At 44.4% G+C, this 123,606-nt stretch overlaps 5 protein-coding genes across 13 annotated transcripts; 2 read left to right on the top strand and 3 right to left on the bottom strand.

Moving 5' to 3' along the window:
* Positions 1–9,143: 9,143 nt before the first annotated feature.
* Positions 9,144–15,702, bottom strand: AK6 (adenylate kinase 6). Its single transcript, XM_078885986.1, has 5 exons — positions 15,514–15,702; positions 14,056–14,148; positions 12,450–12,508; positions 11,821–11,966; positions 9,144–10,864 (listed from the first exon to the last, which is right to left on the bottom strand). The coding sequence occupies exons 1-5, from the start codon at positions 15,542–15,544 to the stop codon at positions 10,675–10,677; spliced, it is 519 nt and encodes a 172-aa protein (XP_078742112.1). The 5' UTR covers positions 15,545–15,702; the 3' UTR covers positions 9,144–10,674.
* Positions 15,703–18,852: 3,150 nt separating this feature from the next.
* PARP16 (poly(ADP-ribose) polymerase family member 16) lies at positions 18,853–25,993 on the top strand. The gene is given in 7 exon segments (XM_078885984.1): positions 18,853–19,307; positions 20,444–20,581; positions 22,838–23,044; positions 23,714–23,885; positions 24,177–24,277; positions 24,601–24,789; positions 24,791–25,993. Coding segments are annotated over 7 exon segments (1,236 nt in total). The 5' UTR covers positions 18,853–19,007; the 3' UTR covers positions 24,920–25,993.
* An 85-nt stretch (positions 25,994–26,078) lies between these two features.
* On the bottom strand, positions 26,079–34,191 carry ARMC6 (armadillo repeat containing 6). The gene is made up of 9 exons (XM_078885983.1): positions 34,005–34,191; positions 31,682–31,811; positions 30,676–30,758; positions 30,283–30,581; positions 29,221–29,495; positions 28,586–28,731; positions 28,171–28,302; positions 27,705–27,842; positions 26,079–27,096 (listed from the first exon to the last, which is right to left on the bottom strand). The coding sequence occupies exons 2-9, from the start codon at positions 31,800–31,802 to the stop codon at positions 26,884–26,886; spliced, it is 1,407 nt and encodes a 468-aa protein (XP_078742109.1). The 5' UTR covers positions 31,803–31,811; positions 34,005–34,191; the 3' UTR covers positions 26,079–26,883.
* A 1,348-nt stretch (positions 34,192–35,539) lies between these two features.
* LOC144955798 (transcriptional repressor p66-alpha-like) lies at positions 35,540–57,827 on the bottom strand. 8 transcript variants are annotated; one of them, XM_078885974.1, is made up of 12 exons: positions 57,432–57,822; positions 52,466–53,267; positions 52,030–52,153; positions 51,255–51,386; positions 48,792–48,893; positions 47,530–47,664; positions 45,280–45,441; positions 42,821–43,064; positions 41,772–41,974; positions 40,928–41,014; positions 40,409–40,616; positions 35,540–39,449 (listed from the first exon to the last, which is right to left on the bottom strand). In XM_078885974.1, the coding sequence occupies exons 2-12, from the start codon at positions 53,254–53,256 to the stop codon at positions 39,001–39,003; spliced, it is 2,637 nt and encodes an 878-aa protein (XP_078742100.1). In that variant the 5' UTR covers positions 53,257–53,267; positions 57,432–57,822; the 3' UTR covers positions 35,540–39,000. The 8 variants fall into 8 exon arrangements, with proteins under 8 accessions (XP_078742100.1, XP_078742105.1, XP_078742101.1 ...); XM_078885979.1 differs by having other exon boundaries at positions 40,490–40,616; XM_078885975.1 differs by having other exon boundaries at positions 57,440–57,822.
* A 13,367-nt stretch (positions 57,828–71,194) lies between these two features.
* Positions 71,195–115,363, top strand: LOC144955797 (myosin-IIIb-like). 2 transcript variants are annotated; one of them, XM_078885973.1, is made up of 30 exons: positions 71,195–71,597; positions 76,307–76,372; positions 79,153–79,283; positions 81,166–81,268; positions 82,557–82,659; positions 87,468–87,624; positions 88,112–88,214; positions 88,786–88,911; positions 89,614–89,722; positions 90,458–90,580; positions 91,091–91,191; positions 92,343–92,429; positions 92,658–92,723; positions 93,783–93,896; positions 94,248–94,359; positions 95,292–95,338; positions 95,924–95,980; positions 96,668–96,787; positions 97,305–97,390; positions 98,480–98,527; positions 98,769–98,816; positions 99,531–99,622; positions 101,297–101,464; positions 103,290–103,423; positions 108,532–108,794; positions 109,278–109,367; positions 110,025–110,190; positions 111,192–111,569; positions 112,005–112,058; positions 113,620–113,758. In XM_078885973.1, the coding sequence occupies exons 1-29, from the start codon at positions 71,496–71,498 to the stop codon at positions 112,017–112,019; spliced, it is 3,315 nt and encodes a 1,104-aa protein (XP_078742099.1). In that variant the 5' UTR covers positions 71,195–71,495; the 3' UTR covers positions 112,020–112,058; positions 113,620–113,758. The 2 variants fall into 2 exon arrangements, with proteins under 2 accessions (XP_078742099.1, XP_078742098.1); XM_078885972.1 differs by lacking the exon at positions 112,005–112,058 and having other exon boundaries at positions 113,620–115,363.
* Positions 115,364–123,606: the final 8,243 nt, after the last annotated feature.

The following is a 123,606-nucleotide window of genomic DNA, read 5'->3' as shown; positions in this document are numbered from 1 at the left end:
GGACAAGTACTATTAGCGGGCCAGCACCACGCCCGGCCGCATTTGCCTCCCCGGTGGCGATGTTTAACACGCCGCACCAGGTACTCATTTGAGGCTGAGTCGACCTAGGGAAGGCCCACAACCGGTTCTGATAATCGTCACCGGTGTTGGCCGCGAGCGTAAATTGAACTCGGACCGCCGGCTTCGTAGCGCAGCGTAGCGCTAACCACGACACTAACGCTCCCCGCTCACACACACAGACATACACAGACGCGCGCACACACACACACCTCCGCACGCCCGTGTGCCATCACGCCACTGCTATATATGTGGGTGGTCGCATGCAAAGGTGTCACGTGGCCTCATTTTCAATTACTCTGGCCGGCCCGACCTCCGCAGGGAGCGATATCGCCAAATGAGATTCGTCCACCGGCGAGCTCTTCATTACAGGTACGCCTGAGAGGTCTCCATTCATCAGGGTCGGCCCGCCACGTGGCCATCCGTCAACGGTGGCCGTCCGCACTGACGTGTACACGGAATGGTACAGCATGACAGAGACAAAGATCCCCCGTACAGCCTTAGCATACTTTTGGGGCAAGTGCTGATAGCGAGGAGCGCCTATGAATGCCGGCACGGCACACGAAGTTCAAGTGGGCGTGTGGCCAGAACCACGCCCGTCCGCCTTCGTCTCCCTAGTGGCGATGTTTACACACCGCATCAGGTACTCATTTGAGGCTGAGTCGACCGGTGCAGATAATTGTCACTGGTGTTGGCCGTGAACGGGAATCGAGTTTGGATCGCCGGGTTCATCGCGCGGCGCGCTAACGACAACACTACCGCTCCCCACACTACAGCATGAGCGCATGTGAACACAGAATTTGATCATGCGCATGAGTAGTTGTTTAACCTGGCCTGGCATTGCAGATGAAACCCATGCTTCGAGAAAATTCATGTTCGAATAAAAAGAAAAGTGAATTGCAAAGCCAGTAAGAATATAGAGTTTACGCGTTATGACAATAAAACAGTAGTTAAGATGTCCAAAAACCAAATAGATATCTTTTTTCAAATAATAAAGCGGGTGAATGATACAAACTGTACATTAATGACAGTCCGTTATGTAAACTCACGACTGTACGAAGTCGTGTTTGGTGCTCACGTGAGGTTGTTTGACCATACTTCACCACGCTGGCCAGGTCTGGTTGGTGGAGTGGGATGGTGTGAAAGGACCGGCACAGATACAACTCGCCGCTGATGCGTAGCCGTGACCGGCGATCGAACTCAGGTGGCCGAGCTCACGGTGCAGTGCACTGCACCGCCGATCCATCGCAAACAAAATTGCGTGCATACAGCTGTAGTGTCAGCGATTCGGAGAACAAGGTGTGTAGGAGGCACCTTCTTTATTATCAACATTCACGGTCTCGTCCACACACAATCTCCGCAGTCGCTTAGCCGAGCCTGTACACAGCACGAGCCGTCTAACACCGACGGCGCCGAATGAGATAAACCAGCAACTCTCCTGCAACGCAATATCTAGCGGAGAGGGCAGCGACGAGACGATCCAATCTCAAAACCGACGGCCCCGAGCTCCCCGCTCTCGGCTCCTTTTATACCCCCAGCGCGGCCTGGCTCCGCCCTGACCGCGCCTCGCTTCTCCATCCCCGCCAGCAGGTTCCAGGGGCCTCCAGACGGGGTCCTCCGTGACCCTCGCCCGAGTTCCTCCGCTCTGCCAACACACCCGTGGCTCACCGGCGTGCGCACTCTGTCCACCACAGTTGCCGCTGCTGCCCAGCAGCCGGCGCTATTACACTACATTGGTATTGTATACAATACATTGGTATTGTATTGTATACAATACCAATGTATATAATAACAATGTATTGTATACAATACATTGTTATTGTATACAATACCAATGTATACAATACATTAACAATACATTAACAATGTATTGTATACAATACCAATACATTGTTATTATATACATTAGTATTATATACAATACAATAACAATGTATTGTATACAATACCAATACATTGTTATTATATACATTGGTATTGTATACAATACAATACCAATGTATTGTATACAATAACAATCGATAATTTTCAAGGCTTACAAACACGATCCATCAACGCCTCGCTGAACGATGTTCTGCCGTCGTGCAATCGTAGCTTTCTATGTTCTTTGGGTATTTTGGTAAAGTCACGTAGATAGGTTCAAAGAAAATCACCTATCTACGTGACTTTACCGAAAGACCCAAAGAATATGAATTCCTGCAGTCACGAAAGCTTTAAGTCAATACGTAGCTATCTAGCTTGTCACATATACCGCACCTCCGATTAGCACGGTTGGCTACGTGCGGTGTGAAAGAAGTTCAACATACATACCGAATATATGACACCAGCCCCCTCTTCCTACAATCACACAAACAACAACTGCCGCCGTTCGTCACTCAGCAGCGGTGACGACACTACGGCGCCTGTGCCAGGCTAGGTGCGCTCCGAGGCCACGTGAAGTGTCTAAGGCCATCTGCTGGCAGGAGATCACGGGACAGAACCCAAGTGCCATGGGTTGACTGACTGAGATGACTGGCAGATGCACCAGCGGTGCCCCCGAATGTGCCAACTTGCTGCGCTTTAGCCGCACGGCGTTCTGCTCATCCATCACTCTCACCATCCTCACCACCGCCACCCCCACCACCGCCTCCATCCACCATGCACCTCGTTCACCATCCCTTCGCAACGCTTCTCTCCCTCCCTCCCTCTCTCCCTCCCATCCTCCGTCCCCCAATCGCTCGTAAACTGAGCGCCCGGCCAAGGGCTTTTGCGCCAATTTACGATGCCAGTCGATTTGCAGGCGAGCTGTTAATTTCACACGCTCTCTCGCTTTATACCTCACGAGTGTGTGGGGTGTGGGGGGGCGGGGTTGAGTGCTCATGGGGTGAGTAGGCAGGTAGCTGGATGTGCAAGAAAATAGGCGGTGCTGTGATCAGGACGGTCAAATGACTCCCCACGCGCGAGCCGCACGGCGGTGAGAGGTCCTCATCCAGCAGTGGATTGACAAGATGCCTGCTGTCCTTGATGATGACGATACGGTCGGCTACGTACGGCGCGAAAGAAGTTCAACATGCATACATACACGCACATGGTGCATCGTGTGCAGTCAAGATACATGTGGTAAGAGGTGTAGCTCCAGCCCTGCGAATGCTTGCTCGCGTCTGTGCTGGTATAGCCTCCTGCTACCAGCTGCGTGGGACATTTGGCCTACTCTTCCACGGAGGACAAACGTCTTGGAAGGTGGGAGGGGTGGGGGGCGCTACCCACAATTTACCCCACCGGACGCGACCTGCTGCTCGGCCAACACGTGTGTGTGTACCCGTTGATACCACTGGTGCAATATCGACCCAATGTGTATACCCCCCGAGTGATATATCTGCATGGACATTAATCGTGCAATCGACGGCAATAATTATATTTCCAATGACTGCCCAGCAGAAATACCAAAATGGGAATTAATTACGCGCAGACGCCACGGGAGCCGTGGCGCGCCTGGTTGGGGGGGGGGGCGCATAAAGAACTTGGATGTCATTGCGATCAACGTACTTTTTGGATCCTTGTCAATCCACTGCTGGATGGAATATTCCCCCCACGCCGTATCGCTATGAAGGTCGTTTGGCGATGTTCCACCGGGCAGGTCAGTGCGGGTTGGCCAAAGGGCTGCGTGGTATGAACAGCAGCGGTCGAACATCACTCGCCGCTGATTTTAATCCGTGGCTGAGAGTCGAACTCGGGCGGGCGCGTGTCGCGACGCGGTTCGTGCACCGCCCAGCGCCACTCATCCCGTCCACCCTGCGCATTGTACACCCACCCACACCGTCCCCAGCGAACACGTCTCTCCAACGTGATACACGGTTTTCTTCACTACATATGCACCCTGTCTGCGCGACATCTTTATTAACAGATGTATAATTTATACCTTGTCCCTGACCGCCTCTGATTGATGGTGTTTTGATCACCGCTACCCCCAACTCCTCGCCCCCTTCAACCCCAACCTCCACCTCCCTCTCTTCCCTTCCAACCACAACTCACGGGGGGGGAGTGGGGGGGGGGTTCCTCCGTCCGTACGGGCGGCCTCTCGTTGCCACCAACCCCGCCTCGCAGGCACGGGGACCTCCGAGTGAGATAAACGACGTCACCTCTGGTGATGGGATGGGGAGGGAGGCGAGAGGGAGCAGTGTTCTCCATGAACTGCTCGGTGTTCTAAATCCGCCACCGTCGCCACCACCACCACCACCACCACAATCACCCATCCCGCTAACAATGGCCTATCGTGATGACTCAAGTGGCCGAGGAGGGCTTTTGTTGTGTGCGTGCGTGTCGATGTGCCGCTACTTGAAAGTGCTATTCTGCCCCTATCCCTGATCAATCATCGCCATAGGCGGAGTTTGACTTCTATATTTGGGGGGGGGAGGGCAGTGGTTCGCTTTGTCGCTCACATTAGGAATCGCGGGTGCATACAATTAATTAAATCGTAATTGTAAACTACTAAAATAAATTAATGGAGGTGTCCAGTTTGGGCGGGGTCCCCCCCCCCCCCCCTCCGTGCCCCCTCCCCTGCAAACTCCACCCATGACCACCGCGTGGACTTGCGGTGGTGGTGGTGTACAGATTCTTCACCTCCAAAACAGCAACAACAACTCAGCTCAGCTCAGGGATGGTGCGGGTCGGTGCCTGGGCTGGTTTGGGGCAGGGCTCAAATTCAGCCGAAGCTGTCCGGGGCTGGGCTCCGGAAAATAAGCCCTCCATTGGGGATGGGGGTGTGGGTTTGGGTATAGCCCAGCAAATTATTCTACGTTTGAGAAATGAATCCCTGGGTGTGGGGGAAACAGGGGTGGGCGGGCCGGTGTGGTAGGTTGTGTCTGGTATGGACCCGTGAGATGCCTCGGGTCACGCCGAGATTTACGACCCAATTCGATTTGTGCCGCGGGCCGTAGCGGCCAAGCGGCGCCCGCGGGATTCGGCCCTTTGGGGGTTGGTGGCTCACCAAGAGAACCCAGGCCGCTCGTCTGCGGCTCTGGTTGAGGGGTGAAGGCGAGACTAGTGGACATTCCACGTTCCGATCGCAGAGGACACGTCGTCAGCAGATGGCAGTGGAGCAATGGCTTACGGTTCCACTTGCACAATGCCCCGGCGCCTACGCTCCCACGCCTTTTATACCGACTGGCAAGAACTGGCTAGCGTGGTGAAGTATGGTCAAATCGGCTTCACGACGGCGCATGCAGCGGGGTGAGCCTTCACGTAGCAGTTGGGTAACAGAACGGATGCACGTGTACACGGGGATTAATCGAGACCAAACTGTGTCTTTTTCAGTAGAGAAGTTCACGGGGCCGGATTAAATTTGATGGGGGGCCCTGAACTGTTTTAGTATTTTGGGGACCTTCTTTGTATATTCATATCCTTGTGAGGGATTAAGGTAATACAGCCTCTATACAGGCACGTTATGGCATTAAATACCCGATGACCTACAGCATGTATAGTCGAGCGACGCGATTGCATTTGCACCATTGTAAAAACAAAATATTATTATGTGACCACGGTGACTCATGCAAATTAGACTATCCGGGGTCTCTTTGGAGTTCTCACCTGGTTACACACAAAATAAACGTGAAGCATAAAATTGTATCATTTATTTTATGAAACTATAAACTATCTTTAATTTTAACGAAGTGGCTTTCCACGTGTAAATGTACAGCAACCGAATGCTCCAAACGCGTGATGTTGATTATAAATGTGGAGGGGAAAACCCGGAGGAGCCGGAGTAAAATCAACGCGACCACGGGGCGAGAGACGCGCAAACTCCAAATATCCAGCAGGCGTCAGGGTCGGAAATCGAACCCACGATCTCCTGCATGCCAAACGATGCAGTTAACATCTCGCCACCGTTAATCGGGCCCTGTCTGTCCGTGAATGCACCTGAACGATCGATTCTCGGCTCCTCCTGAATACTCTCGGCGTTCGTACTCCGCGCACGTTCCCCGCAAAGAGCAGACAACATCGCGATTGAGCGCCCTGCACCGTTCACATTCATCCCGCTTTAATGATCTGCGCGTGCCTTTAATTATCGAGCAGGTCAAGCGGCTTGATCGTTAAGATGATTATTGCCCCCCGCCACGATTAAACTATCGGTGGGGATCGAAGCGGCGCGCACGCGTATACGCGCGCTCGCTTCTTCTGCAAGATTATTTGCCTTTAGCTTGCACAATGTTTGAATGCCAAGTGGGTATTGCCAGCACACACACGCACACACAAGGTTCCAATTGCCCTATTGGAATGCCAAGTGAATATTGGAACTTTGCTGCGCCCTCGAAATTCAGTCTCCCCGATGCCACGGACCATCCGCTTCGACAACCAAGGTTTTCTGTCAAAGCACCCTGTCAGCCAATCGCTAAGTGGGGGAGGCTGCTCAGTCGACTACTACCAGGCTCAATACACTCGTCTGAAACCCTCATCTCCCAATCTTCTTCTTCTTCTTACACGCGTTTGTCCCACTCATGTTGGGTCCGTTGTCCTTGCCAACCTTCTCCACACTGCCCTGCCCTGCGCCATCTCTCTTATCGCTCCTCGGGCCACCGTCTCCGATCGCACCACATCGCCCCACCTCTTCTTCTGCCTTCCACTTGCATCGTCTGACCCACATCATTTTCCTGCTGCCTCTCCACATGACCGAACCACACCAGAGCCGTTTCTCTCACCTCTGTGATTTCTACCACCTTGAGTCTTCCTCTCACTTCTTCATTTCTCACCCTGTCCTTCCTTGTTAAACCCACCATGTACAGCAACATCATCTCTGTGACTGACATAGCTTGATCCTCCCTCTCTCTTGTGCCCCAGCACAAACTCTCTTCTCCCAGTCATCCGTGCTATTGAATCCCTTGTCCTTGTTCAAGCCAGCCTGGAAGCGTTCGGGCTCAAGGCATTCCTCTTCCGCTCTGCATATGACTGCCTCATCTCTTGTAAAACGAAAATTATACAGGTGTATACAGGACAGTAGATATACGGAAGCCACCTTTTTACTTGCGATGAACCTGACCCAACGTTTTGTTTAGCCACTTGAGATACAGCTGCATGTATAAGACGACACATAATACGAAATTGTGTGGTTTGATGGTCTATCACCAGCAACGCCACACAGCCACCTCCACAGCACCCCCCCCAAAGGTCATCGGCAATGATGTAGTAGCAGTAGTAGGGCCATGACATTTTGGATGTGTCGGTCAGCGGGCGAGGGAAACCGACACAAAGCAACCCGTCTGGGTGAGGAAGGTGCAGGCAGAGTTGCCCGGGGGGTGCCTCCATTAATTTGCAAACGCGAACATTTAATCGGACTCAAATGGCCTCATTACGAGCGCGTGGCAGAAGCCAAGAGATCTCTCAGCTGCGATGAAGCGAGCCGCGATGCTGTGTACCCCAGCACCGTTCTCCATCTGTCGGGAGCCCTGCGAGATTTCCGAGATCACCGTCGAGAAATTAAACGTGCGTGTGTGTGCATCTGTTTGGTGACTCAAAACACGTTGCCCACCCGTACTAACAACTGGGAAAACAACATTTATTTTGAGAACAAAATATTTTTTAAATGTAGCTGTTGACAAATGCATGCACATGCAAATATTGTCTAATTGGCTTTACTGCAAAGGCGTGAGCTGATCAATTATATTAAGATCAATTATGTCTTTGGGCAAAGAATGTATTATTCACAGGGACAGTTTTAGTTGGGTAATATTAAAAGCTGGAATTGGGGTCTTGATACCAGCAGTAACTTCCAATTACTCGTAAACTGCCCCTTAACCAGGCAGCTTTGTGATGAGCAAATCACTAGAAATGGGAATTTAGTTTACAACTAAAAATATAATTCCACGTGTAAAATTGTCACTTTAGAATGTAAACCGAGATGTAAATATCGACCTGAAAATAGATAATTAAACAGAATCTCCCTTTTTGCACTTACAAATGAGACTAAATGTGCAGTGTCAAGGCACCGCATTGTACGATATCATGCAAAGGCAAGGATACTCTGTAATTGCACAAAAACTCGCATAAATAAGTTATACCGTGCGAGAAGTGGTCAAGCCCGGAACGACTTCATTTAAATGATGCAGGACACAGCAGTTTACGCCCTATAAAGTGCAGCTGTTAAACGGTGCAGAAAGTTGCATATAACTGTAAATGCGCTGCTCGCAGCATGAGTGTTAGCATCCATGCAGCAATCTGTGGCATGAGTAACCAAGTCACTCCCCCCCCCCCCCCCATATCGTTACATGTTGGGCAGGTAGGCAAGTTGAGCCAGACCCCTATGAAGCCGATGCGAGTTCCATTGTGAAAACGCCCCACGAAAGCGACAGCAATCACAATTCCGCCGACGCAGGACGTTACCGAGCCACATCACACCCCGTGGCTTTGCATGCGCACACTTGTCGACTTAAAATTCATGTCGACGTCGCTCAGCCGACGCAAAAAAGCCACTCCCACGTGTTTCGCATTCAGTGCAGCGGAAGTTCTCCCCACCTCCCCTTCCCATTGGCTGCTGCCCCATCCACTCGCCACGCTCATCCCGCGTGGACATGAAATTGGCCAGAACGAAGACACAATGCCACCAACGAACTTTCGCATGGGGTTAGACCTGCTTTCAGGGTCACGTGGCAGACTGCGCACACGAGCCTCGCACACAAAGCACTTGAGTGAATGCCTGCACACACACATTCTTCCAATCCTGGATCCAACTACTGTATTTTGTTTACATGTCAGTAGCATAATATATGTAGATTATGCAGTACATATGCTTATATATGTATATCATTCTGCACGTCTTCTATGGTTACATGAACGACATTGGCCGAGTTGGACTATTTGTTCCACCTATCCCAGCAGAAAACCGTTATCTTGTCACAAAATGCTTTTCACATCGCAGTTGTGGTCACATAAACCTGAAGTTACAATGTAGGTTTTCATAGCCAACATATTTCTTTATTGATGTGACCATCCTATCAGGTGATGGAAGGTTAATAAGAATTTTAGTGAAACATTGCGTACATGTATTGAATGTTACCCAATAACGAAGCAGGAAAATAGTTGTGACATCACATTTACAGAGCACCAGTCATCAAAAATCCAGTTCAGGAAGCTTTAATGTGACACATCCTTTATACATATTACAATCCATACACATGTCAGTTAAGCACACGTATCCATGTACTGTATTCAACGAGTGACCATGCACATTCTTTCCAAAACCGTGACCAGAAGCGGGAAACAAAAATCCTGATTTCTAGTAAGTTATCCTCAACCTTAAGAACTTGTCATGCATGACCGATGTTGTAATGGAAGATACTTCTGGAATATTCTATCAGATTTGACGAGGATTCTGTCACCAGTGCCACCCAGGTGGGTTGGCGGGACTGCCAGGATCTGAATGTCCCTTATCGTACAAGATGTGAAAGTCTCAATATAATTCACGTCGTGTAATACACAGTCTACATCCGCATATTACCTTCTGTACCTCTGAAATATAGTGTACATATAAAAATATACATGTTCAAATTTCATGTTATGGGTTGAAGAGGATAGTGCAGTAACAGATTGTTGTACTGTACTTCCAAGCTTCAATCCACAGACCAGAATGGGGAAGTATGGCCAAAATCCCAATGCAAAGAACATCATCCAGCAGTAAATTAATAATGGGCTGTACATGTATATTGCATTGTAAACACAAATGATTCACGTAGAAATACAAAGCACTATATAACTATACATGTACAAATCGTCATATTTATCCTGTGCTATATGAATAGCATAATGACTTTATCACGATTGAAAAATAAAACAAGTTTTAAGAAATGGCAAATTTTAACAAATGGTGGTGGCAATTCAAGTCTGCTCGTACAAGACTGCCAGGGGTCATAAAAGTATAAGCCTTATTTCTGTTTGTTCAGCGTTCAAAGCTGATTGTGCCTTGAATATTAATCGCACCGACGAAGTCTTATGTATGTACAACTTGTACGAATGGCTGCATTCAAACGCAGCAATCTTTAGGACTTTATCGGCAGGGTCTCGCAACTCAACAAGGCACATGCCACATAATTAAATTAGAACAAAGTCAATGATAATCGTAAGCCACGACAACCCAAAGATAAAACTAAAATAAACTCATGAACTGCACTATTTACAAATGCCTAATGCAAGGCCCATCATTCCAGTGCCTTTGTCAATCTTACCTCGAAATGTGCGTTTCAAAGCATTCCAGACCATATGCTGCACACCTCAAGTGTGTGGTCTCTGCTGCACACACACACAGCATATCCCGCAATGTCAATGGCAAAGACTCGCAAGCACCCAAGCGCAAAGAAACTAAACACAGGCAGCAATAACCTCCGTCTTGCCAATCAATGTAAGTGGTGCAGGCTTCAAATAGGTGGCGATGAATCATCCGACTGATTTCTTTATTCCTACACAGTGAAAGGAAAGGCGGTGAATTTATGACCGCAAAGAGAAAAGGCACGATCCAAGCGTTGTCATCGATTCCGAACGTTGCAGCGGGGCTCCTGCGTGCCACCCAATCAGTTGACGTTCTGATTCTCAACACTTTCTGTAAATAATGAGTAACTGATCAGATCGCAAAACGCTCATCAGACAACAATCGCCTCAGTTATTGTCGAGCATCCACTTCTGCAGCCAGGCCTGGATCTGCAGCAGGTTGCGCTCCAGGTCATCGGGGTTGTTGCTGGGCAGCTGGTGAACTATTTCGGCACGGTACGACTCCATGGCCTCCTCATAGATGGTCTGAAAGATCTCGCATTGCACGTTCTCCTCCAGCTTGCGGCCGCTGTAACCCCTGCGAGCATGCGCACACACATATGCAATTGCTGGCGACCGAAATGTTACGGCGTCTGCAAGATGTGGTGGTATTCAGTTTACTCGTAATTCAAAGGATTACACTGGTCAACACACTTTTTCTGGCATAAGGTATTCCAACGGTTTAAGGTAATTTTGGGGTGCTGATTCCAAATATTGCATTTTCAATACAAACTGCAGAAGAAAAATATTAAATAAATGTGGATATCTACATAAAATGATATTATAAACACACTATCCTAAAAATACAGCACCATATATTAACACTAAAGCAGTCACTGACTCGCAACAACTTGCAATCATAAGTGACAGTTAATTTCGGGTAAAATCAATAAAAATGGGGTATGCCGATAGCATAAAATGAGATGTGATAGAGCAAATCTGAGATCAGATTTTGAATCAGCACCCTGAAATTAGTCTAAAACAGCTGCAAAAGTCCAGGCCAGAAAAAAATGTTTTTTTTTTGTTGACCAGTGTTATTTTACTGCTACGACAGTCAGATTTAGCAGTGATTTGGGCAAGGAAGCATGGATACAATTAAAAGGCTTGGGCAATAAGATTAATTCAGACTGTTACACTTCAATAAAATTCCCACACATCCCAGGATTCTTAAAATAACATCAATGTCCTTGATGGATGTTTGCCCCCTTTAATCACGGAATATTTTACACGTTGAAGGAAAGCAGAGAGCCAAGAGAAAACCCACTTGCTGTAGGGAGATAACCTATCTTCTTAACTCATGCATTGCTGCCATCGACTTTATCCATGGCATTTGAACAATGTTTTGATGCACAAGACTTGCGCAAACGAGCAACATTAGCTAGGCCTGCCGTCTTGATAGATTTGTGTAATTAACACAGGGTGGTAGGCAGGCAGAGAGAGAAAGGTCTACGAGAGCTGAGACAGGTCACCGAAGGAATGAAGCAACACACACACCTGTGTTCAAGTCGGTTAAAGAGCAGCGTGTTGTCTGTCCTCAGCACAAAGATGATTTGGAACCATCGTTCCGGAAAGAAGTCACAGCCATGATAGTCCGCGATTACTCCTCCGTCGGCCATCTTTTCCTCCATCTCGTCCACCACCTGGCAACAGCGAGGGGCCCATTCGAGCGTCAGCTGATGGGACCGCTATTGTGAAGGCGTTCTTGTACATGAGCGGCAGGGGGACTTCTGTTTTTAAATCCTTTATATTAAGTTCGCTTGCTTGCTTACGACCGTGCAAATCTTTCGGTCGTTTTTTAACCCACTTCCCGTGATCCAATCGAGCTGACATTTTCCACACAGACTCGTTGTGCGTGACAATTAATGTTCGTGAAAATTTTTCCCCAAAATTTTACACTTATTAGGACAAAAATATTATATTTAATTGCCAATTGCTTAATGGTGCAATGCAATCATCTGACCCATAGGTGGCAGCCATCTCAAGCCAGAGGACGAGAGGACTCTAGCCGCCACGCATATAAAGGATTTATAGTGAAAAACTTTGTTTTTACGGGTTATACTTGTTATTTTAATAATTTCGTGAAGCGGTTTGTGAATGTGTCGCAGTGGCCAAAAGATAAGTACCTGGTCTTCGTCCAATATGGGACAGTCGAGTTCTGCATCAAAGCCATCGTACAGCTGCTCTGTACGCGTTAACAAAAAGATCGCGTAAAAACGTTACACCTCGGCAACACGAGAGATTTTATCAAACTAACAATGCCTTTTGCTATAAAGCCTTTGTAAACTATTACAATTTGAATCGCTAGGCCAGGGGTCGGCAACCAAAACAACAAGAAGAGCCATTTCCTTCCAATTCGGTACAAAATTCAGTATTTCAAGAGCCGCAATGCATCTATGTACATACTGTACTCACGTACATATCGTCAAGAAGCAGCCCGTAAAGAGCCGCATGCGGCTCCGGAGCCGTAGGTTGCCGACCCCTGCGCTAGGCAGATGCAAGCAGAGGTGTGGACTCGAGTCATGTGACTTGGACTCGAGTCAGACTCGAGTCATGAATTTGATGACTTGCGACTCGACTTGGACTTGCATAACAATGACTTTGTCCCACCTATGAGATGTGGACTCGAGTCATGTGACTTGGACTCGAGTCAGACTCGAGTCATGAATTTGATGACTTGCGACTCGACTTGGACTTGCATAACAATGACTTTGTCCCACCTCTGGATGCAAGCATGGCGTTCTGGATTGGGCAGCATCTTGAACATTTATTTACTGCAGAAAACCACGCTTGGATTACAAGCAGCTGCGCAAAATTTACGGGTTAAACTAACCAGCCAATCGAATTTGAGGAGTCAAAATATCCAACTGCCCAACAATATTACGTGGAATTTCTGTTTCTATAGTAGCATTTCACATTCATTCTTTAAGAGTTGAATACGATTTTTAATGAATAGATAAAGGTCACTGAATATGAAGCTGCAGCACCCACCTGCTCCAAGTTATTGTTGGTGAGATATTAACTAGCTCGCCTAGTAGACAGGTCAGGAGTTTGCTCCCGACTCAGACGCCTGTATATTTGAAGAAAGCATGTTCTCTCTCTCCCCGTGGTCGTGTGGATTTTTCTCCAAGTTCCCTGGTTTTTCCCTTCACATTTACACAAATCCGTTTAGGAGTATTGGGCTGCTATAAATATCCACACGATAAGCCACTTCGTTGAGCTATCATTTCTCATACTCTTAGGTTTTTTCGGTAAAGTCACGTAGGTAAAAAATAAAATTTATAGAAGTAATAATAGAAATAAAATAATAATTATTACTTCTATTAATTTTATTTTTTACCTACGTGACTTTACCGAAAAAACCTAAGAGTATGAATCCTTCCAGTCACGAAAGCTTCAAATCTAGAACTATCATTTCTCACTCATGGCCAGTTATTTCCTGGATTTTTCTGTTTGCGCATAATCACTTTAAGATGTTTTCTTATTCAAGTTTTTGTTTATTGTTTGTTGCGGTTGCACCCGATTCAAGAGCCGAATGCCTCACAGGGCTATACCAAATAAATGAAAACTGAAACTTGTGGCCAGGTTGCTTCTGAAAAAAGAGCCGTATAGCTCAGTAGGGACTCACCTAGCAAAATTAAATAATCGAGTTTAGTTTTTTTTATCATCACCAGTTCACGTCAACCTCGCACCGTTCAACTTTCAGTCGCTACCGAGCGCATCGCCACTCACCTTCCTTGGCGAGGTCGCCCACACACAGGTAGGTGAACCCCGTGATGGAGGCGAGCTCTTTCGCCAGGGTGCTCTTTCCCACGCCGGGGGTACCTAGTGACACACACACACATAGTATAGATACAAAGCGGGGCTAAACATCGGATACACAGCATAGATGCACGAAGGGCAGTTACACACACACAGGGCAGAGTTACTACTCCCATAGTATAGATACAAAGCGGGGTTAAACATCGGATACACACAGAATAGATGCACGAAAGTCATAGTTCAGCTGCATAGCTCCAATTGTTAAGTAGTGCACACTGTAGATTCCACACAAATATAAATAGGTACACGCTAACAGCAGCTGCAGTTTCCTGCACAAGCTCATAGATGACAAATGAGTTATTATAGACTGAACTTTATAAAAAACTACCAAGATATCTGTTGTTTACAAGGTACTTTAGGAACATAAAATATATGAATTTATCAACAACGTACCTTCCACAGAACTCTCTTACGTTTCAACAGCCATTGATCAATCTACTGCTGGATGAAGGTCTCTCCCATGCACTGTCCGCTGTGGGTTGTTGTTTGACCATACTTCACCACGCTGGTCAGTGCATGTTGGTGAAGTGGGAGAGGGACATAGGGCAGGTTCACTCGCCACTGATGATAGCCGTGGCTGGGAATCGAACTCTTATCGCCGGGTTCATTGCGCAGTGCGCTAACCACTGTGCCACCGCTCTTCCCCAAACATCAATTAATTAATATTTAACCGATTATCGAAAATGATAAAGTCAGTGTGCGTCGACTGTTGGCGACACTAAATTGGTGATGCACATTGCACATTCCAATGGAAGATGCAGTCTGTGACGCTACAAAGTACGACCTCTATTACCTGTACCGTACATAATTTATCGACCCCGAAAGCATGATGGGCCGAGCCCAACCCCGATCACGATTTGCGTTGGCAAACCTCGTGGCTGTAAATCGAGCGCTCTGACCAGAAGGACGATAAAGCGACACGAGTCAACTCACTACTTTGTGGCGAGTAAAACGGAGGAAGTTCTAGAGACCGGTCCCGGCCATACTAATGTGGAATTTTCGCAGACTTGCTTGATAGCACGTCGAAGATGATCCTTGATCAACGCTCAAGTTGAGCAGAAACAACAAGTTTAATGAGTCAGTGTACCAATACTGCAATCATACGCAGCACAATACTCTTACGGTGTCCCGCGCACGCAAAGGCCTTCGGAATCCCGCATTGACCAGCGCGGTGAAGTATGGATGGTTACAAAACTCCCACGGATTTGCACGAAGTTTCGAGGCCTTCATCCCAGCAGCGGATTAACATCAGCAAGTACGTGCGGGTTGTACGAAGTGCAAATGGGTATCGCGTTAGAAGTAGACCGAAGATTACTCGCCACGCGGCCACGAAACATTTGTCGTAGGCCGCGCGTCTGTGGGACTTACCCGTGATCAAAATGTTCGGCCGCTTCACCATTTTCAGGCCAACGCACAGAGTTAACACCGAATTATATCACAAAGTACTCGCGAGAACGTCAAGGGAGTTGTGAGTAAGATGGTGCAAAACTAACAAGGGATGATAAAGTCGGGAGCGCACAGCGAGACGATGCCAATTATTGTGAAGAGATTGCCGCTTTCTCGGGGTCCTACCACGTGTCCTCCCGCTGGGGTGTCCGCGTGGCTCAGGCCACTGCCTGCTGCCAGCAACTTTATTTCGATTTATTTTAATAAAATGTTTTTATATACCTACAAATAAATATCATAAAATTAGTAATTAAGGAGAACAGTATTAAGGTTGTATTTACAGCCGAGCCAGTTGTTTGGAATTCGAGATTCTAGGGTGGGCCTGTCAGTTCCATAGGGAAAACCGAGGGAAGACCACAGTTGACTCTCCACAGAGCGGTACTTGATTTATCGACCCCATCAATAAAGATGATATGCTGAGTTGGATCCCAGACATGGATGTGAACGTGCAAATTCAGATTGTGAATCAGGCCATCACAACGGCAGCACAACCACTGGATGTATTACTTGAAACAGGTGGACTTCTCCACAAATCTGGCTGTCGCCTGATGAAGCTAGTTGTAATTTCTGGCGAAACGTCGTATTCAGATTGTAAATGTTGTGGCTTGGCTCTCCAATACACGGGTGTGCTGTACTAGTGACGAATTGGCCACGTTCTGTTTACGTGACAGCCCTTACTAGTTGGCTGTGTCGGGTGGTGGCGGGTTTAACGACACATTGATATATTTACGCGCTCTAACCCAAAAGGAACTCCATTATGGATGATATTGGTCGGGAAAGCCTACTACGTGTTAAATAGCACTTTTGTCCAATTTTGGTAACAAAAATGTTTATCCAAACTTTTACCACGCTTTTGAAGGCAGTGGGTGGGGGAGGCACCATGGGAGCACACCACGTTAGCATCGTATTAAATGTTTCCAATTTAGATTGTTAACGTTGCAATGAAAAATACAGCAGCGAATATCCTACATTACATTGTAAACCGATTGGCAAGCGGGTAATTTGAACGTGTATTTATGATGCCATTTAAAAAATAATGTCTGCCTCGAGTTTCCTGGCTGGATCGCAGGCTGGGCTCCTGTCCACCCCAGCATTAACGACAGTATTTCTCGTGGTTGCCATGAAGCTAGCTGGGTAACTGGCTAAAAGGGATTTCCGTGTTATTGATTAAACTTTGAATTGAAATTTGTAAGAAACAGAAATGTTCTGTACCTCCGGTGAGCGCGGTTGGCCACGTACGGTGCAGAAGGATTTCAACATACATGCACGATAGATAGCGACACCAAAGTAGTGGAAGTAACGAATGTGGAAGATTGACACGGTTAATTAAAAACAGTTCAAACGTTTCAATTTGTCCTCCAAATCAACGTAATTCTTTCGCCAGAATATTCTTTCAATTCCTCGAGAACACTTCAAAAACACATTATCTTGCTTTTTAACTTTTAGTTACAGGAGGAGTGACAACCTGTGTCGGGTGAAAATAAAAACAAATTCGCCGGCATTATCCAGGGCGACCCGCGGGTTCGAGCGACGTCCCTGACGTGACGTCATGTCCCCCTCCTCTCTACATCCCCCCCACCCCCTTCTCCCCCTTTAGGGTCAAAGGTTACGTGCGGCGCCGCCATCTTACGTAGGGGAATCCTAAAGTCCCCCTTTGTTCAGAGCGGTCAGAGAGAATTTACAAAAGGCACGGGGAGAATTGGAAATAAAAAGAGATTGGAATGAGCCCCCCCCCCCCCATTGTCTTTTTGTGTGTGCCAGATATCGAGTTCAAGAGCATTGATTCAGACCATGAGCGGAGGATTTCTAGGATTGTTAAACCCGCCACAGCCAATTAGTAAGGTTTGTCACGTAAACAGAACATGCCAATTCGTTACTATTACAGCAATTCACAACATTTACAATGTTGTGGATTTGCTCTCGTAACGAATTGGCCACGTTCTTTTTACGTGACAAACCTTACTAATGTCTGTGTTGGGTGGTGGCGGGTTTAACAACACATTTATATATTTACGCGATATAACCCAAAAAAAAAACAATATTATGGATGATATTGGTCGCGAAAGCCTACGTGTTAGATTAATGTATAAAGACGCAATTCCTGATCGGCAAATACGAAGGAGACATCGCAGCGATGATACACTCCGCTGCTAACTGCAGATGTGGATATCTGAGCTTGACCACCTGAATGTGAAATTGTAGTAGTTGCTCTGCCTCTACATCAGCCGTACTAAAAAAAGAAGCATTGATTCAAACATGCCTTGACTGCTGATGAGACACTGTATGTCGAAACCGGTCTGGCGTTTTGCTTGTCTTGAATCAATGCTGCTGGAAATTACGCACTCCCAGAAAGCCACTGGTGCAGTTAATGAGAGACAGGATAAATGAAGGAGATACATTTTTTATTTGTTCTATTCTCCAGAACGAATGATGATTTGAGTCAAGGCCGTAATTATAATAAATATGCTCAAAATATCCCCTCCAATATATTGCTATAAAATAGATTTATTTTTTATATGATTGTGGTTCTGGTTGTACTTTATTAATCCCAAATCTCTGCCATTACATACAATGAAACAAGAAAAGAAAAAAAACAGAGCAATGTAGTACAATACACCAGAGGTGTGGACTCGAGTCATGCGACTTGGACTCGAGTCAGACTCGAGTCATGATTTTGATGACTTCAGACTCGACTTGGACTTGCCTCATCTTTGACTCGACTTGACTCGGGACTCGAGAGCAAAGACTTGAGACTTACTTGTGACTTGCACAACAATGACTTTGTCCCACCTCAGAGGTGTGGACTCGAGTCATGCGACTTGGACTCGAGTCAGACTCGAGTCATGATTTTGATGACTTCAGACTCGACTTGGACTTGCCTCATCTTTGACTCGACTTGACTTGGTCCCCCCCAATGTTGACTCCATGGCTACGGCCTTCATTTGAGTTATACAGTTATTGGCAGAGTACTGTACGTGTTTTGAGTATAACAAACACGCATATATGGGTTACGCATGGTTTAGGGACATTCAGCCTATCTAGTAGCATATTGATTCTAGAATCTCGAGGCGTTTCCTGAAGAGTCAGCCCTTGTGAGAACATCATTAGGTGCGCCCAACATCTACGAATAATGTTTCCATTAACACAACTTTACTTGCTCCCTGCTGAAGAGGAAAGGGTTTCTCAATAATTTGGCCAGCAAATTTGGCTATCCCTACCCAAGATGGTGGCGGTGGCATCACCCCCCACCCCATCGTTGTTCCTCCCCGACTCTGCCTGACTCGTCACAGCTAACACCGCCTCCTCCTTCTCGACAAACATCGCGGCGGACTCGTGGCTTTTAAACATCATCATCACCACCACTAAACCACAACCACCATCAACAACATTCATTAAATCGAGACGGCCACACGAGCATGTTGGCGGAGGAGGCGCGTGGTTGGGAGCCGGCAAATCAAGCAGCAGAAGAAGAAGGTGGAGGAGGAGGTGGGGGAGGAGGTGGGGGAGGAGGTGATCACGAAGACGTGGATCGAGTGGGACCGAGAGGCCCTGGAGATGCCGTGCGGGAGGCTTTGCGCGGGGACCCGGCAGCCGCCGACCTCCGCCTGAGCCTCGTTGCGGCCGCGCTGCTCGGCTACAGACGCCACTCGCTCCTGCGGCCATTCCCATCGGGCTACGGCGACGGTGGCGAGGATGGCAAAGACTTCACAGCCCTGGTAGGCAGGGGTTCCCTTCGCCGAACCGACGGTGTTCACTTTTACGAGGCTCTCTGCTCCTGCGTGTGGTAGCGAGTTACGTCCGGGAGCGAAGTGTCTAAAACGTCCGGCGCGCCTGGGCGAGAGAGGGCTTCTCGGGGTCGTGCGAGTTTTGGGTTTTTTCACATCCTTCTCCGTTGAAGGAGGCCAAGATTGCAGAGTTGTTTACGGTCTGTAGTTTGTGTTTCTTTGGTCACGGTCGCGTACTCTAGTTTGCCTTGCATTGTCAATTTCGGAAGGAGATGTGCGCGGTTTAACTACCACTTTTGCACGTTTTGTTTTTCCCAAGGCCAAAGGAATGTGTGAATATTATTGGCTTGAGAATGTTCGCCGGTGCGGGTTAAACGTTGCCACGACGTGGTTGGTGACAGCAGAGGGCAGTGCAGCAGCAGAAGCAGCAACATTGCACGACTGTGCACCCACTTCTTCAAATTCCCCACGTGGACCTTAACAGTTGCTTGCAAACATTCATTCGACGACTCTGTCGTCTACCTATGTCAGATGGGCAAACATCGCCTTGCCACATCAGAACCCTCAACCACCGCAATAGGAAAGACAACAGCCCTTCTTGCTCCAGTGTTGCTGTAGAATACGGAATTGCAATGAATTCTTCAATTTGACTTGACTTAAAGTGCACGAGGTTTGCCATTCAGTCTAGATTTTAAGAGTGCATAGCTCCAGTGGGTTTATAATATTAGAAGAAAGAGCCATCCAAGCACAAAGTAGGACAGGTGGCATTGATCGGATAATTTAAAAAAATTGCACTCAAGCCCACTTAGAGCAGCGGGTCCTTAAATGCCGGGCACATTCGGTGACCCCGGTATTTCAGTTTCCTTAACAAAACCCGTGTTTTTGTCCGCGAAGGTCAAAGGTAATGTTTGAGGTGGTAGGAGTTAATTTGTACCAAGGTCTGGTGGATTTGTGTTGACCTTTGTGACGACATATCTCACAGTTTTTGGTCTCCAGTGAATATTAAAAAGGTGGCCACCATAAGCTGCACCGACGACGGCTGTTATATACAACCACCTGTGGGGTTTTTCTGAACTATTTCACAAATGTGTTCACGATCCACGTTCCTTCCCGATGGGTGGGTGCAGCTGGCGGACATGAGCACCGTGCCGAGTGTTCAGCAGCTCCTCCGCGAGGATGTGGACGTTGCTCCCCGCATCCTGGAACTCCTGCACTGGGCACTCACGTCCAAGAACTTCACCATCTCTAGCCAGAGGAAGGACGAGGTGAGGTGGTGTGGTGTGGTCGCCAACGCCAGGCTTCATGGTTATAGCCAGTGTGGTGAATGTGGTGGTGGTGGGGGGGGGGTGTATGTTTATGGTAAAGCACATGATTTGAACGCAACAGAAGTCTCCCCCCCACCACTTCTCTGACATAGACTTTGGCCTCAAAAACAGTAGCTTTCACCTGGGTGAAATTTAGATTGTCGATTTTGTACTGTATATCTTGATAGTTGTTGAGATATAGCCTTGTCTGTTAACATACTGGTGCAATTATAATCCAAATTCCACTTGAATGTTTATTTCTTTCACCTTTTCTCCACACGTCCGATTATCACGGTTGGTTACCTATGGTGTGCACGAAGTTCAACATACGTAACTCAATTGTACAGTGAACAATTATTAAAAGTAATTTGTCTGCACCAATTTAAAATGTATGTTTGCGTGGTATTTTTTATTCTGTAATGCGGTTATTACATTTTCTTGATTGAATTTTCTATGATTTCTCTTTGGTTGTTTTTTATTTATATTTGCTTTGCACACTTTGGTGGCCCAGGTGACTCTTGCAAAATGGACAATTCTGGTCCTTTGACTTATTACTTAGTTAATGTAATCTAATACAAAATAATAAACCTACCTCTGTTCAGGTCCTGTCTAAACTCTTCCCATATGTCTATGTCTGTATAAAGTGTCTTAATTGTCAACCTTACCATCCATTCCTGTCTCTTCCCTTTAGCATTTAATTAATTTGCTCCCTTTCACAACATATCAGAGGAAAACCCCCTCTTCAGTTTCTCTCAATGTTCACCTTTGAATTTACCAAAAGAGAATGCGGGAGAGTGTTGAACTTAAGATTCGTATATCCTGGCAAATATGTGTCTGGGACAATGATGGAAAATTATACAAGCTATTTAAGTACCGGTAGTAGAAATAGAGCTGCGGAGACTAATATTCAATATGTGCTGTGGATATGATGTATGTGTGGCAATCCTTACGTGTGTCTCCCCAGTTTTTAAAGCGTATTTATAGTGTGGTTACATTCACACACTCTAAATCCAGATTGCATTTTTACGAGTCACTGTTTTGATCAACACTTTTTTTCTGATCTCTGCTCATGTTGTAATACATCACAAGCCAAGCTGAACTTACATCATCTCCATCTTAAAACCCAGTTCATCACTCAAGCTTTTAATTGCCAAGGGTTGCCATTGATTAGTGGGATTGCTTTTTAGGAATGCATATGGTCACTGTATAAGCTTTCCTCATGCTTGCTTCACCTGCTCGAACATGCCATTGATTGTCTTGATAACAGTATGTTCTTTAGATCATTACCAATGTCACCTGCTTTGCCTTTCGTGATGTTTGTGTAATAGCTGTTTAAGGCAAGCAAACTGAATTCTCCACAAGTCAGTCTTACGTGAATGCAATGCTAGTTTTACAGTGGAGCGATTTAATTGACATTCCGTGCAAATTTTGTAACGTCGCCTTAGTACTATAACAGTTTATGCTATGTTATGACTGATGATGATAAAATGTAATGTCAGATGGTCATTCCAACGGTTACTGGTCATTGCAGAATGTTTGTTTTGGAATTATTGTTTTCAACTAATAAATAAAATCCCTTCAGAAATTCAAGGTCTCCCCATGTCTTTCGGTCATGGGGATTGTTTGACCTTGTTGAAGGTACCCAGTTCAGATATCACACTACTGACGTTAGCTGTGGCCAGGAACTTGCCGTTGCTGCGTTCATGGCACCACGTGCTTACTAAAGCACGCCTGCTTCATTTTATTTATTTTAATTACTGTACTGTAAAACGTTGCTGCCTATGACCAAATTATCTGCAATGTGCCCAATCTCATTACATCTCAAAAGCTAAGCAGGTTGAGGTTGAACGCTCGGATGAGTGACCACCTTGCATAAAACAGGTTATATCGGTTGCTGCATCGGGCAGTGTAGCAAAAGCCATCGATCCACTGTACTATGCTGCCATATCTATGTTCCCCACCTTCACCAACCCATGCTGACCAGGGTGGTGAAGTATGATTAAAAAAAAACCTCCCACAACCCACATGGTGAGGGGAACCCCGCAGCCAGCAGTGGATTGACAAGAGAGTGTACATGTAATAGTTTAACCATTTAATTGTTCTGGACTCTTGTTAACCAATAAGACCTAAATGCTTTAATTGATTAAATTCATTTCATGTAAATAAGTAGTTGGTGTACTCCATGCAAATCAACCCTTGTGTGTTCTCTGATCCTAGTTTTCCAAGATTGAGGCCCTGACGGGTTCCCCAGGCGTGCCGGTCCCCGCGCCAGACTTCGTTTTCTCGGTGACGTACAGCGACACGGCCGAGCGCCGGTTTCGGGAAATGCGTGGGGAGCTGGACATATTGTACGCCTACCACGGCAGTCGGCTTGAGAACTTCCATTCGATCCTCCACAACGGCCTGCATTGCCACCTCAACAAGGTGCGTGCCCTCTTCTCACCCCATGGCCCCTCCAATGTTTCAAATAGCACGATGACAGTGGGCCGAGCTGAAGAATGTTTAGGTTGCAACGCATTACGGGGAAAATGAATTACTTCATGCCATTTTTCCCATTCATGTGGGGGTCTACCTTTCTGATCCTCTTTCTCCAATCATTCCTATCCTGGGTCAACTTAACAGTCCATCATATACACTTCGAAATGGCTGGGAAAAAATACTTCTCTTTTAGTAACTCAGCTCATTACAGGGTTCTATGTCATAATTGTAAAGTGCTTTGAAATAGTTATCCTCAAAAGGCAGTATACTACATCTTCTTGGTTCTTTTGGTAAAGTCACGTAGAAGGGAGATAATAAAATACTAAAAATTAAACATAATAAAATAATACAATTCTCACGACGTTTCGGCCACAACGCAAGCAGCCGTCAGGTGAAGAACAGGTCTGTCGGAAAGACAGCGTCTGAAATGTTATTATTTTATTATCTCCCTTCTACGTGACTTTACCAAAAGAACCAAGAAGATGAATCCCTGCAGTCACGAAAGCTTTAAATCAGTATACTACAGTTTAAATGTTATGCCATTGTAATCGTTACCTGCATGTGACCGGAGACGATTGGCCACTTTACAGAACTGTTTGTCGCACGTGCTGGCAGACGGCGCTGTTTGGCGAGGGCACTTACCTAACAAGCGACTTGAGCCTGGCGCTGCTCTACAGTCCGCACTCGCAGGCGTGGAGGCTGAGCGCTCTCGGTGCCGCACTCAGCTGCGTCGCAGTGTGCGAGGTCATCGACCACCCCGACGTCAAGTGCCAGGTCAAGCGGAAAGGTCCGACAATGCCCGGCTTAATTTGCACGCTTACGTATTTGGGGCTCAATTTCATCTCAATTAGGAGCACACAGTCAGCCAGAATACTGATAAATTCACCAATCCCATGGTTATTTTTAATATTTATTATTATTATTATATATTTTTTAACACAAGCATTTGTTTGAACAATGGCTTTATGAATGGTTGTGATGTTCATGACACCAGAAAGCAGATGCTATGGTTTATATGCTGGAATGAAACATGCTTACATAGTCTAAAGCTACAAACTACAAATACATATCTGCTCAGATGCCGACGGCTTGGACCGGAGGAGGGCACGTGCACGGCACAGCGAGGGTGGAGACGTCCCACAGAAATACTACGTCGTCACCAACAATCAGCTCCTGCGGGTGCGCTACCTTCTGCTCTACGCTCGGAAGTCTCAGCATCACAGGTCAGAATATATGTACAGCCCGTTTGTTAAACCACTGCTGGATGAGGCCCTCTCATCTGATACAGGTTGCGGGGTTTATTGGACCATACATCAGCATGTTGGCCAGTGCGGGTTGGAAAAGGTGGGGAATATAGATGTGGGAACATTACAATATAACAATGTATATTTTTTGTACTTCCTGATTTTTTTCCCCAAATGAAATGTACTTTTAAACACACAACACGCAGTGCAGTGCATTGATACAATGGGTGCTGATTTTTATCTTGAATCTAATTCCAGCATTCCGTGGCAGCGATCATGGCTGGGACGGCACCGGTTTGCGGTGGGGATGGCGGTCTACGGCCTCATTCTCCTTCTCCTAGGAGCACTCAACTCCCCAACGGTGCTGCACTACTGGAGACGCTACCTCTCGGGCGACTGATGGCAGTGGTGATTGTCCCCCTCCTGCCTGCCTGCATCCTAAAGCAACAATCTTTCGCTGTTTGACAGCCTGAGCACGATGTGCTTCTTTCGAACTCTTGGGACACCTGGCGCATCTTTGTTAATTGAACCTTATGGCGGTACCCCGGGGTATCATCGTACCCCGGCTCTCGCATAATGTCTGTGATGCAGTCATTTTTAGTCTGTTGATGGTCGGCGATGCGGCAATCGACTCGTCTCGACGAGCTGTACACGATGCACCACTACGGTGCGTACGAGCGTTCGGGGTTTCAGCGCAATCGTCCTCGCTGCGTTTCGACCTCGCGGAGTGGCACTGATTTCGGATTGATTGGTACCCCAGATGCGGAGTTAAGTAAACCCCTGGAAAAAATAGTGTCCCAGAAATAAAATATTGGATTGCCTCGGCCATTTTGTATTATTTGGTATCCCGGGGTACCGCCATAAGGATCAATTGTTAATGTAGTGAAATCGTTTACAACTATTGTCCTGATGCGCTTTTGTTTACGTCACTGGTGAATGTCATGGTGCGTTTCTTTGGTGTAATTTTCTCAAAAATTTACATTGTGTTTCGTGAAAGAATAATATAGGAATGCACTTATCTCAATCTAAAAAAACTATTAACTTGACAATTGGTAACCAAAGTACCTTAAATACCTTTGCTGCAAGTTGTATGTGTCTGTACTTTTAAAATTCACACTATAAACAGCCTGAGCTGCTTTTTAGTTTTGCTTTAAATCATGCATTGAATTGTCAAGAATTATTCACAACTTAATTGTGCATTTCACCATGCTAGTTAATGCACTTAACTTGTGCTAGATTGTTTGTTCAATTCGCAAAACTTGCGGTTAAACTTTGTACGTCCTATGCTTTCAGCAAATATTTGCTTTTATCTTGAGGTGAAAATTCAGACTCGTTGTGCCTCAGCATCATCTTACGTGGGATTGCCTAAGTTGTAACATTCATAAAATGCAGCATGATCGTGTTTTATAATTGATGTGTGAAACTTATTCCAGCCGCTGGCTATTCAAGTCACCATATGTATATTGGCCTTTTTCACTTGTTTCAGATCAAATGAGTGCGTTTGCATGTGAACTTAATTTATTCTGTAAGGAATTGCAGATTCATGTGCTAAGTGCCTTTTTTGAAAAATATTGGTCTTCATATGCATGCTCCACCCTCTTAATTTACAACGTTATTTCAAAACGGCTGGTTATTAAAATATGTTTGGGGTGGAGTACTTGAGTAGAAGCCTTATTTTCCAGAGGGTGAATTATCCACGTGTAAATGATAAAAAATAATGTTCGATCACAACAATATCGCATATTCAATATTTAATTATATCGACATCATACATGTTCATTATACCATTTTGCACACAACCAGTGAAAAACACTTCCCAAACATTAATAGTAAAGTATATCAATGTCTTAGAAAAAGGAACTGCTCATTATGTGTTGCCTTAAGCTGTTAGGCATACGATTACACAACACAGATTGTGAAAGGCCAATCTTCTGTTTAAAGCAATTATATTGTAGGACGAATCAAATATGATTTATGATTGCCTTACGAATAACACTACAATGTCTGACCATATTAAGGGCATGACAATAAAACCACACAAATTTACAATAGGTCTTTGATAACATAAATATGAATGTGAGAACTGCCCAAATAAACTGGTAAATCTATCTCGTTTTATTATTTGTTTTATATTTGAAATGGATTGTAACTTTATTTGCTCAACAATACTGTTCAAACTATCCTTTTCCAACCAAACCAGGGTTCACCCACTCTATTGGTCTGGCTAGCCGGGGTTTTACTGCAGAACTTTGAGAGTACACACACACACTGTAAACATAACCACTTAATTTGGATAAATAATTTAACAATGAACATTCCCAAGAAACCGTGGACCTTCAGATAAATCATAACATTAATGATTTACACTCGACTGCCACAACAGTGTAAAGTAGTGCCATCACAAGCAAGCATTCCATGAGCTCAGGTGACAGAAGGCTTCTTATGACGAGTTGGCTCATTGTTCCGCAACAGTTTGAGCAGCCCCTATGCTGCCACGGTGTGGAGAAAAGCTTGGCCACCCTAGATGTCCGTGGGTTCATGTCACTTGCCGATGCTGCCTTTCTCGCCCGTCCATAGCTCGGTAAGTTTGACGCTGCAGCCAAGGTCGCGCAGGGCGGCCTTGGCGGCGTCGTGGCAGCTGCTGTGGTTGGCGCGCGCCTGCAGGATGAGTGGCTCTGCTCCCAGTTCGAGCAGTGGCTTACACAGCTCCTGTGTGCGTGACACCAAGTTCCGCAGAACCATGCATGCCTGCCTCTGTGGGAATGACGTGTGAACACAATAGACATCAGTCACTTGTCACTGCAACAGGCCCTGGCAGAAGTGATTTGAGCATGCTAAAAATTATAAAGAGCATTGCAAGGTCAAAAACATTCCCCTCTTCTCCCCATTTTGTGTCGCCAAGATGTTTGCATTGCCGGATATTGTTTGCGGGCCGTTTAAAAGTGGTAGGCCACTAGATTTGTATGAAATGAAGACTGGACTCTAGGTTCCCTTCCCCTGCACCAAAACTGTATTGTTTAATCACAGGACCATAGAGAGATGGTGATGACTAATGGGAGTTATTCATGTAACAGTTGACTATGGCTCAGATGTCGCAATCGGGTACCCGATACCTGTACCCTACCCGATACCCGGCTACCCGTACCCGGCCGGGTACGGGTACCCATTTGCGACCCTGGTACGGCCGGGTACGGGTAAGGAATCAACCCATTTGCGACCTCTGCTATGGCTGATGATGAATAACACAATCTGATTTTTTTTGTTAAGGCACAGCTGAACACACGATTTAAGTGTGGTCTCTTCCTTGCAGGATTGAGTCAAGAAGCACAGATGGGTTGTACAGCGATGCGAGCAGGGCTTACCTGTACGTTTGCCTCCTTAGGGTGATTTTTCATTGCCTGCAGAATGGCCAATGCACCGCCACATTCTATGATGGCGCTGCAGTTCTGCGTATTTCGGAGCGCGAGCACGGAGAGGGCCGCACATGCCTGCTCGCACAGCTGTTGGAAGACGAGCAGTGGCAATGTTTATGTAACAATACAAAATACAAAGATCCCTTTATAGACTGTTAACAAGCACTTATAAAGGCCATCATGGCACGTTGGAGGTGGATGGGGTGTGGCCAGTACCAGATTGCCCCCTGGTACTCATTTAAGACCGAGTTGGCCTAGAGGAGGCCCAGGAAGGGTTCTGATGTCACTCTAATGCCATGGCTGAGAATGGAAACCAGGTTGCCGGGTGCGTGGCGCAGTATGCCAACCACCACTATGCCCCTGTACAAGCATGCGCACATGAGTCAATTGGAAGATGAAGGACTCAGCCAGGCACCTGCGGGTTGCCGAGATGGTGGTTCATGGCCATAACGATGACGTTGGTTCCTCCCGCGGCCACAACGGCTTCCTTGACATCGTCGTTGGCCGCGATCGCACGCAGTGTGCTCAGGACGTTCTTCACCAGATCCTGGATAAAGAGTTGTGAGAACGAGCATAGACTTTAGAGAAGGGGAGGTTTTCTTTTTTTTCCGGCAGGCATTGTGGTTGCACACACCTGCAATCCAGTACTTTAAAGATGGGTTTGGCAGACCATGCGGGCATCATGCATTATACCCACCTCCAGGACGACAAAGAGGTCTGTATGAGGCAGTATAGCAAGCAGTTGCTTGCTTCATTGTGATATGATTTCAATTAAATTTTATCTTGTGTATATGACTGATGCACACCTCCGCACTTAAATAAATACACACCTGGTGGTCCAGATAATCCGCCAGCAGCGCCAGAGTAAAGTCGAGTCCTCCGAGCTCCACAATATCTTGACAGAACTCGTTCCGGACGGCAAGCTTTGCGATGGTGGCACACAGCTCACTCAGAACAGGCAGACTATTTGGGTAAGCTGAGTGGGGAAAGGAAAATGTAAGACATCTCAATAAATAAACAAAGCAGAAGTGTGTGGGCTACATCAAATATTAGTGTTGAGTAGTGCTCGTCTTTAGTGGTGATTCTGGCCCAGTGGTAGCAATTACACAATTTTGTCACATGGGCCAGTTTCTCAATTGGGACAGCTTTTGTTTATTTAACACAGTGTCATTAATTTTATCAACTCTGGAGAAAAAAATGGGCTTCATTGATCCACTGAATTGCTTGGCATGAGATTACGGACACAAACAGACCATCAACCAAATAGTGAGCCAGAGAAAACTCTGAAAATTTTACAGAGCCACTGAACTCATCTATTGCACATGAACCAAATCCTCACTACTCTGGACATTATTTTATACTCATCCGATAATACAGAAAAGAAACAATTACACAGATGTGTGTTTTCGCGAGTGGAATATGATAAAATGAAAACCAGATTTGGAGGTAGATCGTGTGAGGGCACCTTTTGACGCCTCCACCAGCACCTTCAGGCCACTGTTCTCGAGCACGATCATCTTGGCATGATCGTGGGCTTGCCCAAAGGGCACACGAATGTCGTCGTCGAAAGTCATGACCCGCAGCGCGGCGCACGCCTCCTTGACGGTGTTGGGTGCACCCACCACCGCGACGGCGCCCGTAAGCAGGGGCAGCACACCGAGCTTCACCAGTGCCTGCCGGTTCGCCTCGTGTTTCACGCAGGAAGCCCGAACTGCCCGTGCCGCCGTCTCCATCGTGGACCTAACAAAAGAGAGTGCACAGTGAAGCTACATGTATGCAGAAAGGTCACAATCCAAACCGGCACACAATCACCCTGACTAATCAACCACCCAGTGTAACTGTTGTTATACTCTTAGTCCTTTCGGTAAAGTCACGTAGGTAAAAAAATGAAAAAAATCACGTCGTGATTTTATTGTTTTATTTTTATTAATTTTAATTAAATTTTTACCTACGTGACTTTACCGAAAGAACTAAGAGTATGAATCCTTGTAGTCACGAAAGTTTCAAATCTAGAAGTAACTGTTATTTTCTACAGATGCATATTATTTGCTCGGGTATGACTGTGTTAGAATATTAATCAATGGTACAGAAACTTAAAATCTGACCTTTACATAAATGTAAAAAACTGGTGTACTTTCACTTGAAGAGTACGAAGGTGTCCGGTAAATTAACTGTGCATGCTGTAACTGTCATTGTCTATAGATGTTTACCGTAGCTAGTTGGATATGAGAATACAGTGACGTTTTATTTAGCACTAATGGAATTAATTATTCTTTATAGTTCTGACATCGGCAAGACTCTTTGCATGGGTTTGCATTTTTTATTTAGTCTGCTTGTATTTTCTGAAGTTTTCTCACATCTTTCTTGAAATACCCATGTAGCTAAATGGGCTACTACATGATAATTAATACATCTCATCGAATACAACTTGAAAAGGCACACAATACAAAGAAACCCCCCCTCCTGCCCACCCAAATGAAACTAACTGCGTGATTTTTTACGTTAAAAAATCATTGGATTTACTTACACATTCGGGCCCAGTGAAAGGACCTTAATGAGCAGCTCCTGACCATCGGTGTCCAGTATGTCGGGCTGGCCATCTAAAAATGCAGCGAGTGCCAACACTGCTTTGGTCAGAATGTTAGTGTCTTCTTGGGCCAATGCCTCCTTGCAGATGGACACGAGCACTGCGTATGCTCCGTGCAGCGCAATCAAGTGTCGCTGGCTGAACTCCTTCCTGCAGTGGGCAGTGAGCAGTTCGAGTGGCGCGACCACCCCCGCGAGTGACGTGGTTCTTAGGGCCGCCTCCTCCACGCTTCGCAGCACCTACACACCGCACGAGACGAGTTACCGTTTTGGAGCACTGCAACCTTAATGGACTCTGAATCCCCATGTATTTCATTTGGATAAATTGTACTACCTTAAGGACCTCGTGCTCTTCATCTCCAGACTCTTCCGAAGCCACTTTAGGTACTTCCTTCACTATGTTGGTTAAGTTAACGCCTGGAAAAACAAAACGGACCTTTAAATAATATCGCAGTCTGTTTGATTAATAACTGATTGGCTTGATTTATTAAAACTCGGGCTATGGAAACCAAAATTATCATATCAATGTGAAGCTCGTTTAATATATTCAGATGACTACTAAAGCATTTTGAATAAATTGGAATTGAAGCAATCGTGGAATAAAGTTTGGAACAGATGAAAGCCTTTGAACTTAATCCAAAATTCAATGTAATATTCCCTCCAATGCACATTACTCTGGATACAATTAAAGGTCTTAATCTAAAATAGGGTCTTCAGTTATTTTTAGCCATTGGTCACTTCAGCCAATTATACAATGAGTGGGCTGCATTCTCAAAGTATTCAAAATAGTGTTGTTTGCAGCCTCACCAGCACTGGGGTCTGAAGGGGACTGGGTGTGTGAAATCAGGGTCACGTCTGTACCACAACACATCCAACTACCGTAAGCCACACATCATTCAGTATGTCGTCTGCATGGGCCTCAGAACCTACATGTTATATTCTGGATATAAGGCAATTAGGCATGTGCACGCATAATTCAATTCAACAATTGATGCTGAAGGTGGCTGGGGGACTCGGAAGTTATCGTGCTGATTTGGCACCACTGAGATCCTGAGATAAACTGTGTGTTTCAGCTGTCTTAGTTATGATGGGTTGTCCAAGTTTACCAAGATGACAGTCTCAGCCTGGTCAGCAATGACTACACAAAACCATATCTTAGTATATTCTGCACTTAACTTGGCCAAAATTAAAACTGTCAGTTGGACATAGCGCTCTGTAGCTGGGCAGGTGGTTAAAATGTATAATTCATTATCATCAAGAATTTTTTTTTTATGATTGAAGGTATGTATAGCACAGGTACAAGCAGAAACTGTACATGGCTCCACTGCAGAGAGGCTCACCCTGTAACTCAAACTGCTCCACGGCCTCCTGCAACGCTTCCTCGGGCTCCATGCTAAACTCTGCGATGTTCTCCCTCACCACGCCGTCAAAGGTCTCCTGCGAGATGCGCTTGGAACCCATGTCTCCGCCCTTCAGAAGCATTCCGCAATGGACATCAGTCAAGTGTTTGTGCCGTTTTGCTGCTCTTGAACTTTGCCTATTCTTTATCAGCCATGATCAATCCACTGCTGTATGAAGGCCTCCCCCAAGCCACCGATATCTCTCAAGGCCCCGCAGTGTAACAATCCACTTAGCACATGCATACGAGTTGATTTCATCGCTCCATCTTGGTTGCGCTCCCTCCCTCGGCTGCCACTCCGCAATTCGTCTCAAAATTTTAGTTAAGTGCAAATCAGTTTCTGAAGAATGTCTATTTCTTTGAATGGCATTGTTGGTGGATCGCAATGGTCAAACACCCCAAAGCAGAACCCTCTTGCACATGATTTCTAGGACTCAATGAGGCTTTTTTGGGAAAAAAAACAATACATGTACAATAATGACCCTGGTTTACTTCGTGGATGCGTTCCCATACCTGTAAACTCATACGGTTTACCAGTATTCTTGTCCAGGGAAATGTACTTTTCAGGTCCATACGGCGTACAGCCGTTTCAATACAGGAAAAGAAAAAAAATTGTCTGTTTGTGTTTCTCCCTTGTGATGGGACTTTGTAGAATTAATGTTGAGATTTATAAGTTCACGGGGTGCCCAATAAGGTCTGAATTGGTCTGCAATAAGGTAGGCACTGATAAGGGGTTGACAGGTATGTATAGTGGTGAGTGTCGTGGTGGTGATTGTCTATTTGTTTGTGTTTCTCCCTTGCGATGGGACTTTGGAGGATGAACGTTGATATTTATAAGGTCATGGGGTGACCAATAAGGTCTGAATTGGTCTGCAATAAGGTAGGCACTGATAAGGGTTTGACAACTATGTATTATTCACCTCAAACAAATATACATCATGAGGCCTCCTTTGCCAGTACCAAAATATACTAATAGGGTTTTTCCCCTTTTTTTGCGCTTATTACTCTGATAGTGCGTTGTCCTTGAACTGTGTGCCTTTTGGCGTCCTCTGGTTGAGACTAGGCTCTAAGAAAAGTTGTCTCTGGTGTGGACCAATCAGTTTCAAGGACAATGCATACATTATCAGAGTATGTTTTTTTGTTTGCATTTGACTGCAAATATTGTGGTTAATGTAAACATGATTGCTTGCAAAAGGTGTCAGTTTTGTTGCCAGAAAAAAGGGGAAAACCCCTATTAGTAAACAAATAGACAATCACCACTATACATACCTGTCAACCCCTTATCAGTGCCTACCTTATTACAGACCAATTCAGACCTTATTGGTCACTCTGTGACCTTATAAATCTCAACGTTCATCCTACAAAGCCCCAATCACAAGGGAGAAACACAAAGACAACAAAATGTGCCCGTATTGAGACGGCTGTACGTCGTGTGGACATGACAACTCAATTCGGTTACTTAGTTTATTCCTGTACAGTATTTATATCCTCCAGTGATGCCGATTGTAACACGGTGTAACACGATTTTTGTTCCTGGCTAGTGTTATTTTCTATTTGCTTATGCCTAAAAATAATAAAAATTGCTGTTATTCCCCACAAACTTTGCTTTTGTGACCAGGACAATGATATTTAGAAATGTACCTATTTTCAATGAGAAAACGGTCGAATTTGTGTCTTTTCGTTCACGTAAATTGAGAAAAAATACAACATATGAATCAAAATTAACATGTATTTATATTGACGTAATACAAAAATGACTACTAGCCATGTTCTGTACTTTTAAGGCATAAGCAATTAGGGAATAACACTTACTACCCAGGAACAAAGGATTAACAAATGTGAAATAATAAAACATGTTTTATTTTAAATTGTATTATTTCCCTTCTACGTGACTTTACCGAAAGAACCAAGAAGATGAATCCCTGCAGTCACGAAAGCTTTAAATCAAAAAATTAATAAATGTGTTAAACAGCGTTATTATTGAGGCCTCGCAAGTTGATGGCCCATCCCAAGCAGCACCAAGGCCCGGATATTTCGTCGGGAGGCGTTGTACAAACGCATTCTTGTGTAACAGCTCAGACGCGTGTCGTGTTTATCGCGTACAGAGAGAAACACTGCGTGTGTGTGTGTGCATATAAATAAGATTCAGTGTTTAAAAACGCAGCGTTGTTTCTATTGCCCGACCACAACGAGCCCTGCGCGGGAAGGCCGCGCTGAACACAACGGCCGCCAAAGCTGTTACGTGCAAATCGACAAAGCCTTACCTCCTCGACCTTAGAATAACAGAAGGTAGTTTAGTGTTGTTGTTTTTTTCAAATATTACTCGGACAAATCAATCGAAAGCCCCCCTCCCGTTGGGGCTGGAACAACTCCGCGTGGGACTCGCCGACTTGTCTGAGGCACTTCGACGGTTGCCGGAAGTCGCGTGACCCCAGCCAGAGGCGGATTCCCATTGGTGCGTGCACACGCAAGGTTTTAGTGGCAGCAACCTCCTGGTTACACCAGCCCACAGGGGATTGTTGTGTCCGTCCGTTCGTCGTGTAGGGAGGGGCTGGGTGGGGAAGGGGACGGGTGGGGCTGGGTGGAGAGGGGCTGGGTGAGGAGGGGAGGGTGGGGAGGGGCTTGGTGGGGAGGGGAGGGGCTTGGTGAGGAGGGGAGGGTGGGGAGGGGCTGGGTGGGGAGGGTGGGGAGGGGCTGGGTGGGGAGGGGCTGGGTGGGGTGGGTGGGGAGGGGCTGGGTGGGGAGGGGCTGGGTGGAGAGGGTGCGGCTGGGTGGGGGGTGGGAGGGGTGTGGCTGGGTGGGGAGGGGCTGGTCACCCCGTGGTGCCCTTATAAAACTCAACGTTTAACCTACTCACGCCGGCTTGTGCCCGCCCTCACAGTCGGGCATATTTGCGGAATACACCACGCCGCCGTTGACCCTGGCCATTGACCGAGCAACCCAACGTTCCTACCAGCTCCCTCCGCAGGAATGTGTTCTTTAACATTCAGACACCGAAGAGTGATTTAATCCTCGATTGCAGACTATCCAACGACATACAGGGCGCTTCGGACAAAATCAAAAATAATTGGTAACACTTAAACGGGACTATCGTTTTTTTTTGGTGGAAAAAAATAAACGGAGAATACACCGTGACATGATAACAAATCTAGATTTGAAGCTTTCGTGACTGCAGGAATCCATGCTCTTTGGTTCTTTTTGTAAAGTCACGTAGAAGGGAAATCATAAAATAAAACAATAAAATTCTCACGACGTTTCGATTGCAACACAAGCAATCATCATCAGGTGTGAAAACCACAGCAAGAAATTTTGAAAAAAGTTTAAGAAAAAAAACGACTTTTTTCAAAATTACCTGCTGTGGTTTTCACACCTGATGACGATTGCTTGTGTTGCACTCGAAACGTCGTGATAATTGTATTGTTTTATTTTTATGGAGCCACTGGTATAGTGATGCACCGGGTGCCATGCTAACTCTTCAATCTTGAAACCCAGACAACACCCCACTCACCCACCCCATAGCCTTAACAGAATGTTGGGGCAAGTGCTGTTAGCGAAGAGCACCTACGAAGGCCGGCACGGCACACAAGAGGGCTGGTGGCCAGCATCACCCGGCCGAGCACCCGTTGATACGATCCCTCTTCAACCTTTTACCCCACGCATCCTCAAGATTGAATGAGCTCGTCGGGATGGGGGCTCAGGATTTGGAGATGGAGAGTTGTCAAACGGGCGTCTGAATCTGTCGTGACACACGCGCGCACACAGACAGAACGTCCGTGGAGTTTTTTTTTTACAAGTTTATTACAACGCACTTTTAATAACACGTCCTTTTTCCAGCCGTGCATGAGGGAATGCAATTACAGAGCAAAAGATGACGGAACAGATTTGAGCAATGCTATACGTCCTGCACTTGTATACGCTAAGGGAGGGCCTTATAAAAAATAGAACTTTCACACTTGTGCAAAGTTCAAACATATTAACCTACTCCTTTATTGTACAAAAGTTACATCCTTCAGTAAGACAAAGCTCGCATAATCTTCTCTGCATTGAGAAATAACAATCGCTGCTATACATACGTTACACACAAAACACCCAAAAAATTGTCTGTTTTATTTCTCTCTAGCGACAGCTATCTCAACATTAACGGGAAATCGTTCAAGTTTTATTTACCGTGGAGACCAAGTATATCAAAGTCTGTCTGCGTTGTCCATGAAAAAAAACTTTAACGAAAATTACATATGTATAGGTACAACAAAAAACACATTTACACTCATTTCTCCTTGCAAGACCCTGTCGCTGTTTCAGTAAAATCGAGAAAAAAAAGAGGCTGGAGGGGAGAAGAGGTGGGGTGAGGGTATTGGGGAAGAGAGATATTTGAAAAAAAAAGCTTGAGAAACTGAACCCCATTCAGATAATTTTCGTGCATTCGATTTACAATACAGCAACGACAATTGTCCTACTGGCTACAACAAAATAGTACCCGACAGTAAGCTAAAGCTAGCATGGCCTGCTCTCATTCACGCCATATGAAAACGTGACAGATCGCCAAGTTGACAGAGTACAGAAATTAAACAATGCACACAACTTAAAGCTATATGAGAAGGGGAAGAACGAATATATTACCGTGCACATTCTCAGATTACAAAAAAAAGATAACCAACCATACAGTAGCCAACACGACCAGTAATTGACCCACGTCGCAGCCAAATGTTCCAAAAAAAATCTCAGTTAACTCGTGTTCCAAAGTACATGTTCACTAATCGGCCTAAAAGGAACACGTGCACTGGAACACCGCGTATGGTTTCGATGCGTTGGCAAAACGTAGTCGGGCACCTCAAGGGAGAGGTCTAATGTCAACCAGTCACGAAGATTCACAAGCACTGCATATGCAGATTCAACCCGCTCACGCACAAGAACACACTTGAAGTCCACTAAAACGGCGCACTGCCAAAACACCTCAACATCCTTGCTGGTATGCAAAGGGTGTTTTGTTGACTTGTTATGTTATCCGACTCTCTGTTGTATTTCATTACATTTCTAAGTATACTAGATTTGTGTTTCTATTTCATTTATACCTGATGATTGCTTGTGTTGCAATCGAAACGTCGTATGCTAGTATTTAATTCATTATTTTATCTTCACACGTGACTTTACCGAAAGAACCAAAGGGTATGCAAACCGTCTTATAAATACCTGTATATACAGAGCAGCGGGCGGCAATGGTTTTGGAGTAGGGGGAGGGGGGGGGATGTTCAGTTGTTCGCGTGCAGAAATCGCGTCAAAGGCTGCACTCGTCCGCATTCTACCCAGCATTAATCAGGGTCAATACATATCAGCACACCGGCGAGTATGCTCTTCAGATGGCTTTTTACTAAGTCCTTGAGATTACAATGTTCATGTTGACTTTTTCACCCGTGGGTTGGAGAGAAACGCTACTCGACAAGCATTATATTATCACCGTAGCAATCGCGAGTTACACTTAACCTGCATGTTATTAAAGTGATCACCTGAAGTAAGCCTCTATGCTTCAACGTGTGTGTATAATAAATGCATATCAACGTATACATATTTTCAAAGTATATTTGTGTTTATACTCTTTTCCCAAAAGGAAAAAAAAATACATCTACAACAACCCAAAGCCTAGCCAGATGCAAATCTTTTTTTTACAACAAAAAAAAAACAATGTCAACAAGTGCAGTGTCCAGTGAACAAAGTTTGTTTACCTTTACAAAGTCAGCAAAAAATCTCAAACGTGCGCGACTGGCATGGCAAGTCAAGGATAACATTTACACGTAACGCGCACACAAATTCTTATTCCACCTATTTAACAGTAGAGGGCAGACTCGCACCAAAGATCGATGCTTCTGCTGCATAAACATATCGTTATAAAGGGGAGTTCGCGTATATAGCTTAAAGATGTTGAATCCGCCTTTAAAAGTTGCATACTTTGGAAGGGGTGGGGGGCGAATAAGCCCCTCGAGGATAATATACCTTACACACCCTGTTAGTATAACCCATGGAAATTCCACGGAAAGGCTACTTTGACTTACCACTGTTCAAACACTATTGGCTTCGCTAAATATGATGGGAATGCAAGCGATGTGGCTAGTCAGAAATCACTGTATTTGGTCAGCTAATGCTTGTGCGCAAATACGAATAAATTGCAACTGTGGCAATTTTTTTTTAAGTTACAACAGAAGCTATATTTCATTACAAACGCTATTTAACAGCTTGTGATGTGTATGAAAATAGTAAGCCAGGTGAGCTGTGGGATATTGGACATTGCTGCTGTTTTTTAAAGTCTGCATTGTGACGATGGGTGCATTTTATGTTGGTCGCACGTTCATCAATGTAGGTCAATTGACATGACCATCAAAACGAATCCCAGTTGCAAACTTGTTAAATCGACGCCAGACTATTTACACACACGACAGCAACTTTTCCTCAAATGGCCAAAAGGATACACTTAAACAAGCAACTCAAAGTTGTCAAAATTAATTTTCTAAAACACAAGGGAATAAAAGTGTGCATCTTTCTCAATATAGAAATTACAACTGGGAAGGCCACATTTATCTTCACAGAAATATGTGCACTTAAATGTAATATATTGAGCCAGGATAAATGTGTCGTTCTGGTTTACAGTAAAATTCACAATTCCAGCACAGTTGCACAAATTCCCCACAGCCAGCTGTATGCCAAGTTAACTGTTTCAGCAAAGTGTGAGCAATGGGAGGAATGAAGAGGATTTTAAATGCAGTACGACTGTGCAATAATCTCCATTGGGCCAGCAAGGAGACATTACAAAGCTGCACAATTCTTCAGCACTATGCGGTGGAAGTGGCAAATGCGATTTTCGTTTGCATTTATGACCTAATTAAAGCTTGGGGAGATTTACGAGCAAAATAATGAACAAAATATCCATGTTTAAATGAGCTCCTGCCAGAAAACGGCTGAAAGGAATTATGCATATGTCAATATGTTACCAAATGCTTCACAAACTTTATTTAATTTCCCACTTTACAAAATACCTTCCAATTCACACGGCGCAACCGAAGGTGATCCCAGGCAAACATAGCAATGGCATAGGATGTGAATAAACTGTTGTGACAACAGGTACACTCGTACAAGCCATTCAGACCATTCTTTCGTTAGCTATGGATGGCCGTGTGCACTGGGATGGATCGTTCCGAGTTTGCAGCGCTGTGAAGGTGGCAATGGTTCCACAAGCAGCAACAGCAGCAGCAGACAAAAAAACAAAATGGTCTACTTCCAGGAACCGGCAGGCTGCGTGACGGAACGTGCTGCATTGCCCTGTGCAAGGGAGCGCCCGTGTGCCGTGGTCTGGTTGACGGCGCGATTGGCCGATGGCTGCTGCATGGACCGTCCAGACGGTGACGATCCTGTGCCTGGCACGGCACGCCCTGTGGCCTGCGAGTGGTGGCCCATGGCCCGTGAGCCATGATGCTGCTGCGGGTGCGCAGTGGCGCGCGACGCGGCGCCGTGCTGCATGGGCACGCGTGCGCCGTGCGACAGCTGGGAGGGCGTGCGTGAGCCCATCACAGGGCGGTGCACTGTCGGGTGAGAGATGGAACGTGAGGGTAGCATGTCGAGGAGGTATTCGCGCTGGCGCTCAGCCGGTGATGCAGCAGTCGACGTTGAGGGCTTGTGTTGGCCCGACAGGTTCGGAGTGACGTACGCCATGTTCACCCCGGCTGTGGCATGGACAGGGAGGAACATCAGTTAGAGTGGTGAGAGCACAGTGTACCAAAAACTCAAATCTTCTTGGTTCTTTCGGTAAAGTCACGTAGAATGGAAATAATAAAATAATAAAAATAAAACATAATAAAATAATTCTCACGACGTTTCGGCCACAACGCAAGCAGCCGTCCTCAGGTGAAGACCAGGTCAGACGCTGTCTACCCGACAGACCTGTTCTTCACCTGAGGACGGCTGCTTGCGTTGTGGCCGAAACGTCATGAGAATTATTTTATGATGTTTTATTTTTATTATTTTATTATTTCCATTCTACGTGACTTTACCGAACTAACCAAGAAGATGAATCCCTGCAGTCACGAAAGCTTTAAATCGAAAAAAAACTTAAATGTTCGTGGGACATTTGAGTGAGAGTGTTATGAAATACCACTTGATGTAACTTGAGACAAGTAACATCATCAAGTGGTGCAAAAACAAAATAGTTATGCACGAACACCTGCTGGACAAAACATTTAGACAAAATGAAATTGAAAGAGTACGATGCAAGATAAGATGTGGGGATGATGAGAATACAAAAAATATGCACTTGTACCACTAAGTGTAATTTAAGGGAAGAAATGGCAACCTAATCCTGATTATAAACATTTCACAATCCAATTTTCTATTTATTACCGTGACACTTAAACGTTATGACATGATGCATGTTTTACTATGCATCAGAATGAATAAATAAACCCGATACACATTATTGTGTCAAGTCATAAAAAATCCAAGACTCCTAATTAACCAATGATACCACGCCAAGATATTGTAATTTGGATAAAAAGACTTCCCATTCTTCCAGAGCGCAAGGATGATTTGTAGAAGAGAAATAAGCTAATAAACGCACGCTTGTATGCATCAGCGCGTGTGAAAATTTGTGCATGCGTGCGAAAAAAACCAAACCGACTTTCTTCACCTGAGTGGGATGCGACGGCGTGCCTTCGAGCTCTGCCTGCGCCCCCTTGGGGCCTGGCTTGAGGCCTGACTTGGGCCTTACCTTGCAGCCCGAGCAGCTTGCTGGACGCCTGCATCTGAGGTGGCTGTGGGAAGCTGTGCAGGACCCCCCGGTGTTGAGGCTGGTGGCCTCGCTGGACCATTGATTGGCTTGGCCGTGTGGACTGCTGCTACACAGAAAGCAACATTGCAAAGAGTTAGGGAATGGTACCAAGCAATTAAATGTGGTGTTAAGACACCTTGTAGACTTTAAATGGCTGGACAGTGATGAATAACAGCAATACTATGTAAGTTCATGACTGCGCAGTATAGCTCTCCGATGTGTTTTCGTTTGCATGTTTTTCGGCACATCTGAAATTACGTTTCAAGTGGAGCAAAACATCTGACATGCCGAACAACACGAGGTACAACATGAAAAACATGAGAGCGTTAGGAATAACAGTATAGGTTAAGGTCTTTAAAAATGAAATGAACGGCAGACCTGTTTAAGTGGGAGCTGCTGCATGTGAGATTTGGCATTTTGTGTTGGAGTGGAGACCGTTTGCTGCTGGATCTGCTGCTCAATCTCCTGCAGATAGAGACACGACCACGTAATTTCAACCATAATCAACTTATAATGGACTCCCAAATCGACAAACTAAAATTGTGCCTCCAACTTAAATAATCAATCTGTTCAATCATAATGTTGAAAGCAAAAACATAAAAAAATAGAAGCAGTGGTTTAATATTCAGTGGACATGTGAAACAGAAAATAATCCAGGATTTCACAGCATTACCAACGTGTTTTCAGCGATGTCATCAAGTATTGTTAAAAATAAAGTTAACTTATAAACTAATGGAAGACAAATATACAGATTTATATGAAAATTATTGCTTGCTTTTACACGTTGTGCTATTGAATATGCCTAATGAGTTATAGGATATTTATACAGACTTTGATTATTAATAATGTAATGTTTTTCAGTTACAATACATTAATAAAATGAATGCAGATTAGCGAGCAATCTTGTACTGAAGGGTGCATGAGCTTATTGCCTTCTCTTTAAACAGCAATTTCTGCAAGCCTTTGAAATGAATAAAGATTCACCAACAATCTAGAGGAACATGCAGATCTTTCATCACCAATGGTCTGAAAGGTCTTACCGTTTTCAGTGCACATCTACGGATCCAAATTGTATTGACAGTTCCATACATTACCAGGAGTAAAACAATGGGCATGTTAACATGCATGCGCCTTTCTTCGTAATTGGCTGAGCTTGTGCCACAAAAGCATACCCCAATGCGACTAAGTGGCCGCACGTCAACGTGACCTCAAGCACACCCACCTGCTCTTGCTGGAGGGCCTTGACGAATGCCATCTTGAGGCGGTTTGTGTGCTCAGCCTTAAGTGCCTTCTTCTGATTAGAAGACAGGCACTGTTCGCAGATGACAGTGCCTCCTTTCTCATGCCGCCAGCGCGCAGTGAAGTCCGTTTGGCATTGCAGGCACTTGAACGGCTCCCGGCCCATGGGCTGCGGTGCCACTTTGCCTAAAGATAAACGCAGGTATAAGAGGAGTTGTTTTTGCTTTGCAGCGGTGGCAATTTGTTACCAATAAAAGGCATTATCTTGCAACATCCTGATAACCGCATATTCAGTTTAAACACCCTTGTTATTTTAACCTCCAAGAAGGGTGCCTTTCCCATTAGTCTGTATGACTGATCATTTTACTCGTATGTTTTCCTCTACTTTTTTTTTATCTAGCACTACACCAGGAGGAGTGTCTCCTCGAGTCATGGCCCACACTCACCGTCATTTACTATAGAATCCAGCCACCAAAGTTACCATGCATGGTCTATCTCTTACCTGCACCATCATGCCTATTTTTTTACAACCAATTTCAATAACAAGGCCATACTTAGTTTAAACTAGATTCCCAGTCACAACATATCACTATAGCAATATACAAAAACGGTGCAATACACACCAGCCTAAACACATTATTATCCTGATCGCAACGGCGCTGGCTCCTGCAGGTTCACTGAGTTTAATAAAAAAATTAACCCGTAAAAACAAAGTTTTTCACTATAAATCCTTTATATGCGTGGCATCGGTTTTATTTTATTATTCATTTCTGTTTTTCTTGCGTAAGAGTTTCATTTTTATCACATTGGTATTTTAAATAAAATCAGAAATTTTTTTTCTTCCTAAAAAGTGGAAAATTTAGGAAAAATTTTTTCACGAAAATAAATTGTCATGCACAACGAGTCTGTGTGCAAAATGTCAGCTCTATTGGATCACGGGAAGTGGGTTAAAAAACGACCAAAAGATTTGCACGGTCGTAAGCGCGCAAGCAAGCGAACTTAATATAAAGGATTTTAAAAAATGGTTCTCACCTTGCGTCTCCAGCAGGCTCTGCACCACCTCCTCCAGCCCAATCAGGTAGACAAACTCGCTGTTGGCAGCGCTGGGCAGGAAGTTGAGCTCTGGTGGGGGAGGCTTGGGCGGTGGGATTTCCAGCAGCGTCTTCTCCAGCTGCTTGCGCAGCGCCAGCTTCGCTGCCGCCTGGCGGCTGGCAGGCGACTCGCTGCGTGCTGGCGTGGGAGAAGAGCTGGCTCCGCCCGATCCACGCACCATGCTCTGCATCAAAAAGCACGGCGAGAGGCTCAATACATGGACAAACCATCATAACGGTGAAAGATGTGCTCCATGTAAAACGTCACTCAGTGAGGCTTCCTGCAGGGTATTAATACAATTATTATATTGGCCTGTGCAATGCAAAAGTTGCTCAAGTATTTTCATGCGTATTTGACACCACACTGTAGTGCGTTATTAGGATTCACCTTCAAGATAGAATTTCCAGTTCATACTTTAAGAGTTTCTCCTCCGATAGTTTATAAAATCTGAGTAATGTCAAGTGTTTGCCAGGGTGACACCATCAGCCGAGTAAGACACACGAAGCAATGAATCTAAACTACGAACAATGGAGGTCATGTTAAGCAGAATGAGGATTATAGGATTCTTCACAATGTTCGTAATGAAAACATATTTAAGCAGTATGATTTTGCACAGGCCAAGGTAAGAAACATTTTTTATTAAACGCAGTGAACCTGAAGGAACCAGCGTCGATGCGATCAAGATAAGAATGTAACGCTGTGTTTAGGCTGGTGTGTTTTGCACCGTTTTTGTATATTGCTATAGTGATATAATGTTGTGACTGGGAAGCTAGTTTAAGCTAAGTATGGCCTTGTTATTGAAACTGGTTGTAAAAAAATTAGGCATGATGGTGCAGGTAAGAGAGATACAAACCTGAAATTTCAGAGAAGATAGTTATTATTTAATCAATATTTTTCAGGAATTGTGCCTGCCGATGGTTAATTTGAATTTTTTCTAAATTGCTTAAGTTAGCTCAATACACTATACCTGAGTATTGACACTTTCAAACTCGCCAAAAGCAAGTAATCATTTAACTTTATCGACTAGATTGTAACCTTAGTCATGCTGCAATTTACTTGTCCTTGTAAATCTGTTATGCGAAACATGTCTGGGTATGATCCAATGCAGCAAACGAAAAGCATATTTTTTTCCAAGTAGCCTCAGTCTTCGTGGAAATAAGAATCAAGTGCACAAAATAACAAGCATGCCATGATACGCAACATTTTCTACTCGTAAATAAAATGAACAGAACACTGTGTACATTACCAGAGTAGAAGTTTCTACTCTTAAAATCAACAGATGGTGCGTTTTAAATCACTATAAAAAACACCAAAAAAGGAACGAAAATTTCAGGAAAACCCTTATTCAGAGCACAATGAACCATTAAACAAAAGCTCTTTCCAAGCAATGTTGATACCCAGAGAGTGACCTTAAATTATGCCATTTGGAAGACTGAAATAAGGCCGATTGTAACAAATATGAAAACAATTTTCATACGAGCAACTCCCCCGCAGCATACCTTCATAAAAATGCACCAAACGTTTGTTCACTGGGTATTTACAGGTCACATATAAGCCCTCTGATAGATTACTTTGCACACACAATAAATTAACCATAAATTACACTTCTATTTGGCATTTTAAAAAATATTGAAGGTAAACTGTGCCAAGGGAAAACCAAGTAATATCTATACTCTTTGGTTATTTCGGTAAAGTCACGTAGGTATTTTACCGAAATAACCAAAAAGTATGGATTTCTGCAGTCACGAAAGCTTCAAATGAAGATCAATTTATATCTGTAAAATGGCAACTAGACCAGACTAAACTAAACAATTTTTTTTATTTACTAGGTAAGGCCCACTGAGCTATTATAGTATTTTCAGAAGCAACCTGGCCACAAACATTTATAGTATGTTGATTCTAAATGTGGAGAAAAAACCCGGAGGAACCCAGAGAAAAATCCACACGACCAGGGGGAGAACATACAAACTGTAAATATACAGGCATAAGGGTCTGGATCAAACCCACCACCTCCTGTAGACCAGGCGAGGTAGTTAACATCTCGGTTCCGGGGCACCCTCTCGCCACCACGGCTGTTGTGCACATGAGACCTGGTGGCTATTGCCACGATTATTTACCTAAGAGTGTACGTTTATCACGCTGTACTGACCTGTACACAATTTTCCAGTGCCCTGTATCCACATTGGACTGGAGAGGAAAGACTATAGCGGCACTCATTTGTTATAATTTCACATTTACAAATTGAGTCTCAAACAAACACACACACCCTGTCTAATAACCTAGGGAAATTACATCGCTATGCCGTGACATTGGCACGAACGAAAATCACACCCAAAATGAACACACCAGTCCCAGCGTCCTGGCGTGTTGGCACACATTACTGGTTTTCACAGCCTCACCTGAGTGTAGTTGACAACCCCGGAGGTTGGTGGTGTCACAGTAGTGACACGGACAAGCCCGCTGGAGGAGAGGCCCCTGGAGCCCTGCATCTGAGATGGTGTCGTCACTCTGGGAGCCATCATGAGTGGCGGGGGAGCAGTACCAGGTCTCGAACCATGCATCTGCTCAAGTCAACAAAGGGAAAAAAAACGAAAATATAACTGGGTTATGATGTGCCACTAAATGCCGACTAATGTAAATGTGTTTATTTCTAGATTTGAAGCTTTCGTGACTGCAAGGATTCATATTCTTAGGTTTTTTCGGTAAAGTCGGAAGCTTGTGTTGCCTCCGAAACGTCGTGATTTTAATTTTTTTTTTATTTACTGTTATTAATTTAAATTTTTTACCTACGTGACTTTACCGAAAAAACCTAAGAATATAAATGTGTTTACTTGCACAGGACATACAAATAAATGTCAGGTTGCAAACATAATTTTCGACACTTATTTCAAGTTAAGGTAATCCTTAAGGAGACCCCACACAATCTGACCTGTTTTTGTTCTGATGTAAGCCCACCACTTTAATCCATATAGCTCCTGCAGAAGAGTCGATCTCAGTGCTATCTATGTGGTAGATGTCTTCTCTGGGATTGGCTTCCACTCCATCATTAGCCTCGGCCACCACCCGTCATTCTTTTTAGTTTTCTCAATTCAGAGATCTGTCGTGAAGACCAACAGGGCTTTCACTTCTGCTTTCTTTAATTGGTCAAGGGCTACAATAACACCAAGAGGCCAGGGGCTTTGGGTTACTTTCCATGCCATTGTAGTCCTCGAGCATCTGCTCATAACACTGTGTAACAATTTATTTTTTGTTCCTGGGTAGTGTTATTTCGTAATTGCTTATGTCTAAAAAGTATAGAAAATGGCTATTATTTCCCCAAACTATGCTTTTCTGACCAGGACAGTGATATTTAGAAATGTACCTATTTTCAATGAGAAAACGGGCGAATTTGTGTCTTTTCGTTCACATAAATTCAGAAAAAAACAACATATGAATCAAACTTAACATGTATTTATACTGACGTAATACAAAATATCTAGACACCAAGGCACACTACCACAGGCGGGACTGGCCACAGCGGAACGAGTTCTCTGTGGGGAGGAACAATGTCAAGTGGGAGCCACTGGTGGACCCCCGGAAGGTGCCGATGCCACCACTGCACATGAAATTGGACCTTATGAAACAATTTAGCAGAGCTGTTTGATAAGGAGTCGGCAGCCTTCAAGTACCTTCAAGACACTTCCCTAGGCTGTCTGAGGCAAAGGTCAAAGCCGGTGTCTTCGTCGGACCACAGATAAAGAAGATCCTGGAGTGCAATTAATTCCTCAAAAAGCTTACTAGTAAGGAGAAAGCGGATTGGACCAGCTTTGTCGCAGTGGTTCGTGGCTTCCTGGGCAATTACAAGATCGAAAACTATTTGGAGCCGGTTGAGACTCTGGTGAAGAACTATGGCACAATGGGCTGTAGGATGTCCCACAAAGTCCATATCCTTGATGTTCATCTTGATCAATTCAAGGAGAACATGGGAGCGTACTCGGAGGAGCAAGGCGAGCGCTTCCACCAGGATATACTGCACTTTGCACGCCGCTACCAAAGACAGTATATCGAGAACATAATGGGAGACTGCATTTGGGGGCTGATTCGTGAAAGTGATTTACAGTATAATCGTAAACCTCGAAAATCTATGAACTTCTAAATCTTTTGTAGTCATTTTTGTATTACTTTAGTATAACTACATATAACTTTGATTCATGTTGTTTATTTACGACTTTATGTGATCGAAAAGACACAAATTCGCCCGTTTTCTCATGGAAAATAGGTACATTTCTAAATATCACTGTCTTGTTCACAAAAGCAAAGTTTGTGGGGAATAAGCCATTTTCTAGACTTTTTAGGCAAAATAAATTACGAAATAACACTACCTAGGAAAAAAAATTGTGTTACATAGTGTAATCATTAAGGACTTTTATAATTGTGGGCAGGCTTGGGTTAGGCTGCACAACCTGGAATCAGAAGTTTCCTGGTCACCTTGCGATGTGACGGGGATGTCCTTTGACTTGTACACTATCCTTATATATTGCTTTCATTGAGAATCTATGCATCATAAATCCTATGACTATTAGGACATAGCCTATAAATTTGTCTCACAAAATGAAGCATCTTCCTTGTTCCGTTACAAGGTAGCGTTGTTAATGGCAAATTGTGCAAACCTGCGGGCCTCGGACAAGTGGGGGCATGACGACTTGCGATGACTGATGGTGTGAAAACTTGGGGGGGCCCTGCTGCCCACCTCGTACCAGGGGAGGGGGAACCACTGACCCCTGGTTTCTTGGCATCGTCATTTGCTGAAAAATCCATATAAAAAAAGGCATTAATTTACCACCAACAAAGCAATGAAATTTGTCAAAAAGATCACAAAACCAGTCTGAAATTCAGGATTTTGCACCTAAACAGAACAGTACCAGATCAAAATACCAAAACCTACTTGTAATATAGATGTCAAGAGGTCAGAGTGGCCAATGGCATTTAGAGGGTTGCAGGACCCTGAGCAATCATGGCATGACTGAAGAAGCTGAGCATATGGAAGGCCAATAGAGAACTCACTAACACTAAAAACTACTGTTTAATGTTCAAACAGGCGCATATTACTTCAGCGCTAAACAGCAAAGCATTAATGTGATGAAGAATGGTAATGTGTGAGAATTTTACCTTAAGAAGACCTGAGAGTAATCTAATTAGCTTTGTCAATCTCTAGTAATTACTCAACAGCTACCGAAGACAAAAATAGAGCATGGGCTTTGTGGTGTCGTAAGCTGTTTTTCAGAGCTGCCAAACCAACACATATGGCCATTTAATTTATATATGAAGAAATGACACGAGGAAAGAAGGCCACACCCAGCCATGATATCATCTCAGAGGAGATTTCACCTGCAGTACAGGCATGATTATACTTGGGCACAATAAAATAATTAAATCTCCACCCTGCATACATACATATACTTGATATTAATTTAACCGGAATTCCAAAGTCAACATTAGTTGTGAAGGGACTCATTTTCACATTGGTCACTGTAAGTTTCACAGTATAAAAATTACATGTTAAGTCCACACCATAACACGAAATATGGCTAAGTGTTTTAAAAAAGATTGGGGTGGAATCAGGCTTGACCCGAGTACCTGCATACTGACCAACAACACATCATGATGGATGTATGCAGCAACAAGTTGCAGTGCCTCAGAAAGTGAGCTTCTAGGAATCATCCCCTGTTAACACTTAAATACGAGATTCCAGTTGACAGGTAAAAAACAACCCTGCACTGTCCATTCACCTCCACAGTTGTGTGAACCCCATAATCATTTGGACAGCAAGCGAGTGAATGGGTGAGTTAGCGAAAAGCAGAGCAGAGAACTTAAAGGAGCGTTGAACATTGCCATGCCATTGATGGTAGTGTGTTACAGGGTTGATGCGTGCCTGCTGAGCTGGGAGCCGGGTGCCCGGAAGCTGCTGCTGCTGACTGCCCCGTACAAGAGGTGGCGGTGCCGACGCAGAGCCTGTGCCGTGCGGTGCAGCGGGCTGGCAGCAATCAAAGGAAAACACGAAAAGGAAGATATCACCATGGGGTCAAATTCTTGTACAATAAAAATTCACTAAAGTGTCCCAAAATCATAGTTTTATGATTTTGCTTTGTAATTACTTTAAAAATTTTAAGTTAGAGGAATAGACTGATTTTGCTGTGATGGTTGAAGCATATTGCAAATGAACAATACAGACAAAAGCTGTGCTGACACATCAAGAAGAGATGTGTGGGCAAACGTTTGCCTTTTACAATTATGCTAGACAAGCAGAACATCCAAGTTCAGTTTCATGGTTATTAGAAATATGGAGATGAAGAATTAATATTGAAAAGCAGGCCATGTCTAAGCAAGTCAATCCATCATGTGGTCTTCTTGCCAAGTTCAGTGCAGCTTTTGTTAAATGTAAATCTGTTGCAGTCACAAATAATTATGGTTTAAAGACATTTTGCATCATTATTGTTACTTTACTAATACAACCACTGTTGTGTTCTTGTCAATCACAATATATTAAAATCAAGAATCCAATAACATGGTCCCCAATTACCTGTCTACAAACAACAAAGAGCTTACGCAAAAACGAAAAAACGAGACAGCAGACCTAGGCCAGGAATGTACTCCTATCCAAGGCTGTTTAGGATATAAAGCCAAAACAAATGAATAGAAAAGATCTATTACAAAAATCGACATTGGGATACTTTTCTTGAAAAAAATGCATTTTTTTACAGCAGTTGTTCCACTTGACAATGCTGTCAAACCCAGGTGATCTTAAGCCAACCAATCGTACTCTATGAAAGTGGTTTCCAAGCAATCTGGACCTGCAAACCATTGGCCACCCGAAAAATGGTTCAAGGATCAACGGTAAAAAAGTGGTGTTTTGTGAAAAAACATGATTTCAGCAAAAGTACCGTGGACCACTTCCCAGTCTTAGAGACAACCAGCAATCTGTGGACCACAGGTGTGGAACCACTCCTATATGACATCTCATGTTAAAACTAATTTCAACCAATAGCACGTGTTGCACACTCAAATACAACTCATTTAATGAGCACTGGATGGAGCCCATGGTCATAACTTAGAGAAGCCAAAAATATTTCCACAAGCATTTATATTGCATAAATTCTGCACCATTTAAAAAAATCAACAGCACTGTCAAGCCAATGCAAGATGAATACCTGCCTATGGACATGTTGGTCATGGGAGTTGTTTGACCATACTTCACCACATTTAAAAGTTTGGGATGAAGGGGGAAGGACGACTTGGACCAGTAGAGATATCACATGCGATAGATGTTAACTGTGGCTAAGAATCGAACTCGGATCGCCGGTTTCATTGTGCAATGTGTTAACCACTGCGCAACTGCTCCCCCGACACTGTTAAATATCAATTGAAATGCCTTTATGGAATTCATCAACGAAGATATTCTCTCCAATTCCAGTTTAAGCGTAGTCCATTGCTGCCAGTAAAATCCAGTTTGTTTTCATTGTCTCTATGTCAGTTCATGCATACAACATTGTTTAAAATACTGCTGCCATAAATGAATGCTTTGCTAATTTGTCAAACGAGACCACATTGGTCATATTATCCATACCCGGTCTGCTCAATGTAGGTAACATGACACAGCATGAGGAAAAAAACTGTCATTTGATCGACCGAACAAACTAAGCCTTGTAAGAAACGAGGAACATTTAATATGGCTCCTAAAGTTACATGGATAAGCAGTATTTAAAACCACACATATATACACTTGTGTGTTATTTCCCACCAGGAAAGCTGCAAAACCTATTAGGCTACAGTGTTTTTCCCATGAATACACTATTCTCAAAGATAGCACAATTAGCAAGTCGAGTGAGGTATATTCGTTGACAAGGTTATATACCAAAGGTAAACATGCACAAGAATCCAGCATCAAACTCATGCACATGTTAAAGGTGAATGATATTGTGCATGCCTACTCGCAGTCTTATTTAAAGTGGGAGCTTTATTGCCCATGGAGAGTATAAAAGCATAATCATTCTGTTAAGTTGTGTATGTGGCAAAAATAATTAGGCATAACATTTTGACAGCTTTAAGCATGGCTTCCAAGGTGAAAGCAGATATTGACGAGCGGTAAAAGGCATATGTATGCTATGCTTTATTATTAATCCCTGCAAGTACATGAACAACGCACTTTGGCTATGTAATTGTATGGGAATATAAACTCGCACGCAAACACACATAAGTATGCATGCAATGGGCTACGCAACATGCCCGATGATGCAGCAGAGAGGTATAAACTTCCAAATTAGCGTTTAACTTCACTGACCAACACTGACTGCCATTATGGGTGCAAGAAATAAATAAAATCTGGCAGGTTGCTCACCTTCTGTGTAACATTCTCCTTTTGCATCTGGCTCTGCCGAAGCTTTTTCAATAGCACCAATTTGGCCTCTTCCAGCCGGAGTTCATCCTTCAGCCGCTTGATCATCTTCTCCCGTTCTTCTGGTGTGCTTGACTGTGCACGGGTGTGGGCAGCCACATATGCCATCAAGTTAGCACCAAAAAGACTGCACAAATTCTCCAGCTTACATTTGAATTCATGGCTGGTGAAATAATCTGTTTTGCAGTAATTTTAGAAGTGTTATCTATTTACCACGAGACAAATAACGGTTTATAGAACATTGAGATAACTTTATGTTTACAATAAAGTTGTTTAATCCATCTATAATGTTGTTGTAGATGGACTAAAGTCATATCGAAAAATAACATGACGAAACATGTTTTAATCGCAGTGTCCAACTGCTAAACATGCTCCTTGTGTAAGCATTAACCATTAGGATGCCTTATTCTGGCTGCTAGTATTACCCAGCTCTGAGTAATCATGTTCATAAAAATCCTTGCAAAAGACATTGTAAAATATATGAACTACTGCCTATCGAATCTCAATGAAAATGTTACTCGAGTTGATGATCCACTTCCAAAAAACGTTAATTATTGGAAAATCATTTGGTCAAGCTTTAAGTAAATACCCTTAAATGAGGTTAAACACTCACTATATGGAGACTGAAAATGCACAGGTCATTTGTGTTGCAGCAGGCTAACCATTAAGATGCTGGTTAGGATGACTGTATGTACACGCGAGTTGTGTGTGCACATACTTTGATGAAGTCGTTGCCAATCTCCTCGTCCTTGCAGTAACCATTGGCTGTGGGACTAGAAGACTCGTTGTCGGAGAGCACAATGACATCGGGTGATGGTCCTCGCTTTTCCTTCTTTGCATCACTGGCATAAAACATGTCTGAATGTTAGCAGTACCAAAAGACTCAATTTTAATTCAGTTAATATTGACTATTGCTGAGTTAGCATCCCCACTAATGCTTTCCCTGTGCATTATGTAGCTCAGTGCAAAACGTACATGGATCGAAGAGGTGATTAAGAGAAAAGCAAAATATGCCCGTGTTCTTCCATTTTTAAATGAAATTCTGCTCAACCACGCATTTTTAATATTTTACATCAGAGAATATGTCGGTTAATTACCATAATTATTCTAATGCTCAGTTAAAAAGTGTACCTTACTTAAAACAGAAAAATAACCTTTTGTTGGTGCTCATGTCCACAGGCTCATCACACATGTTTTCTTTGTCCTTTTTCACTGCAGGACGTGGGGAGCTTGCGTCCTTTTCTTCCGTATTCTGGTCATAACCATCCGCCATTGGCTCTGCTTTTACTTTCACCAATTCCTCACTCTCCTCTAGTTGTTCTTTCACGCTCTCCTCCGTCACTTGCACACCATCCTCAAGTTGCACAGCATCCTTGGTCCGGCACTCATCCTGGGTCTCCAATGCATCATTAGTCTGCATCTTTTCCTCTTCGTCTTGCAAATCATTTTGGGGTGGCAATGCACTCTGGGGGGACAATGCACTCTGGGGGGACAATGGAATTTGGGGGGATAATGGAATTTGGGGGGAAAATGGAATTTGGGGGGACAATGCAATCTGGGGGGACAATGCAATTTGGGGGGACAAAGCATTCTGGGGCAGAACGACATCTTTGGCTTGTAATTCTTCCTCAGGCGAAGATTCTTTGCAGGGCAGCACATTATTCTCCTGCTGTGGCACACTCACAGGCTCTAAAGGATCCTCGGGATGTGCAACAGTCTCCGGCTGCACATCACACTCGGTTGGTAGATCACCATCAGGCTCAGAATCAGCAAGGTCTTCATCCATGCCATTTTCTTGGGCCTGACCTGGGTCAGTTTCTCCTTCGACAGGCAGGTCTAGCTTAGGGTGCTTAATGTCTGTGGTGATCTCTCCATCCTCCTCCTCCAGCTTCCTCTTTAGTCCATCCTGGGTTTGTAATGTTTCTTCTCCATCCACATCCGCCATCTCAGATAGCTCTGAAAAATACCGCAACCCACAATTAACACGCAGCAAGTACAAGCGGAGCAATGTATAATGCATTGCCACAAATATTATAGCACTCAAGTGAAAAATGTGTTTATGCTTACACTAGATATTGGATGAGATGTTCATCACTTTTTGATGAGATCACGATACCACTAACCAAACCTCAGCAGTTCCGCTAAAATATATACTACCATGCCAGTGTGATAAATGTTTATATTATAACAGCTTTTGGAAGCACACAAAATAATAATTGCATGCATAATTGGTAAATTACAAGCCTGTGGAAAGTCTACATAACAGAAATGGAACCACATTTACAGTGACAATTCGATAATGAATGCTATATTACAGCAAGGGCAGCGGTGAGGGACTCTGTAGCTAGGCCAATCACACATGTGTAAAAAATATACATTGAAGCTCAATCCAAATTGTTTATTCCTTAGTGTTTACTTGCTAAATACTGCCCCAAAAAGACCGAAAATGGGTTTGCTCTTCACACCTAAGCATGGAACTTTATTCACTATTTTAACTTTACTGTATTTGACTCTTGACAGAGATAAGCAAAGTTTAAAACCGTATATGTACCGGGATAAAAACTTATTTGAGACTGTCCCAATAACAGCACAGAACACCATGTAAAGGTCAATGCAGCATGTGTTTGCAACAGCCAACATCAACTCTGCACAATTAAGTCACAACCAACATAATGGTAGCCGTTATTTGTTTCTCTGTATGCAGTTGCAATTGATGACAGTTGCAATTATGATGATTTGTTGCTGCTGTTGTTATTTTCTTGCATTTATCCTACTGCACTTGGAAGACCCGTGACAATGTCGAGTGCCGAGCCAGTTGGGCTGCAGCTGTGGATGCACCTTTGCTGCGTCAGCACGTCTCCCATGATGTGGTGGTGGCTGTGTCCCATTCAGGAAATGGCTTCCAGAGCCAGTCACATGACCCTGCATATTAAAGAGCCGGCCAAGGCGGCATCCCACAATACCTTGCGCCCGCCTGGCTGCCTGGGTTGCAGCGTTAAACGTGGGAGGAGGGGCAAACCGGTTCAGACCGGCTGAAGCCAGTTTCTCTCTTTTTTTTACGACTGGCATGTTATCTTTCAAACAGTCGTCATGGCAATACAGTGGCCAGGTCCTAAGACACCACGAGATGGGGAGAAGGCACAAATCAACACGGCTTTAAAAAAGAAAACACCTGCACCCCTACATCTCCCACACCCACCACGACACTCCGCCCCCCCCCCCAAAAAAAAAAAACTGATCAACAATACCACACATCAATGGACAATTCCTTAAACCCATAAATGTGTATGATCGGTGAGCTGGTTAGCCAGAGCGTGGGTGGCAGGATGGGGTTGGATATGGGTAGAGGTCAAGTATGCACTTCCAAAGTACAGTAGTGCCATAATACTGTACTTAAACGCGTTAATCCCATTTTAACAAGGGGTACAACAAAAGGATAACTTACACTTTCCACACCCCCCCCCCCACCGCTAACAAAGTAGTGCTTCATCTTACAGTAACTACATCTGGAATTCATGTTAAAGCACTGGGACATATTTACACTATCATACATATTCCTGCGTGTTGTTAATGTACAGTTAACGAGAAACCAATTACACCAAGTACAAAACTAATTGCTGGAGTAAAGTCCACACCACATTTGTTGTGATGCCAAAGGCCACTTCGTCACCATGTCATGAGATAACATACTATCGCTTAAGTATTTTTTCAAATGACCAATCAAATAAACTGTCACGTTTTCACTCGCACAAGTTACAAAAGTTCTGTCGAGTCTGTTGTAAGAATCGTGAAGTCAATTCACTGTACAGTACAATCGGTCAAAAGTCAAAGTGAATTCCTGCTCGAATGAGCAATTAGCGCTCATCTGTTGACGGCCCTGAACCAGTCGTGTAGATTCCACATTCCTATGGCGGGAGCAAGTTTATCCATAGGACAGACCACTTTAGACTTCATCACAAATTGGACGATGTATCGAATGATGAACCTCCCCCCCAAACCACGATTTGGTACTTACGCTGAAGCCACCAGGCCAAGAGTATGAACGTAGCAACACTGTGGGCACCAATGATGGCCAATCTAGCTGCCCAAGTTCATCTTTGTGCGTGCATAACAATGAGGATGACTAAAATGATGACTCAATTGCACTTTTACTCCGCTCATATATGACCGGCGTCTCCATTATGGTGTAGTTTGATGACTAACATGCGACTCTGGTGGGTGTAACTTTGACAAGAAACCATCTAAAGCAGCCTAAACCCATACAAAGAACGTGATATTTTCATACTTTAAATGTCAATAATGGATGAATGTGCATTTATTGAACATTTTGACCGCTTTAATGGTATTGAATAGTCAGGCAAACATGTAATGAGTCCAATGTAAACTAATTGGAAAAGAGCCTTAACACGAGGTAGCATTTTTACAAAACAACTTTTCAGTAGTATAAACTATTGTTTCACCATGTCTAAAATAAGTGTTAAAGTAAAATTACACAATTAAACAAGTCAAAGAGGAACCAATGGTCAAATTCTGAACGACTACACTATAGCGTGCCTCTTTCCACTAAAGGAAGTTACAAACTCAAGTTTAAATACACATTAAATAACAAAAAAACCCTAAAGACGAAAACGTTAACCAAACCACACGATGAAATGAGACGATTGTTTAAGTAGCATGTTATTTTTTGATTAAAGTGGACACTTTGAAGGGACTAAAAACTTTGCCAACGTAAACGTCTCTTCGCCCGTGTACAATGGGACATTCGACTCTAACAAAACCGAGTCTTAAACGCAATAAAACCCACGGATTTAACTATTCTGCACACAAACACGACGCATTGGTATCGAATGTGGTCGTTTATGATCGATACAAATCATGATTATTATTCAACAATTGTGCGACTCGCCTAGGTGCATCCTAACGCCTAGGCCCGAATCGGTAATTAAAATAAGGCGAACACGACGTTTACAATAACAGTTATCGTGTATAACGTTACGAACATATATATATATATCTTACCACCTTCTATCGCACACGATATAACATATATAGTACGGCTTACGTAATACAGTGTATAATAGTAGGGCCTACACGCACTCGTGTGTACATACAGTACGCGAATGACAACCTTCATTAACGAGTACAGCAATATCGTGTAATCGAATGTTTACAAGTATGTAACCCTACGATTGTAATGTTACAACATATACCGTTCCATTATCGTAAGGCTATCGACGAAACTCCGCTACTAAACGCATCTCTCATTCACAGCCGGCAAAGTGCCGGCGAAAACAGAAAGAAAAGTTAACAAAGTAAAAGTCACAGAAACAATACAATGTCTATCAAAGTGTAATAAACTAGAATAACACCAACTACTATCGTAATCTATCATTAAAGAGGCGTGTGTGTGTGTGTACTGTATGTAATATACCATACCCCCAATCACGTCTACGCTCCCCCGGCTTCACAAATCCGCAACGACCGGCGTGGTGAAGTATGGTCAAAAGCCCCCCCTAACTACCACCGCTACTTGCCACGGGGTTTAGGGGGTGGGGAAGACCCTCATCCAGCAGTGGATTAACACAAAAACACCTCTCCACATGTAACATTCAGATGCAGTGTCCAGTGTGTGTGTGGCTTAAGCAGAGGCACCGGATCAGTCGAGCCCAGGCAATGTTCGGTCACACGGGGGCGGCCTTTTAACAAGATAGCAGCTCTCTCTCAGTGTGCGTCTCTCTCTGTGTGTATATACACACAAAATTATTACAAAGAAGCTTATTTATTTATTATTACACCGTCCGGGGCCTTTCAATCCCATCCCTCTCGGCCGCGACGGCTCTGCTAACAACACCACGACACGAACGAACGCCAATTGACGCCCGCTGATTTAGGAGTTGTTGTTAAACGTCGGTTCGTTCGCATCTTTTTTTTCTTGACGACGTGTGTTTGTTATACAACAAACGTACGGAGAAAGAATAAATATCCACCCGAACAGACTCCACCTCGGTGTAGTTCGCCGCCCGGCCCGCCGAAGGTAAAGGCCGCCAATTATCAGTAATTAAAAAATACTCCCCACGAATATTCCGTACCAATTCTACTTTGCCGGCGTATACAACATACCTTATTACCTGGAGGTAGGGCTTTTTTTCTCTCTCTTCTTCCCCAGAGCAGTCCCGTCCCACCGGTCCCGGGTTCTTTTTTTTAATATGATAAAGCTTGTGGGGAATGGTGAAAGGTCCGAGGAAGAGGAGGGAGAGACGGCTGCGTTTGCCTCTGGGGTTCGGCTCCCAGTCTGGGTGGCGGTGGTGGGTGCCTCGTGTCCCTTCTGCTGCTGCCGCCGCCGCCGCTGCTGCTGCCACTGCCACTTCCTCTCCGCCGGGGGCTTTGTTCCCGAACGTGGTCTCTCTCTCTTCTCACTCACCCCACACAAGCCAGAGAGGGTTCCCAAAGCCACGGGATGTATATTTCTTCACTAATTGTGGGGTGTTTTAGATTTTTTTTTGGGGTTTTGTTGGTTTAGGGAAAAAATTGCTGAGTTTTTAACTCGACATTGATTGTGGTTTTGGGATGAATTTTTTTTTAACCGGTGTTATTCGAGAATTAAGTTTTTTTAATTGATGCGGTGTGGATTTTAATTGCCCGGGGTATAATTGTACGGTTAATAATTTTTATAGGCAGGTTATTACTGTGGTTTAACTCGAATATCACAAATTCAGTACTATATCATATTGACATATAGTACTGTATTACATATTATTAGCCTTATTTATGCGGTTATTAATATTTTATCCAAATGTCAACTAAATTTGAAGATCTCCCAAAATAAAAAAAATGTTATCTGTACTTTATTTACTGGTAAATCGAATGTGATGATCTATTCGTGTATATGTTAATATTCATTAACGCCCCCTCCCCCTGCCAGACGTCACAAAAAAAAATAAGCCTTTTAAAATTAATGCTATACAATCAGCTGGAGGCTTCTGTTGTCATGGCAGACCAGGCAACGTTTCTACCTCCTTCACTGCAGGCTATGTATGACCAGAAATAATACGAATTAGATAAGGTGTGGGGAGTACTTAAAAACAATCTACATAAGGCATCAATGATCACAGCAGCAGGGACAAAACAAATAAAAAACCCAAAGAATGTCCACCACACTTGTGTAAGTTTCTGAATTTTCTGTGAATGGTGAATGAGCAGTGACTGGGCAAGCCAAAGAAATGGCCGATCTCAGATGAGGGCTTTTTTTCCCCCCACTCTGTGGCGACGGGGGGTCGGTTTAGCAAACACCAAAGTGCCTCCCCCGTCAGCCTGGCACAAGCCACCAACCATCACCACCACGAGCCCCACCCGCCTTTGTGAGCGTGTCATTGTGCACGTGTCTCTGTTTCTTTCTCTTAAAATGGCTGCCTTCACACAAATACAGAGGCAGAGGAGGAAAGGGTTTCTTCAACTGGAAATCAGGGGCTTGATGGTGATGATGGCCAGCAGTGCTTAAGTTGGGCGGGTAAAGGTGGCGGTGGGGTGTGGGGAGGGAGAGAGAGAGGTTTGGTGGTGGTGGTGGGAGGGGGAGGCGGGAGTTGGGAGCCTTTGTAAGGGGGAGGGGAAGGGTTTTGGAGAGGTGGCGTGAAGAGCTGTGGTGCTGGTTATGTGTGTGTGGTAGAGGGGGGGAGTTGGGATTGGAGAGGGAGGAAAAAAAAACAAGTCAGTTTGGTAAACTGGATCTCCATTGGGTGGCAATGCATCACCTGATGTCTGGCCCCTGACCAATGGACCCGATGGTGTTGTTGGCCACCTGCCGAGGACAAACCACCGGCACCACCCACCCTCGTTTTTATGTTTTTTGACTCGTCGCATGACGATGGGATGACGACACGTGCATGCAGTGACAGCCCTGACGGGTGGGCTTCATTAAACAAGAGAGAGAGATAGAGCAATGCACATGCACACATTGTGAGCACGCACAACATTGTTCCACGTCACGATAGGTTTCATGTGATGACCGATCGCATGTCACATGGGTGGCCAGCTATAGAGCTGTGTTGACCTTAACCGGTGCTGACACACAATGATGTGCATCGGCACACAAACACCATCGCACCATAAGTCATTGCACATGCAGCTTCTGTATAGGTAGAAAATCACTCCCAACAGAGAGTAGGACATTTTTACCACATTCGGGGTTTGTGTCACAAGGTGGAAGGGTGGCGCAGTGATTAGCGATGTGTCCTCTGTACCCAGCGAGCTGAGTTTGATTCCTACCCAATGGTTAACATCAGTAACAAGTCATATCTGAACTGGTCCTGGGCCCCCGCTTTATAAATGTGCCCTATACAGCGTGGTGATGAAGTATGGCCAATGAATCTCCAATACTGACACAATTTGTGGAGTCCTTCATCATTGAATTGACAAAGGCCTATAAATTATTATTTGAGTTTGTGACACAAACTGTTTTGTGCAAAATCCACATTCCAGACATTTGCTTAGCACGTTATATTTCCTCGGCATTTATACCGTCTCATTAGGGTCTGAAGGTTCACTACTGTATTAGGTGATACGTTTGGCTTAAAAGAAAACAATTGCATAAAATGCTTAGCGGTCACAACCACGAGATAAAAAAATAGAGCACATCACGAGAAACATTCATGAGCCACACTCTTCCCCACGTCATTGCCAGACCGGCAAATTCTTCACAGTGACAGTCATCGCTGCAGTGTCTTTTGACCAATGAAACACACAAAAACCCCGCGACCTTATTATGGTTATTTATAACAGTTCTGCCTTGCACATTCAGACTGTCATGTTGCCATGGTGATGGAATCTCCCTGATGTTCTCTGCACAAAAAAATGTGCTTGTGCATTGCCATCCGGGGTGACACGTCCGAACCGTGCTACACATTTCGCAACAGACACATATAATGGCACATCTGTAGCGGGACGAGATAACAAACAACTTCACCACAAATCCAGGCTGTGTGGGTTTTTTAAAATTATTTTTCTTCCCGTGCCACCACCTTCAACACACAGGCATCGCCACCCTGTCAGCCTGATGAATTCTACCACCATCCTCGCTCAGAAAGAAACGTCTCCCTCGATGTGACCCTTCACTCAATACAAACATCTCGTATTGAACATCGCGTCCAAACATCTGCCCTACATTAGCGGCAGGAGCATTCAATCTCGATCTCCCATGGTTTTGTCAACTCCAATTCCACACGCGCCACAAGCAAGGGGCGGGTGTGGGTTTACATTTTTGACATTCGTCAGCTACGTGCAATGCGAAAATAATTTAAGTGTGCGTGAAGATGAGTCATCAACTTTTAAGAGATGGCTCATTAATTAGGAGTAGGAGGCAGTGTGAAGAGTGTTTTTTTGAGACACTGTAGTCCATCCGGTTCATGGCTCCCAATTTTTGTGAAGGTTTATTTTGTTTCATGCAGCTTGTACAGGTGACATCACATAATGGAGCATGACGGCACCTGTATTGTTGACGAAATTCCAATTCACATTGCTACACTGTGGTGTGATACCAGATAGGAAGAGACGGCTCCCTTACTCTACATCAAGTGCATTCATGAACCACCACCGAATTACTAGGACACATCAGACAGTGACATATATTCTCAATGACCACGCTGGGATTGCGACACCCTGTACTGTATTTTTCTGGGCTTGCACAATACTGCTCATGTTCTGCATCCTAAATGTTTATCATCTTAACGACTGGTTATAGGAGCAACATTTGGCTGTAATAATCCCCCCATGGCTAGCATCTTAAAATATAACAGGCACTATATAAGCAAAATGCCACTTGGAAATTTTATTTGTGCGCGGCCACGGGTACAGAATGTCGCAGGATGGTATCACGAGAAGTATTTTGTAGGTAAATGTTGCCCGTACGACCAGGAGTCTAGATTGTAATTGTTATGCCATTATTTAATCTTACAATTATTATTTTGTGAAGTCATACTATAAATAACTCAACATGGTGATACCGAAATGGTGGCCACGATTGGTGAAGATACCTGAAAAGAAAATAGAATTCCCCCCCCACCCAAAACGTTCTTATAGGCTGATTAGAATACTGCATGTCCATGTTTTGCGGATTTTTGTCATGTTTTTCTACTATAATCATCACCAGTCAGTCTATCAACTGCTGGATGAAAGCTTCCTCGTGCTCTCATCATCTCTCAAAGTTCCATGATGACACAATCCTTCTCACTCCTGCACATGAGCTGATCTTATTGCTCCATCTCCACAGTGGTCATTCTCTCGGTCGTGTTCTCTGTTTTGTGTTTTTATCATGATCGACCACGGTTAATCTACTCATGATCCTGCACTGTAACAATCTTTCTCACTCGTGCACATGAGCTGAATTCATCACTCTATCTTCTTCTTCGTCAGTGAATGTCCTCTCAGATGCATCCCGTTCCCCGGCTGCTACTCTGTCAGGGTTTTCTTTCTACTGTATTTTAGAATTAATAATAGACTCACAGGCATATATGTATACGTTGTTAATATCTTTTACTTCCTGCACACTTAATTCACCAACTTTATATAATAAATTCCGCGCGATAGATGTTTATTTTCTTTAATTGGGAAGTTTAGCTGTCACATGTGCCACACCACGTGGATAACCAATGTTGCCGATAATGATCCACTACCCTTGGGCTTTAAAAACAAATAATGATTTAGAGTTACAGTTTAATATAAGAATTAGTTTATTTTACCTTTTAACTTAATTTGAATGCACTCACACGTTAGCTCTGTCCCTCTGTATCGGGTGGTCGGGGCAGGCGGCTGCGGCACGATAACTGTCCTAAAGACGAACTAATATGAGTACAACTTGAGTATAAAGTTGTATTGCCATTTGGAACTTTACCTATAGAATACTGGCCACATTGATCAAAGGGGTTTATTTAAATGTAGAGACCGAAACTAGCACTACAAGTACTAACTTTTCCCACTTGTTTTCAGGTTGTAGAACTGCTTTTTGTGTTTAGTTTGTTGTCCTTCACCCGTACCTCCGATTAGCACTTTGGCTACGTACCGTACGAAAGAAGTTCTACATGTACGTGCCACGTGTTGTTCGGCATGACTTCCGCCATTTTGCTCCACTTGGTGTAAAACGTTAGACATCACGCCGAACAACATGCGGCACCACTCTAAAACACATTGGAGAACTAAAACATTTGTTTTTCATGTAGATACAATACACGTGCTGAATATCATATTAATTTGTTTTGGCCAGTTTCATCACTGCAAATAACTTTTTGGGGAAAAAATGCTTCAGTCGTATCCAATTTTATGTGTTGCCTGGAATTTGACATGCCTTCCCTGAAACTCCCCTGTCTGCGTGATTAACAAAGATGTTGCAGAGTATGGTGCGACACAACGATTTGGTGATGCAAACCAGATGTGCATCACACTTGACATTAGGCTTTGTTTGATTTACTGTACAGGAATGTGTGGGACGTAGCCATCATCTAAACATGACTATTTTCTGGGGGAAATACTCTTGGGATGCTTAAATGTACTGTACTGTGTTCCTTTAGCTAAATTCAAAAGCTCAGCGATGAAAACGAGTCAATGTAGGACGCCTCTCAACATTATGGGATCTACAAATGGTAAACAACGATGATAATTTTCAGCCATTTTTTCTCAACTGCTGGATGAAAGCATCCCCCATGCCATGTTCGTCACGCAGATTGTTTGAACATACTTCACCGTGCTGGTCATTGTGCGGGCTATGTTATTGACAGGTGCCCAAACTAAAGCCAGACATTACTCGCCACAGATGTTAGGCTGTGGCCAGGAATCGAACTCAGGTTTTCTAATCGACTGTGCCACCACCCCACCCATTGTTGGATTACCGTACTCTTATAAAACAACAACAATAACCACCACCAGCCATCTCTCATACATCGATAAATCACCACAATCCTATACATTGCTTTACCAGTTGAGAGTCCAATGAGGTATTACATTGCGCAAGGCAGACTTATTAATCATAATCACGCAGGAATTCTACTGTTTAAACAAACACGAACAGCTCGATTCTTGAAACGTGTCTGTCTTTGTGAGCAAGCACAGACGACGGTTGTGTGTACCCGAACACCGAAGATGGAATTTGATTTGAAGTGGACTTGTGTCTTTGGAGTGTGTGCATGTGGTCAGTTCACTTTTGGCATCTCACTAAGAGCGTCGTTTATGTAACTCCTCAGCATCATCAAGCAGCATTCAAACAAATGCATACCTGTCAACCCCTTATCGGTGCCCTACCTTATTACAGACCCATTCAGCCCTTATTGGTCACCCTGTGCCCTTATAAATATCAACGTTCATCCTATAAAGTCCCATCACAAGAGAGAAACACAAACAAATAGACCAACACATTTTTTTACCCGCATTCAAACGGCTGTACGCCGTATGGACCTGAAAACTCAATTTCCCCTGTATAAGAATAGGGGGTAAACCGTATGGATTGACAGATATACAAATGCAGACAGATTGTTTTATTTCACAAAATAGAGCAGCAATTATACCAGTAGAGTACGTTACTGAACTTTTAAGATAACTTTATATTGCCTGTTTATATAGTCGAGGCTGACCCATAAGCCACAATTATATAACTTGGCAGACAGTAGGTGTATAGTGACGCTCATGGTGAAAATATGTGGACTGGTGGCTATTTGAATGCCACTCAGCATGAGCAGTCCATTCCACCATGAGTGATATTGTACCGCCGCCTTGTGGAAAATCTTAGAATTTGCATTTTTTTTACATTTGTCGACACTGCATTGCCAGTAGTGCACAATGACGCGTAATAAAAAAAACTAAACGCATTCGTTAATAACAGCGGCTTAAGTGGAAATATTTATGTAATTGGCGAGCGACGATTTGGGCAATGGACATTTTTTTAAATAGCACGTAACATTTCTCCATAGCACAATACATTGCATGTAATATTAAAAAGGGTAATTGCCTGAAACGTCGCCTATTATATTTTTCCTTTTAAAGGCAGCGTTATTGACAAACGTGTTGAATGTTGTGTTATTTGTTCTAAAGTTAGTGGTAATGCAGGTGCCTCTAAACTTGGAATAATCCTGCATCTCGTCCACAACTAACACACCGTTAATGTTTGTTGCCGCTCTCAATGCTGTTTATGGTTACGTTGCTTGGAAAAGTTGAGTGTATAAACGCTTATAACAGTTTGTTTATACCTCGTCGAGTTAATGTTGTAATTTGCTTCGTGTGACTTTATAAAATGTGTTCTACTTTAATGAAAGCTGCATGAGTTTGTTTTGAAATGTAAGCTAAACTTTGTTGTGCGGTTAGCTTTTCTCTGTTTATATTTTAGTTTTGTTCGAGCTTACGTTACAACGGTTGTCAGTACACTGCGCTACGGATCCGGCGACCTGAGTTTGATTCACAACCATGGTTAGTTAATATCAGTGGCGAGCAATATCTACACCAGTACTCTTCACCAGCCCGCACTAACCAGCATGGTTTTGCACAAAACATTGTGACCAGCATAGTTTGTGGATTTTTAACAAAGGTCCGTAAATTAAACTGAATTAGTCGTCACTTATTTATATGGGCCACCCTTTAAAAAAGGCATTGGAAGCCTCAATGGTTTCTCACCTCGTAAAATCAACTCCTTCTATCCATCAAGCAATGTCCCATTCAATCCCATTCATTGACTTATCACACAGCATGCTCAGTTTTAACGCAAAACACCCAGCAATACGTGGGAGAGGGGGGGGGGGCAGAAGAAATTTCGAAAGGAATTGGGGATGGGGAGCGGGGAAAGAGGCAGACAAAGTTATGAGAGGGGAAATGGCGTGGTGCGTTGCCTTTCAAGACTAATATGCTACCAAACAAATTGGTGGCTTTATGGTTCACATTACAACACGTGCAACCCTTGACAAGGGCTCGAGTGTGCACCACGTACTGTGCACAGGTGTGAGCAATTATATGAGAACTTTGGAACTCAGTGTTAAGTGTAATTCACTGCGGAACCGCTCTATGGGGTGGAGCAGTTGCACGGTGGTTAGCGCGCTGTGCTTTGAACCTGGTGACCTGAGTTCAATTCCCAACTAAAGCTAAGATCAGTGGCCAGTGATATCGGAACGGGTTTTGTCCTCCTGCCCCACCCTTATCAACCGGCACAATGATTAGAGTGGTGAAGTATGGTCAAATCACCCCAACGGTATGAGAAGTGTGGGGAGAACTTCATCCAGCAGTGAATCATCAAAGAGGGCTGTACATATATATGGTACAACATTTCGATGAAGTTATATATTTTAGGGTCAAAATTCGATATTCTTGTTTTATCCCATTTGTACTGTCGCGTTTGTATTTTTTGTTTAATTTGTGCAGTTTTTTTCGCTGGGTGGTATTATGTTAACAGACTAAGTGTATCGTAATTATGAGAATCTAAATGCAGTGTTTGTCATCATTAGGCATGTTCTATCCACTGCTGTATTAAGGCTTCTCCATAGTGCTGCAACGACACAATATCCATCTCGTTCCTGAAAATGAGTTGATTCCGCTTCTTTCCCTCCGTGATCGTGTAACTGTCGGGTGTGCTCCCTACTTGCATGTATGTGGAACTTCTTTCATCGTTACATACATAATAAATACGCGTGTATATACACTGTGACGATGCTATCGTACATTTACTTTGTACATTTTCCAAAGAGTTCCAACATAGTTTCACGTGGAGAAGAGTTTAGCATCGTCACAGGCAATGAATAATGAATGTATAGCTGCGATGTGGAAACAAAGCGTTAAAGGCCTTAGTTAAAAACGCGTAAAACACTGAGTTCACTGAGGCTGAAAAAAAAATGCTTCAGAAAAGATTATTTGTGAAGACAATGCCGATTACTTTCTTTGACCCAGAAGGACTGGTGCATCGTTTGAATTTGTTTCAAAGGGTCCGATTGCGAACCAGAAATGAAAAAACAAACTTTTGCCCTGCCTACAACATCCATTTCGAAAACAGGAATCCAAATCATGAGTCTTGCAGTACAATGTACCGACACACATTCACATTGCCCTGCTGTGTGCTGGATCGTAGCCAGTGTGAGTCCAGCCTTTGACCACTGCACCCAACATTTCCCCTTCTGGCACATGTGGTTTCTTTATCTTCCAGAAAGTAAAAGAATACTCATAAAGGACATAGGTTTGATAACATTCTGACAATTGTCTTAAGCAAGGAAAATTACAGAGGATAATCAAAGAGAACTTCCAGAGACGTATTAAGAAGATACAGTAGAATGATAAATAGTGTCTTCATGCAGAACGAGAAAGACTATTTTAAATTAAAGGGCAAACGATAGTTGGTAAGTGTAAGAGGGACATGACATAAGGATCAGAGATTGTAGAGGCGACCAACTGTTTATGTGGTCACAGTTGCTGAGCTAGCACCACTGAGATTTTTCGATTTGAATGCAGACAGCCGCCCATGATTGAAATGGGTTCTCATGTTGTCATTAATTGATGGTTTCAGCTCAGTCACTGATTATTGCCAAAAAAAAACACCATTAAATTTGGGTTTGCGCTTAATGAAGCAAAACATTCCAGCTCTGAGAATTAGAAATGTTGTTTTGACAGTTATACAACCAACGTGTCTCCCTGAGGCAGGGCTGGTGGGAAAGTGCTGCCCCCTAGCGTGTCGCCCTCGTGTTGTAACGCAGTGCCACCAAATAATGTGAAGAGTCCTCTTTGGTTCTTTCGGTAAAGTCACGTAGTTAGAAATTAAATCAAACAAATCACGACGTTTCGATCGCAACACAAGCAAGTGGTCGTGATCACGCCTGATGACGACCGCTTGTGCTGCGATCGAAACGTCGTGATTTGTTTAATATTATTTCTAATTACGTGACTTTACCGAAAGAACCAAAGAGTATGGATTCCTGCAGTTACGAAAGCTTCAAATCAAGAATGTGATGAGTGTCGGTGATAGATAACTTGCTATTTCAAAAGTAGTTCTCTGATATCTAGTTCCAATGACCGTTCTCTAACACGAAGTGATTCGCTGCTCTGTAACAGTTCTAAATTGATTCGTTGTTTCTTGACATGACGCTGATAACACCATTGGAATGAATTTGGGGGGAAAGACATTTTTTTTTTAAACAAATCAGTCTTGTAACTTCTTTCTACAGAATCTAGTATATTATGTAATGTCAAAATGTTCTCTGTAGAATATGTATTAATATTCTTTATTTTCACAGTGTTGATCCATGCAGGTACAAATCTACTTATTAACAGTCTACCCACGTGATAAAAACATTTGATGACAGCAAGGGGAGGCCTTTGTCCAGCAGTGGATAGATCACGGGTGCTGCCGATCAATCATTCATATTATTTGCATAGGAAAGCCAAAGGGAATACAGTATCGAGGGTCCGTCTGACATTGAGATGTTCGGCGAATTCGATGAATGAGTCTTTGGCTTTAAATGTGAGGAAACCTGTAGCAAAACCCATCCCACATTGGAAAATAGGGTGACCCTCGACACTGCTACCTCGTGGTGGTGGGCTACCCATCCGTATGTATGGTGAACTTATTTCGCACCGTACGTAGCCAACCGCGCTAATCGGTGTTGCGGGGAAGGACAACACAACACCCGAGAACGAATCAGGCTCAACCATGCTTACATTTCAAGAGTCGACAATTTCGTGTGACTTGGTCGAGAGCAAATTCAAAATACAAATTGAATTCAAGTAAAGTCAAAGGCCATACCTTCTAATCGGCCGTGTGTTTTTTTTTAACTTCTGGGCTCTTTGCCCAGGGGCGAATCGTACATACACACATCATTCCACGTGCAGCGTGCAAGCTGGTATCTCTGAGCCACGAACGGCTCCAATAAATGAGGGTGTATGCGTGCAACCCAATGCACAACTTGGGGCTTACGTAACCTCTACATCATGCGCGTGCCTGGCGAGTATGTGATGACGCACACCGCGTCCAAACCACCCCACACACGCACGCATCACATACGCAGACATTGCACCCCACGTGGCAGGCAAATCCTCCGCTCTGATCCGTACAGCACACCGATGATGCTGATGCTGCTGCTGCTTGCAGCTTGCCGCGTGGCGATCTTCAGCAACAATACAAGCCGTTGTTTGATCATCCCCCCCACCCCACACTCCCTCCTCTCTTTCTTCTGTTGTTATACCTGAGTAAATTGCAGCAGCGTCTGAGCACATTTAGACGAACGCTTGAAGATAAATTGGGATTTTGTTTTGTGTCCGTGAGACATTTCACGGAGTATAGTAATTCACCGGCGCGCATGGATTGATGGCACTTGTGTGTTAGTGATAGTCCTGCTGCAACAGAGTTAATTACAGGTCGGTGGATTAGGTACAGTATATTTATATCGGTTGTTTGTGCATGTGTATCCGAACGCTCTCAACCAAGTAAGCTGAAATGTGCCGGATTTAGTTTGACTGTCGGAAGCTAAGCAGGGATTTGTGCTTTTAAGGGAGACGTCCATGCATAATAGGTGTTATGGGCTGCCGAGCTATGCGATGGGGCAGCAGAGGGCAGTAGAGCATAATCCACAGTTGTACTGGACTTGTATTGCACCCCCCCACGCCAATGCTTAAGGGGCCATCCATAAATGACGTCACGCGATTTTGGACGATTTTTGACCCCCCCTCGTCACACGGCGTTACAAAAAGTCAGACCCCACCCTCAAATATGACGTCACAAAGCTCTGCCCCACCCCCCCCCCAAAAAAAATAAAACATGCTTCAAATCGCTTTAAACTATTGTCATTGTAGTGCGTATCTAATATGGTGCTGAACTCCGATGTTGTAGGAGAAAACATTTATCAAAAGTCGATTTAATTAAGTAGAACGTGTTGTCTATATTGTATTTATTTAAAGTTGCGCAATCTTATGTGACGTCACATTTCTCAACCCCCCCCCCTCGTCACACATCGTCACAAATGTCTGACCCCCCCCCCAGGTGCGTGACGTCATTTATGGGCGACCCCCAACGCTTTCGGCAATTACCCGAACTACCATACCCATCGTAGGTGAATTGTGGTCAAATTAAGATCGCGCGCGTAAAGCCGATTGACAAAGGGCTCAACATATTCTATGGCCTTGAGAGGCTTAACCCCCTTCTCCTGATGACGCACGCTTATGCTGCGATCGAAACGTCGTGATATTTGTATTCACTTTATTTTATTCTTTGTCTATTTACGTGACTTTACCGAAAGAACCATAGAATATGAATTCCTGCAGTCACGAAAGTTTTAAGTCAAATTTTAGGGCTCAACATGTCATATATATTTTAAATTATCAATCTAATACAGTCACACAGTGCCAATTCTGGTATCTTGTATATGACGGAGTGTAAGTCTTTTACATTGCATAGTGTAGCACCAGCAGCATTCTTTTGATAATACGTGCATTATAAGGGTTTGAACGTATAGTCAAATCCGTTTTGTTATTTCTAGATTGGAAGCTTTCGTGACTGCAAGGATTCATATTCTTAGGTTTTTTCGGTAAAGTCACAAAAGGAGCCTGTGGGCTATTGATTGTTCTAATTGTAATTGCTTATGTAGACGAACATTGAGCAAATGCCACGGCATTTGAGTCACTTTAAACACAATTGCACAACCCCCACAACATCCCCTCTTCTCATCCCCCACACAAACACCGCCCTCTTGTTTGCAATGCAAAAACTCACAAAACTCCTTACACACAACAAAACGTCAGCTGTGTGTGTGTGTGAGTGTCTACATTCTACGTAAAGTGTTTACAAGCCGGAACTGTGTACTGCATTAGGGCCAAGCTGTGGCTCAGCGGTTTGCGAAACGGGTAATGAACCCATCGAACCTGAGTTCGATTACCTGCCACGGCTAACGGCGTCCGCAACTTCACCGACCCCCGTATTGACCAGCACGGCGAAGGGGCCGTCCATAAATGACGTCACGCACCTATGGGGGGAGGGGGGGTCAGATATTTGTGACGATGTGTGACGAGGGGGGGGGGGAGATTTGAGAAATGTGACGTCACATCATAATGCGCAACTTTAAATAAATGTAGACAACAGGTTCTACTTAATGAAATAGACTTTAAATAAATGTTTTCTCCTACAACCTTAGAGTTCAGCGATTTAAAGCATGTTTTTTGGGGGGGGGGGGGCAGAACTTTGTGACGTCATATTTGAGGGGGGTCTGACTTTTTGTGACACCGTGTAACGAGGGGGGGGGGGGGGTAAAAATCGTCAAAAATCACGTGACGTCATTTATGGACGGCCCCAAAGTATGGCCAAACAACTGCCATGACCGACGCAGCCTGCGTGGGGAAGACTTTCATCCAGGAGTAGGGCTGTAAGTTAACATCAATTTAAAGCTTTCGGTAAAGTCACGTAGAAGGGAAGTAATAAAATAATAAAAATATGATGTTTTATTTTTATTATTTTATTATTTTATTACTTCCCTTCTACGCGACTTTACCGAAAGAACCAAGAAGAAGTTAACATCAATTATAAATAAGCCATTCAATTCAATATGGAGCTGTCCGCTGCTGTGCTCCGGAAAAAACAAAACTTCTCCCTCCAGTCTCCCCAACGCCCTAGAGTGGGCGGTCCGGGTGGTTAGGGAGAGGGGGGGTGGGCTCTGGAAACGACTCCGTGATAAATGAAGCCTCGATAACAATGGAATTGTACATCATCGCACGTTGTATTTGTCGAACTGGTCCTCCAAGCTCCTATCTATCCCCCTCCCACAAAAAAACAAGACCAACCCTTCCCCCCACGCCGACATCCACCCACCCACCCACCCATGCCCCCCGTAAACATTTTGTCATTCATGCTTTCCACCCACTTGGCCATAAAATCCGTCTGACTCTCACCGAAACCAGTCAGAATGAGGAAACGCGAAAGCTCGTAATACAACCAACCAACCATCACAAAGCTCCCGCGACAATAAAGTTCGTCGCACCGAACTCCCCCCAAACCATCCCATCCCCCAGCACCCCTCCGCCTTGTGTCACTTGCTACAAGCCCTGCAGCAAATGCGTGAGCGGCTCATAAAGGCGCGCAGCTGAGAGCAACCGGGGTCAAGCAAACGGCGGCGTTCCCGCAACACGAAACGCGGTGGTGTCGTTTCTCCGTGGCCGAGATTTGAACAGTTGAGGTTGGAGATTCGGAGGGGGCCGATGGCTGCGTCCAAGACCGACGATCTGGCCACTTTGGCAGTTTTGGACGAGACGACGCTGTTGGAAGTGCTGAGAAGCCGATATGCCGACGACCACATATACGTGAGTTAAATGAATGCAAATGTGTTTTGGGGGGGGGGGGGGCTTGCACGCACGCTCTGGCATACTGCGGTCTTACGTAAGTAAAGTGATATACTTTTGGCAATTGCATAATAATGGCTTGAACTTCGGTCTGCTATTGAGAGACTTGATCGCATCTTTTCGCCAAAGCTGCGTTAGGTTGTCTAACCGATGTTGCTTATTTCACGTACGTACATGTCGAGCACATATGGTGGCACGTGTGTGTGTGTGTACTCAGTGTGTGTGTGTGCTGTGTCACGTGTGTGTGTGTTTTATTGTTGAATTGGATGTTCCAGTGGTGGTTTGTACGTACGCCATGTGTCGCGAGAGATGCGTCGTGCAGTGTGACTGTGTCGTTCTGTATGCAGTATGTTGTCGGTATAAACACGTATGCCGCATTGAAAAATGTGGGCAAAGAAGTGCGCACGGTAATGCAGTGCGTGCTTGGCATTAATGTGCGCTGAGGAACAAGAAGAGGAACACGTGGATCCAGTGAGCGTACACAAAGGCGAGATACATCAAATTTGTAAACTCGGGAGAGGAGGAAAAATGGTTTTGGTAGCACACGTCTCGCTCGCAGGAGTGATGACCGTTTGCTGGATGAAGGCTTATCCCAAAGTCAACATCGATCTTTCGCGGTCTCACCATGTAACACTATGTACCCAGCATCCGCGCATGACTCAACGTCAAAACAACACGCACTCCCATAGCCACGTTGGACATCCTCTCGTGCGCGTTTCCTCCTCTGGCTGTCGTTCCGTCGTTGAGTTTCTAACGACGTGTCTCTGCTCGAGCCCACTTTTTAACGTGCAAGATAATGCATACGTTTCACCTGTGTGTGATCAATAAATCGTAATAATCACGCGTGTCCCCCCTTTTCGGTCTCTCCGTGTAATCCCAAGTGTGCGTCTCTCCACGTTTCTTTGCGCACTTTTCGAGAAGTCTCCCTTTCAAGTGTCTGTGCTTTTAGTTCCATACGTCAGCTGGTAAATAGCGGGTGACGGCGTTTTTGGATAACATAATTTGATAATGTATAGGAACAAACCGATTCGTACAAAGCGGAACGTTTAAAAAAAATGGTAAGTATGTAAACCAATATAGAGTACACTGTGTTCATGCTTTTGGACATTGCTTGCACTCGTATGTAGAATTTTTTTTTTTACAAAATAGACGAGGTCCCATGACTGACCAAAATAGTCCAATTGTGTAACTTTTCTAAGACTTTATAACACGTGACATTATCTCATTCTCACTGAATGTCGAGAAGGTCTTACACATTTGTCCTACCCTGTTGAAGATTCCTGTGGATTCAAGGGCACACAATTGCACATTTTCAGCAACTGAATACGTTTTTGTTGTTGTTGCAAAATGCACAAAGGCTGCGTGCTTATTACACTTTTTTTGCGTTATTTGAAACCACAATTGTTATCAGTGACATGCCCTTTGCATTGTTATATTACAAAAATACGTTTGATTACCCAGGAAAGCCTCACTGAGTCTCATTGAGTCTATTTTTTCAGGAAGGTCCTGCAAAGTTTTGCGTTCGGGGACGATTATTGCTTTGTATAATCCCAATTTAGTAATTTGTCATATTTGCCAAATTTGCACGCTGACGTCGGCACACATTGGCTTACTCTTGTGAATTACACCATAGGATGTTTAATGTCCATTTCAAGTAGCACCCGCAGTAATAACCAGGGATGGCCGCTGAATTCAAACCGTGAATCTCTGTAAGAATCAGCGAATGCACTACCACATTACATTTAAAGTACACATCCTTTGAAACTTTAGCAAAATATGTACCAACTTTCAGTACATAAAGACAAATGCACCTACAATTGATAATTATTCTCATACGATTCTTAATGTAGTTTGTGAAATTTAAACAAAAATGTTCCACGGACATTGTGAAATAGCTTTTACAACGATGTTTTCATAAACACTGATCCGGTTTTGTGTAATTTTTAAACTTTTAAACAATCCGCAAAATACATTGTGCTGGTGCGTGAGTTACATCCTGATTTGTCTGGTCTGAAAAGCTGAAGGATCCATCCTCTAGGGTTAGTGCTTCGGACACCTTTGGGGTCACTTTCTCGACTTTATCTAATGTTTTGCACTGAAATGTTTACTTTGGCCCCGTATAGATAACATTTTGGTTATCTTCGTACCCTTCATTTAGTTCGTGTTCTACTTGGTTCACTTGATATTAAAACGTGATTCACAATGTTCATCGTTCTGAGATGCAATCTGCATGAATGACGTTATATAAATTAAATGTTTGTTATTATTCACGTCTATTTGTAAGAATGCTCGCTGAACATTGCCAACATTGCATCTTGTAAATGTTTACGCATGGAATATGAAGAACCTGGGGAAGAATAATTTTCTTATACCAGGGTTGGTCAAACTTACATACCCTACCAACCGCATGGCAACATCTGTACGTGATCAAGAGGCAAAAGACACTTTGCAGATCATGTGGGGAGGTCAGGTGGGGAAAGGTCATGCGGCCAATTCGCTGGCGCTGTTTGGCTGTGGAGTTTTGAGTTTGTTAATATGTGGGAGCCCCCAGGGAGTACTGGATTATGACTTTAACTGCCTGGGAGATGCATGAAGCTTCCACGCCTCAAACAAGGTGCAACAAATGGGCACAGAGCACATAGCCTTTGGGCATATGCAAAAAATCAGCAGCAGTTCCTGAAGGAAGTGAATTTTGGTCTTCTATCGGTTACCATCAATGTAAATGGGTAATGTGACCAATTGACATCAGCAGTGATAGACAATTGTGGACTGGTTTCATCCCAAAAAATTATTGACATTTACAGATTTGATTATTGTTGGTCTCAGCCAAGATAATGGGCCCACGGTGTCGATGTGGAAATTCCATATACATGGTTCCCAAAGACAGACTTTGCAACAGCGAGCGTTGGTGACTATGCTGTCCTGATTAATCCTAAATAAGGACAAATAAACAGTCCAAAGTTGCCCATATTTTCAAGAGTGTGTCTACGAATATTTGCATATCGATTCCAAGTTTGTATTGCGTCGCTCTCTCATGTGACTACACGTTATAAACATTACGCAACGCAATGCCCTGAGACTATATTGCAGAAATGGCACCGTAGTGGGACAGTTTCACAGGTGTGTTGCAATAAATGTACGATAAGATAGCAACGAGTGCAGGGAAGTAACGTTGTTGCATGGGGCTACAACGTTAGGCTCGCGCCACCCATGATTAAGCGTTTATATTCATTTATATGCCTTCAATCGCGAGCTGTCTTGCGACTAGTTTATTAACATCCTGTTACCAAACCGTCTGCACTCTGTGTTCTCCAGCATTGCTGATATAACGTTTCGAAGCCGATCAAATTTGAGTGGTTGTTGGGATGCCCTGTGAGAGGAGCCAACATGTACCTGGCTGGTTTAAAAAAAAAACGATGTTCATTACTGAAGAATAACAGACCAATGTGCCTAAGAGGGGAAATATGGCGCTTGTGGATATTAGCTGTTATGACATACGGATCAGAAACGTGGACATTAATAAAGGAAATGGAACAAAGGCTGAAGGAGTGGCAACTAGAAGCATGGAGATGCACCGCATGCTTGGAATTTCATTGAGAGACAGAAAGGGGAACGCGTGGATTGGAGAATAACCACAAGTTAGAGCCCTCCGTTGTTGGCCGTTGATATCAAATGAACAAATGATTTGGTGAGAAAATGAAGTGAGGCTTGGGCAGGATGCATCACGAAGTGACAATGGCTGATGATTGAGACGAACGACGGTTTCAGTTTCGGTTCCGTTTCATTTATTTGGTATAGCCCTGTGAGCCATTCGGCTCTTGAATCGGGTGCAACCGCAAGAAACAAAAAACAAAAAAACATGAACAAGAAAACATCTTAAAGTGACTTTGAGCAAACAGAAAATCCAGTGACAGTGGAAGCAGGGTAGGCGCACTGATGAGAGGTGGACGTGATGATTCAATCGGCTCTCGTACAGGTGCTTCACAAGAGAGATGGTGATGGGTTTTGGGAGGAACTTCATGCCGATCATAACGAGCTGAAAATGTTTTATTCGTCCAAATCAATTGGCATAACACTGGTCAACACACTTTTCTGGCATAAGGTATTCCAACGGTTTCTAAGGTAATTTTGGGGTGCTGATTCCAAATCTGGCATCAGTTTTTGTCTATCACATCAGGTTTTCAATAAAAACTGCAGAATACAAATATTAAATAAATGTGGATATCTACATAAAATGATATTATAAACACACTATCCTAAAAATACAGCACCATATTTTAACACTAAAGCAGTCACTGACTCGCAACAACTTGCAATCATAAGTGAGAGTTAATTTCGGGTAAGATCAATGAAAATGGGGTATGCCGATAGCATAAAAATGAGATGTGATAAAGCAAATCTGAGATCAGATTTGGAATCAGCACCCTAAAATTTGTCTAAAACAGCTACAAAAGTCCAGGCCAGAAATTTTTTTTTTTGTTGACCAGTGTAATATATCAGATAGCACAATTTCCACGCACCACCCATATTTGTTTAAACTTCAAAAATATTCGCCTGATAATATTCATCTACTTTCCATACTAAAGCAGCATTACTTGAAATTATATGTATACATGCTATTTTGCCACGTACACGTTAGAATACGATTTAAATGTGTTTTTTATCCACAGACCTACATTGGAGATATACTCATTTCAATCAACCCATTCAAGCAGCTTCCTTTGTATGAGAAAACGGTAAGTGTTTGGTCGCTGTGTGTTTTAAAAGAAATAAATTAAGTAGTTTTTTATATAACGTATAAACATCACATTCCAGAAGTGACCGCACTGGCCAAGTCTTTGAGCTGTTTTGCTTAAGAGCTGCTAAACCGGTTTCGGGGCCACCTCAGCACTGATGTTGATTTTTTTTTTCACCATTTGGCTAAGAATGGTCATTTGTTTAACTTAAATGCCACGGTATCTCAAAGCGCTTTACTAGCAGGCCTGAGCCAATGGTGGAAATTCCACATTCATATGGCAGTAGGCAGTCTATCGATAGGACAGTTTATTAGATACATGACATAAAGGTACAATATATTACAATGGTTAAACATTTAATATCGACGCAATACAAATCCAGAATCATGGATATGTATGTAGAACTTCTTTTGCACCATACATATCCAACCGTGCTATTCGGAGGTATGGGAGGATATATAGTTATATACGATGGGCTGTAATTTTAAATGGTGTGTTATGTCATGACCTCTGAAATCGGTGTGGGTACAATGTAACATTATTTAATGAATGATTAAGGTTGTTACCTTGCTGATACCACACAAAGCGTTTAGTAATGTTTACATTTTTGACCCACCCCTAATGGACATCTGCGAAAAAGAGCTTCATAACACATTGGATTAAATAAAGATTCTCATTCTGATCTGGTGGAAATGGGCAGGACAAGTGCAAACAACAACCGATGAGGGATAGCCTAAAATAACCGTGGAGTGAATATCGAGAGAATGCAATAGATGCACATGAAAACATTTGGAATAGACGGTGAGTTAAAATGAAAGAGTTCAGAGCTCATTATTGGACAGGAACAAAGGAGGACAGGAGGCAATTGAGGAAATTAGGGGAGGCCTTGAAGCAGTGAATCGTTACATGCTGATAAAAATTTCCAGACTGTCCAGCATGGCCAGCTGGGCTGAAAGCCTCTTAAAGTGGGAATGAGGCTCCTATTCATATTCCTAGGTTTTTTCGGTAAAGTCACGTAGGTAAAAACATTAAAATTAATAAAAGTAAAATAAAATAAAAATCACGACGTATCGGAGGCAACACAATCTTCCGCCTTCAGGTGGAACCGTCACAGCCACCACAGCTGTATCAAGTACAGCTGTCGTGGCTGAAGACGGAAGCTTGTGTTGCCTCCGAAACGTCGTGATTTTTATTTTATTTTACTTTTATTAATTTAAATGTTTTTACCTACGTGACTTTACCGAAAAAACCTAAGAATATGAATCTTTGCAGTCACGAAAGCTTCAAATCTAGAATGAGGCTCCTCATAAAAACCGCCGTTCCCCACTAAGCGGCAGTGACGTTACCACGGCGCTTGTGCCAGGCTAGGTACACCTTGAGGCCACGTGAAGTGTCGAAGGCTCGCTGGCAGGAGGGCACGGAGCAGATGCAGGTGTTATGGGTTGACTGACCGAGATGCCAACGACTACCGGCAGTGTCACGGGCGCTCCTATGCCTCCTCACCCTGGGCACGAAAAACTGCACAAAAAACTCGTAAAAATAAGTTATTTTACTGGAGTCTACTTGCCCAGCTATGAGAGCTAAAGTGTGCAAATAAATTGTTAATCATAAACATGTGGGTAAACCGATCTATAAATGGCCTGAAGGACTTTAGACTGGTGCAGAGGACTTTTGAACACAACTTGCTTTTTTAAATCTAATCACTTGGCAGTAGCAACACGATTGGGTTAAATAGCTGCGAAAATATAAAAGCGTTATTTTGAAGTCAAATCAGTGTGCTTTTATGGTATAAATGTCCTGCTGATGTAATTGCTGTGTCACCTATACTTGGTATTCCATAAAAAAAATATAATTAGAGCATCCTAGGTAGTAAAATACCACAAAAATATTTCTCCGTTATGCATCTTCATAGCAAAATAAAATGTGTTTTCAGCCTGTTGATATTTTCAACGTGTATATTAAGAAACAGCATTTGTTTAAGCCATCGAGCTATGGGCCTGTACCAGACAGGTCCCATCAGAAACATTCAGGCTTGTTAAACAAAAATAGTAATCCAGTAAATGGCTCAAACGCTGTACTGTACTTTGTAACGCATGGGAGGGTCTGTTGTGACTGGTAGTTCTGCAAGTAGTGGTTCAAAGTCTGTTAACGTATCTTGCTTGTAGAATGGGGCATATCGAACCCCATTTGAGTGGCTTGCATCTCCCTCAAGGCTGCAGCAACATGTGACCATTTCTTAACGGGGGGTCATAGATTCATCGAGTCAATTTGTATTCTTAAACTCATGGATACACCCATCAATTCACAATATTTGTTCTATTCATGTGTTGTATGCAATGAGTTGACGTAACCCTCTCCAGCCACTGGATGCTGCTACATCCATAATATTGTTAAACAAACTTAATGGATTATTTTCTTGAATTGCGGCCCTGAGTCATGACAGATTAATTTCATCGTTAGGTCATGGGGTCAATTGGTGTACCACCTCTACTTTCTAAGCCGCCAATAGCTACGCAGCATGGATGAGGCATTCGTGGATGGTTTGTACTAATGGATATAAATCATGATTACAGATTCATAAGAGCCACAGGCACATGACTGTACTGCACCTTTGTCAAAAACAAATGTGTGTTTATTTTTTAAAATCGTAATTGCGCTCCAAGTTTTGTCTGCGGTACGCACGCATTGCGGTCTTAAGCCTGGTCTTGAAACGCAAGTTTTCGAGCCACACTGTGGCTCCGTGTGTTCCCGTGGCTTTAACGCAGCGGAATGTGTTGCAGATGTCTCAGAGGTACACAAACCAACAGAAGAGCACTCTTGAACCGCACATCTTCGCCATTGCTGATGCGGCGTATCGCTCGATGCTGGGTCGGGCGGCAGCAAAGTCCTGCAATCAGTGCATCGTTATCAGGTAGAGCATTGTCATAAAGCACACATCCTGAAGCTACTGTGCTGTCTGCGACACACGAATATACCAAATCGTGCGTGTTGCTTGCCAATTGTACAAACACTTTGTATGTCATTGCGTCGGGAGTGGTAGTGCAGTGGTTAACGCACTGTGCTACGAACTAGACGACCAGAGTTCAATTCCAGCTGATGACCAAATGACACTGGTGAATATTTGAACCGGCCCTGGGTCTACCCCTCGGTCCACTTCGCCTTAAATGAGTACCTTGTGTGGTTCAAACTTAATTTGGAGCTTTCGTGACTGCAGGAATTATTCTTTGGTTCTTTCGGTAAAGTCACGTATCAAGATAAAATAATAAATAAAATAAAATAATGTGTTGCAATCGAAACGTCGTATGCTAGTATTTAATTTAATTTATTATTTTATCTTGATACGTGACTTTACCGAAAGAACCAAAGAATACCTTGTGTGGCGTGAAAGCAGCAGCACTGGGGAGACGAAGGTGGCAAGGTCTTGGTGCTGTCCACCCACCCCCTCATGTACCTTGCCAGCCTTCACAGGTGCTTGACTTGGAAATCTGTGAAAAAAAGCTTCAAAGCTTCGATTTAAAGCTTCTTTCGTGACTGGAGGGATTCATCTTCTTGGTTCTTTCGGTAAAGTCACGTAGAAGGGAAGTAATAAAATAATAAAAATAAAACATAATAAAATTTCGATTTAAAGCTTTCGTGACTGCAGGGATTCATCTTCTTGGTTCTTTCGGTAAAGTCACGTAGAAGGGAAGTAATAAAATAATAAAAATAAAACAATAAAATAATTCTCATGACGTTTCGGCCACAACACAAGCAGCCGTCCTCAGGTGAAGACCAGGTTTGTCGGGGAGACAGCGTCTAAGAATTATTTTATTATGTTTTATTTTTATTATTGTATTACTTCCCTTCTACGTGACTTTACCGAAAGAACCAAGAAGAAGCTTCAAAGCTCTTCGGATTTCTCCAGGATAAAGAAAAAATCCTGATTCTGCTTTCTTAAAGCATTTTCCCCAACAGTCTATTAAATGCTACATGGGAATGTTTGGCATTGTTTTTTTGAATAATTGCACTTGGAAAACCATTCTTGTGTTACTGCCTTAATCATTTTGATTGGTAATGTACACAATCGATTTTGAGAATTTTAGAAAAGGCAGATTGAGGGGAGAACTCTTTGTTGGTGTATCTTTATCTTGGAATGGATGATATTATTAGTTCCACCTTCAACTGGTATTTCCTTGTTAAGCTTGGAAAGCTGAACATTGTGGACAGAAGCGTGAAGAGGTGTGCTGAGAGACCAAAAGAGGAGCTCCTTCGTTGATTAGAGTACAATTTTTTATTTAAGACCTCCAATTACCGTTAAGAAAAGTAAGTGGGCTTAGGCAGGATACATCGTCGCTAGAATGCATGAAGGCCAGGTGGTGAAGACTAATAACTGAATAGCAGCCAAAACAGGAAACGCACCCAAGGAGACCTCAACCCCAGAGACTGTGATCAATCCGCTAGTGTGGAGGTGTTACGGGGGCTTGTTACATTGCAGGACTGTGATGGGTGGCGGTGACTTGGTGAGGCTTTCGTCCAACAATGGCCATCACCCCATCTAGCAGCATGTCCTACCCAAGCCCGCTTGCTCTTCTGAGAACGGTGGTCGATGTGATGTCTGTAACTTGTGTATGTTCGCTGGCCCTTGTGTTGATAGTGAAAGCTTGAAGGGGGGAGGAGGTACTTAAGTTGATCGATCATGATCCCGGTAAATCAACTTTTGTGCCCCCCCCGTATGGGTGACGTAGCGTTTGGCATTTGGTAGTTGGAGGTGTGGTGACTCGCGTGCCCCGTGCTGTTTCTCGTTTGGTCCGCAGTGGCGAGAGTGGCGCTGGGAAGACTGAGAGCACCAAGCTGCTGCTGAGGCACATCATGGAGCTGTGTCGGGGAAACACGCAGCTGGAGCAGCAAGTGCTGCAGGTGACGGTGGCACCAACGCCGCTCCTCGGCACGCTGTCGCTCAATGATTGTGCAGAGGCGCGCTCGCAAAAAACAAGTTCCGAAAAATCATGCGTTTGCATGGATTGCGTCACGCTTTCCAACGTGTATTTGCCCTCGAGTGTATTTGAATTAGCATTGCATTTAAAATTAGCATCGTGGAAGCTGATGGGTCGCTGACAGGTCGATTCGTTATTTTTACTCTGGTTTGTGTTTTTCAAGTTTTGTGTAACCCTTTGATTAATTTGTCCAGGTTTCAATTGGGTAAGTCCCTGATACGAACACAACTTTTATACATAGGTTTTATCCATGTCCGATCATCTTTACGAGGGTTATATTGCCCACCGTCATATATGTAAAAATAAATGAAAAAAATATTTGTGTATGGGTAGGGTTAGTGAGTAAAGTCGGTCAATGTATTGTCAAAATGTTGAGTCGGTGTCTCTGTGCTAAAATTCGTATTGGGTGGAGCCAATTTCTGGTGCCTTTGAGCGCTATTCTTGTGCTAGTTTCTAGTAAATGGCACATTCCTATAGTGTTGACTAAATTGGCTCAAAGTTCAAAGATAAATCCTCAAACACTTTCCACAGCTCACGTTTGACTTTTATCTTTATTAGAGGGAGCTGACAATATATTTCAAATGTTATCGTGGGTCACCAGTGAAGTTGAGTGAGATCATACGAGTAAAAATAATGGATGTACTTTTTACCGACACAATGAGAAGTGGAGGGGATGGGGTGCTTTTGGAAGACTGAAATTGATCGTGAAAAGTAGCATACCATTGTGTCTAACAAAGGACACTTTTCAAACGGTGCTTATTGCCAGCCATTATGGATGGATTCGAAATAAGTTTATTTTCGTCATAAACCTTACTACTTGGCTGTGTCGGGTGGTGGTGAGTTAACGACACATGTGTGATCTAACCTAAAAAAACCTTTATTATGGATAATATTGGTCGCGAAAGCCGACGTGTTATTGTGTTAGAGTACCGAGAACGATGGTTATAGTGTCTGGAGGCGTTCGTTCAGCAGTGGATAGAAAATGGCGATACACACGTGTGCCAGAAGAAGCGCTGTATCTCACTGCTCTTTGAAACCTTGAGTCATTGCTGAATAGCAGTTAACGAATTCAAACAACCATTAGCATGCTGCCCTGTGGGTGCAAATGAGTTGTGTTAATTCAGCAGGGCTGTGCGTGTGTACGTGAAAAGAAAACGTTTGTAATACCGCAATGTGTATGCTGTGCTCGACCTCGTCTGTCGCTTTTACAGGTCAACCCTTTGCTGGAGGCCTTTGGAAATGCCCAGACCTTGATGAACGATAACAGCAGTCGCTTTGGAAAGTACATTCAGCTGCGATTCCAGAATGGGGCAGGTAAACTGGCGATGGGCGAAATGTCTCGGTTTGATAACAAGACACACACACACATACACACAAAGACGAAGATCCTTAATATAGCCTGAACAGACTGTTGGGGCAAGTGCTGTTAGCGAGTAGCGCCTATGAAGGCCGACATGGCACACGAGGGGGGGTAGGTGGCCAGCACCACACCCGGCCACCTTTGTCTCCCTAGTGGCGATGTTCACGCACTGCAGCGGGTAGTCATTTGAGGCTCAGCCGAACTAGGGGAGGCACCGGACCGGTTTAGATAATCGTCACTGGTGTTGGCCGTGAGCGGGAATCGAACTTGGGTCGCTGGGTTCGGGGTGCAGCGCACTAACCGTTGCACTACCGCTCCCCACTTTGATGACGAGACGCACACACAACAAGTATAACCCGTAAAAACAAAGTTTTTCACTATAAATCCTTTATATGCGTGGCTGCTAGAGTCCTCTCGTCCTCTGGCTTGAGATGTCTGCCACCTATGGGTCAGATTATTGCATGGCAGCACTAAGCAATTGGTAATTAAATATAATATTTTTGTCCTAAAAAGTGTAACATTTTGGAAAAAAAATTTCAAGAACATTAATTGTCACGCACAACGAGTCTGTGTGGAAAATGTGTCAGTTCGATTGGATCACGGGAAGTGGGTTAAATAACGACCGAAAGATTTGCACGGTCCTAAGCAAGCAAGCAAGTGAACTTAATATAAAGGATTCAAAAAGATACGCCTATGAGAAAATTGCCAATAACACGACTGGTCTCATCAGATCTCGGCAGCTGAGCAGGATTAACCCTGGAATAGTGCTTTAGTGGGCAACCACCATGCATACAACGGGTGTTGTGGGCTGCTGTGGGGGCTACGTTTTCAGCATAGGGCATTACTGCAAAATCCATTGTTGTTGCTGTACTATGCTCCAAAAGTCTATATTCACCACCAAACCGCACTGATCGGTGTGGTGAATTATGGCCAAATAACCCCCTCAACCTGCATGGTGTAAGGAGGCCCTCGTCCAGGAGTGCATTAACAAAGGGGCTGTACACGTACACACATCAATTGGTGGTCATGAGAGTAGTGGGGGAGTCGCAAAGCAAAGGAGCACGGAGAGATATCTTTGTTGATTTTGGGTCCTGGCTTTACATATCGAAGACGCAATTTCCACTTAATTTTTTTGTGTAAAACAGGAAACGCGTGGACTTTTCTCTGGCCGTATTGGCAGACTACCTTTCCGCCAACATCCTACTTAAATCCAGTGCAGTTTAAAATAGCTAAATAAGTCCGATTTAAGTCCAATTTCCTCATACAAATTAAGCGAAACAACGGGAGGGCACAGGAACTCCATCCATCCTCGCAAACAGAGCGGCCCAAACTACGTTTGGGCTTGTTCCAGTTGGACGATGCCGCTGTGGTAGGCGGCAGCTGCTGTGGAACTGGGAAGGTGGTTAACTGCCCCTTCCCACTTGCAATGCGTCCTGCCTCATTGAGCATACAGCTGTCATCACTGAGTGAACAATCCTTGCACATGACACTGTCGCTGTCTGCCATCAAGCACAATGGTAAACATGTTTGAGAGGTTTAGTTATTTGTCAGCTGTTTTTTGTGGTTGTCGTAAGATACTTTGGGGTGTAATAAATACCCGTTAATGCGCTTCTGTAAATAAGTCAGAGACGTCGGCAATTTTGATTAAAAAAAAAACCTTGATGTTCTTGACGTAAGGGAATGTACAATACATCTTACAAATTGCGTAATGGCTTTGACGTAGAAGTCATGCTTGTGGCATGTCCAGTGCCTGTTTGGTGTTTTGATCTTACGATTTGATTTATCGTAAAAATAAGGTCCTGTTGCCTCAGTTACAGTGGTGCACAAGCACAATTAATAATAATGATACACGCATTCCTCAATAATACTGGTCTAAAAACAACAACAAAACATAATGTCCCTTTTTTATTTATGTGCTGTTAAGAAAGGCCATTTCCCAAAATACAGCCTCTAACTATAGATGTTTAAGGCCACAGTTCTATTGACGAATGTGTTCGGTTTTTATGTTTCACAATCCATCGGTAGCTACTTCTAACATTTAATATATACCAACTGAAGGAGGATGCAACCGATTAAACATCTACGGTGTGTGTCCCGTGCTTTCTGAAAAACTTTTAGGATTTGTTCGTGCAAAGAAAAAATGACCAAACTTTAAAGTGACGTTCAGCTGCTTTCACGTGACATCACCGTCAGTGATCCATCAAACATACCGGGAGTCTCACTGCAGTGACATCACTAGAGCACTTTTGAAATTCACTTTGAAGGCATGTTCATTCTAATATCTAAGCCTCAAACTCTTGTTCGAAAGCCCAGGACACACAGCCTTGTTGTATAGCTACTGGAGAAGAGTCTGGTGTTTTAAAGAAAAAAAAAACTTTTCTGAACAAGGCATGGATAACGTGTGAGAGTGAGGGTGCATAAAATGACCTGTAAGTTTAGCCCAATTATTAATGCATTCCCGTAATGGATGGCGACAGCTTGGAGGTGGGGGGAAGGCACCATCCAACGGTGGGTCGATCACAGCTGATGATGTTAAAATAAGGCGAGATGGGAGATGCTGTGACCGATTTTCCCAGGACTGACTATGGGGCAATTGCTGAGACCGTGTCCAGTACAAAGGCCTGGGACGCTACTGCCACTGCCTCTTTAAAAAGCTGGACCCTATGCCAGGGAAGCTTTTAACATGCAAATAAACGCTCGTACCGTTTTTACGACTAAGCCTGAGGGATGGCGGCAGCTTTCGTCGGTTGTGCTTGGCGAAGCGCTTGTCAATTCACGTGCGAGTTACGGCTGTGCGTGCCGTGCCGTGCCATTGCCCGCGGCTGGGTCGTGTCGGTCGGAATAGGTCGTAGCAGCCGATCAGTTGACGCTTAAGCATTTTGCTGATGTAAATAACGGTGGCACGCGGACATTTTTTGTAAAACTGCGTATCAGCAGAACTCTGTTATATGTCCCCCACATCTATAAAAAAAATGTTTTTATTTAAAGCCTTTCAAGACTGATATTATCCAGCAGCAATTGTTAAAGCAAGCAACGAATTCTGCATGGGCTTTAACCCTCTTCTGGGTCTCATCGGCAGTCAGGCTTGAGAAACAAATGTTGCTGGATTACCAGATGTTATTGGCAGGAGCACTCCGTCCAGATGATGGTAAGGCTCCGTTCACTTTCTGCGTAGGCTGCACAGCGTGCCATGCTCTGCGATGTGTTTGGTGCGAAGCAGAAGACTGCGTTTGCGAAGCTGCATGTGGCTGCGGGACGTTAGGTGACACGAACAGGCATGGCCGGCCGTGTGTAGGAACAAGTTTGTTTAAAGAAAATGTTACATAGAAAAAAAACAATACAACAAAAAAACGAAAATGCTATCTGCCAGCAATATTGAAAAAAATATTACTTTTTATATGAATTAATTTATTTGGTAATACTTTTTTGATTATTGAAGGGTTTATCTGTCACTCGATAGCTCCTCTTAGGTAACTTTGAATATGGCAATAAAAGTAGCTGATCAACAGAAAACATATTAAAACTTAATTCTCATCAGGCCCCATGGTGTTAAGTACAGTTTCCAACCGATCTCTCTGCTGCATCTTATTTATTCGTTGTGAAGAAACGCCATTGCCCAAACACGTCACAGTGCTATTGATGAATGTGAGATTATTTTTGTTTCAAGCCAGTTGGTGAAGCCGATCACTATCCCTCGCCACTGTTGTTAGCTGTAGCTAGGAATACATCTCAGATAGCCGGATTCAGAGCACAGTGTGCTAATCGAGTGCAGTATGGCCACGGTAGCGAGATGTTAACTACCTTGCCTTGTATACTGGAGGTCGTGGGTCGTGGGTTCGATCCCAACCTTGACGCCTGCATATTTGGAGTGTGAATCTGGGTTCTCCGGTTTTTCCCTAAACGTTTCGAAACATATGTTTAGAGTGTTTGGCTTATATAAATTTCCACGTGATAAGCCACTTCGTTGAGCAGTCACATGTGGCCCAGTCGCTTCTGAAAAGAAGCTGTATAGCTCAGTGGGCCTTACCTGGTAAAAAAAAAGTAGAATTTTTAATGAAGTGGTTTTTTTTTGGAACAACGCAACTGAACAGGTTTGGACAGTGACACGCCGCAGCCTACCCAAGCCAACGACATTCTTTCTGCTGTTTTAAAATTGAGCTGCGAGCCATGTGAAATGCCTGTCTGCACTGTACGTCATGTAGATGTATTTAGTTGTTTTGTTAATGGCAAGTAACTTATTTAATGAGTTAAAGATTTAAAGAAGCATGGAGTCTACATCTCACTGGGGTAAGATTGGCTGGGAGAAGCCCCCAGTCAATCTTTGCTCAGTAGGAGGTCACTCCTCATAGGCAGCCCCTTGACCTCTACCCTCAGCCATATTTGTGCTGTTGACTGCATACCCCTGTTCAAATCCAGGCTCAAAGGCCTTCCTTTTTCACTGCCTATAACTAGACTGCCTCTCGCTACTGAAAACGAAGCCTGATTTTGAGAGTGCTGCCCTCTGCTGTGCAAACCCGAGGTCACTGTAAGGGGATCTCAGAGGTAGCTCTGTGCTGTCCGCTTCCGCTGGCGATGTTCTAATTTGAAGGGTGGTACTGCTCTGCGAGAGGACCAAATAGATGATTTGTCTCATGACATGATGCAGAGCATAATTGTGATGAAATTAGGTGAAGATCACAATTTTTTTTTATTGCCCGCTCTGTCTTAATGGCGTCACATTTACACACCGAGTAAATATTGTTGTTCATGCATTTTTTTCCAGTCAAGGGTGCGAAAATCAACGAGTACCTGCTGGAGAAGTCCCGCGTAGTTCACCAGGACACGGGAGAGAGGAACTTCCACATTTTCTACTACATGTTCGCCGGCCTCTCAAAGAAGGACAAGGAGATGTATGGCTTGCTCGAGCCACAGCTCTATCGGTGGGTCGGCGTGTCCTCGTACACATCCTCAACGCATTGAAGACTACCTTGCAACTTGTAAATAAAAACCTTTACAACCAGCAAGAGTAGTAATGTGGAATTGATCACGAGCAGTGATGTGTATAATTGATAGCACCCAGTATTTGGGCCTAATTATTAGTTTCGAAACTGACTGGGCCTCTGCTTTTTCGTGCCGCTTTTTTTATAACAAAGCGGAAGTGACTTATCGATCAATTTATTAAGGAAGTTATACCATCTGCGCTGCGTATTAACTGTTCCCGCCTGTACAGCCACGGTGGCTTTCTTGTGTCCAGCCCACGTTCATAACCATATCTTTCAGTAGATTTTTAAAGACCGTTTTCAGTTCAGTCCCTGGCGTTTCGGTGATGTTTTACTGTTCCAGGTCCGTTTTGTATTTCACGTGCCACGTTCGGAGACGACTTCTGACGTGCCTGCGACTAATCTGCGCTGGTCTGCGAACTTACAGATACCTGAGCTTTCAGAGCATCGATGATGGTCTCAGCAAATCCTTGAGCACCAAGTTCGGCGAGTTGTGCAATGCCATGGACATGGTGGGATTTTTGGAGCAGGTAACATTTTTGGAGCAGGAATAAAACATTACACCAAGTTTGCTTGAGATGTACGTAGACTCACATCGGCTGGCATTTGCGATGCAAATGTTTGTTCAAGGTGAACATGATCACTTCACCGTGATGAATCCAATGGCAGCTTCGATTGTGCAATACCTCTATGGACAAGGGCCTCCCCATGCTGTATGGGTCATGGGGGTTATTTAATCGCACTACCAGGCTGAACAGTGGAGGTTGAAGGCGGGGAGCAGTGATGTGTGTGCATAGTCCTTTGTCCTTGCCTGCATCTCCGATTAGCACGGTTTGGCTACGTATGGTGCGAAAGAATTCAACATACATAGTGCAGTACAACAACGTGGTTTTTTCTCTCTCCACACACTGTCCTCTGCTGGCCACAATATGCATGGATTTATAATTGTGTACATATATCTATTTATTGCGTGCCGAGCAATGCTCGGCATTCGCAGAACGTTTTCATGGAGGGAGGCTGTGTGAGAAGGGCGATGTCCGAATGCTTCATCTTCGCACTGTCACGCTGGCGTTTGTGCGTGCGTGCATTTCCCATGTGCAGGAACAAGTCGACATGCTGACCATACTGGCAGGAATTCTGTCTCTGGGCAACGTGGTCTTTGAGCCTCAAGACAGTGGCAGCATGGCGATCACTGGCAAAGCGAACCACTGGCTAAATGCTGCGATGGTGAACCCCGTGCAATTGTTCTGTCCGTTTTGAATGTGTGTGTGAATTAGAGGGTTCGTCGCGGTCAGTGCCGTAGATGATTCCAATGTTTCTGAATGCTGCAATCTTAGCCCTTTTTGAGCTGGTGGCCATCACAAGGTTGCGTGCAGAAAATGCAGGGACTAGTGGTGTGATCTTGACATGCAAAGCATGCTGGGATTCCAGTTTGTTTTGCATGTGTACATAATTATGAGATCGAGCACATTTTAAGTTTCTTATAACAGAACTATTTACTTGACCGAACGCCTCAGACATGGACAGGTCAACACATTAGCGGCTCCTTCCTGACTAACATCCAACTATGTCTGGCTGTAGCTTATCCGCTTTTGGAAAGTGTGCATCCCTGTTATAGACAAATCCTCTTTGATGTAATCCAGGCATAGTTTTTTTCCTAGAACGTCCTCTATCTAGTCTTTATTCCACTGTCATGGTCCATACAGACAGATGTTAGGACATTTATTGTGTTTTTCTTACGTAAACACACGTTCTATGTCCGTATAGTCCATCAATTTTGAGGGATGGACCACGTGGTATGTTGCCGAAAACTCATGGGGAGAGATAGACGACACAGCTGCAAAAACCTACACAGTTCTAATCCTCCCTCTGTTGTTATTGTTGTGAATGGAACATGCTGACCAGCCTCTCCATTGCTGATGTGTGCAGAGCCAGCTTGGGGTGGATGGGGAGAAACTGAGACAATGCCTTCTGTTCTCCCGCTCCGTCACGCGTGGAGAGTCCATCTACAGACACTACACCAAGCAGCAGGCAGAAGGTATTGTCACAGTCGTCATCGTTAATCGGCCGTTGTCTATCCCCTCTGGGACGTAGGCCTCCCCACGCTATCGGAATCCCAGACGGTCCTGCGATGCCTCAGGCCCCTCGTGCTCACACACGAGATATTCTCACCTGCTCTATCTCTGCAGTGGTCATCCTGTCGGGCGCGATAATCGCCATTTGCTGCCATTCCTCCACCAGTCTTGTCCGTGAGCTGTTGTAGTATCTCCGTATGCTACATAACAGCTTCTGTTTATAAAGCTGTAGCAGCAGATCATGGCCGAGTCCAACTGCCAGTTGGAATCGAGCTGGCCCCGTGCTCATTGATCACGGGGAACCACAGAGCTGGGCCTTCTGGGGCAGTTTCTTCGCTGTTCCTGGACCAGCAAAGCCTGGTTCTCGGTAGTTGTGGAAACAGTGACTGTACTGGTCAGCTGATCAGTACAAGTGAGTGTCACCTTTGCTTCCCCCCCCCCCCAACCATTATCTAATATTCATCCCCATCACTCAAATAATCTGCTGATAACACATACCCATGTCGTCGGCTTCATTTTGCGATGTAACTCAACCTGTTCAGTTGCTGCTGGCGATGAGATCAATCTGCCCAACGCACGGCACAACTTGCACACTTGTTCCACGCAAATAGAACGTGCACCCGCCACGATGTCCTTGCTCGGCCGAGAGTAACTTCAGTGCGGAGTTGCTGAACGATACTTCATACTTCTCACCACAGATGCCAGGGACTCGATCGTGAAGGCCACGTACGCTCGTGTCTTTGGCTGGATCGTCGTCAAGATTAATCAGCTGCTGGAACCGCGGACAGCCCTGGGAATAGCCGAGACCCTTCCTGAAATAGGTTAATGCTCTTGTTCTTCTTGCAGTTAAAGAGAAAGCAAGCATTGTGTTGGATGCACTAAAGGTCTCTAGGACTGCAAATGCAGTAAAATTGTCGCCGTGACCTTGTCTAAAGGGGGGTGGTTGGTATTATACAACGTGCAGGTGGTGGCTCAACATAGTTGGTGCTAAGCAAACTTTAAATACATGTTTAACACGAAGTCGAATGAGCATTGATGCTATCTGATGTTGATGTATATCATGTATTCTACGCTAGCTCTCTCACCCCCTTTGTGAATATTGTAAAAACCTTTTTGTCACTTGACTACGAATTTTATAAGGGAGTGGGCTGAGCCTTCAGCAAGGGGGGTTCGGCTCCCTCGAGCACCGCCTGTCATTACGAGATGCATCCACGCAGCGATCGATTAGATTAAAATAAACTCGCGGTTGTTGTGACGGTTTTCATGTAAAACTTTTGACTGGTGATGGAATTGTGATCGCCCCCCCTCCTCCCCCCAATTTTTTTGTCCAGGAATTCTCGACATCTTCGGCTTTGAGCACTTCAAAGTGAATCGCTACGAGCAGCTTTGCATCAACCTTGCGAACGAACAGCTGCAGTTCTTTTTCAACGAGGTAAACTCTTCGGTGTTCAACTTGACATTTACGACCAAACCGTCGCACCCGAATGCTCCCGAGAACTCGTTCTTCGGAGATGTGCGTGGAGCAGCGTTCTTCATTGCAAGGCCATCGCGGCTCCACTGGCGGCCCCTGGTGGCCTTCAGTGCGGCCCCCTGACGTGCGGCCCCCGACAACAGACAACGTGTGAACACACCACTTGCAGGCGGTGTGGTAAACCCTCGCACTGCGGTCTTATCGGAGAAAGTTGCCGCACCCCCCTCTCCCCCCGTCTGAAAATCAGTGCAGAACGCTGGCTGAGAGGGTTGACCGCTGTGCCCAAGAGGCGCTTTGCATTTGTGGGCAGCAGAGGGCAGTGCATAAAAACTAAATAGTGTTTTTACGTTCGAGCATCTATGCTCCTGAGACAACCCGTCACCCGCAGTGACCGGCGTGGTGAGGTGTGGTCACACAACCCCCCACCAGCCGTACGGCGTGGTGAGGTGTGGTCACACAACCCCCCACTAGCCGTACGGCGTGGTGAGGTGTGGTCACACAACCCCCCACCAGCCGTACGGCGTGGTGAGGTGTGGTCCGACAACCCCCCACTAGCCGTACGGCGTGGTGAGGTGTGGTCACACAACCCCCCACCAGCCGTACGGCGTGGTGAGCTGTGGTCACACAACCCCCCACCAGCCGTACGGCGTGGTGAGGTGTGGTCACACAACCCCCCACCAGCTGTACGGCGTGGTGAGGTGTGGTCACACAACCCCCCACCAGCCGTACGGCGTGGTGAGGTGTGGTCACACAACCCCCCACCAGCCGTACGGCGTGGTGAGGTGTGGTCACACAACCCCCCACCAGCCGTACGGCGTGGTGAGGTGTGGTCACACAACCCCCCACCAGCCGTACGGCGTGGGGGTAGCTCCGGCATCCAGCAGGGGATTGACGAAAGGGGCCGTACATAAAAAACGGAGAAGCGTTTAACGCGGATACGATTCGCACTCGCCGTGTAGAAGTGGCACGGACATGGACACAATCGCGTGTTGATTGCAAACTCACTAAGCGCGGAGTGCATTGCCGTACACTTGTATTTTTCTTGGCGCGAAAGATGGCGACGGTGGAAGATTTAAATGCCACTGTGATGTTGTTCTCTTTTTATTGTGCAGTTTATTTTCTCAATGGAGCTGAATGAATACAAAAAAGAGGGCATTGAGTGTCATGCTGTGGCTTTCAAAGACAACAAGCCTCTTCTGGTACGGTAGTCCTCAATATGAATCGATTTATAACGTTTTAATGTTTAGCATTACTGTTGCAGTATCAGTGCATGTTAAATTTGATTAATGATACTTTATTATATATCAAGTTTTAAAATGTTGATAATAAAGCCATTTCTACAAAAGATTGCCTCATTTTTTTCAAGTATATTAGTATTTTTCAAGAGTGTAAAAATGTTTATAATGTTGACATTTTTGACCCTGCAGGATCTGTTTCTGGGTAAACCCATTGGGATCATGACACTGTTGGACGAGGAGAGCCATTTCCCGCGGGTAAGGATAAATACTCGCTTACCTACTGCAAAAGTTGTTGCACATCTGGGTCTTCCTGACTCAGCCGTTTAAAGATATTTTGGTCATTTTATTTCCAATTTCACTCCCGGTGCACATTCGGCATCATTTTTACGGGGACAAAGAATCCATTCGGGAGTCTCGCAGAGGGCAGTGCGAGACACACTGTGTGGCCCAGAGCTGAGATTAATGTTTGTCGTAGGCCGACACTGATATTTTAATTCTCAGAGCTGGAATTCTGCCGAAATTAAGTAATTCGAAGAATAAAATGTTGAATATACATTTACGTGTGGAGTTATCGGTCATCGGGCTAAGGCCATCAACTCGCTACACTTGAAAGTCCGCTTTAATTCATAGGCGGCTGAAACCTGAATTCGAACCCCAGAGGCTTCGTGGCATTGGCGCTGCACTCTGACCTCTGAGCTACTTAAGCCCATCTTAATCTATGACTTTCCAGCACTGTAAGGTCATCTGATTTAAGTAGTGGTCTAAATTTAGCTGGATTTGGTGGCACACCACTGTAATTCAGTGCTTGAGAAAGAAGCACTTTTTGTGAATTGCGCAGAGTTAATGTGCATGAGGTTCCTGCATGAGACAGTATAGCAAGTAGGGTGGATTATGGCTTTATTGGTTGTCTGCTTGAATTTTTTATTCCGTGTATGTGTGGTGTTTACCTTGGTATTCTAATTTCCTCCGACATATATAAAATAAATAGATAAAAAAAAATATTGGTGGCCGAGTAGTTCGAAGGCCAGAGCACTGAGTTGATGACCGCTGAGAAACCTGGGTTTTGAGTCCTGGCGGCCGCCTGTGATTAAACTGCACTAAAATTCGCCAAAAATTCCAGCTCTGAGAATTTAAAACATCGGTTTGACTGCCGTGCGGCGAACATTGCTCTCTGCAGCAAGGTTGGTGGGAAAGTGCTTTCGCCTCGCGATCGAAGATCGCGCGCATTGTTCCTTCTCCCCTGTTTTGCGCAATTCCATGGGCTAAGTTTTACGCTGCACGTGTCTGGGTGCGACTGTTATTTTATTTTTCAAGGGAACAGACAAAACCTTTGTGGACAAACTGAACCAGAGCTTCGGGAAGAACCAACACTACGAGTTGGTGAGGACTTCGGACACCATGTTTGCCGTCAACCATTACGCCGGAAAGGTAACAACGCGCGACGTCGCCTCCTCTGTTGTGAACAGTGATGAGGTTAGAATGAACTCGTGGGATTGGTGTAGTTGGCCACGTACGGTGCGAAAGACGTTCAACATGCATACATACTTCGATTTAAAGCTTTCGTGACTGCAGGGATTCATCTTCTTGGTTCTTTCGATAAAGTCGCGTAGAAGGGAAATAATAAAATGATAAAAATAAAACATAATAAAATACAATTCTCACGACGTTTCGGCCACAACGCAAGCAGCCGTCCTCAGGTGAAGAACAGGTCTGTCGGAAAGACAGCGTCCATTCAGACCATTCTGATTCTGATTCTTCCGCGTGCGCTCTCTCCTGTAGGTGGCGTACAGTGCCAGCGGCTTCCTCGAGAAGAACCGGGACTCGCTGCCGTCGGAAATCCGCGAGCTCTTTGTGCACAGCCAGATCCCGCTCCTGAGCCAGATCTTCGCCGGTGAGAGAGGGCACGAAGCAGAGCTTGGCACGGCGCACGCTCCACCGAGCGGGTCGTGCCGCGTGTTTTTTTTTCCTTTCGGTTTGATGGCCGACGTTTCGCTCCACGTGCTGGAAGCTTCTTCAGGAATTGAATATTCACCGAATATGTTTGACATTGTTTTGACATTAATATATATTCAGTGGATACTGCGTGATTATAATAATTATTCGGGAAATACTGCGTAGTCACTGAATATTAATTCCTGCAAAATGTTTCCAACACGTGGAGTGAAATATTCCACAAACGGTGCGACGCGGAAACACATCGGAGGCCTGTACAACACCACTGCATAAACCCACACAGTGGTAAAGCACGGAGGTGTTTGAGAAATATTCACATTGACGTTGACGTAGAATCTTGTTGGTGCTGGTGTCGGGTCTTTTTTTATATCGATCAATGAATATCCTTTATTATGAAACCAAGTGAGACTAGTAAAGGTCTCTCGCTTTCAAGGTAGACCTAAGTCATGAAAGCAATGTAGTACACATATAGTATGAGGTCAGAACAATGTAATACATAATGAAAATATGCAGATATGATTCATATTATTAATAAATAAATAAATCCGTAATACTAAATTTAAGATGTTAGTTTTGGTAATTTTGGTATATATGTTATGTGTAAGTTAAAGAGTAACATTCAGTGGAAAATTGTGTACAACCATTTTAATCTGATGATGCATGGCAGTACTGATTGTGCTCTTTATGCTAAGATTGTTTTTAAAAGATCCAATACAACATTTGTAATTCATCGCAAAAATTACAATGTTTTGTATGCGTTTATTTAATTTATTCGATTACCGAGTGTGGTCACATGACCGCGCACGCTAATCTGACAGCTGTCAAACTACAGAGGTCCATATCTGGTTTTCCATCGTTTTATATTCACAGGAACCGTTTCCCGGACAGGGACACTGATGCTCCGAAGAGGAGCGCAGGTACCTCTCCATACTTATGATATGAAATGAAGAATCGTGATACTCTTGAGATTTTTGCAAGATTTTTGTCATTCCGCTCAAAACACCAGTGTTAAACGTAGTGTGAGAAATCATATGAATGCACTAACATTCAGGAGGAAAAATGTCACTTTTTACAAAATGTGAGTTTGCTTTAAGGAGCGGGTGTGACCTGACCTGAAGAGGCGGCACATGCATTGAAAGTAACGATTGGTCGGTTGTGATTGCTCACAAGAGACATCTATTGATGCAATCGCTGAGTAGACAATACTTTTATAAATCCTCATCATCATCATGCAGCAGTGGCAGGGACAGCACTGGAGTTACCGCTTAAGCCAATTAAAAATATGAGAGTTTAAATGAAAGCCGTTCCGATGTTGCCCCACATATATTGAATGAGTCTCATTCTTTCTGTTGAAATTGGATAATGTTCATCTCTACAGCCTCAAGGCGACGTCAAATGAAGTGTTATAAATGCACGAATAAGTTACATGCTATGCAATGAATTATTAACTCATTATGGCCTAGCAAGGTGTAACATTGTCCGTGTATCCACTGTCTTCCCAGGCAAATGTAGATGTAAACGCCAACTCACGCAAGTCCACGGTCGGGTTTCAGTTTAGGGTAAGCATTTCGACTTTTTTTGTCTTTCACGCATGCACATACACACTCACTCATGTACACGCCTCATGGTGCCCTGATCACCAGTGCGTTTGGCCTCGAGTTGGGCTTTATCGAGTTCTTTTTACCAATATAATTATTGGTTTATGGTGGCAACTTGCACGAGTTGCTCACCCTGTAGGGTTCCCACTTCCTAAGGAACAAAAAAACGGGATATGTCATGGGAAGAAGAATATCTGACAACACCGTAGGAGTGAAGAACTACGTGCAAATGCCAATTCATTGTCTTGAGTGGTGTATTAATTCCACTTCTGACAAATGCCTAGGAATGTTTTTGTCCCGCAAGATTTACAGATTTCCCCGAACAGCTGTTGCAAGTAGAGGAAAGGTCCTGGGAAAACCAGGATGGGTGGAAACCCTAGCTTGAAGGTCCTTGAGGAAGACACATCTCCACACATCCCCAAATCTTCCTGTCAGCAGTCCATGGCACCAGCTCCCTTCCCATGATGCAGCAGTTCAACAGGTTGAAAAAGATGTTTTAAAATGTACATCGGTTTGTGTAACCATCGTTGACCCGAGGGGTTTGTTCGTGACTCAATATCCGTTGTTGGAGAAATCAATGACGACCCTTGGGAAAAAACTAGGGCGGGTGTCCAACCCTTACTTCCCTGTGTCTGCGTCCCCCTTTAGCAATCGCTGTCCGTGCTCATGGAGAAGATGTCATCGTCCAATCCGCACTTCATTCGCTGCGTGAAGCCCAACGACTCGAAGGCAGCCGACCGCTTTGACATGGACATGGTCAAGAATCAGGTGGGGGGATGGGGGGGTGGCCCTTTTGCCTGTCGCTCCGAGTTTTTATTCCTGCAGGCGGATACTGTGACCATCATCGTTCATAATCGTTCACGATTTAATAGGCAGGTACGAATGAGCACGATTCATCCGCTGCCTGGATACATTTTTTTCCACGGATAATCGAGAGTAAAACAAGTCTCTCAAGCCTGGTTATTTCTGAGGATGTTGTTTCACCTACACAGCATGATGCGAGTTCATAAGACACCCAGATCCAGGGCTCGAACTCGGGGTCTCAGCAGTGTTGTCTCAATGTCTCCGACATGGCCATTATATACCTAATCCACTGCAAAACATCATCACTAATGCGTCAGTTAAATTACCATGTCCTCAATCGATCTGCTTTTATACTGGTTGAAATGCACTCCTGTAGCACCGTGATGGACCCCACAGGTCCTTTGGTTGTTAAATCCAGAGCATCGTTGTTTTTACTACGAGTTATGTGCCCCGAAATAAACTCGTTTTGTTGGTTTTACAGCTGCGATGCAACGGGCTGCTGGAGACGACGAGAATAAGGAAAGACGGTTTCTCCTGGAGGCCCTCCTTTGAGGAGTTTGTCAGCAGGTAACGACGGGGATAAGAAGCCTCTGACAAAAATCGCCTGGAATGCGACCAATCTCGTCAGATCTCTGATGGATGAGCCTCGATCGCGCTTGGATGGTGACCACTATTCACAAGAGGTCGTAAGGGTTGCGGGGCTACCTGGTGGGCAGCAGAGGGCAGTGCAGTGAAAATGTATCGATGCATTGTACATGTATACTGCCCACTTTCCACAACCAGCACTGATTAGCAATGGTGACGTTTGATCGAATGACCCCCAAGACCCACGCGGTGTGGGGAGACCTTCATTCAGCAGTAGCCTTTACTTGGATAATAACCTTTGACAGAAGAAAACATACTGGCCAGGTAGCACACTGTGGTTAGGGGGCACAACCTGCCATTCGATGCTAGCAAGTTCAAATGTCGGTTCGGGGTCAAATTAGCCCTTCGTCCCTCCGGAGTGGATACAAACCGAGCACCAAGTTGTGGGGAAGTCATCATGAGGTTGTCTTGCGCATAAGACTCGTCCCATCCCATCGTAGAATTGAGGAATGTCTACTACTGGCTGAGGGGTGTAAACAATGGGGTGGTACATCAACGAAAAGAACAAACACAAACGCTGACATGTTCGTGTTGATAGGAAACGTTTGTAATGTTGCTGCTAACACAAAAACCCACCTTTGGTCTTAACAAGGAAACCTGCATTTCCATGAAGCTGAAATATACAAAAATCCCTTTTTTATTTTACAAGGGCACCATCACAACTGCAAAAATATCTGATAAAATACATGTTGATTGCATATGCTTACGTATAAAATACGAGCGTAAGTAAAATTAAATAATACTCAATTAAAATATGTTATAGATGATTATAATGAGGAGAATTCACAGCCCTTGGAGCAAAGCCTCCACTTTCCGAGTCGGTCACTGTGGTTGTTTGACCATACTTCACCGTACGGGTCGGTGAGAGCTTGTGAAGGATTCGGTGCCCAGCCACCGGTGCAGAAATCGCTCGGCACTGATGTCAGCCGTGGCCGGGAGTTGAGCTCGGCCCGCCGGGTTCGTGGTGCACTGCCGATGACTACTGTTCTGCGGCCCGTCCGTGTTTTACAGATACGGAATTCTCATTCTCCAGTCAAGTCTACCACCGAACAAGGAGAGGTAAGCGTTTCATGTGTGCCTCCGTAAGTCTTCCCTTATCCTGGGGAGAGGCATCTCTCTACCACGTCAATGTAGAATTTCCATCATTGGTTCCGATTGGCCTTTTGTGAGATGAAATTCTCCTTGCACTCATTTCAACTTAAATTTTATTACATTTTTTCACCCATTTCTTAATTGAACCATGCCCCTTGTTACATCTAATGACGTGTTTGCGTTACTGTTTTCACTTTTTTTGTTGCAGCTGTAACATGATTTTGAAAAAAGCGGGACTGGAAGCATGGCAGATTGGGTACGTCTCTTTAGTTTCCACTGTCAGTTGACACTTCAGTACAGTAATTCTCTCAGTAAACAGTGACATCGGTTAACGGTTTTTCAGTTCATGTTTTGCCTCACATAGGAACCTCATGGTTTGGACTAACGTTAACATTTCGATTAATTATCGATGTGTTTACATTATGTACGCGGACGCCAATTTCGGCCAATCGGAGCGCTCGTAAGTGGGGCTCGGCACGCCTCGGCCAATCGGCGACGCCCATTTATGAGCATTTCGACTGGCTTTGGGTTTTCCGTTTTGGCCGTGGAAACAGCTCTCTTGCAGACTCGGTGATTTAAAGAAAAATATATTCGATTAACATTTGTTTCGGAACGGGTTCATCAACCGGTAGCCTGCGGGCCAACTAAGACATGTGAGATGAGAGACAGGAGATGCACACGAGTGGTCATGCATTGCAGATGATATGATGTCACAACACTTTGTGATGTCAATGTTGACAGGCTTAACCTTGCTGATGGGGAACAAAAGGAAGTTTTATTTTATATATTCGGAACAAACTACCTGTTTTTAACGTTGGATGGTGGCCGATATTTTAAACAAAGCATCTCAGCAATTGCCAGCTACGTTTTCTGACATGAGCTTCAGTGTCCTGAGTTACCTATACACTGCAATGTGTTTGGGTTTTTTCGATGTGCGTGCATCTTTGTGTCTGCGTGTGTGCGCGTATAGAAAGACAAAAGTCTTTTTCAAGTACCGGCACCAGGAGGAACTCGCGAATCTTTTGAATGAGCTCCAGAGGGCAGCAACTGTTCTACAAAAAGGTAAACGGGACATTGAGTCTACAAACGATGACACAATAAAATGCATGAAGTCACGTGGGGGAACATTAAATAATAATCTCCAGCCGCCCTTTGTCACTGTACTGCTGGATGAAGGCCTTCCTACTCCATACTGCTCTAGACGTAACCATGCTGGTCAAATGTGGGTTGTGGGACATTCATATAAATATTACTATCATACTTTGTATGAGCTGTAACTTCAGGCTCTTGGTCTTCCAGGCTCATATTATCCAGCAGCATTTGTTTAAGCAAGTGCATTTTGGATCAGCTTTGACTTTATTGCTGTCATCAGCAGTGTTCAGTAATGTTCTACAACAGCGCTGAATGGGCTTTTTATACAACATTGTTTTTTGTGCTAACGGAGCCCCAATACAAAGGGGTAGTGTTCGTGCCGATAATATCTGGCAACCCAGCGGGAATACCTTTAACAAATCTGACGCTGCTGATGAGACCCAAAATTTTGAAACTGGCCTGTCGTTTGCTCGCTTAAACAATAACTGCTGGATAACATTCGTCTAGAAGAGAAAAAAAATCTACTGATTGATTCTATCGAGCGTCATTCATGCAAATTTGATCTCCATAGCTGTCAACCCCTTATCAGTGCCTACCTTATTACAGACCCATTCAGCTCTTATTGGTCACCCGTGCCCTTATAAATCTCAACGTTCATCCTACAAAGTCCCATCACAGGAGAGAAACGCCCCCTCTTTTTAATGACGACCGCTCGTGTTGCGATCGAAACGTCGTAGTTTTTTGTTAATTTATTTGAACCGATCTACGTGACTTTACCGAAAGACCCAAAGAAATAAAAGAGAAACACGAACAAATCAACAAAAAAACCCTTTTTTTTTGCCCGTATTGAAACGGATGTACGCCGTATGGACTTGAAAATAAAATTTCCCTGTACAAGAATATGGCGTAAACCGTATGGTTGACAGGTGTGCATCTCACAATCACCGAGGAACCACAGACACGAGCTGGAAGGCTGCCACGCGGTGAGCTGGCGCCAACAATTGCTCTGCAGTCCTCTATATATTAAGATGTTTTCAGACCAATTAGGGAGTGTTTATTATACATGTGGGAGGTCAACCAGAGCACCCGGAGAACACTCACAAATGTGAAGGGGAAAATTCTATATTTGAAGCTTTCGTGACTGCAAGGATTCATACTCTTAGGTTTTTTCGGTAAAGTCACGTAGGTAAAAAATAAAATTTAAAGTTAATAAAAGTAATACTGGAAATAAAATAAAATAATAAATCACGACGAAATTACTGCATCAAGTGATGCAGTAATTTTAGCTGTGACGGTTCCACCTGATGACGGAGACTTGTGTTGCCTCCGAAACGTCGTGATTTATTATTTTATTTTATTTCCATTATTACTTTTATTAACTTTTAATTTTATTTTTTACCTACGTGACTTTACCGAAAAAACCTAAGAGTGTGAAGGGGAAACACTATCTCGTACAGAAGGGCCCGATGATATCAGGCGTTCATGAACGAAACACTTGTTTTATTTTCATCCGGAAACAAACCACGAAGTCTGTTTTACTGTATTGTCCTGTGCCGATTTGTTCAGCATCAGGCACGCTGTGCTCAATAAGCACAGTTGGCTTTATCTCATCGCTCCTTGCTGTCGGTGTCTCTCTCGTGAAAGGTGTGCGTTGCTTCCTGGCTCGGAGGAGGTACACGCGAATCTTGGGGGCTTACCGGGAGAAGATCAAGAAAGAGCAGCAGCAGCAGCGGCAGGAGGAGGAGGAGCGGAAGAGACTGGAAGAACTTGAGAGGAAGAGGCTGCAGGAGGAAGAGTCTCAAAACAAACAGAGTGAGTGAGGCCGGTGGTTACGTAGGCTCCAGAATTTCTCGCCATTTTTAAATCCTTTATTAAGTTCGTTCGCTCGCTTGCTTGCTTGCGCGCTTACGGCCGTGCCAATCTTTCGGTCGTTTTTTAACCCACTTCCCGTGATCCAATCGAGCTGACATTTTGCACACAGACTCGTGCGTGACAATTTATTTTCGTGAAAAAAAATTTTTCCGTAACTTTACACTTTTTCGGAAAAAAATAAATTATTATATTTAATTACCAATTGCTTAATGGTGGCAGGCAATCATCTGACCCATAGGCGGCAGCCATCTCAAGCCAGAGGACGAGAGGACTCTAGCCGCCACGCATATAAAGGATTTATAGTGAAAAACTTTGTTTTTACGGGTTAATTTTTTCTTTCCTCGAAGACTGCTTGGTTCGATCTTTTTGAACACGTCGCCCCGTCTTGATGCGCAAACTCCAGCAGCAAATTGCGCACTTCAGTTGGCGGGCGACGTTCGAAGTGGACGACGATCCTCAAAGGAACGGTGCCGCCCACGTGGTCGTTTCCCCCCCCCCCCAACTCCCCGTAATCCGTGGATCAAACAAATTACTCGAGACGCCGGTGTATGCCGGCAAGAGCAGTTAACGCGAATGCTGTCGCAAGCGGTCACACGTTTGGCGCAACGGTCCTTCGCTGGCTATGCGTAATGAATGAATGAAGATGGCTGTGTACAGCATCGATAGCACGCCCAGTTAAACATTTCGGAGACGGAAAATTATTCTTAATACTCTTGAGAAACGATCAATTGCGTATTAATGCAGTTTTAAGACAGATACGCCAAATAAAATGATAGAGAGAAAGCAGCATTTTCTTTCAAAGCCTCTTCACGTCTTCCACTAATCTCAATCACTTAAATATTTCAACACTCTCCTCTGTGAGATGTGAAGCCATTGCGTTCACAAAATTCAAGTATCCATTAAGAAGAACCCAAGAGGGTCATTATAAAACCAGTATGGATCGCCATGCATAATTTTACAGTATCTAATAAATGAAGCCTACTTCAATAACCATTATTAACCAGTTGAAATGTTTTATTTATAAACAATCGCGAAAATATATTTTGATATATAACGGCCATCTAAATATCTTGGGGGCGGAAGGTGGGAGGGGAGAAGTGATTGGAGTGTGGCCTTCTTTGCAGTATTATCACTCGCCATGCCCACCTCATGCCAAGGCTACAGACTTGAATTTTTTTTTCCACGTGCATTTGATCGCAATGTTGAACGTGTTCCACATACACAACAACGTTGCCAATAACAATAAATGGTCACTTTAAAATAATAATTGCCTCCGATTTTTTGCCAAAATGACTCCCAATTTACGGCAGCCTGTCGATTTGAGTGAGGTCCTCTGGGTAAAATGACCAATCGTTCAATCAACTGCGTTTCTCGCGGCTGACGAGAGCACTCCCGGAAGGTTCATTCCTTATTTCTGCGTCGTCGTGGCCTTTAAAACTGGACTGTGAGTGTTTTTAGAGAGAGCGTGGTGATTTAAGGGTGTTAAATCACTAGGGATATATTGTAAGATGGCATTGTTTTGAATTGATAATAATTAAATTACAGCCCCTTGCCAATCCACGGCTGGATGACAGCCTCCCCATGCTGTAATACACTGCTCCTCAATGATGTTGATAATGATGCCTATGATGATGATGATGACGAATCATTCTCTGATCGTTTTCGCAATTCTCGACGACGGCAACGTCCATGATGAAGATGACGACGACGATCATGGAAAGCGCGGATCGTTTCTCACGATGCCCACCGTCCCTCTGCTCGTTAGATGGGACGGCCGCGCCAGAGACGGTGCCGCCAGTCCCCAGGCCACGGAAGAAGAGGGCCCCGTCGGCGAGCAACGCGGAGGAGACGGAGGCACCCGTGCCACGGCCACGGAGCCGGTTCATCACGGTCCACTCGGTGAGGGCACCACTCCCCCCACTCACCCACCCACCACCTCCCAACCCTCCCCCCCCCGACCCCTCCAACAAAAACAACTGAGCAACAAAAAATTAACCCGTAAAAACAAAGTTTTTCACTATAAATCCTTTATATGCGTGGCGGCTAGAGTCCTCTCGTCATCTGGCTTGAGATGGCTGCCACCTATGGGTCAGATGAGTGCCTGCCACCATTAAGCAATTGGTAATTAAATATAATTTTTTTTTTCCTAAAAAGTGTAAAGTTACGGAAATTTTTTTCACGAAAATAAATTGTCACGCACAACGAGTCTGTGTGCAAAATGTCAGCTCGATTGGATCACGGGAGGTGGGTTAAAAAAAGACCGAAAGATTTGCTCGGTCGTAAGCGCGCAAGCAAGCAAGCAAGCATGCGAACTTAATATAAAGGATTTAAAAATAAATTCCTGCGTGTGCACGGATTCCATAATCGTTTTCCACAAGCGGTTGTCTTTGGAAGTATTTCATCAGCGGTCGGGAAGAAGCCGCTGGGTTCCTGCGAGCACAAATGGAAATTGCATACAGTAAAACCTTGGATTGCGAGCATAATTCGCTCCGGAAACGTGTTTGTAATCCAAAGCACTCGTATATCAAAGCACTCGTATATCAGTTGGGATCACGTGACGCTCGGCAGACAAAGCGTTTACACGTACTACTCGTATTGCAAGACCTCGCTCGTTTATCAAATTAATATTTATTTAAAAAATTTGCTCGTCTTGCAAAACACTCACAGACCAAGTTACTCGCAATCCAAGGTTTTACTGTCATTGCGGATAGTCCATATTGCTTACTCTTGGTTTGTGTCTCCAAGTATTGAGGGATCTTTGTGTCAATTTGGCAGGTGTTCAATCGGGTAATTCTCTAATACCAACACAACATTACACTACGTTTTGGATCATCTTTACAAGAGTTATAGTACCCCACCCACCCCCTACGCTGTTATGGGCAGCCTGATAGACAGAGCTCATGCATTAATTATTTCAATCTTAGTTGGAAAGCGTTAAATATTGAAGAATAATCCATAGGAGCTTCAGCCAGCTTCTCTTAGGACGGTAATTTGAGAGATTTTTCATTGAGAAGCGTTGTTGCCCCATCACGCTTTTTAGACCATGGATCAATTCACTATCAGAATCTGTATTTAGACTGGAGGAATTCGATGAGCTGTGTGAAGCTCGTTTCCACAGACATCCAGTAGTTTCATAGGTAACAAGCGTTTATACCAATGTTACTCTACAGAGTAGTGGGTCACCGCTCCTCTTATCCGCATTGATACGAGCGGTATGTGGGGACTATGGCTTAACCGTTAAAACAACCTATCTGCACAAATGCACACGGGCAAGAGAAGATGATGGTTGAGAAGAGATTTTTTGCGATCCAAAATGCTTCCTTGAAATGCACGTGCCCTTCAAAATGTTGATGCTTCGGTGACTAAAGGGCGGTTGTACAAACACCCTGCTCCCCCCCCCCCATCTCTCTGGAATTACTCAATGAAATGCACCCCCCTGGCGGACGGGACACTGCCCTGTGTGACAGGTGCTCTGTGAAAACAAGGCCAGCCAAAAGCAGAGTGAGCGGCGTAAGGGAGGCGGTGGTGTAAACGATGGCATGCAGCTGCCTCTTGACAGAATTACGAAGAACTATTTAGCAGCTACCGGGGAGTGCTGCTTGGTGAAGAGGCTTGTTGAGAGAGTGAGGCTTGGTCTAATAGAGCACTTTCCAAGTGGCCGTGTGGCATCAGGGGTCAGATCACTTGAACTGTGTGCAGTTCGAATTGTAATAGCAGTGGGCGTGTTCCTGGGCTAGAATGCGAGCAGCTGCCCATGACTATACCCGGTGTTCGGGTGGCGCGCTTTGAAGATCTCAACCCCATTTGCCAATGACTGAAAAAAAAAGCTTGAGCTACACCCATTTCAAGCCTTTTAAAACAGTCTGCCTCAGCAGCAGACCATGCTTTCCCACCTGATGATGGACGCGCTTGTGTTGCGCCCGAAACGTCGTGATTTATTTTATTTTATACCTACGTGACTTTACCGAAAGAACCAAAGAGTATGTTCTTGGTTCTTTCGGTAAAGTCACGTAGAAGGGAAATAATAAAATAATAAAAATAAAATATAGTAAAATAATTCTCACGACGTTTCGGCCACAACGCAAGCAGCCGTCCTCGGGTGAAGAACAGGTCTGTCGGAAAGACAGCGTCTGGTGGTGTTCATTCAGACGCTGTCTTTCCGACAGACCTGTTCTTCAACTGAGGATGGCTGATTGCGTTGTGGCCGAAACTTCGTGAGAATTATTTTATTATGTTTTGTTTTTATTATGTTATTATTTCTCTTCTACGTGACTTTACCGAAAGAACCAAGAAGATGAATCCTTGCAGTCACGAAAGCTTTAAATCGAAACCAAGAAGATGAATCGCTGTAGTCACGAAAGCTTTAAATCGAAACCAAAGAGTATGTTCAGTTTTGTTTCGTACTAAATTTGGCTTATTCTTTCCTTCAGACATGTGGTGTAGTTGACGTGCGATGAACAACACGGTGCGTCAAAATGTGTGCCCCTAAATGTGGACAAGGAGGCCTAAATGTGTGCCCCTAAATGTGGACAAGGAGGCCTAACTGAGGTGACTTAAAAAGTAGTTCTGTGACGTGATCTTCTGGGGCCGTTCTCTGGCACAAGGCGCTTCACACTCCAAGATGGAAATGCAGTTGTCCTTTGACATGATGATGCTGATGGCATAAATTGAGTCTGAGATTGTTTGATTCGTTAGGCGGATGATCGCGTTTTAGCCAGTTGCCCGGCAATTTTACAAGAGAGATCCGTGGTGCGTGAGCAGAGCAACAAAAAAATGGAATATAATTGGGAGAAAGCTAAATATGTTTACAAAGAAAACCTTAAGTGAGTAATAAAATCCCTTATATGTAGGCCTCGGAGAAGTAGACTGGTAAAACATTCTAAATTATTGCATCTACTATTACTTGTTGAATTAAATACTTAGTTGTCACTTGAAAACTCTAGAGACTGTCAGGTGTCTTCTGATTATTGCTTTATAATTTGCAAAACTAAAGAAGCAAAGACTAAGTTTCCAATATAGCTTAGGGCCTTCATGTGCAGCTGCAGCTGAATTGGAGAAAGTTAAATTTGTCGTGACAGGCAATGATGAATGCAATCTCTGAACAGCGCTTATCACACCCAGCATCTGAATTGTTACACAAAATCACACTTGTGTGGGTGATGAATGACTGCTCGTAACCATCATGAGAGATGAGGCTCTTCGGCAATGTTCAAGGTGTGTGGGGCTGGCTCTTATAATTTTGTAACGGTTGTAGAACAAGTGATCATTTATAGGAATCCATTGCTGTGTTTTACAACAACCAGGGGCTTTCAATAAATATCTTGACACTGCGCCTTGGCTGCCTCCTTAATCCAGGCGAGGGTTTTGGGTGATCCAACACGGGTTTTTGGTATTCCCTTTACTGCTGTGACGCTTGTTGCCGAGATGCTATTACATCTCCGATTCACACGGTTGGTTACGTACGGTGCGAAAGAAGTTCAAGATACCTACGTACATATCTCCTAGGCCTGTCGCGATTCGCTGTGATCGCAGTTCGATGAATGATCGTGATGACGGGCGCCACGGTGGCGAGATGTTAACTACCTCGCCTGGGATACAGGAGGTCGTGTGTTGGATCCCGACCCTGATGCCTGTATATTTGGAGTTTACATGTTCTCTCGGTGTTCGTGTTAATTTTTGTTGGGGGTCCTCCAGTTTTTCCCTCCACATTTAGAATCAACACGCGTTTAGAGTATTTGGCTGCTATACATTTCTACATGATAAGCCACTTTGCTGAGCTACCATTTGTGGCCAGGTCGCTTCTGAATATATATATATATATATAGCTCGGTGGGTCTTACCTGGTTAAATTAAAATAGTAAGAGTTAGTTTCGTGAATCTATTTCTTTTCATGACTGCAGATGTAATCCTACATACAACTGTTACAAATCCTAACTGATAGCATCTCAGACTAAGAATTTGATACGTGTTATTGTAAGTGTAAGCATCTATTTCGGCCCACGAATCTGCCCGGCAGTTAACGCACAGTGTGCAATGAAAGGCGGTGGCAAACTTTCCTCATCCATAATTTAAACCCTAATGTACAATGATAATTGTATTTTTTTTTGGGACAAAACACTCTTAACAGCTAAAAGAGATGGTTTTATCTTCCGCGGCAGACGTGGGTGAATTGTTCCGCTCTTTGACCAAAAAATTTCGCGGAGAGGAAATTTTTCCTAATTTACATGTGAACAACTGAGGCGTGAAGAGCTGAGCCTGGTTCACCTCCCACGCCCCCCGGCTCTCTCCACCCATCAGCGGCAGCCTCAGCGGCAGCCGCCCGTGGGGCCACGCACTTTAAACGGGGTCCGTTTCCGCAATAGCCCCGTGCGTCATCTCGATTGCGTGCCAACAAAGCAACCCGCGTCTTGCGAAACAAACGACACCTGAGCGGCCACACGGCGCAGCGCGATTGTCCTTCATGCTTGCCGCCGAGGGCTGGTTCGGTTCGCAGCGACGGCCCACTGTAACTCGAGACCCAAGGTGGTTTTTAATCTCTCCGAGGCCAGCCACGTCCACACCGTAGCGGGGCTGGCGCCATGGCGAGCGGTGGCTCGACTCTCGGCTGTAACGTGGAGATATCGTGGAATGAGGAATCTGTAATTAAATGCTTTTCCCCCCCCCTCGCTTTCTTTTTACTCTCTTTAAGAAATGTAGTAGAAATGGAACGTATCTTTTTTTGGTTATTTATTACAGTACCTGCAAAAATATTTGCCAAGTAAACGGAGATGACGACCAGTGTTTCGCGTTAATTAGGCCTAAATGTATCTTTCTTACGATGTTTGCCGACTTTGATGAAGGGCATATTGCCTGAACAGTTCGGACTCTCTTCGCAAGTACATTTTAGTTGAAGTTAAGCAACACCTGAGGTCGGTCGTCTGCTTTCGTGCTCATTAAGGAAGTCGCTTTGTTTATTTGTGTGTGTTTTTAAAAAACGATCCTTAACAGTTACGGCTCTTCTTGTGCAGCTGTCGCAGGTGATCGACCTCGAGGACCCAGCGGGCGATGCGGGGTCTGCGGCGCAAATCCCTCCGCCTCAGCCCTCGGCGCCCGTGCTGCCCTCCCCTCTGCCCTCCGCTGCCCACGAAGGTCAACCGGGTGGGGCGGCCATCAACCGGACCAAGACGCTGCAGAAGCAGCAGACCTACAAGTGGTTCAGCGAAACGCAGGCACAGCGCGTCCTCCACAACGGCAGCATGCCCACGTGGTTCCACGGCGTCATCAGCAGACGGTACGTGCTGCTCGCGGCGCCCGTCCGTTCGTCCGTCCTCTGGAGGAGGTGGCCACCACCAGTTGACGATTATCTGAACCGGTCCTGGGCCCTCCCCTGTGGTCGACTGGGCCTCAAAACGAGTACCTGGTGCGGCACGTAAACTTGTCACTGGGGAGACGAAGGTTGTGGTTCCGGCCACAACCTAAACTTAAAACAATGTTTAACTGTAACACCGTTACTGTACAACATCGTGTCTTTGTTGTCTGTAGTGCTACTTTGTTGAAGCACTTATGCAAATTATATTCTAGAAATGGCAATATAATTTTTTCAAGTCAAGAGACTCCACATTTTTGCTACCACACTGTACAACTAGTAACGATAACTGCTTCTCTTTTGATTAATGACCGTTGTTTCATATGATTGCATTTATTAAAAAATATACAGTTTTACATATAGTATTCCATTTGTTTCACACCTTCTGATGTTGAACGCCGGGTTCAGGAACGCCGAGGATTTGCTGAGCCAGAAGCAGCTGGGCTGCTACCTTGTCCGCGTGAGCGAGACTCAGAATGGATACGCTCTCACCTTCAAGTAAGACTTCTCTTTTCACCGTAATAACGACGTATGAATCGAGCGTCGTTCTGTTGCGGCATTTATGTTGACCACGGTAGTTGCCCCTTTCTCATACCGGTGGTGAGTTGCTTCCCACGTTCCACCTTTTTGAAGGTTTTGAAGGTTGACAATCGCGATGCTGAAATCAACCATTTAGAGGATGATAATTGTTTTTTTACCCTTCTATCTGGCAACAAAACTGACACCTTTTTTACAAGGAGTCATGTTTGCATAGACCACAATACCTGCAGTCATAATGCAAACAAAAAACATAACTCTGATAATGTGCACTGTCCTTGAAGTTGATTGGTCCACACCCGAGACAGCTTTGCACATTATCAGAGTGTTCCTCCGGAATGGCACAGGTAGTGGCGACCCTCGTGGTGCAAAAATATGACCGCAAGGGCAGAAACGTTCGGCAAAGCTGAGCTTGGCATTTGAGATGGTGGCGGCTCGCAGTCCGCTGAAAATGAACGTGATCAGAATGTCGTGAAGTAATTGTAAGGACGCGCATTTTTGCGTGGGGAAGTGATTGCAAACGAACGTAGCACAAAACCCGCAAGGGAAAAAATAACGATTCAATTTGTTTTTTTGCTGTTCATAATTGGCGTCGGCCGCTCTGTGCGTACTCTTCAGGGGAGCCGACCGCTGCCGCCACTACATGATCGTGCAGCGGCCCACCGGCAAGTACATGATCGTGGGGGAGCAACGCGTGCACAACAGCCTGGCGTCTCTGCTCGACTACCACCAATCCGTTGGCATTCAGCCCTACGGAGAGACCATAACGGAGCCCTGCGGGCAGGTACGGGTTGGCCCTGTTTGGCTTTGGCTTTGTGCGGCCGTTTGAAAGGCGCCGTGGAAACATTGAACGCCTTCGACAGTGAGAACTGGGAAAAAAAGGTCTGCCGGAGGAATCGCTGAAATAATAATAAATGAGTGAAAATACTAAGTGTCCGACAGCATTGGCAATTGTGCATAGGAACAAATTGTATAACAACTCTAACTGCCCTAAAGAGTATATAGTCGGTGAGGTTTTAGGAAATGTCCCTTATTTATGGCAGAAAGGAATCGCTTGAGGTTGATTAATGACTGCCAGATGATGGCGACGTTGGTAGTCCCGTAATGATGCATCATTTCACGACGCGCTTAGCGATTTATTTGTCGAGGAATCCAATATTTCTTGAATTCACGTGATTCCTGCAGCCACTAGGATCACTACCATATGCAGATTTTTTTTTCCAAAGCAAGAATAATAGCTTGAATCAAATTGTGATTGTGAATCGTTACATATTATCGCGAGGCAGGTGAATCGTTACAGGCCTCGTCATTGGTCACTCTAGATCTATTTATAGGTAAATATTTACATCCAAATAAAAAACTCTTCATCACAAAAAATGGAATCTTATCAGGCCCAATGGTGTAATATGTGACGTTGCCATCTATTATTCACTCTGTGTTTCTGGCCGCTATGATGAAGGGCCGTTGCCCAAAACGTCACCTATTATATGCGTTTCCATCTAAGGCAGTGTTGTTGATGAATGTGAGCTTTGTTTGTTTTTGTCATTGGGCATCTGGTTGGCTCACCACATAGAGGTCCCGGTTTAATCATGGAGCGGCCGCTCAACGTTTGAACCCGGGATGCCAGCGGCACGTTGGTGTTGCGCATCGGCATCCTTAGTTATCAGCCAACCGGCCCTCCTTTTTCATCTTTTCTGTTCTATGCACATGAGTTTAAAGAGAACTCGTTCTCACCCTCTGCTCCCTTGGCGCATTGCCCCCCCCCCCCCCCCCCCCCCGCGACAGGAGTGCGAAAAGAATACCGACTACGCGGAACTGATGCAGTTCGTAAGCAAAGCGGCGAAAGATGACGGGAGCCCTCGGCACCAGAAGCAACATCAGCAGCACCTCTCCTCGTCTTCCGGTCTCCTGGGCAAGCTCCCAGACGAGACGTCGTCGTCCGTGCAGAAACACCACCCCCAAGTTAGGTTCATGATCAGCGAAGCCCCCGGGACGTCGCCCCTGCTGCCAACTGCCCTGCCCGGTGCGGCGGCAGCAGCAGCAGCAGCGCCCAGCCGCACGACGGAGTTGGCCCCCGATGAGGGCATGGGGGGGCGGCTGTACCCTCGTCTCTACCCGTCTATCCGTCGCGCCCTGCACGAGCTCACCAGCCAGCCGATCAGCGTAAGCGCACGTGGAACATGAGTGCGGTTGGGTTGAGGTTTTGTTTTTCTTTTCGCGACTGTGCTTTCGCTGTCGGTTCATGAGAGGAAGAGATAATCCATTCAGGACTTGCGCATTCCCCCCTGTGTTAGGTAATGGCCTGCTGAGGTGGTTTTTAACAGAACTACTTCTGAGGGCCCTTCAAATTACATTTTTACAATTGATCTGCATCTGTCATCAGTTCTGTGTGGATCTACTGCTGTATGAAGGCCTCCACACTGTTTTTAGGAATGATTAAAGTGTCGCATCTGGAACTTTCTCATGTTTTTACCTTAGCAACTGTTTGAGTGCTAGGACACTTTTTGTTGTTGCTATGGAGATCTCCGTTAAATTGCTCCTCGAGTTTTAAGATGCTGTCTCTATCATGAGCTATATGGTTCCGTCTTTCTCCCTAAGGGCCACCATGTGTGAGAGGTTTGGGGTCGCCTGAGGGTAAGAGCCACATGTCAGGTGGGTATCTTCACCAACCCGCACTGACCAGCGTTGTGAAGTACGGTCTCACATATCTTGTCCCCCCAGTGCCACAGTCTCATCACGTGCAGCTCCGATTCGATCAATTGCGATGTCAGCAGTGTTTATGTACAAGTGGGCAATATTAATCCTTTCCCGTTCCGATGACGTACACGTACGTACATCTACGGCATCCGTTTTTCTTTCTAATCTGTTCTCGTGAAGAAAAACTAAAAATAAAATAACTTTATCCGTACTGAGGCTCCCACAAGGCCATGCGGGAGGGCATGTGGCACAGTTTGGCGCCAGCTATCATAGCGTGCGGTCCTGTTTCTACAGTACTTTGCGGTGAGTACAATGTCTTTTATAAACAACGGCGCTATGCCTCTCTGAATAAAATTTACGCTGAAACGCTTAGCGCATTCCGAGATTAATTGGTGAACGGGACCGACCCTGCAACTTGCAGACGTCTCAGAACGGGAAAGGGTTAAGAATCGCTGGGTAAGCACAGGACGTTACAACATTGTAACGGGAGGATAATGAAAAAAGGAAAAACAGGTCACTGGGTTGGTAGCACAATGCGCGATAACTACTCTGCCACCGATCCTCTCTCAGGCCTTAATAGGTGCTTGCTTAGGCGCGCTTTGTCCAACATTCTATAAATGGATATATAGGAGCTCTTTGTCATTGATCTTTCCATATAAAATGTATATACAAGTAATGGTCACGTCACCAGAGAGCTTGTGCCAGGCTAGGTGCACTTTGTGTCCACGTGAAATATATAAAAGCACACGCATCATGCACGCACATTACGGCCTGCAGGGCATGTGCAAACCATTATATGCTCTTGTAGTACCACACAGGTTACTTTTCAGTCCATGCTGTTGATTCCCCTGGGTTAAGACTGCAGAAGTATCAACCATAAAATAGACCCTGTCTGCATCGTGGTGGACGGTACCATTTCTGAGAAGTTATTTGAAAAGGAGTATGCAATGTTTGCCGGCGTTGTGGTCCACATTTGAAGAATTATATACAAACTACTTAATTGTAAAAACCAACAGCAACATCCTTCTCACCCCCCCCCCCCCACACTCGGGGAGATGGTAACTACCTCGCCTGGTATACAGGAGATCGTGGCTTTGATCCCGACCCTGACACTTGTATATCTTGAGTTTGCATGTTCTCCCTGTGGTCGCATGGATTTTTCTCTGGGTCCTCCAGTTTTTCCCTCCACATTTAGAAACATGCGTTAAGAATATTCGGCTTAAAATAAATTTCCAGATGATAAGCCACTTTAATGAGCAGTCATTTGTGGCCAGGTTGCATGTGAAAAAGAACTATGCAGCTCCAGTGGGCCTTACCTGGTTAAATAAAAAATAGTTGAGTTTACTGGCACACGAATGCCCACTTGCAAGTCGTTGCTGTGTTCACCTTGTTCTGCATAGGGACGGTGGCCATCTGGGGTTCCGCTAGGCTAAAACAAATGCACTCTCAGACGTTTGTTAGGCTATGGACCACGCTGTGATTGCGTATTGTTGTTTTACCTCAAATCTGTTCACAGGGACCAGACGAAGTCCCGCCACTGCCTCCGAAAACGTACCTGCAAGGGCCTCAACCTACACAAGTCGCCATGGTCCCTGCCATCCCGAGCAGAGAACCGCTGACACCCCCTTTCTTCGAGCGTCCACTGAGCGCGCTCACCCAGGCATCCGCAGGCCACTGGCAATTACCGAGCCCGGTGATTCCCTCCCACAGCGCCGGCTATCAACAGCGGTCCTCAAGTGGCAGGCCGCAGATACTGACGTCCTTCAGCTTCGATTCGATCGATCAGCACCGGCGTGGCGCACCCGCCGCGAACTTTAACCCCACAGTGGTGGCGAGTCCCAAGATTGAAGCCAGGGTCGTGATGGCGAGCCGTCCGCCACAACCTCTGCCTCGGGAGGATGCTCGGGGCCAGATAGACGGCGACTACGCGGGACTACCGGATGAGTATCACAGGCCGCCGCCATGTGCTCCTGGTTTTTAACATTGATATTTCCCCCCTTCATCGCCCCCCCCCCCCCCCCCCCGGTGTGCTTGAGGAACTTTGGTAGAGTTTGGGGGTTTGAGGCGGATGCAGCGAGGTGTGAAATAATGGTCGTTTTGTTGCACGTTCGCAATGCTACCGTGTTGGTTTTCGCAATTGTGCAGTGTGCTTATTTGGGGTGTCCCGCGCGTTTGTCTGGGACGACGTCCGACGTTTCGCTCCACGTGCTGCCAGGAGCTTCTTCAGGAGCTGGATGTCAACATCGTGCCGAACGGCACGCGGGCAAAACCCAAAGGACACTTCTTTGTTGAAATATGAATTTGCTGCGACGGACACAATCGCAGAGTACAGCCCGGTGCATTTAGTCTCGTGAAATAGACAAACTTTTAGCCATTTAAACTACTTTTGGTTACCACTCCATGGACATTTTTCACAACCGATGTACAAAATGTAATGTGGAAATGCATTATTCCATATGGACTCGCATTTTTTGCCACATCGTGCCTTGGAGATCGAGGAAGTGCGAAAAAAGTTAATTTTTAAGAGTTAATTTCGTACGTCTTGAGTTTTCTCATGGAGTGTCATTATATTATAACCTACTCGGAGCCTGCCATAGATCACTTTATGCCAGTTAACATATTCTATACATATTTCTACACTTTTTTTGACGAAGGAATTTTACGTTAATATTATTTTTTAACCAGATGGCATCACTTTGTCAGTTTCTCACAACTGTGGGTGAAATTGCTCGTCAGCTCATGAATTCACATCCCCCCCCCCCATTGAATGGTACGTGGAATTAATATGCGATTTTACGAAACAAATAAACGGTAATATATGTAATTAATGGGAGGGAATTTAATATTTTAATATTACATTGCCATAGCATTGAGCATTTCTTTGTCTTGTTTTCTTTACCCACCCCCGTCCCCTCCACACAAATATTAAGATCACGTGAAAACACAGTGGGCTGGTGAATAGCATCAGGATCGGTGATGGCGAAGTAGTACTGTGCTGCTTTCTATAATTGTGATTTGTGGGATTTGTTGTTTTAATACTATTTGTTAAGTGTTCATGTTGAATTTACAAAATAAACATTTATATTTCAGTGTTGTGGCCATGGGATGTTGATGATGAATGTTGTAGTAAGTGTGATATAATGTAGGTGAAGGCGCGGTCCTGCAATGCCTGGCTCATGCCACTGCTCTTTGGTTCTTTCGGTAAAGTCACGTATAAAGATAAAATAATAAATTAAATAATAGCATACGACGTTTCGATTGCAACACAAGCAATCGTCATCAGGTATAAATGAAATAGAAACAAAAATCTAACCAGAAAACTATAGACAGACATATAAGCAGACAGATATCACCAATATACATAGAGAGAGAGCAACACATCGGCACACAGAGAGAGAAAGTCTCTGTGACGAGGCCTTAAATAGAGAGAGGGGGCGGAGAGAGGGAGGGGGTTAGAGAAAAAATTAGCATGTCAATGGGTAGGGCGACGGGTGGTAAAGTAAGCAAGCTTGAAAATTAGGAGAACGGGAGAGAGACACATTAAATTTAAAAACCTAGCAAAATATCGAAATGTAATGTAATGCAACACAGAGGGTCGGTCAACACACAATTAACGCATAGCCTGGTCGATTACGTATTTCAAAGATTGCTAAGTTAGAATTTAAGTGTGAAAATTCCAAAGAGAGACAAAACACGAGATCATGCCACTGCTGGCAGAAGGGGCCTCCAGTCGAGGTGAGCTCTAGAGGGTATTGTGTCTACGTGTCCACGCTGGTCCAGACGTCTTGGCAGAGGTGGGGGGGGGGTCCCTTGACTTTACCTCACCACACGCGACTTTTTGATCGACTGTGGCGTAACGATTGATACTGCTGAGGTGGATGGATCTTAAACACGTGTCCAATGTTTCAACTGCCGCGCCCGGAGATCGAATCGAGCCAGCGCACAGTGTCATAATAACCAGTACACCATGGCAGTTATCCCCATCTTACATATATAATACGGAATTATATTGCAGTCTTATGGCTGTGGAAGTCATGACTTGTAAGTGTGATATGTGCGTTGATGAAATGTGGTAGCCATTGCATGAGATGTAAATGAAATGATTTGGATATTTCTTGCTGTAGTTGCACAATTATTCTATTTTAAAATCTCAAGTTGGGTGGAGAAGTCGCGATGCTAAGCTGACGATGGGAGCGCCACTGATGTTCACCATTCGCAATTGATATCGTCCGTGAAAAATCTGCTTTTAATAATTACAGAGTGATCATTAGCTCGTCCGTCTGGATGCCACTGGGAGTAGTCCTCGACTCGCAATCGAATGTGGACGTGAATGATGCCAAATTGATATATGAACACTTTTTTTTTTCATTAACAGATATTGAGTAGCAAACAACACTCCCCCATTTAGGGATGGCTACACGAACTGATGTAAATTAAACAAATGCATTGACTCGCAAGGTCCTTGACTTCAAGAGTTCCAAAAGGTCGACTCGATCCATCATCAAACCTGTAGAGGGTGGATAAACCATGTACAGCTGTGGGGTGTGAACAGTCGTTGAAATCGAAATCCTAGGGAATCATCGCTTTTGTCAGTTGCGTAATATAGCACCATTCACGACCATGCATGAATTTACATGCAGTTCTCCCATAGCCTGGCATTGCGTGTGTGTATATATGTACCCCTATTGAAATATTTCTGACCCAATGAGCTTTTAATAGAAAAGCTATAAACGTCTGTGTACACATTCCCTGACGCATCTATACACATACGTGTGTACCTTGAATTACCTGCATAGTTACGCTGTACAGTGTTCCATCGGGTTGCTAACGGTGTGTGTTTGCATATCTCTGTGCATTGTGTGAGCAGACTAGGCAAACCTGCTGAGCAACTCTTGACACGCGCTCCACTGACATTGGCCCTCGCTTTCGTCTGCAAAGCAGTTTTTTTCCTTCCCAATTGTGTCCCATTCTACTCTCCTCTCAACTGTAAATCCTGGGTTTCCCTTTTATTTTGGGACTGTCCACTGTCGTGGTCTGGTGGAGTATCAAGGTAGAAAATCTGACACAGGGCCTCCAAACACATTTGCACATAGCAAACAAAGTCTCGGTCAAAGGTGGGCACAAACTGGTGTCGATATAGAATAATTTGTATCCAATGTTTCCACATCTCGAGTTTAAATTGTGATTTTTCTTTTATTTGTGGGGCATGTGCTGCCGGGGTCTGGTTGGGTCAAGGTCAGGAGTCGAACAGAGGGCCTCCAAAACGAATAATTTGACCTTTGGCATCATAAATTAGAATAAAAGGGGCCTTCTAACCATAAGTCCCAGAATGATGGTTATCAAATTCCATTTTGTTTGAAGATGTTTCGTTTGATGTTATCTTACGTAATTGTGACGTTTACATTTGTTTTGGCTTTGGCTGCTGCCAGATTTATAAAGCTGTGCAGGGTTAATTTAACATCATTTAACTTTATAACCACTGGAGATCTGCTGGTAGAGATATAATATTTCTATTAAAAGCCAGAAGTAGATTACATTATTGAAGGACAGGCTGAACAAAAACATGTTCACATGGGAGATCTATTTGCCTGAAATGAGTTTTAATAGAAATAAATTGTGTTTATAGTTTATAATAATTGATTATTTGATTTTTATATTGACAGAGGTCAGTTGTTTTTTCATCCAGTGCATAATCACTGCCAGTGTATTTTTAATAAATATTCTCATAACATGTTTAGAGTATAAGTGCACCTTGTTATAAGGCATAGGTAAGATACTTATATCAGAAGTAATGTGCTTGCTTATATACAGGGTGGCCCAAAAGTAAGGACACGTCTGGTAATGTAATTTTTATTTGCGCTTGCATGAAAACCTTTAAATTGTTTGTTCTTTCAGTTAATATTTTATCTATTGCATTACTATTTAGTCTTCCCCCATATACAAAACTCGACAAGAACCCGGAATGTACCGAGACTATATAATCGATGGATGTTCAAAGACTACACGTGTAATCTTAAAAAAAAACCCCGTCAATTTCTAAAGAGAATGCATGCATGCAGTAATGTGAGTGGGAATCGGTTTTCACATTTGTTCAAGTAAATTAACCCTATGTGCCCTGACCTTTGGGCTACCCTATATAAGTCGTGCTGTTATATAGCTTCTGTAAAAAAATAATAATAAAAGAGAATTGGGATTTTCAGGATTTTTTTGGGACTTTCTATAATTGTCCACGATAGAACCACACGATGGAATAATGCGTTGCAGGCGATGTCACATGGTCCTTTGTGTCAATTTCAAATAAAGGTGGCACATGTTGGTGTTCATGTCACATGGCATCACTGCCTGGGCAGCTGCAGGAGCCGAACCTTTGACCCCGCGCAAACAAGCAAGCTTGCTAATCGCATGGCTGTCAAAATGTTCCATAATGGCCCGGTTATAGGTCAGGCATGTTTTATTTAAACCAAGGGGCAGCCCATTGAGACAACACATCCATCTTGTAAAGGGACACATGGGAAAATACAGGGTAATGGTGGACCGGGTATTGGGGTCAGCAGTGGGGCAGTGTCCAGCACCTTGTGCTATGAACCCAGAGGCCGGAGTTTGATTCCTGGCCACGGCCAACATTGACGATTAACAGCTCCTGCCAACCCCCCCTTCACAAATTCGTCTTGCCAAGCGTGGTGAAATATGGTCAAACCAACCCCCCGTGACAGAAATGGTGTGTGGAGGCCTTCATTCGGCAGTGGATTGATAAAGACGTGTCCATGGAATGAGCAAAGACTCTGACCGAGGTCCACACAGTGAACGGGGATGTGAACCACACTGAATCTGAACAGCGGCGCGGCTTCCACTGCCTCCACCGCCTCCACCGAGGATTACGATGCAGCGCACCGCAGGGGAACGGGTGAGATTTTGAGAGTGGCTGGGATGAGCTTCTACATAAAATGAAAGCTTGAGAACCACGCACAAACATCCACAGCCCTTGGACGACGACTGTGGAGGTTCGGGGGGGTTATTTGACCGTGCTCCACCATGCTTGCCGGTGTGGGAGGGTAATTGAAGGTGGAACTATAGACAACATAGAATATAGTACAATCTTGATTTGAAGCTTTCGTGACTGCAGGAATCTATACTCTCTGGTTCTCTCGGTAAAGTCACGTAGGTAGAAACAATATATAAAAGAACACGACGTTTCGGTCGCAACACAAGCGTCCGTCATCAGGTGAGAAAGAAAGAACCAGAGAGAATGTAACTTAGTACAATACAACAATGGATTTTTCTGCACCGTCCTCTGCTGCGAGCGTAGCCCCGTAGCAGCAGTAGCCTATAATACCTGGTTTTTCTACGCACGGTGGTGGCACGTCCACTCACTATCCTGGCTCATCGGTGCGCAAATTCTGCAGGTGATGAAGGGGGCTCTAGAGACGTCTGGCAAGTCAGCGTTATTTTTTTTCAAACATTTTTTTAAACGATGATGGAACTTCGGGGTGGCGGGGTGGGGGGGGGGTCCTGCTCATTACAGGGACGAGCCTCAATTTCACGTGCGCAGTGACCCCTGCTCTGGCTCCGGCTCGGGTCACACTTCCGCATCACCCGAGCGTGCCACTGCCGTGCCAATTACGAGTGCATTATTTCTGCTAAGTGGTGGATACATCCACTGATTGATAGCTACCTGGCGTGCCCCCCCCCCCAAAAAAAAAAGAAAACGCAGGCATGTCGGCGAAAATGAGGGAAACATAATTTAGGTGGATTAATTTTGAGATTAATGTTATGGAACTCCTGGATGTTATGTTAATGTCTCTTCGTTGCATTCCTTTAAAGTGCTTGTTATTTATACAGCATATGTTGTTCCCGTCATATTGCCGAGAACATGTATTTATAATGTTTTAGGTCGTTAATCCCATCTGTCTATCTTGAAAGTGCTCGGGGTAAGATCATGTGACTGGGTAACTGATTCGTGTGTGATAAATGAAAAGTTTTTTTTTTGTCTAAAATGTGATGTTTTCAGTTTCGGTTAATGTGTTGTCTCATTTGAGTAAGCAGCAGAGTCTGCCTCTGCTGTTGCAGGTGATGACGTGTGCAGGTGGACTAATTGATCATTGGAACACAAATGCAACATGGCGTAAAATCCATGAGCCCAGGTCAGATATTTTCACCTGTCGGTACCACCTGAGGTGGCATAGGTTTAGCGGCTCCAATTTGTTCATGTGGCCTCAGATATCACTCACCACTGACGCTAGCCTTGGGCAGGAATCGACCTCTGTTAGCCAGGTTCATAACGCAGTGCGTTAACCACTTTGCCACCGCTCCCTCATACCTGTCCTGTTCTGTGGTGCAAAAACAACATTCGTTTCAACATTTAGGCATTGAGCCCAGATGTAATGCAGCTCAAAATTATTAAAGCAGGTTGTAACTCTCAGTTACTTCCAGCTAACTGCTACATTTTAATGAAAAAAAATTCCACGTAAAAAAATAATTGCTCAAACAATATGTAAATCTTTTTTTCTATAGTTTTAGCAGATGTCCCCATAAAATAGTGGCGTTTCGAAATCCTATTAATCCTGAGCAAGCATCAACATGTAGTGTTCAAGGTGTTTTGTCAGTGAATACACACGCCTTGTATCAAATGAAACAAAACAAGAAATACTTTATTTTTGTGCTTCAAATATTATATGTTCAATGCACCAAACGAGATCTCACAACTTCAAAAACTCTGACTCGGTTAAATTAAATTGATTCATTAAGAAGTTGACTCCAATTATGTCCCACTTGTGTTTTTTTGCATCTGGTGAGGCGGCTCGGAAGGTTGCAAGACGTTGAGGTTGACCCATCATCCTTATGGGGTCGATAAAATAAGTACCACTCTGTGGGAAAGTCAACATACATAGTAATATTGACTTTTCACCATGATCCAGGGTTGTAAACAGGCCACGAACGATGCTTCATTGTTAATTTTAGCAGGATATAACTTAAGATGTTTTACTTTTCATATCCTTACACAGCCATTGTGTCAGATATGTATGTGTTCTGTTTGTGTTGCGACTGATTTACGTGTCTTACCAATTTTAAATATATTTTTCAGACTATTATTTCACATGTAACACAAACTCTTTGCTTCTTTCTTTATTTCTACCGACGTGACTTTACCGAAAGGACCAAAGAGTATGGATTCCTGCAGTCACGAAAGCTTCAAATCAAGATGTAACACAAATGACATCGGACTGTGCAGAATCTAAACATCGACTCTAAACATAGACTCTGTTGGTATGCATCTGGTTTCTGAGCTTGTTTTGCCAATGCAGTACAAAAGTGGTACAGTACGTACTATACACCTACACAGTCATTTGTTCAAGAAGTGCTGGTGCAGAGATAGGCGCACCGCGCTTTGAACCCGGCGTTCTGAATTTGAGTTGAAGCCACGGCTGACATCGGCGGCGAGCGATAAGAATGAATCTGAGTCAGTCCTGGACCCAGCCTCTGTTGCTAACCCCACGTCTGAGCTGCGTGGTCAGTTGCGGTCAACAATCCCCATGTCCGACGTGGTGTGGGAGAGGCCTGATGAAGGCCCGTAAATCATTATTTCGTGGAATTTGTTTTTAAATATAAAAACTAGAAGGATCATTCTCCGATGGTGTCTTAACGTGATAGCAATGTCTCTTAACAGGTGCAAGCCTGGTGTTTAGTTTTCATCAGCATTGCTTTAGGCTTGTTAGGGGGAAACTCAGCAGCTTCGTCCAAACCTCAATTCATCACACTTCCCCGTGAGCCAGATCCTCGTAGCAATCTTCATTGAAATGAAAATTAAGTCGTTACACCTTGCACACGCGCCTGTTGATTGGTAAAACAAATTGGAAATGTGCAGCATTGTTGGTGAGGATGGATTAAGGAAAGACGTTTGTGAAGTCTTCATAATCGCCGCAGTCGTTAGGACCTCACCCATCTGTGGATTGATAACAGAGCTGCACATGAGCACGTTATTGTACTGTTCTTTATTTCCCCTTCATCTGCAAGGAGTGATTTAGGGTTCTCTCCTCCTCGTTTTGCGAGTGTAGCCTGGGCCACCTTCTCTGGACCGCGATGACCGCTGATTGATGCTGATTGCGACGCAGTTGGCTTGTTAGGCACAGCCACGGAGAAGCTCTTCTTCTTCTTGACCAGCACTCGTCTCGGTGAATTGTGCTGCTCGAGAAAATAAAACAAATAATCATTAAATTCGCGTTTTCCTCGATGTACAGCCAGACGTCTTGGGCGACCAGCCAATGGCTTCGGTTGAGAAGAGTATTTTTGAGTATTTGGCTGCTAAACATTTCCACACGATAAGCCACTTCGTTGAGCTATTATTTGTGGTCGGGTCGCTTTCTGAAAAAGAGTGGGCCTTAACTGGTAAAAATAAAAAAAAGTTTTTACAGTAAAGTTAGTTAATTTAAGAAGGGTGGATGCTAATAAAAAAACCAAAAGTAAATCTTGGAGATGAATAACAAAATAAAATGGAAAGGGAAAAGTAATCGATGAATGTGGTGGCCGGTGGCACAGTGACGAGCATACTGCGCTATGAACTATGGCCATGATCCTCGATCCGCGACTGCACTAACCCGCACCGACCAACGTGGTGAAGTATGGTCAAATAGGGTGGGGTGAGATTACCTTTCTTGTAAGTGGCTCCATCTTAATTAATATCGAATGGAGCCGTTGTTCCTTCATTTTGCAATGCAATATAATCATCATTCATTGTAATACAGCTACTCTCCCCACTTTGCCTTCATTTGGGATAAATCGTAAAAAAATTGAAATTCATCTGGGATTAAAAAAACATTCATTCACAGCAGCCCTAAGTACATATGTAAAAAAAAAAGATCGTTCTAGCAATGTTTTTCTTGAGATGAGATCGTCACCAAGTTGTAGGTCTCTATCCGGTTGCATAAAACACGTATAAGTGACTTTTAGTGCTTTGATTTACTCTGCTCCGTAGTGTTTACTGCACGTGACCACTGGCAGCCAGTTAAGAACCACGTCCATGTTGGTCGGCCCAGTGACATTGGAACATCATCGCTCTCTGGAATGGTAAACCCACCCGTTCTGCACCACCAAAACCTTGTCCCTGTCCCCAACATTCTCCACTGCAGAGACAATCATGGGCAGAAGCACGACTACTCTTCTACAGGGATGGTGGTGGAGTGTGGGCAACTGTCCCTCCGCAGTTTCTCTCTGTGCACGCCTCATCTTTAGCGAAGGGCGAACCAAATTTAGGGTTCTCTTACCTCGCTCTCAAGGTCGCCAGAAGATGACCCTGATTTTCCTGCTGCTTCTCTTGCCAAGTTTTTGTCCTTCTTCTGCCATGCGCCACGAACCCTGTTTTTGTTTTTTGTGTGTCCGATCTGCAGATTAATGCGACCTTGGGGGATGCTCATGTCTGGATTTTCAGGCGGTCCCACCAGCCCAGTGGAGTCTCTCTCTATAATTTATTACCCCTTCTATAATTTATCACACTAAGTGGTGTTTCTTC

Source organism: Lampetra fluviatilis, chromosome 3, assembly GCF_964198595.1.
Source record: "Lampetra fluviatilis chromosome 3, kcLamFluv1.1, whole genome shotgun sequence".
Taxonomy (NCBI): Eukaryota; Metazoa; Chordata; class Hyperoartia; order Petromyzontiformes; family Petromyzontidae; genus Lampetra; species Lampetra fluviatilis.
This window is presented reverse-complemented; position numbering and strand designations above follow the sequence as displayed.

What these genes read in the sequence shown, in the direction of transcription:
- AK6 (XM_078885986.1), bottom strand. Translation starts at nt 15,544, where the DNA reads ATGGTGAAGCGGCCGAACATTTTGATCACGG. An exon ending in GCCGAACATTTTGATCACGG is followed by an intron (nt 14,149 to 15,513) that starts GTAAGTCCCACA and finishes GTGTGTCACTAG; the next exon opens with GTACCCCCGGCGTGGGAAAG. An exon ending in CCATATTGGACGAAGACCAG is followed by an intron (nt 11,967 to 12,449) that starts GTACTTATCTTT and finishes CGCTGTTGCCAG; the next exon opens with GTGGTGGACGAGATGGAGGA.
- ARMC6 (XM_078885983.1), bottom strand. Translation starts at nt 31,802, where the DNA reads ATGGGTTCCAAGCGCATCTCGCAGGAGACCTTTGACGGCGTGGTGAGG. An exon ending in AAGAGCACGAGGTCCTTAAG is followed by an intron (nt 30,582 to 30,675) that starts GTAGTACAATTT and finishes TGCGGTGTGTAG; the next exon opens with GTGCTGCGAAGCGTGGAGGA. An exon ending in CGGATTATCTGGACCACCAG is followed by an intron (nt 28,303 to 28,585) that starts GTGTGTATTTAT and finishes CTCTTTATCCAG; the next exon opens with GATCTGGTGAAGAACGTCCT.
- LOC144955798 (XM_078885974.1), bottom strand. Translation starts at nt 53,256, where the DNA reads ATGGCGGATGTGGATGGAGAAGAAACATTACAAACCCAGGATGGACTA. An exon ending in AGGAGAATGTTACACAGAAG is followed by an intron (nt 48,894 to 51,254) that starts GTGAGCAACCTG and finishes GATTGCTGCCAG; the next exon opens with CCCGCTGCACCGCACGGCAC. An exon ending in CGCCGTCGCATCCCACTCAG is followed by an intron (nt 39,450 to 40,408) that starts GTGAAGAAAGTC and finishes TCCATGCCACAG; the next exon opens with CCGGGGTGAACATGGCGTAC.
- LOC144955797 (XM_078885972.1), top strand. Translation starts at nt 71,496, where the DNA reads ATGGCTGCGTCCAAGACCGACGATCTGGCCACTTTGGCAGTTTTGGAC. An exon ending in AGGAGAGCCATTTCCCGCGG is followed by an intron (nt 92,724 to 93,782) that starts GTAAGGATAAAT and finishes TTATTTTTCAAG; the next exon opens with GGAACAGACAAAACCTTTGT. An exon ending in AGCAACTGTTCTACAAAAAG is followed by an intron (nt 99,623 to 101,296) that starts GTAAACGGGACA and finishes CTCTCGTGAAAG; the next exon opens with GTGTGCGTTGCTTCCTGGCT.